Below are 144,179 nucleotides of genomic sequence, written 5' to 3' on the forward strand. Positions count from 1 at the left end.
TCTCTCTCTCTCTCTCTCTCTCTCTCTCTCTCTCTCTCTCTCTCTCTCTCTCTCTCTCCTCTCTCTCTCTCTCTCATCACAAAGAAAGAATGTTCCCTCGGTCTATTTATACCGTAAAGAAAACCACATTATCAAGGCTGGTAAACTTTACATATTAAATGACTCATTCGTTAAATCATGGAAAGAACTAATAGCAAGAGGAGGTTTGAGTCAATACTTAAGGAATGTCTTTCTAAAAACCTGTTTTTAGAGAGAAGCATTACTAATTTTGGATTACCAGAGCTATGAGCTGGATTCATAGGCACATCATGATGTTTATCGTAACATCGGCCATATTTCGATGTGGCGAGTAAGATATATAAATATTAGGGGCTTAATAACTTCTAAATGATATATAATATATAAATATTAATATCTGTATTACTCGAAGCTATTTTCCATAACGGTAGATCTAAAGAAATTACGCCTAGGCCTATCATTATTTTTAATGAAATAGCGTTTTCGGGTTTGGTTCTGTAAGGCAATAAGTAATTTATAAAACTATAAATTATATAAAATTTATAAATATTAATAATATCACTTAATTATTAATCATTATAGTAATTTTCATAACTCGAGGCTGATACGAAGATGATATTTCGTGATCTTGAGATCACGTAGGCCTATCCCAACAAGAGATAATTATAAAACCCCAAAACCGTTCTGTATTACAAAACCGTTTTTTGCAAATTAACCGTCATGGAAGTTTCCGTTCACTGGAAGGAGACAGATGTGGGAATAATGGAATTGGGAATTGTGGGAAAACCAGACATCTGTTGTGATCTCACAGTGAAGAAGCCTGGAAGTTCGATGACGTCATCCGGGACTTTACCTGTAATCGTCATCTTCCGCCGAAATATGGAAACACGCGATGCCAACATTGCTTCTTTCTCATTTATATTTGCTTTATATTAATTATCATTCATTATATATTCCATCCTTCAATAAATATGATTAAATTGCTTATTTATCTCATCTAGGATTACTTTATCACCTAAAAATACCGTTTCTTAGGTAAAAAATTTGAGTACATAATAGCATAGCTGGCAACCCCAACATTGCGCCATAAGAATAGCTATATATAAGCGCGTCCCTGAAATTTCCATCAGTCGTCTTATTGCAAAGACTTAATCAACACAACCCACTGGATTTCATCTACTAAGTGAACATTCAATTGTGACTGGATTAATATATATATCTAAACCTACGAGTGAAAAAAAATGAAGTCTCCATTGCACAATGTCATATCGAAAGTTATGTTTTGGAAAGGCGAGGTAAACAATTAATATATATACTTTTTTATATAAATTACCGTAGATATAATGTGATATATATAATCTTAACTGTATTATATACAGTAGAAGATTTATAATAATCTATCTGTTATTACAGGGACATATAAACGGAGGCGTTTCTCCCGAAGGACAAAAGTCTCCACAGGAGCCCGTCGTTGAGGTGAAAGTTGAAGGAGCCGCCCCACAGCCTCAGGTAAGGGAAAGCGCCCTTGGGCGTATCATGAACTATTTCCTATCCACTCCTACGGGAAACTTTGACTTTTTTCCGTTTGTATAACTGGTATTTTTGATATGTGGGAAATATATTATTATTATTATTATTATTATTATTATTATTACTATAGTAATTTGCAGGACATAATAATAATAATAATAATAATAATAATAATAATAATAATAATAATAATAATAATAATAATAATATGTTTAGCCAAACAAACATGAAAAAAATATTTATAAAAACATTGATAATAATAATAATAATAATAATAATAATAATAATAATAATAATATATTTGTTTACCGCAACAAACATGATGAAAATCTTTATAAAAACATTGATAATAAATACAATTGATAATGATAATAATAATAATAATAATAATAATAATAATAATATAACCAAACATCCTCCTCATCCTCTCCTTCAGGATGAAGACGACGAAGAAGGAGCCCGGCAGCAGTGGGGAAGCCCCATGGAGTTCCTCCTGTCGTGCGTGGCCATGTCCGTCGGCCTGGGCAACGTGTGGCGATTCCCCTTCGTCGCCCTCGAGAACGGAGGCGGCGCCTTCCTCATCCCGTACATCCTGGTCCTGATGTTCATAGGGAAGCCCCTCTACTACATGGAGCTCTGCATGGGGCAGTTCGCCTCCGCCGGGTCCGTCAGGGTGTGGGACATCTCGCCGGCCTTTAGAGGTGAGGACCTTACGAGGATTATTTTAGGGATTCCTCGCGAGGATCGACGTGATTGCCTTAACGTCAGATGTCGTTTGGCTATCCTCGACTAAATTCTGAATGTGGTGAGGCAGATTAACACCGACTCGCAGCGGTGCCCTTTTCGCTGGGAAAAGTTTCCTGATCGTGGATTGGTTGGACAAGATAATTCTAACCAATCATATAGCAGGAAACTTTTCCGAGCTAAAAGGGCACCGCTGCGAGTCTGTGCAAATGCGCCTCATTAAAAGAAATTGAGTAAAGTCATCTCTGAATTCTTCGCTGCTCAACTCTAAGGATTGACAGGATTGTCCTTCCGTTAGGAGCTGCCCAGATATCTTTAATTCAATTCTGAATGTAGGGTCTAGTTATCTCTGAAAAGTTCTATTCTGAACCACCGTCTGTGGATGTCTCTTAGCACTTACATCAAGTTTTTCTTCTTTTTTTATAAAAATCATTAGTTACTCAGTACTATTTCTTTAGATCAAGGTTAAAATCTCAACTAACTCTTCCCTTCCTCTCCCCAGGTGTCGGATTTGGCCAGGCAATTGCTACGTGGGCTGTTGTCACGTACTACGTGTCTCTCATGGGCCTCACCGTGTACTACTTTTTCGCCTCGTTCAGCAGCACGCTTCCTTGGTCGCTGTGCGGAAATTGGTCCACTGCTTTATGCGTAGATTACACCAAGAATTCCAGCCTGGTAGCGGTATCTCAAAACGTCAACGCTACTAGCCTGGTCACTTCAGCTGAAGACTATTTCATGTAAGTATTTAATTTCTCCTCTCCTTTTCTGTTATTTGTTTGTTTGTATATTTTTATGGTTGGTCACAGATGTGTTTGACATAATAATAATGATAATAATAATAATAATAACAATAATATTCTACGTAAACTCAAAATATCCTTTCAATAAACAGAAAAGAAGTCCTCCAGTTGGATCCCAATGGACTCGCCAACGGCCTCACCGCACCGGAGTGGCGCCTCTCTCTCTGCCTGTTGTTTTCGTGGGTCATCCTCTTCCTCGTCATGGCAAAGGGAGTCCAGAGCTCAGGCAAAGCTGCTTATTTCACGGCACTGTTTCCTTACGTCGTCCTGTTCATCATGCTGATCCGTGGTGCAACGCTTCCAGGATCTCTCAATGGGGTTCTCTTCTTCATCACTCCAAGATGGTCGAAGCTCCTCGAACCAGGCGTAAGTAGACATAATTCTGTGCCATATCATTTGATGAGGACAGCTAGTATCAGTTATATGAATTTATATTCTTTTCACTTAGTTTTCTTTCATATAATCTTTGCTTATTTCTTTCGTTTGGCCAGTCATTATCGTAATCAACGTACACACTTTAAATTGAAAACTAAACAATCATTATCTCACTCCACAGGCTTCCACTAAATGATATTCCCACAACCAAAAGACTATGAAACAAATCAATATAACCAACATTACTTTCTTTTGGCAGGTCTGGTACGCAGCTGTCGATCAATCCTTCTTCAGCTTGTCCGTTGGCTTCGGCTCGATCATCATGTTTTCATCCTACAACTCCTTCAGACACAACGTGTACCGTGACGCTGCCATCATATCAGTCACCGACACTCTCACGTCCCTCCTGGCAGGATTCACTACCTTTGCCATTTTGGGTCACCTGGCCGAGCTCTTGGGGGTCAAGGTCGAAGACGTCGTCAGCAGCGGCGGCACATCCCTCGCCTTCATCAGCTACCCCGACGTCCTGGCCAGGTTCCAGTACGTGCCGCAGCTCTTTGCCGTCCTGTTCTTCTTGATGTTGTTCACCCTCGGTGTTGGAAGTGCCTCGGCCCTTACCGGCTGCATTATCACCATCATCTGTGACGAGTTCCCTAGCTTCAAGAAGTGGCTGGTTACCCTGGTAGTCTGTATTTTGGGCTTCCTACTCGGCCTCTTTTATGTCACTCCACAAGGCCAGTTTGTCCTGGAACTCATCAACTATTACGGAGGCGTAAGTATAACTAGCTAGTCCTGTCATACATGTACACAAGGTAAAAATACTATTGTCTGATGCCTATCATAAACATTCAGTCAACAGATAGTATGGGAGGGTTGGCCGGCCTGGTATGCACCTTGAGAGCAGGGCTACCAATGTTTGGTAATTCGGTCACCACTATTTCACTGTCTTTCATTTGCGCATATTGTGCATCGATAGTTATTTACCTTGTGTACAGTAGTGTCACATCTGATATTTTCTTTTAATTTTACAAGAAATCTGTCCATTACCGTAAATCCAGACTGAAATTTTCTACATAGTTTTCTGTGGCAACAAATGTATTCACAGCCATGCTGCCTATTCTGCATAATCTTACTCACCATCGCACTTTCCTCACAGGGTTTCATCATCTTCATCCTGGTCATCTTTGAAATGGCTGCCGTCCACTGGGTGTACGGCATCAACAACTTCTGCCGCGACATTGAATTCATGTTGAACCGCAAGACGGGCTACTACTGGAAGTTCTGCTGGGCGATCCTCATCCCTGTTCTGATCACGATCATTTTCATTTACAGTCAGGTCGAGGCCAAGCCTCTTAAAGTTGGGAGCTATGAATTTGGCCCTGGGGCCCACGGTAAGCGTTTGACCTGGTTTATGTTTTGTTCGTAATTTCATGAATATTGCAGTGCAAGTGTTCCTTTGCGACTATCCAGAAAAAAATCATACTGGTGTATAGTAAATACTGCCTGTACACCCCAAATATGTTTAAGAGTTGACTAGCCAGAAAAAAAATAATACATATTAATATTAAATACTGATTTTACATTCAAAATATTGCATTTAGATTACCTGTGTCATTTGTTAGTAGTAAGAACCGATTGTCTTTTGTTTATGAATGTACTAAACTCTAACCATCTTCCCAACAGCTTTCGGAATCATCCTGGCCGTCTTCGCCTGTAGCATGGTTGCCATCTTCTTCATCCTCGAAGTCGTCCGCCAGCGCAGAACGTCGTCAAGCCTGTGGGAGGCCGTGAAGAACTCGTTCAAGCCCAACTCCGACTGGTGCCCCAAGAGCTCCTCTCTCAGGAGAGAGTACCACATGCTCCTGTCCAAGGAGAAGTCTGGCCTTCAGGGTATTGACAATCCTATACCTCCAGTGGCTTCCACAATGTCCATGGCATCTCTAAACTCGAAAGCCTCCGGGGACGTCATCGTTCAGTATAATTCTAGCGTGTAGAACCTCGGGATGCAACGTAGCTCGTAGTTATATCACATGTAATTTATTCCACCTCATTCACGTCATCATCAGATTGTAATGTCTCTCATTGTAGAGAGATTTTATCACTATCATCCACTCATCATTATTGTTATCATATCAGCTCATTTAGTTTCATTCGGGTATATTTTAACTTTCTAAAACTTACTAGTTTCTATAGTCATTTCAAAATCCCAACATCCAGAGACTTATGTGGATACTTGGAGCCAAGCTTCATCGTTCTACATTTTTTCTATTCACCAAACCACTTGGATAAACTGTGATTCTTCTTTATCTGCCCCTATTTAGAGGTACCGATTCCAGTCAGTTTTACACACCTCCAGCTGCTATCCCTTTTAATCACAGAGTACAAATTACTATCAAGCAATTCCCCATTCAACTTCATCCATAAATAAAGATAATTTTAAGGCTATCTTGTAAATATTGTTGTAAAGACTTTATCTCAGTTACACGGGGCTTACGTGGTCGAACTGTTTATCGAACCGGGTTGGCAAACCTGCTTGCCAAACTGTTCGAAGAGGTGGAGTCAGTCACAGATGCATGAGGTTTGTGGACAATGCCTCACCCACAAAAGTCAGGCGAGAACAGACTTTCTTTGAACAGTTCGACGAACGTGTTCGTGTGATGTTCACACATTCGAACGTGTAAACCCGCCTTTACTGTATTTCATCGGTGACATACGGTCGAGTCCTCTGACGACGTTTCGACGTATCACCGAACGTTTTTAATTCACTTATAGATTCTCACTTATGGTTGTTATATCATTTACTCGTGTAATCTTCGTTTATCATCTGTGATGTATATGAAAGTACTTAAGTCTTAGGTAATGTACGATCTCCTTAAAATGCGTCCTCCTGACGGGTAATGCTCTTATCTGCGGAGTGTTCCGCAGCGAGATTCAGGTCAAGTGTCCTTACGCCTCCGTGTGGCTTTTGATTCGAGCCAGTATTAAGATCATTGTTTAGTTAAAAGCCAAAGAGATTTTAACGTGGAACTTGATTTATTAGATTAAGGAGAGTCTTATCCATTGTTTTTATATTCGTAACATTGACTTACTGTTTACAGTGGTTGTGCTGTGACAACTGATTCGTTGTGTAGAGAAATATATGATACATGACATTACTATTTACTTTTATTTTTCCCCCAAAATAAGTTTTTTTTCTTTACTGTGGTCAAAAGCTATTTCAGACTATCACATCATTAGGATGAGACCTAGGATAGTACCCATAATAGTCTAAATTAGATTATTCCACCATTAATAGGGAGAGTTAGTCGGTGCCTCGCGTAGAAGTTCGTGCACGAACTTCTACACGAGGCACCGAGAGACTCTCGTGAATATATCTAACTTTATTTCAACAGACAGCGAGCTTTTATAACAACGGTTTCAGTAGAAGAAGGTCACAAAAATTCAAACAGATCGATACAAGCAGATACAGGTACGAACAGGTTATTAGTGCGAGGGGAGAGCGATAACCGCACGAGCATTCGTGATACATGTGCGGTACAGGTTCAAGTAGCCTACCTTGCGTCAGACTGAAGATGTTATACCCAATCGATTCCTTCATGTTAATTTTGGCTTTGTCCCCTATGTTGCCAAATGTCCTCTGGAGTGTTTGAAGGCATATCCTTCTATTTACCCCTTTTTTTGGTATCTACATGGAGGACAAGTAAGGATAACCTTTCCCAGTAGGAGGTTTAATCCTAGTCGAAGCAAGGGTCATTCCATGTGAATGCCCTGAGGTCAGCTTAACACCTGAGATACAAAATGGCAGCACTGTAAAATTTCGCTGCCACGTTTAGGACGAAACATTTAATTTCATTGTTGTTAGAAGTTAAGAAATTAGGAGGGCATTGAATAATTAGCGAGGAAAATTAGAAACCAATTATATTTGTGCTGTATAACTTATGCTGGTTTCATATACCCATCCGCCACAGAGGGACCCGACAAGGGATAACGGAGATAGGGGAAACTACGCAAAATTCTTGGTCGGTTAGGGAGGAGATCCCAGATACTCCTAAGAAAGTAGTTCGAGGTAAGTACTGTTAGGAAAAATACAAATTACTTAAAATTTGTGATATTTGTGTTGTATAACTTATGCTAGCTTCATGGTACCACACAACGGGAGTGGGAATACTTAATTTGGCAATGCAGCTCCCACGCGTAAGAGATGTCTAATTTGCCATCAAGGAACCGACGGAGTATCGTAAACGCCAGACGTTCTTTATTGACAGATAGGAATCACTACCGCTTTGAGCTGGAGAACATAACATTTCATTGGTAGCATTTTATGTCTTTGCCTGGTCCTAACTAGGCTTAGAGGTCACTCATAAGTTGTAGGAGCAAGAGACAGGATAATGTTCTAGAGAATAACCATAAACAGACCCATAGAACCTTCTTCACCTAAGCTTTGACTAGGGAAGGCCAAACAATAGCTGCTGGTTACTTCGCAAGTAGACTTATTAGCTCCCATCCACACTCCATACCTAGCTCGTAAGGACAGTAAGGTTGAAGACACGAGTGTAAACTATCAGGCTCGAGTGAGGCTCGAACTGACAACCCACGGATGACTGCGAGTCTACGACATTTTCAATAAGTTCGATATGTCAACGCATGGACTGCGAGTCGGGGGTATTTCTAAGGCTATGACATTACGCGGTAGCAAAATGCCCTGTCGCAGCCTTTGCTGATAATGAATAGCCTTTACTGTAGACTGTTAATGAAGAGTAAGAGATTTGGTGCATAACTGATCCCCAGGCAAGAATGCTCTGAGCATGATTTCACAGCGCAGTGTAGATAGATTAAGATGGTTGCAACCATTGTGCTTTGGGGTAAACGAATTGACACTCAACCATTATGGATGGACATTTTACCATTGAGGTCATTCGGTATTTCAGGTAACGACGGAAATCCTTCATTTAACTAGATCGTAATTCCCCTGATGATTAGTGGACCGGGTAAACGAATTGACTTTCATCTCATTATAAGGTTAGGCTAACCACTCGAAGTTGAGATTGTCTATGATTAAGTGAGCATAGGTAAGCGTATGCAGTGAGTGTAAACAAACGAGTAACTGTGTCTACGCTCGAGTCTTCATACGTGTGTGAAGGCAAACAAGGCCGTAGTTATGTCAGCTCGAGTTACACTGTTCGAGACGTGCACAGTCACTTGAGACAGAGCCGTCAATCCATTCTGATGTCAATGCTTGAGATAACTAAACTACCAGGCTGACGGCTCCTCGCTAGGTCCCTGGTGGGCGTCACAGGAGCTCCCCCAGTGCCGAAAACGATTTTCAAGATTTTCAGGGGCATTTGAAGGCCTCTGGAGGTATTATCATTACTAAAAATATGATATATGCAACAGATCAAATAACATAAATCCATATTCTTGATTAAGGTGACAAAAGATTTATAATTTCTCCATTTCTTTCATGTAACATGTCCTCCTCTTTACATGTTATGTTGGTATACTACCGCTAGAGTTATGGGGTCCTTTGATTGGCCAAACAGTGCTACATTGGATCCTTCTCTCTGGTGACGGTTCACTTTCCCTTTGGCTACACATATGCGAAATAGTCTGGCCTATTCTTTACAGATTCTCCTCTGTCCTCATACACTGACAACACTGAGATTGCCAAACAATTCTTCTTCACCCAAGGGGTTAACTACTGCAATATAATTGTTCAGTGGCTACTTTCCTCTTGGTAAAGGTAGAAGAGACTCTTTAGCTATGGTAAGCAGCTCTTCTAGGGTAGTGCCATAATCTCTGTACCATGGTCTTCCAATGTCTAGAGTTAGAGTTCTCTTGCTTGAGGGTGCACTCGGGCACACTATTCTATCTAATTTCTCTTCCTCTTGTTTTTTTAAAAGATTTTATAGTTTATATAGTAAATATTTATTCTAATGTTGTTACCGTACTTTAAATATTTTATTTTTTGTCATTTCCTTTCCTCACTGGGCTGTTTTTCCTGTTATGGCCCCTAGGCTTATAGCATCCTGCTTTTCCAACTAGGGTTATAGCTTAGCAAGTGAAAATAATAGTAATAATAATAATAATAATAATAATGATATAGTTATCCAGTCAGGAAATTAATACATAAAATACAATACAACTGATCAAGTGAGACACTTGTCCCCTGTCTACGTTGTCCTTTTGGTTAATCAAATCAAAAAAACTATTTAGACTAAATACTACACAGGTTTATTTACATAGTTCCCAAATACCCTGTTGTATGTTATTAATAAATTTTATTATTTGCTTTATCAGGGCGTGAGATTTTATTAACTGCTTGAGTGCGTGACATGAGACTAAAATGCTCGAGTCTCACGCAGGATGTGTGACAGTTGCCAGGTATGTCCAGTGGAGAAAGGTTTTGCTCACTTTATTATGATTTCAAAGGCTAATCTCTCCCTTTGAAAAGGTATGAACTTGTTTTAGTTATAATGTACGTGTTGCCATAATGCTTAATAGTGTTCATTTGTGTTTCTACCTTGAAGTAACAGAGAATTAGCAAGAATTGTTAAATTGATAAATTGCTCTACGCAGAGCTTCGATGTCGTTACAATCGTGTCACAGACCGTAGGCTAAGTTAAGTGATATTCTTTTATAATATTAGGAAAATGTTGATTCTTGAGTTGAATGCCACCAATGTTATACACTCAGCCAGGCAGACTGTGCAGTTACGGTTAGGTTAGGTATTTGTACAGTATAGCCTAGGCTAAGAGATGACTGTTGTTTGATATAGGATCACTGTCCAGAAGGAAGTTTTGTATTAGAAGGTACCAGTTGGTGACTAGGTTACCTGTCTTAATACCAGTACTAGATTACTCTCACATTGTCTACTACCTTACTTCAACGACGACAATGACAATGACGACGACATTGATAACGATGACTTCGAGGAATTCGATGACGCTTCAACTACAAAATGAAGATTTGTCCCACTCCAACGTCAAGCACCAGTTTCAGGCTGAAATTAGGCCTAGCATATTAGCCTAGACCTATAGCGTACACTGATATTAGCCTTTGCTAAGGTTTGAAATGCTATGTAAAGGCTAGACTTGCGTTAGTTAACTGTCTTAAAATGAATGGTAGCCTCCGAATTTTAGTCAAGACATTAGACGTATCAGTAAGAGGAGCTTATCGACATTGTATTGGTACAAGGGCGGTCAAGCCAGGAAAGGGCAAGGGAAATTTGATTATAGCGATACATTGGTGATGATGAATGAGGAGATTAGTGTGTCATATCTCCACCTGACTAATTGTTTTGATGTTAAGAGCAAAAACCCTCAGCCAAGAGAATTTCTGTATGATGTAAGTTATGGTTGCGGACATGAGACAGTCCCTTAAACAGTGACAGGAAAAAAGCCCCTAAATATCCTTTTAAAAGATATGCGAAGGAATATCTGAATCAGACTGGCCACTTGCCACGTCAAAAATTCTTCGAGTTCTCCGTTCATGCTATTCCTAGGCACACGCTGCTGGAATCTCAGTCTTACGCCAGCTGCCATTTTGTGATGCCATCTCGCTTGGATCATGTGAAACTGCAATTATTATTATTATTATTACTACTATTACTACTACTACTACTACTACTACTACTAGCAAAGCTACAATCCTAATTGGAAAAGCAGGATGCCATAATGCCATTGGCTCCAACAGAGAAAACAGCCCTGTGAGAAAAATATATAAGGAAACAGAGTAGTGTGCCTGAATGTACCCTCAAGAAACAGAACTCTAACCCAAGACATTGGAAGACCATGGTACAGAGGCTATGATACTACCCAAGACTGGAGAACAATGACAAGATGTTGGAGTGTCCTTCTCCAAGAAGAGTTACTTAACATAGCTAAGGAGTCTCTTCTACCTAAAACTATGTTAATTGTTTATTGTCATCCCCTTGTTGTTGCTGTTGTTGTTGTTATTGTGTTATTACACATTGGGGTTATATAGATTACTGTACATTGGATGCTGCCAAGAATCAATACTTTCCAATTGCCTCTAAGGCTAGAAGAGAATCTCTAGTTATGGTAAGCAGCTCTTCTAGGAGAATGACTCTCCAAAATCAAATCATTGTTCTCTAATCTTTGGTAGTGCCATAGCCTCTCTAACATGGTCTTCCAATGCCAACAAATATGATACTTTTCAATTGCCTCAATTGAAGAGTTGTTTGTTAATATAGAAACTGCAAAAAATTACAGTTTATCAATGTTTTTCGTCCTTAAGTCTTCAAGTTTATAGTACTACTGTTTTCTTTAAACTTAATATTCATTGTTATATGTACAAACACCAACTTTATAGCATCTTTGTCCTAAATAGTTTATAAACATTATCATGTTGCGTAGAACTAGCCATGATTTTATGATCACTAGACAATTAAATGATTTTTATCTATATTTGAAATCACTTTTTAATTACATTAAATAATTTGAAGTTTCCCTAAAATATCTGAGATTCAATCAACCTATTTTGGTAACAACAACTACAAGTAATTATTCAATTGAATAATTTATTTCAAAATTACATTATAAGCTAAAAAGACCCATTTGTTTTAAGAGTACTAAATGACACCAGAAGAATTATACTCCTGTATATATTTGGCGTTACTCTATGGACATGAGTCGTGGTATGGCAATGAAACAATATCCAATAAATTTTGTAGATTTGAGAACAAAGTCCTCAGAAGGATATTAGGGGTTAAATGGCAGGAAAGGATTAGAAATGAAACTATAAGAAAGATTACTCGAGGGCCATATGTGGATGAGACGATGAGGGGTAGATGGAGATGGTTTGGTCATGCTCTTCGCACTCCCCAAGAGAGATTAGTTCACCGAACGTTTAACTGGGGCTCCACAAGGCACTAGAAGAGTTGGAAGACCCAGGCTGAGGCGTGGAAGTGATTCAATTTTGAAACTCCTAGGTCAAATGTCAAGGTCAAAGTTGAGCAAAAGGTATACCGAATTAACCATATCCTCGATAAATAAGCTGCTGTAGTGGAGGTCTGCAATCTCAGAGTTCTTTTCTAGTTGGAATATACTATTGAAGGCTAAAACAAGCAAGTAGTTTCTTCCTAAAGCTTGAGAGAAAACTAGAACAAATAGGTAACTGTTGAGAGAAAGGAAATGAACATGAACATATGGATGCACAATGAAGCGCCCTCTGAGGTTAGAATTATAGTTTATTTATATACTTTGGCTATAAGAAGATATTTAACTCATCGAAGAAGGTATGTCATACTGTTCACATGCTCTAGAGTGGTTCTTAATTCAAAAAGCGTACATGCAAATCAGTATACCAGATATTTTGGGATTAAAATGTCATTGAAAATGACCAATTATGTATTTAAGTGATGGTTAATGTAGATATTATACATTCATAAATATAGAATACAGTTTGTAACTGTATCATGTGTCAGGAAGCAAGGAAACAAAGCATGTTTTTAGATTGTATGAGTCTACCATCAAATTACGGTTTTCTATGGTAGTTTTAATGTTAGGTTTCGTTTTCTTTTATGGATAACGAATATTATATTATTATTGTTATTGTTATTATTATTATTTTTATTATTATTATTATTATTATTATTATTATTATTTGTCTCGTTGTTATTATTATTATTATTATTATTATTATTATTATTATTATTATTATTATTATTTGTCTCGTTGTTATTATTATTATTATTATTATTATTATTATTATTATTATTATTATTATTATTATTATTATTTGTCTCGTTATTATTACTATTATTATTATTATTATTATTAAGCTACAACCCTAATTTGAAAAGCAGAATACTATAATCCCAGGGGCCCCAACAGGGAAAATAGCCCAGTGAGGAAAGGAAACAAGGAAAAATAAAATACTTTAAGAACAGAAACATTGAAATAAACATCTCCTATATAAACTATAAAAACTTTAACAAAAGAAGAGGAAGAGAAATAAGATAGAATATTGTGCCCAATTGTACCCTCAAGCAAGAGAACTCTAATCCAAGAAGATCATGGTACAGAGGCTATGGCACTACCCAAGAATAGAGAATAATGGTTTGATTTTGGAGAGTCCTTCTCCTAGAGGAGCTGCTTACCATAGCTAAAGAGTCTCTTCTACCCTTACCAAGAGGAAAGTGGCCACTGAACGACTCATCATCATCATCATCATCATCTCCTTCTACGCCTATTGACGCAAAGGGCCTCGGTTAGATTTTGCCAGAAGGCTAGAATAATTGGAGAAAACACCACTCTCACTAACCGCAAAGCTTCTACAAGAGTAGACTATCAGTGTAGCTTAAATAGTTTATTGAAATATCGTAATATGCAATAAGATTCATATATTTCTTTTGTGTGTGCAACTTCAAGATGTTTTTATTGAGTATAGGCTCAATATATATATATATATATATATATATATATATATATATATATATATATATATATATATATATATATATATATATATATGTATGCATGTATATATATATATATATATATATATATATATATATATATATATATATATATGTGTGTGTGTGTGTGTGTGTGTGTAGATATATATATATATATATATATATATATATATATATATATATATATATATATATATATATATATATATATGTGTGTGTGTGTGTGTGTGTGTGTCTGTAGATATATATATATATATATATATATATATATATATATATATATATGTATATATATATAATATATATATATATATATATATATATATATATATAATATATATATATATATATATATATATATATATATATATATAACCTACATGTGTGTGCGTGTATGGTTTATTATGTTCATCATAAAAAAAATTATATAGTATTTTCAACGAATTATCTTTTCTTTCGTATCCACCGTTAATGAAAATTTGGTCCAGAAAACAACCTACTTATGCCTGTGCTAGGCCTATTTATAAACTTGAAACTACACATCAGACTATTTTTTTTTTTAAATATTAAGATATTTAACAAACAAACTATAATTCAGACAAAAAAATATTTCGACCACATAGGCCTATAGTTCAATTGGCTAAAGGCTTTTCCAGAATAACAAACAATGAGTGTTATTAATATTTCGTTTTGTTATATAACTTGTTATTGTGTTCGTTTGTTTATTAACGAATTATATATATATATATATATATATATATATATATATATATATATATATATATATATATATATATATATATATATATATATATATATCGTGAGGAAATCTTCCTTTAAATCAGACCATATATTCATAACCCTATCTTTAGAAAAAATATATTCCTTATCTAAAGAAGAAATATATTAAAGAAAACTCAAAAACAAATATGAGACCATTTCGAGTTGAAAGCGTAGTATAATATATCCTCTTGTATCAATGAAGTACCGGCAGTTTTAATTACAAAGCTATTAAATAGCGCCATTATAAAATGGGCGTTACCTATATTTTTAAAGAGTCTTCGGCATTTATGGCAACTGTATTTTGTATGTTTGTCTAATTACATGATTAGGATACAGTTTTAAGGATTACTTTAAACTTTGGATTATTATATATAATATCGTCTGTTTTTGTATCGTAATAATTATTATTATATGAATAAACATCGGTCTATATCCATTTTAAATAACTTCGTGACTCACTAACGTCACGGGGCGTTGTGAAAGAGCCCCCCCCCCACCCCCAGGGACCCCCACACCAGAGTCCCATAAGCCTCTTTAAGTGTTAGATTACAGAGAACCCGTGATTAACGAATTACCAATACTCATAAATCCTTTTTTTCATCCTGTTAGGGATTACCGACTATTAGAAATCCCTAGACCTATTCTAGGTTTTATATGAATAAATATTCCTTCCGTATCGTAGTATTTATAATATATTTATAGGATATATGCCTTTAAATATGATGAATAGATGGCGATTGTCTCGTCTCTGGCAACTGTGATACAAAGCAAATATTTATCATTCTTTAAGTGGTCCTTATAAACAACAGGGTCATTGTTAGGTCGAAGAGAGAAAACGAGGTAGGTGATATTCGTTCACAGAAAATGTATTCACCTTATTTCGTGTGAATTAAAGTATTAAATATATATATAAATGGTAAATAAAATATTCATAAATATTTATAATATATTTTTATATATTATTCGTAATGAAAACGTATTAAAAAAGGTAAAATACTCGAAAACATTAACGAGAATTCCGAAGCGGAAGGAGACGAGAGGTGAGAAGAGCAGCATTAGTATTACTTCCCCCTCTCCTGGCCTGGTACCCCAGTACCCCCCACAAGTTTGATGGAATAGAAAATATCTTTATATATAATTACAGATATAAATGTTTTTTAAATCGTTAAAAACTTTAAAAACATTTAAGAGAATTTTAAATTAGAAGGAAGCAGGAGGTGAGAAGAGCAGTAATATTATTATTCCTCTCCTCCCATTCTCCTAGGGAGGAAACTCCCCCTCCCTCCCCCCCTCCCCCCACCTGTTTTGATGGAAAGAAAGTCCCGGATGACAGGTATCAACATGGCGGCGTGTGTCTGATGTCGCGTTTTGTGTTTTTCTCGCTTTTTAGAGGTAATTCCTCCCGAGCAAGAGCCCGTGCAGTGTTTTAATTTAAGTGGCGGGGAGCAATTAACCTCAGGTGTTAATTTAACCTCGCTAATTAACCTCCCGGAGGCCAGGAATGATAATTAGAAGCGGGAGATCACAGGTAGAAAGGTTAATTGAAACCCCGAAAGTCCGTATTTACGTGTTTTTGTCGTAAGTGATTTATCTGTAATTAATCTCCCGTGATTGACGTGGTTATTTCAGGCGTGATTTAAAAAAAAGGGATTTATCTAAATAACCGAGTGATATGCCAGGAATTGGAGGAGATATATTTAAACTGGTGAATTGAGAAAGAGAAAGAGAGAGAGACAGGTAACAGAATTCGTTCTCTCATCCCTTCGCCCCTTTTTAATCACGGCCACAAATGTACTGTATTATTGTATTCTACTGTATTGCTGTATTCCCGCTCATTTTTGTAGCTTCTGTAGGGCATAAATTGCCCTGTAGTTATTATGTAGGAGTACAGTAAGCTTGAGTTTTAATTCAACATGTAGGTAGCTCAAGCTTCGTTATATCTCGAATGTCAAAGCTTTTAAAAGCTTATTTAGCCGTGTAATGCCATTGTCAGGGCTATACCTAATTATTTAACGTTTTTATAGTGCATTAGGCCAGTCTGATGTATCCCACCTTGACCCTAGGCTAGGATAGATCTAGAGGCTGTTACGAACCCCAATATAATGGTGGGTGTTAATAGAGATGGACCTGTCTTAGCTTCAAATGTATTTTATTTAGCCCGGCTGCTTATTTTTGTTCGCCAAATGGCAATTTGCTAATTTTACATTTAGTCATATTACTTTGAGGTCAGACCGCGTAGGGTTACGACAAGATAGGTTAGGTCGTCTGAAGTGTAATCTGTACATCTTATATATTTTTTTTTCATACCATAACATGATCTTATCCTTCTGGTGATCCTGGCAGGGACAAAATAGCTTCCGCGCTCGTTAATTTTGGCTACGGAACAAAGACGTCATGTTTCATCTTACTTACGTCTGTTTTGTAGCGTAGCTAACAAAGGAAAGGAGGTAGATTGGAACTGGAAATTTCATCAGAAAAGTTGAGTTAACTGTATAGGAGGTTCATGTATGATAGCGGCCACCTGCGTGTGATGACGGCTAACTTAGAATACGGCAGTTTAATGTAGTCGCTGGGGCCGTTAACCCCTTCGTTAGGTAAGTAGGTTAGGGAGCTAAGTTTAGTTTAGTTGGTGTCCATATTTTATGCTCGCTGGAAGAACCGACGGCTGACAAGGCTCCTGTGGCAGTATAAGGGCGAGTGGCAACCCTTGTTAGTTAACCCTTTTACCCCCTGGCTATTTGGAACTTTCCAACCCTTAACCCCCAGGGGTTATTATTTTTCAAGCACATTTTGCAGTATATTTTCTTTAAATTGCTCTAACAGCCTTAATTTTTGTCATAGAGAGGTCAGGTTGGTCTCTTTCTCTTGGAGAATGCCTGAAGTTTCTCATAAAGTTATCAAAAATACACAAATAGAAATTTTAAATCAGCAGTTTTTTGCAAGAACGTACCGGTACGTCCATGGGGATAAAGGGATGAGTTTTGTGTAACGCACCAGTACGTCCTTTGGGGTACAAGGGTTAAGTAGGTAAGGACAAAGCTTGTAGGTTAGGTCAGGTGGCAGGAAGGTTTAGGTTATTTGATGTCCATTTTTCATGTAAGCAGAATGAACTAACCGCTGATATGCAAAGACTCCATATAGCAACAATTACTCGCGGTCGCGTGAACGGATGACGGCAGAGTGCGTCATCACATCCTCGTATACAGTATTCCTACAGTCCTTAGGGTTAGCCCAAGATGTTCGATCAAACAGACCTAGACTACGAGTGGAAAGTCTTGGGTCTTTAACCAGAACCCTAAGTTTGGTCGAGTAGAGGTGTCTAGACTAGATTGCAGTGGGGATCAAGTTTGGCCAAAACTCCAAAGTAGATCAAATTATATTACTGTTAGGGTGTCAGCTAAACCTAATGTGGCATTCAGGAAATACTTTTGTAAATTGAGTATTTTTTAAAATAGGGGGAAAAATATTTTGAATGTGCTAGTCTTAAGAGTAGAGTAATACTGTATGTCTTTACCTCAAGCTCTGCCTATAGTGAAAGATAGTTAACTATAAAGTATTGCTTATTTCACTTTGACAGAAATCTCATTCATTTTTATATTTTGTAAGAGTTGCATTAAAATATTGAAAAATATTGCCTTACAGGTGCGTCATTCTTCTGGGGCCCCAATTGTTTTTTTACGTTGAACTTTTTGATTAGCTGGAGAGCTCATTAGTGTCTATTGCCTTCAACCTTTGTGACTTTAATGTATTTAGTTAAATATGTTAATATTAAAAGACTTTTAAGAGCCATCATTGCACAGAAAATGATCAGTCAGTGAGACCCTGAAACAAGTAGATAAAGTTCCCTAAACATATGGGGCTAACCGACTCTACACGTGTATGCCCTTGCTACACCTAAGAATTTTTTTTAGTGTTCCTTTGGCCTTTGGATGCAGTTTCTTCATATCCTACTTTTCCCAAAGTTCTTCCTTCCAATCTTCCATCTCGCTGTCCGATCGTTTTGAATTTTCGCCTCGGTGTAATTCCAGGATTTTTTTCTATATGCACTTAAGCTCTTTAATAGTCTCACAGCTCCCTGCTCTGGAATCCATAGATCCATTCCTGGAATCTAACTCTTTGTAGTCTGCTTATCAGATCCAAATCTGGCAAAAAATAAACTGTAGGACCCACAAGATGTGTTCGTCTATACACTAAAAGCAGGTGCTTTTTAATTGTCATATGGCATGATCCATTTGTATTAAATTTACTCTATAACAACACCCAAATAGTAGGACACACTAAAAGTGTTTCTTGAAAGACCTTTATATCATCCGCTCTTATGTTAATTGAGAGCTTATTTTGAAACCCATTGCGGCTTTGAACGTCATCGGAAGATATTTGGGGTGGGTTCATTACTTTTGCCAAGATGGCCACAAAAGGACCTGTGTTTTTTCATTCATCTGTTTGTATATGAGAAGGATCACGTCAAAACTTCTTGCCGGATTTTCATCAAAATGGAAGAAGGTATAGGTATTATGCTCGGGAATAACCCATTGAAGTTTAGAGGTAAAGATCGCCATACTGGTTATCATCATCATCATCATCATTATACAAGGGATTCACTCGCAGTCATCTAATGAAAAAGAGAAATCTTGTTCGGCAGACTTGAGTCAAATGTTGACGATCGTCGTTGGTGGAGGTCTGGAATCTCCAATTGCTCTCTCTATTTGTTTCTGTGTATGTCTGTAGATTTAGTAAATCATTGTCATATTTCCAGGACCGATGTCTACCACGTTAAATGCAGTTTGTTGTTGGGATAAAGGATTCTTATAACTGGTGTGAAAAGCTAAAAAGGAGGGAGGTTATATGCTGGGTGAAATTAGCTTGCACAGTATTCCGTTTGTCATGCATTGTTTACCATAACCCGAATGCATTTTTCTCCATTATCATACCATTTGTGTTAGCAAACCATCTCATAAATATACAGGGATCTATTATTCTCGTTTGACCGAGAAGCAAATATATCCTCAAGCTCTCCCCACATCAAGTGAATGGACTCAAAAGTGTCATAGATGGTTTGCAAGTTTGAAGGAAAAGTGAACCCTCGTTTATCGCGCTAGATAGGTTCCAGACGCGGCCGCGATAGGTGAAAATCCGCGAAGTAGTGACACTATATTTACCTATTTATTCAACATGTATATTCAGACTTTTAAAACCTTCCCTTGTACGTAGTACTGTTAACAAACTACCCTTTAATGTACAGAACACTTAATGCATGTACTACAGTACCCTAAACTAAAACAGGCACAAATATTAAAGGCAATTTTATATCATGCGTTTCCTAAACACGCTAAAAAGCATCTTAAAAAATGGCAACCAATGTTTTGTTTACATTTATCTCTGATCATAATGAAGAAACAAACTGGAGGTAGAGCTTTGCTTATTACCCAGACATATTTCCCATACTATTCCCTTAGAACTACATCACATCTTCCTACTTTAGATATATATATATATATATATATATATATATATATATATATATATATATATATATATATATATATATATATATATTATATATATGTATATATGTATATATGTATATATATATATATATGTATATGTGTGTATATATATATATATATATATATATATATATATATATATATATATATATATATATATATATATATATATAGTGTGTGTGTATATATATATATATTTATATGTATACACATATACATACCTACATATATACATACATACATATATACATAAATACATGCATACGTATATATGTATATACTGTATGTTACTGTATATATATGGGTTATGGAAAAAATCCGCGAAGTGGTGAATCCGCGATGGTCGAACCGCGAAGTAGCGAGGGTTCACTGTATTTCCGAACTGCAACAGCGTGACTTGTACAGTATTGTCGGTGCACCTTAAGTAGTACAATATAGTTAAGGTCTATTACTTTTCTTTGCAGCGTCTTTGGGTCTCTATTTGGTCTCCTTAATAATACAGGTACCTTCATTCTCGCTTCCTCTCTTTCGTATATATATATATATATATATATATATATATATATATATATATATATATATATATATATGAAGCCCTATAACATTACACTGTCTTAATTGTATTTTCTTGCTGTAGGATATATAATTATTAATCTACATTTAATTATATCTATTATTGTTCCATTGAAATTATTTATGTTTCAAACTTTTCACAGGACATTTTATTTCTTGAAATCTATGAAGTAATTTAAACATTTTAGATTTTGTCCGTGACTGGTGAACGCCAGATTGAGGTTCGAATCCCGCTCGGACTCGTTAGCTTCTTTGCTCGCTGCAACCTCGCCATCCTTGTGAGCTAAGTAATGGCGTGTTTGGGGGAGCCTATATATCTATCTGCTCTATCTGCTGAGTCATCAGCAGCCATTGCCTGGCCCTCCTTGGTCCTAGCTTGGGTACTGATCATATGTGTTTATGGTCAGACACTAGGGCAATGTCACTGTCCCTTGCCCCTGCCATTCATGAGCTGCCTTCAAAGCCTTTAAAAGTTACGACACGCCACCTTTGACGAGGGTTGGTCTGGGTGTATTAGCTAGGGAGGAGAGGAATCCGACCCAGTGACATCTCTGCCCCTTCTGTGTACTTCCCATGTTGAGCTAGAACTGGTGTTTGTATGAGTCACAGAGAAGCCTTATTATACGGAGGAGTGTATTTGATTTGCCGTAATCTTGCTGTAGGAAGAACCCTGATCTGACGCAAAATACAGTAGTGCGGGATACAAAATACTGTAGCAGTACTACAGGATAACTGAACTAATGCAATTTGCATAAACTTACTGTATTTTGCGAGTTCAGCTCGCAAGAAATGTTTTGGGTTAGATTAATATGCTGTCTGTGGTAGGAAAATTCATTTAATACAAGTACAGTATAGGTACAAATATCTTGCTTATGAATGATAATCTCTGTACAAATACGAATATTTTCCCTTTGGTATAATAATCTTGAGTACAGCACTGTAATATCAAATGCAATATTTGTATTTACTCTGTATCATGCTGCAAGTAGCAATAGTAAAAAACAGCCTTGAACATATATTACAAACTAGAATAAAAAATGAGAGAAATCGGTAAGCAATTGATAATTCCTTATAAGGGCCGTGCGCACACCGAAGGTGACCATCTCGGTATGTTTGACTGCCAGCTGACAGGAATTAAAGATCCGGGAACTTCCCATATTAGCATGTGCAGGAAAGGTATCGCATCACAAGTGATTGTATCGTGTCCTGGCCTTTTTTATTATGTACTAGGTGCGTGTGTTGACGCTTATCGAATACCGACTTGCTAGGTCATTGATTGATTTGCAAGCTTTCTGGCATCCTGACATCTTTTTGAAGCTGATATCGTTTATTATAAATGAAGAATGAAAGAGTATTCAATTAAAACCATAAAAGCAAAGATCTCATTATAAAAGTTAAATGGTTTTCAGAAGACCTGCTTCTGAAATAAATCTTTGTGAATTCTATCGACTGTTAGTCTATTAACATTAGTAACAACGCAAACTGGGGATTAATGGGTTGCTGAGCCCTAATACAAAAGCTATTTAATGTCGCTTGAGGTGGGACGAGGTCCCTTCACAACAGGTCAAGGGTACGATGCCTTTTCTATCTTATTTCTCTTCCTCTTGCTTTTTTTTATAGTTTGTATATGAAAGATCTGTTAGGCTACTGTTCTTAAAATATTTTATGTTGTTCATTACTTCTGTAGTTTATTTATTTTCTTCCCTCACTCGGCTATTTTCCATGTTGGAGCCCTTTGGGCTTATGGCATTCCTCTTTTCCAGCTAGGGTTGTAGCCTAGCAAGTAATAAGAATCTTGGCAAGGATGAACCTGCCGTCCTCACCTCGAGCCTTAAACAGATATGTTTCTTTTGGTATATTAAGTGGGGCATTTGGTCAACAAATGCCTCGCTGTCAAGGGTACCAAACAGGCGTTGCAATATGGCTGGTATTGGCCAGTTCCCAGTGAAAGTAATGTGTTCAGGAGAATGTTAAGCTTTGCCTGCAACTGGCATGCGTGTGGAATGCTAATGTTTTCAACATTTTATCTTATCGCGAGTAGGTTGTTTATTTTTATTTTCCCTCTGCCAATGAAGTTGGAAGGAGGTTATGTTATACTTCCTGTTTGTGAGTAGCTTCCTGCCCACAATTTTAATCGTAGGGTAATGAATCTTGCAGTGAATCACTGTTATGTAAAAAAGCTGAATATACTTAGATTATGAAAGGTCAAGGTCACGGTCAAGCTAAAGGTCTAACATAAGCTGCCGCGGCGGAGGTCTGCGTTCTGCTGAGTGCCCCTATAATTTTTAATTTTATCAATGCCTTAGGATGAGGCAATATATTATTATTATTATTATTTTTTTTTTTGTCTTAACCCTTTTACCCCCAGGCTATTTGGAAATTTCCAACCCTTAACCCCCAGGGGGTTATTTTTTTCCCAGCACATTTTGCAGTTTTTTTTTTTTAAATTGCTCTAACAGCCTTAATTTTTGTCATAGAGAGGTCAGGTTGGTCTCATTCTCTTGGAAAATGTCTGAATTTTCTCAAAAAATTATCAAAAATATAAAAAAAGAATTTTTTATAGCATTTTTTTGCGAGGACGTACCGGTACGTCCATGGGGGTAAAGGGATGGCTTTTGTGAAACGTACCAGTACGTCCTTTGGGGGTAAAAGGGTTATGAGCATTTGATGATGATCCACTGTTGGATTTAGTTGATTTTCCTTATTTGTCACGTCGATAGTCTAATGCCGATGGAAGTTCTTGGGGCATATTGTCCCAATTCGTCAATATTGCATAAAGCTGTCTCCTGCCTTGCTTAAATACAGTTTATATTATTTTTGTTGTTATTACTTGCTAAGCCTTTGTCGATGTCTCGCAGGATTGTAGATACAGGAGAGGGGGTTCCCAGCCCCCTCGTCCCGTCCTTTTTAGTCGCCTCTTACGACACGCAGGAATAACGTTGGCGCTATTCTAATTGTTTTTATGACCCCGCGGCCACAGGGGGCAGGAGGAACGTAGAGAGTAGAGGTCCCCTTTTTGTTTTTGTTTCATTTGTTGATGTCGGCTACCCCCCAAAATTGGGGGAAGTGCCTTGTATATGTATGTATGTATTACTTGCTAAGCTACAACCCTAGCTGGAAAAGCAGGATGCCATAAGCCCAAGGGTTCCAACAGGGAAAAATAGCCGAGTGAGGAAAGGAAATAAGTAAATAAACTAAAGTAATGAACAACATAAGATATTTTAAGAACAGTTAACATTTTAACAGATCTTTCATATATAAACTATAAAAACTTAAAGCGAGAGGAAGAGAAATAAGATAGAAAAGGCAGCGTACCCCTGACCTGTTGTGAAGGGACCTTGTCCCGCCTCAAACAACATTAAATAGCTTTTCAATTAGGGCTCAGCAACCCATTATACCCCAGTTTGCATTGTTACTAATATTAATAGACTACCAGTCGATAAAACTCTTATTTGATTGATCAGTCGTAACCCGATGATGTAGCAGATAAATTGCCCTAAGAATTATTTTGTGTAATCAGTGATTGGAACTGAAAAGCACCTTGGAGATGGTTTGGTCATGTTCTTCACACCCCAAAAGAGAGATTAGTTTACCAAACATTCAGCTGGGCTCCACAAGGCATTATAAGAGTTGGGAGACCCTGGCCTACATGGCTGAAGACTATGAAGTGCTAAGTAGGAGGTGATGAATGGAGAAGTACATACATATACCAAGGCACTTCTCCCAATTTTGGGGGGTAGCTGACATCAACAAATGGCCGCGGGGGCATAAAAAACAATTAGAATAGCGCCAACGTTATCCCTGCGTGTCGTAAGAGGCGACTAAAAGGGACGGGACAAGGGGGCTGGGAACCCCCTCTCCTGTATTTACAATCCTGTGAGACATCAGCAAAGAATGGAGAAGTATTAAATTAAAAGCTCAAGATAGAGACAACTGGCGAAATCTAACCGAGCCGCTTTACGTCGATAGGCGTAGGAGGAGATGATGACGAACAGAATTATATTCCTTTATGTATTTAGCTTTTGAAGACAGCTCTGTGACCTTACAGTGAACCCTCGCTACTTCGCGGTTCGACCATCGCGGATTCACCACTTCGCGGATTTTTTCCATAACCCATATATATACAGTAACATATATATATATATGTATGCATGTATTTATGTATGTATGTATGTATGTAGGTATGTATATGTGTATACATATAAATATATATATATATATACACACACACACACACACACATATATATATATATATATATATATATATATATATATATATATATATATATATATATCTAAAGTAGGAAGATGTGATGTAGTTCTAAGGGAATAGTATGGGAAATATGTCTGGGTAATAAGCAAAGCTCTACCTCCAGTTTGTTTCTTCATTATGATCAGAGATAAATGTAAACAAAACATTGGTTGCCATTTTTTAACGTGCTTTTTAGTGTGTTTAGGAAACGCATGATATAAAATTGCCTTTAATATTTGTGCCTGTTTTAGTTTAGGGTATTGTAGTACATGCATTAAGTGTTCTGTACATTAAAGGGTAGTTTGTTAACTTTACTACGTACAAGGGAAGGTTTTAAAAGTCTGAATATACATGTTGAATAGATAGGTAAATATGGTGTCACTACTTCGCGGATTTTCACCTATCGCGGCCGCGTCTGGAACCTATCTACCGTGATAAACGAGGGTTCACTGTACTGAGGATCTGATAAAGACCATCTTGCGTTCGTTTGACCATAAGAGCTATATAGAAAACTCATTCAGGTTTCCAATGCTTTGTTTTTTTTCTTTTTATATCTTTATTCATTTGTTAGTTATGCAACAAAACAAAAAAAGTAGAGTGGCACATGCCAAGGATCATGTGCCTGACATTGATTGTGTCACGGCCAGGATCACCAGTGTTAATTGTCTGTTACGGCTTTTACTAACTGATGTGCCATGTCCTGGATATTGTTCGCCTCCACCTCTCCCTGTCTTTAGCCACTCGTATCTTAATTTGGAGTATAATTACCCTCAAAGTCCTCCACAATACAGTCCATGTACTCTGTCCTCTGCCTCCCCTTTGATCTCCTCCCTTTCATCCTCCCAGTGAGACATAGGTACTCTAGTTTCTCTTATGATGTGCCCAACAAAAATTGGTTGTCTTTATTTCCTTTATCTTTGTTCTCCGCACTCCAATTCTTGCTATTACCAACTCTGTCCCTCCAAGATATCCCTCCTCGATATTCTGAGCATCCTCCTGTAAAACCACGTCTCTGCTCCATTCAGCTTGTTTCCCAGCTCTTGTTAATGTCTGTTAGATAACCCTTTTACCCCCAGGCTATTTGGAACTTTCCAACCCTTAACCCATAGGAGTTATTTTTTTTCAAGCATATTTTGCAGTATACCTTTTTTTAAATTGCTCTAACAGCCTTAATTTTTGTCATAGAGAGGTCAGGTTGGTCTCATTCTCTTGGAAAATGCCTGAAGTTTCTCAAAATATTATAAAAAATATGCAAAAAAAAATGTAAATAGCATTTTTTTGCAAGGACGTACCGGTACGTCCATGGGGGTAAAGGGATGAGTTTTGTGAAACGTACCAGTACGTCCTTTGGGGGTAAAAGGGATAATAAAATCATTGATTGTTTTCACTATTTGGTCAAGATTAAAAACAGCTGCTTTTAAGTCTCTTTGATTAATTGCATTCATTATTGGGATGCTGATTGGTTTGTCAAATTCTGTACCAGTCTATTTTTTTAAGTCTCATTGATTAATTGCATTCAATATTGGGACGCTGATTGGTTTGTCAAGTTCTGTACCAATGTGAATAACTGGAGTGTTGTAACCTTGAGATATAAAGAACAAAGTGACTTATGACTCTCATATGACTCTTACGTCTTGAGTAAAAGTGATGAATTTAAATAATCTTGTGACCAATTGCATGTCAATACTTCAGGTAATTTCACATGCTTGTTAATGTACTTAACCCTTTTACCCCCAAAGGACGTACTGGTACGTTTCACAAAACTCATCCCTTTACCCCCATGGACGTACCCGTACGTCCTTGCAAAAAAATGCTACAAAAATTTTTTTTTTTCATATTTTTGATATTTTTTGAAAAAATTCAGGCATTTTCCAAGAGAATGAGACCAACCTGACCTCTCTATGACAAAAATTAAGGCTGTTAGAACAATTTGAAAAAAATATACTGCAAAATGTGCTGGGGAAAAAATAACCCCTTGGGGGTTAAGGGTTGGAAATTTCCAAAGAGCCTGGGGGTAAAAGGGTTAATATCACTGTAACACTCAAAATAAGAAGCTTCTATTACACGAATACAAACTAAACTTCTTTTTTTACTCAAGACTGTTATGAGAGAAGTTAAGTTGAGGTGAATTGTTTCTGTGTTAATGATTCAAGTGAAGAAAGTCAGAAATTTCAACTCTGCCCGAAGGCATGGTTTGAGGTACTCCTGAAGCTATGCTGTGTGCTAGATCTAGTTTTGAAGTCGTTTTGAATTCAAGCTTACGTATTTTACTTGCGAAGGAATTTCCTTTCTGTATTGAGAATTCTTTTTGATAAATTTACATAAATTCAACTTTAACAAGGCTTTAGGTATTGTTCTGTATAGATATTTATTTTATTTGACCCGCAATGATTTTTAATTCATTTTTAAATTATCATGAAAATATGACAGATTGAGCATGTATTGTCGTCTGCATGATTTATTTCCTTTCTGTATTGAGAATTCTTTACGATAAATTTAAATAAATTCAACTTTAACAAGGCTTTAGGTGTTATTCTGTATAGATATTTTATTTGATCCACAATGATTTTTAATTAATTTTTAAATTATCATGAAAATATGACAGATTGAGAATGTCTTGTCGTCTGCAAGATTTATTAGTATTTTGGGTGGGTAGAGATTTTTGCACAGTTATCGATAATATCACTATTATCTTTATGGCCCTGCCACTCTACCTACTACTTAAGTGAGATAAGTTTCTCTTCTCACTTAGGCTACTCCTTCTAACCTTTTAGGTATAAGGCAGTCATACCTAATAGGTTTAAAGGTCGCTCTTGAGTGGCGGAGGCAAGGGACAGGGACATCGCCCTTGTTAGTAAGACACAAATGCCTTGGAGATTGACCATATATACATATCAGTGCTCAAGCCCCCTCTCCATCCAAGCTAGGACCAGAGGGGGCCAAGCAATGGCTGATGATGACTCAGCTGGTAGACCTAAAGGCTCCCCTAAACACCCCATCCTTAGCTTACAAAGATGGTGAGGTTGCAGACAACACAAACTAATGAGTTTAAGCGTGACGCGATTTTCCGTCCAGCAGAACGCCATTCAGGGACATTTCCAATTGGCCACCACAACGTTGTCTGGTTTATAAACGTCGAAAGATATACGGAATGTTTCGGTAGTGTCGACCATGAAGTATTGTGGTTAAATAACCCGGGAAAAGTGTTATACAGTACTTATTCATATAACCCTTTGCCTTATTTAAGCTGTATTGAAGTGATTATTTCTAGGAAATTCATTAACTCGCTGTCTCTCCATTGGACGTAGTTTAAACAGGCAAGCATTATTGAAAAAACCTATCTACATTAGGTTTCATCTGCATGGAACCAAACTTGTAAATTTGCATTTTCATCCTAATTTCTTCTATCGGGTCTATAACTACATAAATGCTCTCGAGCAATGATTTTATAGATTGACTTATGTAACATATTGCTATTAACATTACTACTACTACTTTTGTTAACACTTGCATGAGTTTTTCTTTCCGCAATTGTCACTCGATCAAACCACCTACTTGAAAGCTACTTGAAATCCCAGTCCATTTGACCATTTTCAGGCATCAGGGTCCAGTTAAGCCTGATCTTGAGGCCATTGTAAATAAAGCTTTATTCAATTTAAACTTAAGAGATATAGTTAAGACAAGAATATCTTTGATTAGGTACTAAACTGTAGAATATTTGGCCTTTTTGTTTGTGTTCACAGATGCAAAAAGATGTTTTAGTAATGCAACTGCTAAACCACCGTCAGTAGATGTTTTTGTTTTTTGGGAAGGCCAAGGTCAGTGCCCCCTCTTTTCGTACCCATACTGCGACATAGTCATTCTCCCCATCACCAACCTGTTTGTCGATCCCATAGTAGGGTTAGCTCCATCATTGTACTTCATTTGGTGTACCGTCGATATTGCTCAAGTTTCTTTGGAAGCTATTTACCTAATACGGTTAATTGATTAGTGGCGTTAAATAGCCTTTGATGCCCCAGTTCTTGGCTTACATATTTTATAATCCTATTCTATGCTTCATGGTGCCTCGTCCTCGGCACTTTCAAACACTTTCAATTGGGGTCCTCAAGTCTTTTGTGGTCACTTGATCTACAGTCCTTATCTTCTACTATTACATGTATAGAGAGGTTTTTAATTGTATCGCACGAATGATTGTTAGGGGCTTTTAAAGGGTGGTTCCTTTTAAAATAAGAAGTTGCCCTTATATCCATAACTAGCTTGTTTAGGGTACATTGCAAGCAATCCGTCATATTCAAGAAATAAGCATACATATTAAGGGGCTCATTTTAGATGATTTAAATGAATTTCACGCGGTTCTATTTCCGTTCGTGTCATGTACGGTTTCCCCTTGTGTTGTGTGCGGTGAATAGACTTACACAACGAGTGTTATCTCAGAAACCTATAAACAGCCCTTATAAACCCAACACGTTTTTGAATTATGCAAGTACAGTAACGTACCTGTAATAATCAAATACAGTAATACATTTTATTAAAAGGATTGAACCTATTCACCCCATAGAATAGTGCACTGATTTCCGCCGTGTCTTCCAGCGGCCCTAATCGCGTCTCGAAACGTAAGAGTATTTAAAAGCGTAGCAGAGATTCAGATTACGTTGCTCTTACGGCGTTTTTACCGAGAGTGTATCTGCGTTGGGAGTGTCCCTACCGCACTTGGGAGGCTTCGGCTCTTTAACAGCGTTATGGGGGCTTAGGCCTGTTGTGTCATTGATGCCTGAACGGGAAGCCTGTCAGTGACCGGCCGCTGATATATGTCACATTTATGGCCAGGTAGTTTTATGTCGAGTTTATTGGGGTTTCCAGATTTTGCGGGTTTGGTTATTTGCTGTCTGAGGAATTGTTCTGGGACCCTGTTGAATGGTTACGGATATCTCTCTCTCTCTCTCTCTCTCTCTCTCTCTCTCTCTCTCTCTCTCTCTCTCTCTCTCTCTCTCTCTCTCTCTCTCTCCAATATCAATGCTACGAACTCAATATCTTTTAAATGAAAGTCTCTCTCTCTCTCTCTCTCTCTCTCTCTCTCTCTCTCTCTCTCTCTCTCTCTCTCTCTCTCTCTCTCTCTCTCTCTCCAATATCAATGCTATGAACTCAATATCTTTTAAATGAAAGTCTCTCTCTCTCTCTCTCTCTCTCTCTCTCTCTCTCTCTCTCTCTCTCTCTCTCTCTCTCTCTCTCTCCAATATCAATGCTATGAACTCAATATCTTTTAAATGAAAGTCTCTCTCTCTCTCTCTCTCTCTCTCTCTCTCTCTCTCTCTCTCTCTCTCTCTCTCTCTCTCTCCTCTCTCTCTCGTATTCTGTTTTTATCCTCTTTTGTGTATTGCTCTTTCCATCCGTCTATCGTGCTATCCTGTCTGTTTTTTTATGTCTATTGTGCTTATCCTGTTCATTACTCTCTTGCCTGTTATTCTCTTTCTTTTTCATATACCTATTCTGTCTATTCCTCTGTCGTTTGTCTATTTTGCTGTCCTGTCTATTAGTTTTTTGTGTCTGTTGTTCTTTTTCATATCTAATATTCTCTCCTGTCTATTGCTCTATTCTTCTATATACAGTATTTGTCTATCATAAAGCTATTGCTCTTTTAGTTGTTGCTCCAGTATCTATTAATTTCTTCTGTCTATTACTCCCTCATATGTTCATTGCTCTATCTGTTTATAGCTCTCAATTCTATCAGTTCCATCTGTCTAATATTCTTATGTTAAACTATTTCCTGTCAATCACTTCTGGATATAACTGCTTTTTTATTATTGCTCTCATCTGTCTATTGTCAAGTCTCATACTGTCTATTGCTCCTTCCCCTGTCTATTGTCCTCCCACGTTTTCGTTGCTATCTATCGTTTTCACTATTAAAAGCCGACAGGACAGACAGACACTCTCGTCGCCTTTAAATCCAAGTCTGCCCTCTTTTTACAGCATTGAAATAGGATACAGCAATGTAACTACCTCCTAACTACAGCGCTGTATTGGCCAATGAAACCGTTTGTATGTATCGTGTTACAAGGACTGGTTATTGTAACGTTACAACTGAAAGCGTTGGTCTTTAGTTTATCGTCTTTTGTTTGCGTGGGAGGCTTTGTATTTCATCCAGAGATGTAGGCAAGATCTTAGTGTTTTGTTGTATGTTCATTGTATTAATGTTGTTTTCTTTGAGGGATCTGTGTATGGTGTAGATTGGGTTTGTATACCTTGAATATGTATAGCTGTAGGCGTAACGGGCTGTATACTTTTCCTCTTTTCAGTGTCACCTTGATGGTGCCATCTTGGGGTTTTATTGTATGTTCATTGTATTAATGTTGTTTTCTTTGAGGGATCTGTGTATGGTGTAGATTGGGTTTGTATACCTTGAATATGTATAGCTGTAGGCGTAACGGGCTGTATACTTTTCCTCTTTTCAGTGTCACCTTGATGGTGCCATCTTGGGGTTTTATTGTATGTTCATTGTATTAATGTTGTTTTCTTTGAGGGATCTGTGTATGGTGTAGATTGGGTTTGTATACCTTGAATACGTATAGCTGCAGGCGAAACGGGCTGTATACTTTTCCTCATCGTCGGTGTTGCCTCGATGGTGCCATTGAAATAGGCAACAGAAAATCACATATGAACTCAAATTAGATGCATCTACATCCACAATAAAGCCCATCAACAATCTGTCAAACCTTACACATGTCCTGGTATACAACTATTTTCTTTGCATATATTCTTCTAATCTTCATACTTGACCCGAAAACTTTAAAGTACGCTGGCCCGTTCTTTGACATTCACTATCCTTTTTTTACTATTCTAAAGTATCTCCACATCTCTCGTCCTTTTTCGTATGACGCGTGTCGTGTCCTAACTGTTATCTCGACCGCCTCTGCCATTTTCTTGTTTTTTCGTTGCTAAGTATTCACGCCTTTCGTAAAGGAGAGTCATCTCAACTGTGTTTCGTAGGTCCCTACCATTTTTCCTTCACCTATTCTATGATTTGTTTCTTCCTTATTCTTGGCATCATCTATTTTATTTACTTCCAAATAGATATGTTTTTTGTTCCATCTTGATATTTTCTTCGCAGACTTCTTTCCAATACGGTCACTTTCTTAGAGTAATTCTGAAGTGATTTATTGAAAACCGATTTTTATATTTTTGGTTTCTTCCCAGAGAGTTACTACTACTACTACTACTACTTGTACTACTACTACTAGCTAAGCTACAACCCTCATTGGAAAAGCAGGATGCTATAAGCCCTGTTAAGGCTCAATTGTCATATGTAAACCAGGAAGAGATTCATGTTAGCTTTTTTAACATAAAAACATTCATTGCAGTTATGTTTGAACATTGCAAATCAACAAGTCCACTCAGGCAATCTGTTATACTATACTCTCATCTATGAGGTAGTAGGTTGGCCTGGGCACCAGCTGCCCATTGAGATACTACCACTAGAGAGTTATGGGATCCTCTGACTGGCCAGACAGTACTACGTAGGACCCTTCTCTCTGGTTATGGTTCTTTCCTTTTGCCTACGCAGACACCGAATAGTCTGGCCTATTTTTTACAGATTCTCCTCTGTCCTCATACACCTGACAACACTGAGATTACCAAACTATTCTTCTTCTCTCAAGGGGTTAACTACTGCACTGTAATTGTTCAGTGGCCACTTTCCTCTTGGTAAGGGTAGAAGAGACTCTTCAGCTATGGTAAGCAGCTCTTCTAGGAGAAGGACACTCCAAAATCAAACCATTGTTCTCTAGTTGTAGGTAGGGCCATAGCCTCTGTACCATGTTCTTCCACTGTCTTGGGTTAGCGTTCTCTTGCTTGAGGGTACACTCGGGCACACTATTCTATCTAATTTCTCTTCCTCTTGTTTTGTTAAAGTTTTTATAGTTTAAATAGGAATTATTTATTTCAATGTTTTGCTGTCCTTAAAATATTTTAATTTTCAATATTAAACTTACCCAATAATCATGTAGCTGTCAACTCTGTTGCCCGACAGAATTCTACGGAAGGGATACGCCAGCGATCGCTATACAAGAGGGGGGTGTACTCACAAGCGCCACCTGTGGCCAGGTACTGCAGTACTTCTTGTTGACACCACTTCAATTTTTCCTCTGTCGTGCTTCCGGCAAGACGTTCATGGATACGCTTATAATTTTGGAGTCTTGTTCACGGTTTTTGGTGAAGTATTGCTCTAAGATTTCAGCTTTCGCTATTCAGGAAGTTCTATTATTAGCTTAGCTAGCTTTTGGAATTAATTTTATTAATTATGGTGACGAAGAGAGTATGAACTCTCTTTCACCTTTAAATGGCCGACCCTTCCCTTAGACGGAAGTGTTGGTGTCTAAGAGAGTATAGACTCTCTTTCTTAATTTTGCTTAACAAAAGTTATAGATTTATTTTATATCTCTCCGCCTTTTATAGGCCTCTTCGATTAACTTCCTTTTAATATAAATTAATTTTTATATTTGTTTATATTCGACCTTTCCTAATAGTAGGCGGTCTTTTCTTGTACCGAAGTTAATTAACATTGAGCCCGTCATTTTGGTTTTACCTGTTAACATATTATGCTATTTTAATGTTTTTGAAAGAATTTCTTTGATAGTCTCGTACTGTTTCAAAGTTGAACTAACGTTTTGTTTTGTCTCTGCAGTTGTTGACGTTCAGAACGTTCAACTTGCGCTCTATCGTTACGATAGAGAGAGAATTTTCACGGTGTCACGTTGCAGTAAGAGTAAACCGTTTATAACGTTTTGTTCATTCTTTCTTAGCTTAATGGTTTTAATTCTAATAAAGGAACTTTTTATTTGGGAAATCTTTCAGTTTTTTTCCTTTAACAATAATATGTTTTAACGAGTATATATGATTGGGCTCTTCTCTCAGGTTCTAAGTCTAGAGAGAGAGAGAGAGAGAGAGATAGAGACGGAGGGAGAGAGAGCTGGATAAACGTTTCGTTCAAGCGAGTAACGTTGTTATCGTTTTTGCTCTTCTCCCTAGTCTCTTTAGGGGAAGAAGGTAAACGTTTCTAGAGTTTATTCTTGTTCTCAAGCTTTATGCGGTGAGAGATTTTAAACGTAGTTTATTTGATCTAGTGTTTAGTCTCTTTCCAGCCACTGAATTATTTATCTTTCATTAGATTTTTCTGTTACATTGTAATTCTGTTTTCGCAATTACTAACTTTTAAAGAAGGATAGAATTGCGTGTTTCAGGTACAAACCACTTAAAGTTTCGAGTTCAGTGAAATAAGTGCAAACAGAAATTCAAAAGTGATAAGTGATTAGCGCAAAGTGTGTCAGTGTTGTGCGTGAGGGTACTTCTTGCGTGCCAGTCGTCCTCCCAGTCCGGGACCTCTTGCAAGCTCCCAAGCCCAGGGGAGAAGCAATGTCGAAGGGCAAAAGGGTTCGGCAGGCCTTGATCGGCGCACAGAAGTATCCTCGGTGGTTGCGGGCGTGTCTTACAGAGACCGTCACTCCCACCCGCAGACGATTGAGCCCTTATTTTACTCGTCTGCAGAAGAAATTTCGGGGAGGTAACGCTGGACTCAGGTCTCAAGACCTCTTAAACGTAAAGTCCAGACCTCTAGAGTTCAACAACCCGGATGCAGTCATTGGGTTAGCTCTGACTCTCCGCAGTCATCAGGTGACTGCACACCTCCTAAGAGAGGTAAGGTGATGCCGCAACAGACCTCATCTTCTGTTAAGGCTTTGCCTCAGCAGACCTTAGCGTCTGCCGACCCCAAGATGACTTTGCTGCAGTCCATGCAGTCACAGCTTGCGGTCTTAATGCGTGAGTGTCAGGCTGAGAAGGTTACACCTCCTCCTGCGATCGCTCCGCCTCACCGCAGTCCAGTCTGCCAGGCGTACGATGTTGAGGTTCCTCAGGATACCTTACCGCGTACTGAGTTGCCAGTTACCAGCGGTGTGCAGCAACCTCCGCCTTCCTTAAGGCAACCTCAGCAATGGGAGCAGGAATCTTATGCCTTACTTCCTCCGCTTCCGCTTGCGGTTCCACCAGCGAGGCAACAATCTCTTGAGGTACGACAACCTCTTCCATCAATGAGGCAGCCACCTCAGCACTCGCTGCAGCTTAGGCTAGCACCTCAGGAACCTCAACTCGCGAGACAAGAACTGCGTTCAGCGCAGCTCACACCTCAGGAACCTTAACTCGTTCCTCAGGAACCTGCTACTGCGCATCCGCAACCCTTACAGCAAGCGCAACTCTTGAGGCAGCAACCTCATGCTATGAGTCAGCCACCTCAACGCATGCATCTGCCACTTTCTCCTCAACTTGAGCCTCTTCCCATTCAACTTGGAAATAACAAATGATAATAACACCTCATTACTTTCATAACTTGCATTTGTAATCATATACATGTATGCCTACACAAACATTATGATAATGGAGGTTATTTGTATTACTTATATAAAAATATATATGTATTCCTTGCAATATATTTTTAACAATATCGCAAAATATGGCAAAAATATCTTCAAAACAAAAATGAATCATGAGTTATGAATGTAAGGTAAATATTATGTTGATATTAAAACCCCATGCAAGCATGCATGAAGTAATGCAGTGTTGCCAACAGGGCGAGTTTCCCTTTCCTGAGGTGAAGTAGATTATAGTACATTTAGTGCAGCTTAATTCTACGATTATCATGCCGGCTATCAAATTCATCAACAAAACAGTCTAAATCAATTCCCTCGGCACGTGCACTTTCAATGGACGGTAATGCGATATTACTCACTCTAGCACTGGTCATGGAATTTCTGAGAAATGTTACACGCCATGCAACACGCTCTGCTTACCTTACAGCATGCTCTACATACAGCATGCTCTGCATACAGCATGCTCTGCATACAGCATGCTCTGCATACAGCATGCTCTGCATACAACATGCTCTGCATACAGCATGCTCTGCATTCAGCATGCTCTGCATACAACATGCTCTACATACAGCATGCTATGCATACAGCATGCTCTGCATACAACATGCTCTGCATACAGCATGCTCTGCATTCAGCATGCTCTGCATACAGCATGCTCTGCATACAACATGCTCTGCATACAGCATGCTCTGCATTCAGCATGCTCTGCATACAACATGCTCTACATACAGCATGCTCTGCATACAACATGCTCTGCATACCTTACCGCATGCTTCTCAGTCACACATCTTTGGTTGTTGCCAACTCACTAGACTGTCAAGCAGTTTCATAACGTTGCCTTCTAGTCTGCTGCTTTTGCACCATTGAAACCCTCACTGAGAGAACTTAGCTTTTCTCGGATATGGTCCCTGTAGATGAGAAAGTGCTTTTCTCCCTCCTTCTGATATTCCCTTGAGGACTCTGTCATTTGGAGAGGAGCCTTTAGCTGCGTAGCCTCCTATGGACTTTTATTTAAGCATAACATGCTTCCAGGGAAGGTAATGGTTCCACTTCAGTCACTAACCCCGTCTGTTACCACACCTGCTCCCATAGACCTTGAGCTGTGTTGCAAGACATGCAGTCCAAGCTTAGTCCTTGTTAAAGGATTTTTTGTTTACGGAGTCAGTGTGTCACTGGGAAGACGTTCAACAACCAGCAGAAGTGACTTGTTGTGACGCAGTGCGGCAACCTCAGCAACCCGATAAGGAGTTGTCTGTACGACCCAGACAGTCTAGACAGCTTCGGGTTGTCACTGTACTTCCTCGCTTCCCCATGGTTGACAGTTCACAGACTGTGCAGCAGTACCATGATCTTGTGTCCGGCTCCGTCAGACGACTGGCTTTTAAGAGCTCCCACAAGTCGTCGCTGTCTGGAGATTCTCAGATGGACTATGGATCTGACCAAGGAACTGGGCCTCCTGGTCAATTTTGAGGAGTCTCAGCTCATCCCATCCCAGACCATTGTCTCCCTGGGTATGGATCTTCAGAGTCGAGCTTTTCGGGCTTTTCCGTCGGCCCCAAGGATCTTCCAAGCCCTAGAATGCATCCAGAGCATGCTGAGAAGGAACCGATGCTCAGTCAGGTAGTGGATGAGTCTAACAGGGACACTTTCATCGCTGGCCCTGTTCATCGTGTTAGGGAGACTCCACCTCCCCCCCTTCAGTATCATCTAGCTGCTCACTGGATAAAGGACATGACGCTAGAGACGGTCTCAGTTCCTGTTTCCGAAGAGAGGAGGTCTCTCGCGTGGTGTAAGAACAGCTTTCTTCTCAAGGAAGTCTACCTTTGGCTGTTCAGAAACCCGACCGCCGTCTCCTCTCGGACACATCAGACACGGGCTGGGGTGCGACTTTGGACGGACAGGAATGCTCGGGAACATGGAATCAGGAGCAAAGGACACTTCACATCAATTGCAAGGAGTTGTTGGCGGTTCTTCTGGCCTTGATAAACTTCAAGTCCCTCCAGCTTAACAAAGTGGTGGAGGTGGACTCTGACAACACCACAGCCCTGGCTTACATCTTCAAGCAGGGAGGGACTCTTTCGTGAAGTTGTTCTAGATCGCAAGGGACCTCCTCATCTGGTCTAAAGATCGAAAGCTCACGCTGGTAACGAGGTTCATTCAGGGCGGTATGAATGTCATGGCAGATCACCTCAGCCGGAAGGGTCAGGTCATCCCCACAGAGTGGACCCTTCACAAGAATGTTTGCAGCAGACTTTGGGCCCTGTGGGGTCAGCCAACCATAGATCTGTTCGCTACCTCGATAACCTAGAGACTCCTGTTGTATTGTTCTCCGATTCCAGACCCAGCAGCAGTTCACGTGGATGCTTTTCTGCTGGATTGGTTCCATCTCGACCTGTATGCATTCCCGCCGTTCAAGATTGTCAACAGGGTACAGTACTTCAGAAGTTCTCCTCTCGCAAAGGGACACGGCTGACGTTGGTTGGCTCCGCTCTGGCCCGCGAGAGAATGGTTCTTAGAGGTACTGCAATGGCTGGTCGACATTCCCAGGACTCTTCCTCTAGGAGTGAACCTTCTACGTCTACCTCACGTAAAGAAGGTACACCCAAACCTCCACGCTCTTCGTCTGACTGCCTTCAGACTTTCGAAAGACTCTCAAGAGCTAGGGGCTTTTCGAAGGAGGCAGCCAGAGCGATTGCCAAAGCAAGGAGAACATCCACTCTCAGAATCTATCAGTCTCAAGGGGAAGTCTTCCGTAGCTGGTACAAGACCAATGCAGTTTCCTCAACCAGTACCACTGTAACCCAGATTGGTGACTTCCTGTTATATCTAAGGAAAGTAAGATCCCTTTCAGCTCCTACGATCAAGGGTTACAGAAGTATGTTGGCAGCGGTTTTCCGCCACAGAGGCTTGGATCTTTCAACCAACAAAGATCTACAGGACCTCCCTAGGTCTTTTGAGACCTCAAAGGAACGTCGGTTGTCCACTCCAGGCTGGAATCTAGACGTGGTCCTAAGGTTCCTTATGTCATCAAGATTTGAACCTCTCCAATCAGCCTCTTTTTAGGACCTCACATTAAAAACTCTTTTCCTCGTGTGCTTGACAACAGCTAAAAGAGTAAGTGAGATCCACGCCTTCAGCAGGATCATTGTTTTCACATCTGAAACGGCTACATGTTCCTTGCAGCTCGGTTTTTACTAAACGAGCTTCCTTCACGTCCTTGGCCTAAGTCGTTCGAGATCCCAAGCCTGTCCAACTTGGTGGGGAATGAACTGGAGAGAGTACTTTGCCCAGTTAGAGCTCTTAGGTACTATCTAAAAAGGTCTTAACCTTTACGAGGACAATCAGAAGCCTTATGGTGTGCTATCAAGAAACCTTCTTTTCCAAGTTCTAAGAACTCAGTTTCTTACTATTCTGGCTTCTGATTAGGGAAGCACATTCTCATCTGAAGGAAGAAGACCTTGCTTTGCTGAAGGTAAGGACACATGAAGTGGGAGCTGTGGCTACTTCAGTGGCCTTCAAACAGAGCCATTCTCTGCAGAGTGTTATGGATGCAACCTATTGGAGAAGCAAGTCAGTATTCGCATCATTCTATCTCAAAGATGTCCAGTCTCTTTACGAGTACTGCTACACCCTGGGACCATTCGTAGCAACGAATGCAGTAGTAGGCGAGGGCTCAGCCGCTACATTCCCATAATCCCATAACCTTTTAACCTTTCTCTTGAATACTTTTTATGGGTTGTACGGTCGGCTAAGTAGCCTTCCACATCCTTGTTGATTTGGCGGGTGGTCAATTCTTTCTTGAGAAGCGCCGAAGTTAAAGGTTGTGATGAGGTCCTTTAGTATGGGTTGCAGCCCTTGATACTTCAGCACCTTAGAGTTGTTCAGCCTCCTAAGAGGAACGCTGCGCTCAGTAAGGAAGACGAACTTATTTAAGGCAGAGTAATGGCTCAAGTCGACTTCCTTACCAGGTACTTGTAATTTCATTGTTATTTTGAATAACTGATAATATGAAATACGGGATACTTAGCTTCTTGATATACATGTACACTGGTTTTCACCCACCTCCCTGGGTGTGAATCAGCTACATGATTATCGGGTAAGTTTAATATTGAAAAATGTTATTTTCATTAGTAAAATAAATTTTTGAATATACTTACCCGATAATCATGATTTAATTGACCCACCCTTCCTCCCCATAGAACCAGTGGACCGAGGAAAAATTGAAGTGGTGTCAACAAGAAGTACTGCAGTACCTGGCCACAGGTGGCGCTTGTGAGTACACCCCCCTCTTGTATAGCGATCGCTGGCGTATCCCTTCCGTAGAATTCTGTCGGGCAACAGAGTTGACAGCTACATGATTATCGGGTAAGTATATTCAAAAATTTATTTTACTAATGAAAATAACATTTTTCCTTGTTTCCTTTCCTCACTGGGCTATTTTCCCTGTTGGTGCCCCTGGGCTTATAGCATTCTGCTTTTCCAACTAGGGCTGTAGCTTAGCATTTAATAATAATAATAATAATAATTTTGTGTGTTAGTATGTCATCTGTCAAAACACTTACTGTATACATTCCTATCTTGGATACAATTAATTTTCGGATTATAGATTCGTTTCTGAATTTGATAAAGATCTTTCATTGGTATAATGGTGGTTCTGATGTGTACTTTCAGTTTCACGGTCCAAGAAGTGGTTATTTGAACCGGTTACAAGAACCTTGGTTAGTCATACCGATTGACAGCGATTTTGAATGCTCTGTTCTTATAGTTTAATCTCTCGACCAACATTTTATTATTGTTACTTGCTAAGCTACAACCGTAGTTGGAAAAGCACGCTGCTATAAGTCCAGGGGCTCCAACAGGGAAACTATTTTAATAAGAGTAACATTAAAATAAATATCTCCTATATAAACTTTAAAAACTTTAACAAAACAATAAGAAGAGAAATAAGCTAGAATAGTATGCCCGAGTGTACCCTCAAGCAAGAGAACTCTAACCCAAGACCAGTGGAAGACCATGGTACGGAGGTTATGGCTCTACCCAAGACTAGAGAACAATGGGTTTGATTTTGGAGTGTCCTCGTAGAAGAGATGCTTACCATAGCTAAAGAGTGTCTTCTACCCTTACCAAGAGGAAAGTAGCCACTAAGCAATAACATTTGCAGAATAACAAGTTAGTCTCTCAATGTTTGAGGTTTAGTCAAAGCTGGTGCAGTACCTTCCTTTTAGTGGAATACGGTTGAGAGAACGCATCCAAAGTAGCCTACTTGTGGGATCCTTGCGCAGTCACCTTTTGAAAACGGCGCTTTTGGTAGCAATGGTATGAGTCTTTTTATAGTTTATATATGACATATTTGTTTTTGACGTTAATAGTTTATATATGACATATCTGTTTTGACGTTGTTGCCTTTTTTAGAATGATTTATTGTTAATTTGTTCTCTTCATTTATTTATTTCCTTATTTCCTTTCCTCACTGGGCTATTTTTCCCTATTGGGGCCCCTGGGCTTATAGCATCTTGCTTTTCCAACTAGGATTGTAGCTTGGATAGTAATAATAATGGTACAGTTGGCCTCATTAATTCCGGTACACCTCGCGTGATGCTAATGTGATGTCTGATGGCTGTACATTGTAGCAGGTAACGGCGTCTTTAACCAAAGACTCGGTTGGCAATGCTATCGTTAAAACAGAGTTCCAGGGATCGAAAACGTGATCGTAAGCATTTCTTATTAGTTTTACGAAGTAGTTTTAAGCAAGTGATATTTATCTATATACTGTAGCACTAAATAAAATGAATAAAAATGCTTTTGTACACGTGTTTGCAAGCTCAGAAACATTGTTTTACAAGCAACGTTGCTAGCAGTTTCTCTTTTGCTAAAGACAACGTTACCTGCAACAAGGTATAGCTGTCTCCTTACACTTCCCCTGAAGTGTACTGTATAAACCTATCAAAGTTTGGTTTTTAATATGATTAGGATCAATATGTTAACCCTTTTACCCCCAAAGGACGTACTGGTACGTTTCACAAAACTCATCCTTTACCCCCATGGATGTACCGGTACGTCCTTGTAAAAAACTGCCATTTACAATTTTTTTTCATATTTTTGATAACTTTTTGAGAAACTTCAGGCATTTTCCAAGAGAATGAGACCAACCTGACCTCTCTATAACGAAAATTAAGGCTGTTAGAGCAATTTAAAAAAAAAATACTGCAAAATGTGCTTGAAAAAGAATAACCCCTGGGGGTTAAGGGTTGGAAAGTTCCAAATAGCCTGGAGGTAAAAGGGTTAAACAGAATTTTGCTTCCAAGTGGTGGTTAATGGTGTTACCGTATAAGTTGATCATTATTGCCAGATGTTGCCACAGGAATAAAGAAACATTATAGTTAGTGTTTTAACCATATCGTCATGTTCGATACATGGCGTTAAAAATGGATAAGTTTACCTTTGAATATTATTATTATTATTTTTACAGTACAGTGTAATGCAACAACTGCTTCCCAATGATTTCTCTTGTACAGTTGGTTTCATTAAGGTACACTTCACAGGAAGCCAAGGAGACGCCAGACGGATGCACATGGTAGCAGCTAACACTCTATTTAACAAAAGAGAAACTGTCAGCAACCTGCCTTGAAAAAAACAAACTTGCTGAGCTTGTAAATACTTGATCAAACGTCTTTTTTATTAATTTTGCGAAGTACAATTAAGCAAGAGAGCGTGCTAGAAATAGAAATGAATAGCGAGCGATTGTGCCGCAGTTCGGTAGGCCCTGCTGCTGCCTCCGGTGCCTTGGATGACCACAGAGGTAGCAGCAGTAGGGGATTCAGCATTATGAAGCTTCATCTGTGGTGGATAATGTGGGAGGGTGGGCTGTGGCACCCTAGCAGTACCAGCTGAACTCGGTTGAGTCCCTTGTCAGGCTGGGAGGAACGTAGAGAGGAGACGTCCCCTTTTTTGTTTCATTTGTTTGATGTCGGCTACCCCCAAAAATTGGGGAAGTGCCTTGGTATACAGTATGTATGTATGTATGTACAATTAAGCAAATAACTTATTTTTTTTTTATTCAACACGCCTTAGTAGCTCGGCGACTTTGTTTTACAAGCAGTGTGCCAACAATGTCTCATGTGCTAGACACAGCATTAAATGCTATAACGTACGGCTGTCGGACTCAAGACTTTCACTTGGCTTCTATGAAGTGTACCGTAATTAATGAAGCCAAGTGTACAAGAATCTCCTTCTTGTCGAACATATTTTTTCCTGTGATAACGAGTGACACCAGGAGGGTACTAGCTTTTGTATTTGAGTCTCTCGGTGCCTCACTTTAACCTTGGAATTATAAATAATTTTCTAAATTAAGCCCTGTCCACACGATCGAGCATGCCCGACGGGCAAACAGTGATACCAGGCCACAATAGTTACTGAAAATGAGGGTTAATTACGTCAGAAGCGGGAAAACCACAGAGAGGGATCTGGCATCATACAGTGTTGCCAGATCCCTGACTTTAGTTTTCCCGCTTCTGTATCATCAACCCTCATTTTCAGTAACTATTGTGGCCTGGTATCAGTGATTGCCCGTCGGGCATGCTCGATCGTGTGGACAGGGCTTTACACACAAGGTCCTCATCTTACTTAGAAAGTTCCAAGGAGCTGTTTGAATGTTGTTGAATTTCAGCCTAGGCAATATTGTATAGTGGTTGACGGTTGTCTAATCACAATGCAGCATTGTATAACTCGAATGTAAATATAATACAGTAGTCTTAATGCTGGAGTACAAGTAGATAATGAAATTTATATATTTGAAACCTATAAAAAAGGTAGGAAAAATACGAGAAATATTTACACTCTCTGACCCCGGATCACCTCATGGCGCGTATTCCTCCGCCAGAGGTACAGTACCTACTATAGAAAACGGAGATAGGGGAAATTACACAAAATTCTGGTCATGGGAGGAGATCCCAGATACTCCTAAGAAAGTAGTTCGAGGTAAGTACTGTTAGGGAAAATACAAATTACTTAAAACTTGTGATTTTCTCACGTTTTACTTTACTCTCCGGGGTTTCCCACACCAAACTCCGACACACATTTCAAGTTTCTAGTCGATTTAAGTATTGCTTAGAAACCGACGTGACATCTAATGTGCCGTAGACGAGTCTTATCCCTCCTCTTTCTCTCTCTCGCAGGTGAAGTGACGGGGGAACGATGTTTAAAAAGAAGAACAAGAAAGTGCAAATATCAGCACCGAGCAACTTCGAGCATCGTGTCCACACTGGATTTGATCACCATGAACAAAAGTAGGTTTCGTTGCGGGTTCTCTTAACGTACTTTTTTTCTTATAATACTTATGATTATTTTTTTTTATAGTTTTATGGAATTCAGATGAGTAATTTTAAGTTTGGAGGATTACTTTTTTAAGTTTAATGCAGTCCTTTTTTATTTTAGATTTAATAAACTTTTTATTCTGAAAGTCTTCAACTAACTTGATAGGTTCCAAGCAGCTGTTCATAAGTCTTATTGTGTTAATTTATGGCTGCAAAAGTCTACAAATAATCCTGTTTCATATGAAATAAATATCAAGTTATTACAAATATCATTTTGCTTACTGCAATAGATTAGATATTATTTTCATCATGAACTTTTGATACAATATCTGAGGTTTATAATTTGTCAGATTTGTGTTCATCCCTTGAATGTTTTTAAGAGGCCCTTTATGATTAATGAATGTCCATTGGACACTTTACTATCCTTGTAGACACCTTAGGATTATGTATGCATGTATGTAATCAACGGATACATTTGCTTGAAAGCAAATCGGTGTTACAGACTAATACAAACAAAGCCACTCCAACAAATTAAAAAACATAGACACACGTCTCGAACTGTCGACCTATCTGCGCCAAGACTCCTCGCTGCTGGTAGGAAGGACGCTGGTGACTGGTACGAGACATAAACATACGCTACTGGGGTCTAGGGGATGTCAGGCAGGGCAGTTAATCGGGGATATGGCCTACTCCAAAGCCGAAGCAAAAGTCCTTCTTTTGAAGGACTTTGCTTCGACTTTTGCTTGAAGGCAGCTGTGCTTACCCCATGCAAAGGGTAAAAAGCACTTTAAATAGATTTGCCCTATACAGTACTGTAGAAGATAGCAGATAGAAAAAAACATTGCTTAGATTTCATATTGTTAAAATAGATATAAAATTTAATCCTTTCAAAAAGTTTGGTGTTTTTTATACATTTTAATTTATTAAGATCTAATGTTTTCAATACAGCCTTCCGTGTTTACGACGAACATCAACCCAACTCGTTTTCCAGGTACGTTGGGCTCCCGCCCCAGTGGCAGGGAATCGTCTCGAACGCCTTGGACAAGTGCCGTCCCATGCCCCTCGTCGATCCGTCCGAGATCACCCCCGTGGATATGCTCGACATGAAGGTGAGGCTCGAACTTGCGGCAATTGTTTTTCATGTTGAACAGGCTGACGTGAGAGTCTCTTCTTAGTTTATATATGACATAGTACATAGGCTATGGCTCTACCTAAGACTAGAGAACCGTGGCTGTCTAATTTTGAATGTCCTTCTCCTAGAAGAGCTGCTTGTCATAGCTAAATTCTCTTTTACCCTTGCCAAGAGAAAATTAGCCACTGAACACAGTACAGGAAAGTAACTCCTTGAGTCAAGAATTATTTTAGCTATCCTACTGTTGCTAGGAGTAATTTTGATAATAGTAGCCGACTATAGTGATATGAATGGTCCCCCTCATTCAATTTATAAACCAAAAGTTCCTCTCTGTCTTCGTACCTTTTGCTCTTTTTCACTTGACCCCAAAGAAATTCAGCTAAGAAACCTGCTTTGATGAAATAATCCTGTGACTGAGAGAATCCATCTTTTCATTTCAGATGACGCAAGACGTTGCGAGGGGCCAGGACTCCGCCAGCAGACTCACGCGTGGGTTTGCCACCCTTAATCTGGCCGACCCGAATAGAAACCCACAGGTATAGCATGCTTTTACGGTAGCTATTGTAGGCATGAGTTTTACAGTTTTCGTAAGCTTTAAGGGTTATGATTTCTAAACAGTTAGGACAATGATTGTGTGGATAAATTCTCGGTACAATTTATAGAATGTAAATATGAACCAATCACAGGTAGGTACAGTATTTTGTACCTGAGGATACGGAGGGATAATTTCACTTTCCGCAACTGCTATAGAATTATTTTCGTAGCTTTTTTTTTTTTTATTTAATTAGCCTGTGCTATTTCATAGTGCCATTTCAGGCTAGAAATTGCTTTCAGTCCAAGCCACTTTTTAGTAGCACCGATCTTTGTTTGAAGGCCTTTCAAAAGATTTTCAATAATGTGGAGTTCATGAAGTCTTTTGGACGGGTATTTGCTATCATTGCTTTAAGGTGGGGTACCTTTTAGGTCACGCTTACATACTCGATAATTGTGGATTTACGGTAGCCATTGTATACAGGATTTCGCAGTTCTTATGAATAATATTAAACCCACCTTTCATTCCCGCAGACAAACGTACGCGTCGACCGACTCGGAAACAGCAACAACAATAACAATAACAATGCCGGCGGCGCCGCCAACCTTCCCAAAACCTCGAGCGTAGCGAGATCAAACTCCCTCCGGTCGTCCAGTCCTCCGAGGCTACGGCGCGGAGAGCACTGGGGCGGCCACAACATGCCCCCGACTCTGCACGAGGGGGAGGTCCTGAACTGGCCCCACGTTCAGTACGCGAATCACCTGCAGCAGCAGCAGCACCCGGGCCACCCCCCGGGCAGTCACCCTCCTCCCGGCCATTACCAGGGCCACCCGAGTCATCAGCAGCAGCAGGCGGGGGGACCGCCCCCGCACCACCCGTCTTATCATCCCCTCAGTCCGACGCAGCCCAAGGGCTCCCCCGGCTACGCGCCCCAACACCGTCCTCCCCAGAACATGATCGGGCCTATGCACCCCCCAGGCATGCATGGCCCTCCTATGCCCGGTGGCCCCCCGCACGGGCACGCTGTGAACGGCGACGACAGGTTCGACTACAGGGACGGGAGGATGCAGCACCGGGACGGTTGGGGCGTCGGGGGAATGAGGACACCCTCGGGGCCCTCCTCGGCCGGTTCCGCAGGGAGCAGTGGGCAGCACGGCCCCACGCCGCCTCCGCCGCATCAAAATCATCATAACGGACCTCATCCACAGGTGGGTCGAGAGAAGCGTTTTCCTTTCGGACAGATTTTATAATTTCAAACGATGTTTATCTTCTCAAACTTAGAGAGATCAAAACACTGCCTTTAACCCTTTTACCCCCAAAGGACTTACTGGTACGTTTCACAAAAGCCATCCCTTTACCCCCATGGACGTACCGGTACGTCCTTGCAAAAAAATGCTATAAAAATTTGTTTTTCATATTTTTTGATAATTTTTGGAGAAAATTCAGGCATTTTCCAAGAGAATGAGACTAACCTGACCTCTCTATGACAAAAATTAAGGCTGTTAGAGCAATTTAAAAAAAATATACTGCAAAATGTGCTGGGAAAAAAATAAACCCCAGGGGGTTAAGGGTTGGAAATTTCCAAATACCCCGGGGGTAAAAGTGTTAATATGTTTCATTAGTTACTTTTGTTAAAACAACCATCACTGCTGTTAACTTGTAAGATAATTATTAGAACATGTTTAAACCATTCAGTTAGAGAGGCTGGATGTTTGATTTATGAATGCCAGTGTCTCTCTTCCATTAAAAGCTGGTACATTTTAATGTAGTTCATCTCATGTGCATTATAATTAAAACATAATTAAAACCAAAAAGAAAACATTTAGTTCCTCTTTTCTTGTAATTTTTAGAACTACTGTAGAATGCAGTATGCTAATTAATCTTTCCTTTTAATTTTTAAGGTTTGCTAGCTTATTTATAACCCAAAAATCTCTTATCCCTTGTTATTACAGTAGCTGTGCCTCTACCATGCCAATTTTCCTCTGGCCATTATTTCATTGGAGTATTTTCTTCTAAATATATTCTTATGCCTTATTTTTACTCCTGTACTGCTAAACATGATTGAACTTAAAAATCTATTTAGTTTTAAGATTATACTGATCGGCATGTTCATGATAAGCCGGTCTCCGACTGACTCTCCTCCGTGCGGTCGTGTCTCTCTGGATAACGTCTTTATAATTTCATTGAGCTATGCATGCCGTTTGACTCATAAAATCAGACTTATTATATTTATCAAAGCCAATGTTAATTGATGTGAGCTTTCACCAGGTCACGAGTCTCTGTGGTCTTCACTGTTCCCCTTGATATATTCTCATCGATAACCTTTAGCTTATGCTAATATACGCTATAAGGATGTCGACAAAGAGACGCTGTAGGCCTTTTGTAGGCAATGAAAACTGAAGACTGTTCTATATAGTTTTCCTGACTCATTTCCATTTCCCCAAATGCTAGTTTTTAGTAAGTCGAGGTACTATTTTAAAAAGTTGTTCAACCATTTTTTTTTTTTGTGTAACTCTCCGCTTCATTTTGGTAGATTGCTTATCAACGCCACCTACAATCAGTTATCCACAGGGATCGCTACGTCCATGTGAGTTTGGGAAGACGGGTACACGTTGGGTTGGTTTGTAATTCTGCTTTTTGGGTTGTGATGACACTGTCGTTTGCTTTCTCTTGTTTTACACGCTAACCCGTCACTCATCTTGCACACTCGCTCTTTCTCACACACATTCTTGAATCTTTCTCGCACATTCTTGAATCTTTCTCACACATTCTTGAATCTTTCTCACAAATTCTTGAATCTTTCTCGCACACATTCTTGAATCTTTCTCACACACATTCTTGAATCTTTCTCACACATTCTTTAATCTTTCTCTCACATTCTTGAATCTTTCTCACACATTCTTTAATCTTTCTCTCACATTCTTGACTCTTTCTCGCACATTCTTGAATCTTTCTCGCACATTCTTGAATCTTTCTCACACACATTCTTGAATCTTTCTCGCACACATTCTTGAATCTTTCTCGCACACATTTTTGACTCTTTCTCACACATTCTTGAATCTTTCTCGCACACATTATTGAATCTTTCTCGCACACATTCTTGAATCTTTCTCGCACACATTCTTGAATCTTTCTCACACATTCTTGAATCTTTCTCGCACATTCTTGAATCTTTCTCGCACATTCTTGAATCTTTCTCACACACATTCTTGAATCTTTCTTGCACATTCTTGAATCTTTCTCGCACATTCTTGAATCTTTCTCGCACACATTCTTTAATCTTTCTCTCACATTCTTGAATCTTTCTCGCACACATTCTTGAATCTTTCTCGCACATTCTTGAATCTTTCTCGCACATTCTTGAATCTTTCTCGCACATTCTTGAATCTTTCTCACACACATTCTTGAATCTTTCTCACACACATTCTTGAATCTTTCTCACACATTCTTGAATCTTTCTCGCACATTCTTGAATCTTTCTCGCACATTCTTGAATCTTTCTCGCACATTCTTGAATCTTTCTCACACAAATTCTTGAATCTTTCTCGCACAAATTCTTGAATCTTTCTCGCACACATTCTTGAATCTTTCTCTCACATTCTTTAATCTTTCTCTCACATTCTTGAATCTTTCTCACACATTCTTTAATCTTTCTCTCACATTCTTGAATATTTCTCGCACATTCTTGAATCTTTCTCGCACATTCTCGAATCTTTCTCTCACATTCTTGAATCTTTCTCACACATTCTTGAATCTTTCTCGCACACATTCTTGAATCTTTCTCGCACACATTCTTGAATCTTTCTCACACGCATTCTTGAATCTGTTTTAAGAGCGTTTGGTTGGTGGAGAAGACCTACTGCGTTTGCACTAACGCTTCACAGATAACTAGCTTGCACTAATGCAATTTGAACGTGGTCAGTTTACTCTCCCGATATATTATTATTACTGTATTACCAGCTAATCTGCAACTCTAGTTGTAAAAGCAGGATGCTACAAGCCCTAGGGCTCAAGAAAAATAGCCCAGTGGGGAAAGGAAATAAACTTTATTTGAAAAGGAGGGTAATAGAATAAAAAGTATAGACTGAAAATCAGCAACATGAAATATTGCAAGTTTATAGTTTGCTTCTTTTCCTCTTTTTTTTTTAGCAAGAGGACATTGTAGTTCCAATCATGAGAATTTTTTTTTTATTTTAGTGGTGTGTCTCATTACTCGATTGTGATTTAGATGTTTTCCGAAAGTTTTGATAATGTTTTTTATAAGTAAGGTAGAATCTATTACACCTTCTATCCAGTAAACTGATGATGTTCAAACACTAGCTGATAGTTCTAACGACACACCATTCATCGGCCCTTATTGTTTTCTTGACATTCATATAATCGCTTTTGATTTCCTAGTTTTCTGGCTTTAGTTTATCACATGCTTAAAATTCCTTTGCCCTTTGTTGACAAATTTTATTCACTTTTCAAAAGTTTTTCACATTTTAAAACTTTTAAATGTTTTCACAATTACGTTTTTGAATTTGGAGTCGCCATTGTAAAACGAGTGCCGAGAACTACATGATTACTTTCCGTTTGTCTTCCAGGGCGGGAGACCCCCCGCGCAGCTTCCCCCTGAAGCTGGTGCTCCTCCGGGGGCCCTGCATCCCAACGGGCCACAGTACCCGCCTCACGCGCAGCCCTCGCAGCAGCATCCACACGCGTCGCACCCGTCGCTGTACCAGGTGCCGTCGAACCAGCCGGCCCAGCATCACCACCAGTCACCCCCCCAGCACCGGTCCCACGTCAGGGGCCCGCAGCCGTTGCCTCCCCCGCACCAGTCTCCCCACGGTAACCACCCCCCGCCCCACCACCCTCCTCCGCCGTCCCATCACGCGTCACAGAATCAGCTGCACTTGATGCATCACCAACAGCAACAACAGCAGCAGCAGCAACACCATCCGCAAGCGCAGCCTCACCAGCCTCCGGCTCCGCAGCACGGGCAGGATCATATGCAGCAGCCTCATCCCCAGTCACAGCAGCAGCAGCAACCCGCTGTCCCTCACGGCGGGCCGAAGCTGCATTCCCCGCCCCATCCGGTCCCTCCTCACGGCCAGACTTACTCTAAGGTGAGTTTCCGTTAACGAGTGTTTTGTTGTGAAGGTTATGGGCAACGGTGCCCCTTCATTATTATTATTATTATTATTATTATTATTATTATTACTACTACTACTTGCTAAGCTACAACCTTAGTTGGAAAGCAGGATGCTATAAGCTCACGGGCCCCAACAGGGAAAATAGCCCTGTGAAGAAAGGAAACCAGGAAAAACAAAATATTTTAAGATAAGTAACATTGAAATAAAAATTTTCTATAAATTATAAACTCTTAAAACTTTAACAAAATAAGAGGAAGATAAGTTCAATAAAATTGTGTGCTCAAATGTACCTTCAAGCTGTCCTCTGTTGCACAGCCCCCTGCTCCCGCTCCGGAACAGAACAACAAGGAAACCAACACTCCACAGCAAGACCACAACGGAAACCGCTACGAAAACTCCAACAACACTCTACCTCAGGTGGTCCTACGGGACAGGAAGGGTAGCGGGGACGCGGCCAACAATGGCGGAAGCGCCGGCGGCACCGGGAACACCACCACCAGCCTGCCGGGGAAGTCGCCCACGGGATATCCTCATTCCAATTCGAGTCAGCACCATTCCACCAAGCAGAACGACCAGCAGCGGTTATCCCACGAACAGGTGAGTTTTTGCGAGTGACGATCATTCTTCTTTTCATTTTGAAGTTTCGGATATCTACAGATAAGGAAACGAATGTACCCCAAAATAAAGTTGTTGTAATGGTCCAATTTAGTCTGTCAATTGGCTTTATTTTTTTTATTTTTTACTTTTTTTTTTCTTAGGATCAATATAAAAGTTTTTTTTTTTTTTTTTTAAATCATGCAGTTTATTCTTGCCAGTTTTTCAAACTTAAAAACTGGTTAACTTTTTCATTTTATTTTGAGACAAAGTGTTTTTCCATAAATAATACAACAAGCAAAAGTGTTTTATTAGTTATTGCCAATCTGTTGCCTATAACATGTAGCTATCGGATAATAACGACTCTAAAATCTCCGTTACTAATCATCCGTAACTTTGCCATTCTTGTGACATAGGTTGGGAGGCAGTTTGGGAGTACCTATAGTTAGTAGCCTTTGCCTAAACTCCCCTTGGTCCTTTAACAAACTTCACTCGTTCTTTTATTTTCTCGCAACCCTTTGCCCAAACTCCCCTTGGTCCTTTTAACAAACTTCACTCGTTCTTTTATTTTCTCGCAACCCTTTGCCCAAACTCCCCTTGGTCCTTTTAACAAACTTCACTCGTTCTTTTATTTTCTCGCAACCCTTTGCCCAAACTCCCCTTGTCCTTTAACAAACTTCACTCGTTCTTTTATTTTCTCGCAACCCTTTGCCCAAACTCCCCTTGGTCCTTTTAACAAACTTCACTCGTTCTTTTATTTTCTCGCAACCCTTTGCCCAAACTCCCCTTGGTCCTTTTAACAAACTTCACTCGTTCTTTTATTTTCTCGCAACCCTTTGCCCAAACTCCCCTTGGTCCTTTTAACAAACTTCACTCGTTCTTTTATTTTCTCGCAACCCTTTGCCCAAACTCCCCTTGGTCCTTTTAACAAACTTCACTCGTTCTTTTATTTTCTCGCAACCCTTTGCCCAAACTCCCCTTGGTCCTTTTAACAAACTTCACTCGTTCTTTTATTTTCTCGCAACCCTTTGCCCAAACTCCCCTTGTCCTTTAACAAACTTCACTCGTTCTTTTATTTTCTCGCAACCCTTTGCCCAAACTCCCCTTGGTCCTTTTAACAAACTTCACTCGTTCTTTTATTTTCTCGCAACCCTTTGCCCAAACTCCCCTTGGTCCATTTAACAAACTTCACTCGTTCTTTTATTTTCTCGCAACCCTTTGCCCAAACTCCCCTTGGTCCTTTTAACAAACTTCACTCGTTCTTTTATTTTCTCGCAACCCTTTGCCCAAACTCCCCTTGGTCCTTTTAACAAACTTCACTCGTTCTTTTATTTTCTCGCAACCCTTTGCCCAAACTCCCCTTGGTCCTTTTAACAAACTTCACTCGTTCTTTTATCCTCTCGCAACCCTTTGCCCAAACTCCCCTTGGTCCTTTTAACAAACTTCACTCGTTCTTTTATTTTCTCGCAACCCTTTGCCCAAACTCCCCTTGGTCCTTTTAACAAACTTCACTCGTTCTTTTATTTTCTCGCAACCCTTTGCCCAAACTCCCCTTGGTCCTTTTAACAAACTTCACTCGTTCTTTTATCCTCTCGCAACCCTTTGCCCAAACTCCCCTTGGTCCTTTTAACAAACTTCACTCGTTCTTTTATCCTCTCGCAACCCTTTGCCCAAACTCCCCTTGGTCCTTTTAACAAACTTCACTCGTTCTTTTATTTTCTCGCAACCCTTTGCCCAAACTCCCCTTGGTCCTTTTAACAAACTTCACTCGTTCTTTTATTTTCTCGCAACCCTTTGCCCAAACTCCCCTTGGTCCTTTTAACAAACTTCACTCGTTCTTTTATTTTCTCGCAACCCTTCGCCCAAACTCCCCTTGGTCCTTTTAACAAACTTCACTCGTTCTTTTATTTTCTCGTTAGTAGCCTTTGCCCAAACTCCCCTTGGTCCTTTAACAAACTTCACTCGTTCTTTTATTTTCTCGCAACCCTTTGCCCAAACTCCCCTTGTCCTTTAACAAACTTCACTCGTTCTTTTATCCTCTCGCAACCCTTTGCCCAAACTCCCCTTGGTCCTTTAACAAACTTCACTCGTTCTTTTATTTTCTCGCAACCCTTTGCCCAAACTCCCCTTGTCCTTTAACAAACTTCACTCGTTCTTTTATCCTCTCGCAACCCTTTGCCCAAACTCCCCTTGGTCCTTTAACAAACTTCACTCGTTCTTTTATTTTCTCGCAACCCTTTGCCCAAACTCCCCTTGTCCTTTAACAAACTTCACTCGTTCTTTTATCCTCTCGCAACCCTTTGCCCAAACTCCCCTTGGTCCTTTAACAAACTTCACTCGTTCTTTTATTTTCTCGTTGGTAGCCTTTGCCCAAACTCCCCTTGGTCCTTTTAACAAACTTCACTCGTTCTTTTATTTTATCGCAACCCTTTTCCCAAACTCCCCTTGGTCGTTTTAACAAACTTCACTCGTTCTTTTATTTTCTCGCAACCCTTTTCCCAAACTCCCCTTGGTCCTTTTAACAAACTTCACTCGTTCTTTTATCTTCTCGCAACCCTTTGCCCAAACTCCCCTTGGTCCTTTTAACAAACTTCACTCGTTCTTTTATTTTCTCGCAACCCTTTGCCCAAACTCCCCTTGGTCCTTTTAACAAACTTCACTCGTTCTTTTATTTTCTCGCAACCCTTTGCCCAAACTCCCCTTGGTCCTTTTAACAAACTTCACTCGTTCTTTTATCTTCTCGCAACCCTTTGCCCAAACTCCCCTTGTCCTTTAACAAACTTCACTCGTTCTTTTATTTTCTCGCAACCCTTTGCCCAAACTCCCCTTGGTCCTTTTACCAAACTTCACTCGTTCTTTTATCCTCTCGCAACCCTTTGCCCAAACTCCCCTTGTCCTTTAACAAACTTCACTCGTTCTTTTATCCTCTCGCAACCCTTTGCCCAAACTCCCCTTGGTCCTTTAACAAACTTCACTCGTTCTTTTATTTTCTCGTTAGTAGCCTTTGCCCAAACTCCCCTTGGTCCTTTTAACAAACTTCACTCGTTCTTTTATTTTCTCGTTAGTAGCCTTTGCCTAAACTCCCCTTGGTCCTTTTAACAAACTTCACTCGTTCTTTTATTTTCTCGCAACCCTTTTTCCAAACTCCCCTTGGTCCTTTTAACAAACTTCACTCGTTCTTTTATTTTCTCGCAACCCTTTGCCCAAACTCCCTTGGTCCTTTTAACAAACTTCACTCGTTCTTTTATTTTCTCGCAACCCTTTGCCCAAACTCCCCTTGGTCCTTTTAACAAACTTCACTCGTTCTTTTATTTTCTCGCAACCCTTTGCCCAAACTCCCCTTGGTCCTTTTAACAAACTTCACTCGTTCTTTTATTTTCTCGCAACCCTTTGCCCAAACTCCCCTTGGTCCTTTTAACAAACTTCACTCGTTCTTTTATTTTCTCGCAACCCTTTGCCCAAACTCCCCTTGGTCCTTTTAACAAACTTCACTCGTTCTTTTATTTTCTCGCAACCCTTTGCCCAAACTCCCCTTGTCCTTTAACAAACTTCACTCGTTCTTTTATTTTCTCGCAACCCTTTGCCCAAACTCCCCTTGGTCCTTTTAACAAACTTCACTCGTTCTTTTATTTTCTCGCAACCCTTTGCCCAAACTCCCCTTGGTCCTTTTAACAAACTTCACTCGTTCTTTTATTTTCTCGCAACCCTTTGCCCAAACTCCCCTTGGTCCTTTTAACAAACTTCACTCGTTCTTTTATTTTCTCGCAACCCTTTGCCCAAACTCCCCTTGGTCCTTTTAACAAACTTCACTCGTTCTTTTATTTTCTCGCAACCCTTTGCCCAAACTCCCCTTGGTCCTTTTAACAAACTTCACTCGTTCTTTTATTTTCTCGCAACCCTTTGCCCAAACTCCCCTTGGTCCTTTTAACAAACTTCACTCGTTCTTTTATTTTCTCGCAACCCTTTGCCCAAACTCCCCTTGGTCCTTTTAACAAACTTCACTCGTTCTTTTATTTTCTCGCAACCCTTTGCCCAAACTCCCCTTGGTCCTTTTAACAAACTTCACTCGTTCTTTTATTTTCTCGCAACCCTTTGCCCAAACTCCCCTTGGTCCTTTTAACAAACTTCACTCGTTCTTTTATTTTCTCGCAACCCTTTGCCCAAACTCCCCTTGGTCCTTTTAACAAACTTCACTCGTTCTTTTATTTTCTCGCAACCCTTTGCCCAAACTCCCCTTGGTCCTTTTAACAAACTTCACTCGTTCTTTTATTTTCTCGCAACCCTTTGCCCAAACTCCCCTTGGTCCTTTTAACAAACTTCACTCGTTCTTTTATTTTCTCGCAACCCTTTGCCCAAACTCCCCTTGGTCCTTTTAACAAACTTCACTCGTTCTTTTATTTTCTCGCAACCCTTTGCCCAAACTCCCCTTGGTCCTTTTAACAAACTTCACTCGTTCTTTTATTTTCTCGCAACCCTTTGCCCAAACTCCCCTTGGTCCTTTTAACAAACTTCACTCGTTCTTTTATTTTCTCGCAACCCTTTGCCCAAACTCCCCTTGGTCCTTTTAACAAACTTCACTCGTTCTTTTATTTTCTCGCAACCCTTTGCCCAAACTCCCCTTGGTCCTTTTAACAAACTTCACTCGTTCTTTTATTTTCTCGCAACCCTTTGCCCAAACTCCCCTTGGTCCTTTTAACAAACTTCACTCGTTCTTTTATTTTCTCGCAACCCTTTGCCCAAACTCCCCTTGGTCCTTTTAACAAACTTCACTCGTTCTTTTATTTTCTCGCAACCCTTTGCCCAAACTCCCCTTGGTCCTTTTAACAAACTTCACTCGTTCTTTTATTTTCTCGCAACCCTTTGCCCAAACTCCCCTTGGTCCTTTTAACAAACTTCACTCGTTCTTTTATTTTCTCGCAACCCTTTGCCCAAACTCCCCTTGGTCCTTTTAACAAACTTCACTCGTTCTTTTATTTTCTCGCAACCCTTTGCCCAAACTCCCCTTGGTCCTTTTAACAAACTTCACTCGTTCTTTTATTTTCTCGCAACCCTTTGCCCAAACTCCCCTTGGTCCTTTTAACAAACTTCACTCGTTCTTTTATTTTCTCGCAACCCTTTGCCCAAACTCCCTTGGTCCTTTTAACAAACTTCACTCGTTCTTTTATTTTCTCGCAACCCTTTGCCCAAACTCCCCTTGGTCCTTTTAACAAACTTCACTCGTTCTTTTATTTTCTCGCAACCCTTTGCCCAAACTCCCCTTGGTCCTTTTAACAAACTTCACTCGTTCTTTTATTTTCTCGCAACCCTTTGCCCAAACTCCCCTTGGTCCTTTTAACAAACTTCACTCGTTCTTTTATTTTCTCGCAACCCTTTGCCCAAACTCCCCTTGGTCCTTTTAACAAACTTCACTCGTTCTTTTATTTTCTCGCAACCCTTTGCCCAAACTCCCCTTGGTCCTTTTAACAAACTTCACTCGTTCTTTTATTTTCTCGCAACCCTTTGCCCAAACTCCCCTTGGTCCTTTTAACAAACTTCACTCGTTCTTTTATTTTCTCGCAACCCTTTGCCCAAACTCCCCTTGGTCCTTTTAACAAACTTCACTCGTTCTTTTATTTTCTCGCAACCCTTTGCCCAAACTCCCCTTGGTCCTTTTAACAAACTTCACTCGTTCTTTTATTTTCTCGCAACCCTTTGCCCAAACTCCCCTTGGTCCTTTTAACAAACTTCACTCGTTCTTTTATTTTCTCGCAACCCTTTGCCCAAACTCCCCTTGGTCCTTTTAACAAACTTCACTCGTTCTTTTATTTTCTCGCAACCCTTTGCCCAAACTCCCCTTGGTCCTTTTAACAAACTTCACTCGTTCTTTTATTTTCTCGCAACCCTTTGCCCAAACTCCCCTTGGTCCTTTTAACAAACTTCACTCGTTCTTTTATTTTCTCGCAACCCTTTGCCCAAACTCCCTTGGTCCTTTTAACAAACTTCACTCGTTCTTTTATTTTCTCGCAACCCTTTGCCCAAACTCCCTTGGTCCTTTTAACAAACTTCACTCGTTCTTTTATTTTCTCGCAACCCTTTGCCCAAACTCCCCTTGGTCCTTTTAACAAACTTCACTCGTTCTTTTATTTTCTCGCAACCCTTTGCCCAAACTCCCCTTGGTCCTTTTAACAAACTTCACTCGTTCTTTTATTTTCTCGCAACCCTTTGCCCAAACTCCCCTTGGTCCTTTTAACAAACTTCACTCGTTCTTTTATTTTCTCGCAACCCTTTTTCCCAAACTCCCCTTGGTCCTTTTAACAAACTTCACTCGTTCTTTTATTTTCTCGCAACCCTTTGCCCAAACTCCCCTTGGTCCTTTTAACAAACTTCACTCGTTCTTTTATTTTCTCGCAACCCTTTGCCCAAACTCCCCTTGGTCCTTTTAACAAACTTCACTCGTTCTTTTATTTTCTCGCAACCCTTTGCCCAAACTCCCTTGGTCCTTTTAACAAACTTCACTCGTTCTTTTATTTTCTCGCAACCCTTTCCCCAAACTCCCCTTGTCCTTTAACAAACTTCACTCGTTCTTTTATTTTCTCGCAACCCTTTGCCCAAACTCCCCTTGGTCCTTTTAACAAACTTCACTCGTTCTTTTATTTTCTCGCAACCCTTTGCCCAAACTCCCCTTGGTCCTTTTAACAAACTTCACTCGTTCTTTTATTTTCTCGCAACCCTTTGCCCAAACTCCCCTTGGTCCTTTTAACAAACTTCACTCGTTCTTTTATTTTCTCGCAACCCTTTGCCCAAACTCCCCTTGGTCCTTTTAACAAACTTCACTCGTTCTTTTATTTTCTCGCAACCCTTCGCCCAAACTCCCCTTGGTCCTTTTAACAAACTTCACTCGTTCTTTTATTTTCTCGCAACCCTTTGCCCAACCTCCCCTTAGTCCTTTAAACAAACTTCACTCGTTCTTTTATTTTCTCGCAACCCTTTGCCCAAACTCCCCTTGTCCTTTAACAAACTTCACTCGTTCTTTTATTTTCTCGCAACCCTTTGCCCAAACTCCCCTTGTCCTTTAACAAACTTCACTCGTTCTTTTATTTTCTCGCAACCCTTTGCCCAAACTCCCCTTGGTCCTTTTAACAAACTTCACTCGTTCTTTTATTTTCTCGCAACCCTTCGCCCAACCTCCCCTTGGTCCTTTTAACAAACTTCACTCGTTCTTTTATTTTCTCGCAACCCTTTGCCCAACCTCCCCTTAGTCCTTTAAACAAACTTCACTCGTTCTTTTATTTTCTCGCAACCCTTTGCCCAAACTCCCCTTGTCCTTTAACAAACTTCACTCGTTCTTTTATTTTCTCGCAACCCTTTGCCCAAACTCCCCTTGTCCTTTAACAAACTTCACTCGTTCTTTTATTTTCTCGCAACCCTTTGCCCAAACTCCCCTTGGTCCTTTTAACAAACTTCACTCGTTCTTTTATTTTCTCGCAACCCTTTGCCCAAACTCCCCTTGGTCCTTTTAACAAACTTCACTCGTTCTTTTATTTTCTCGCAACCCTTTGCCCAAACTCCCCTTGTCCTTTAACAAACTTCACTCGTTCTTTTATTTTCTCGCAACCCTTTGCCCAAACTCCCCTGGTCCTTTTAACAAACTTCACTCGTTCTTTTATTTTCTCGCAACCCTTTGCCCAAACTCCCCCTGGTCCTTTTAACAAACTTCACTCGTTCTTTTATTTTCTCGCAACCCTTTGCCCAAACTCCCCTTGGTCCTTTTAACAAACTTCACTCGTTCTTTTATTTTCTCGCAACCCTTTGCCCAAACTCCCCTTGGTCCTTTTAACAAACTTCACTCGTTCTTTTATTTTCTCGCAACCCTTTGCCCAAACTCCCCTTGGTCCTTTTAACAAACTTCACTCGTTCTTTTATTTTCTCGCAACCCTTTGCCCAAACTCCCCTTGTCCTTTTAACAAACTTCACTCGTTCTTTTATTTTCTCGCAACCCTTTGCCCAAACTCCCCTTGGTCCTTTTAACAAACTTCACTCGTTCTTTTATTTTCTCGCAACCCTTTGCCCAAACTCCCCTTGGTCCTTTTAACAAACTTCACTCGTTCTTTTATTTTCTCGCAACCCTTTGCCCAAACTCCCCTTGGTCCTTTTAACAAACTTCACTCGTTCTTTTATCCTCTCGCAACCCTTTGCCCAAACTCCCCTTGGTCGTTTTAACAAACTTCACTCGTTCTTTTATCCTCTCGCAACCCTTTGCCCAAACTCCCCTTGTCCTTTAACAAACTTCACTCGTTCTTTTATTTTCTCGCAACCCTTTGCCCAAACTCCCCTTGGTCCTTTTAACAAACTTCACTCGTTCTTTTATTTTCTCGCAACCCTTTGCCCAAACTCCCCTTGGTCCTTTTAACAAACTTCACTCGTTCTTTTATTTTCTCGCAACCCTTTGCCCAAACTCCCCTTGTCCTTTAACAAACTTCACTCGTTCTTTTATTTTCTCGCAACCCTTTGCCCAAACTCCCCTTGTCCTTTAACAAACTTCACTCGTTCTTTTATTTTCTCGCAACCCTTTGCCCAAACTCCCCTTGTCCTTTAACAAACTTCACTCCTTCTTTTATTTTCTCGCAACCCTTTGCCCAAACTCCCCTTGGTCCTTTTAACAAACTTCACTCGTTCTTTTATTTTCTCGCAACCCTTTGCCCAAACTCCCCTTGGTCCTTTTAACAAACTTCACTCGTTCTTTTATTTTCTCGCAACCCTTTGCCCAAACTCCCCTTGTCCTTTAACAAACTTCACTCCTTCTTTTATTTTCTCGCAACCCTTTGCCCAAACTCCCCTTGGTCCTTTTAACAAACTTCACTCGTTCTTTTATTTTCTCGCAACCCTTTGCCCAAACTCCCCTTGGTCCTTTTAACAAACTTCACTCGTTCTTTTATTTTCTCGCAACCCTTTGCCCAAACTCCCCTTGTCCTTTAACAAACTTCACTCGTTCTTTTATTTTCTCGCAACCCTTTGCCCAAACTCCCCTTGGTCCTTTTAACAAACTTCACTCGTTCTTTTATTTTCTCGCAACCCTTTGCCCAAACTCCCCTTGGTCCTTTTAACAAACTTCACTCGTTCTTTTATTTTCTCGCAACCCTTTGCCCAAACTCCCCTTGTCCTTTAACAAACTTCACTCGTTCTTTTATTTTCTCGCAACCCTTTGCCCAAACTCCCCTTGGTCCTTTTAACAAACTTCACTCGTTCTTTTATTTTCTCGCAACCCTTTGCCCAAACTCCCCTTGTCCTTTAACAAACTTCACTCGTTCTTTTATTTTCTCGCAACCCTTTGCCCAAACTCCCCTTGTCCTTTAACAAACTTCACTCGTTCTTTTATCCTCTCGCAACCCTTTGCCCAAACTCCCCTTGTCCTTTAACAAACTTCACTCGTTCTTTTATCCTCTCGCAACCCTTTGCCCAAACTCCCCTTGTCCTTTAACAAACTTCACTCGTTCTTTTATCCTCTCGCAACCCTTTGCCCAAACTCCCCTTGGTCCTTTTAACAAACTTCACTCGTTCTTTTATTTTCTCGCAACCCTTTGCCCAAACTCCCCTTGGTCCTTTTAACAAACTTCACTCGTTCTTTTATTTTCTCGCAACCCTTTGCCCAAACTCCCCTTGGTCCTTTTAACAAACTTCACTCGTTCTTTTATTTTCTCGCAACCCTTTGCCCAAACTCCCCTTGGTCCTTTTAACAAACTTCACTCGTTCTTTTATTTTCTCGCAACCCTTTGCCCAAACTCCCCTTGTCCTTTTAACAAACTTCACTCGTTCTTTTATTTTCTCGCAACCCTTTGCCCAAACTCCCCTTGTCCTTTAACAAACTTCACTCGTTCTTTTATTTTCTCGCAACCCTTTGCCCAAACTCCCCTTGTCCTTTTAACAAACTTCACTCGTTCTTTTATTTTCTCGCAACCCTTTGCCCAAACTCCCCTTGTCCTTTAACAAACTTCACTCGTTCTTTTATTTTCTCGCAACCCTTTGCCCAAACTCCCCTTGGTCCTTTTAACAAACTTCACTCGTTCTTTTATTTTCTCGCAACCCTTTGCCCAAACTCCCCTTGGTCCTTTTAACAAACTTCACTCGTTCTTTTATTTTCTCGCAACCCTTTGCCCAAACTCCCCTTGGTCCTTTTAACAAACTTCACTCGTTCTTTTATTTTCTCGCAACCCTTTGCCCAAACTCCCCTTGGTCCTTTTAACAAACTTCACTCGTTCTTTTATTTTCTCGCAACCCTTTGCCCAAACTCCCCTTGGTCCTTTTAACAAACTTCACTCGTTCTTTTATTTTCTCGCAACCCTTTGCCCAAACTCCCCTTGGTCCTTTTAACAAACTTCACTCGTTCTTTTATTTTCTCGCAACCCTTTGCCCAAACTCCCCTTGGTCCTTTTAACAAACTTCACTCGTTCTTTTATTTTCTCGCAACCCTTTGCCCAAACTCCCCTTGGTCCTTTTAACAAACTTCACTCGTTCTTTTATTTTCTCGCAACCCTTTGCCCAAACTCCCCTTGGTCCTTTTAACAAACTTCACTCGTTCTTTTATTTTCTCGCAACCCTTTGCCCAAACTCCCCTTGGTCCTTTTAACAAACTTCACTCGTTCTTTTATTTTCTCGCAACCCTTTGCCCAAACTCCCCTTGGTCCTTTTAACAAACTTCACTCGTTCTTTTATTTTCTCGCAACCCTTTGCCCAAACTCCCCTTGGTCCTTTTAACAAACTTCACTCGTTCTTTTATTTTCTCGCAACCCTTTGCCCAAACTCCCCTTGGTCCTTTTAACAAACTTCACTCGTTCTTTTATTTTCTCGCAACCCTTTGCCCAAACTCCCCTTGGTCCTTTTAACAAACTTCACTCGTTCTTTTATTTTCTCGCAACCCTTTGCCCAAACTCCCCTTGGTCCTTTTAACAAACTTCACTCGTTCTTTTATTTTCTCGCAACCCTTTGCCCAAACTCCCCTTGGTCCTTTTAACAAACTTCACTCGTTCTTTTATTTTCTCGCAACCCTTTGCCCAAACTCCCCTTGGTCCTTTTAACAAACTTCACTCGTTCTTTTATTTTCTCGCAACCCTTTGCCCAAACTCCCCTTGGTCCTTTTAACAAACTTCACTCGTTCTTTTATTTTCTCGCAACCCTTTGCCCAAACTCCCCTTGGTCCTTTTAACAAACTTCACTCGTTCTTTTATTTTCTCGCAACCCTTTGCCCAAACTCCCCTTGGTCCTTTTAACAAACTTCACTCGTTCTTTTATTTTCTCGCAACCCTTTGCCCAAACTCCCCTTGGTCCTTTTAACAAACTTCACTCGTTCTTTTATTTTCTCGCAACCCTTTGCCCAAACTCCCCTTGGTCCTTTTAACAAACTTCACTCGTTCTTTTATTTTCTCGCAACCCTTTGCCCAAACTCCCCTTGGTCCTTTTAACAAACTTCACTCGTTCTTTTATTTTCTCGCAACCCTTTGCCCAAACTCCCCTTGGTCCTTTTAACAAACTTCACTCGTTCTTTTATTTTCTCGCAACCCTTTGCCCAAACTCCCCTTGGTCCTTTTAACAAACTTCACTCGTTCTTTTATTTTCTCGCAACCCTTTGCCCAAACTCCCCTTGTCCTTTAACAAACTTCACTCGTTCTTTTATTTTCTCGCAACCCTTTGCCCAAACTCCCCTTGTCCTTTAACAAACTTCACTCGTTCTTTTATTTTCTCGCAACCCTTTGCCCAAACTCCCCTTGTCCTTTAACAAACTTCACTCGTTCTTTTATTTTCTCGCAACCCTTTGCCCAAACTCCCCTTGGTCCTTTTAACAAACTTCACTCGTTCTTTTATTTTCTCGCAACCCTTTGCCCAAACTCCCCTTGGTCCTTTTAACAAACTTCACTCGTTCTTTTATTTTCTCGCAACCCTTTGCCCAAACTCCCCTTGTCCTTTAACAAACTTCACTCGTTCTTTTATTTTCTCGCAACCCTTTGCCCAAACTCCCCTTGTCCTTTAACAAACTTCACTCGTTCTTTTATTTTCTCGCAACCCTTTGCCCAAACTCCCCTTGTCCTTTAACAAACTTCACTCGTTCTTTTATTTTCTCGCAACCCTTTGCCCAAACTCCCCTTGGTCCTTTTAACAAACTTCACTCGTTCTTTTATTTTCTCGCAACCCTTTGCCCAAACTCCCCTTGGTCCTTTTAACAAACTTCACTCGTTCTTTTATTTTCTCGCAACCCTTTGCCCAAACTCCCCTTGGTCCTTTTAACAAACTTCACTCGTTCTTTTATTTTCTCGCAACCCTTTGCCCAAACTCCCCCTGGTCCTTTTAACAAACTTCACTCGTTCTTTTATTTTCTCGCAACCCTTTGCCCAAACTCCCCCTGGTCCTTTTAACAAACTTCACTCGTTCTTTTATTTTCTCGCAACCCTTTGCCCAAACTCCCCTTGGTCCTTTTAACAAACTTCACTCGTTCTTTTATTTTCTCGCAACCCTTTGCCCAAACTCCCCTTGGTCCTTTTAACAAACTTCACTCGTTCTTTTATTTTCTCGCAACCCTTTGCCCAAACTCCCCTTGGTCCTTTTAACAAACTTCACTCGTTCTTTTATTTTCTCGCAACCCTTTGCCCAAACTCCCCTTGGTCCTTTTAACAAACTTCACTCGTTCTTTTATTTTCTCGCAACCCTTTGCCCAAACTCCCCTTGGTCCTTTTAACAAACTTCACTCGTTCTTTTATTTTCTCGCAACCCTTTGCCCAAACTCCCCTTGGTCGTTTTAACAAACTTCACTCGTTCTTTTATTTTCTCGCAACCCTTTGCCCAAACTCCCCTTGGTCCTTTTAACAAACTTCACTCGTTCTTTTATTTTCTCGCAACCCTTTGCCCAAACTCCCCTTGGTCCTTTTAACAAACTTCACTCGTTCTTTTATTTTCTCGCAACCCTTTGCCCAAACTCCCCTTGGTCCTTTTAACAAACTTCACTCGTTCTTTTATTTTCTCGCAACCCTTTGCCCAAACTCCCCTTGGTCCTTTTAACAAACTTCACTCGTTCTTTTATTTTCTCGCAACCCTTTGCCCAAACTCCCCTTGGTCCTTTTAACAAACTTCACTCGTTCTTTTATTTTCTCGCAACCCTTTGCCCAAACTCCCCTTGGTCCTTTTAACAAACTTCACTCGTTCTTTTATTTTCTCGCAACCCTTTGCCCAAACTCCCCTTGTCCTTTAACAAACTTCACTCGTTCTTTTATTTTCTCGCAACCCTTTGCCCAAACTCCCCTTGTCCTTTAACAAACTTCACTCGTTCTTTTATTTTCTCGCAACCCTTTGCCCAAACTCCCCTTGTCCTTTAACAAACTTCACTCGTTCTTTTATTTTCTCGCAACCCTTTGCCCAAACTCCCCTTGGTCCTTTTAACAAACTTCACTCGTTCTTTTATTTTCTCGCAACCCTTTGCCCAAACTCCCCTTGGTCCTTTTAACAAACTTCACTCGTTCTTTTATTTTCTCGCAACCCTTTGCCCAAACTCCCCTTGGTCCTTTTAACAAACTTCACTCGTTCTTTTATTTTCTCGCAACCCTTTGCCCAAACTCCCCTTGGTCCTTTAACAAACTTCACTCGTTCTTTTATTTTCTCGCAACCCTTTGCCCAAACTCCCCTTGGTCCTTTTAACAAACTTCACTCGTTCTTTTATTTTCTCGCAACCCTTTGCCCAAACTCCCCTTGGTCCTTTTAACAAACTTCACTCGTTCTTTTATTTTCTCGCAACCCTTTGCCCAAACTCCCCTTGGTCCTTTTAACAAACTTCACTCGTTCTTTTATTTTCTCGCAACCCTTTGCCCAAACTCCCCTTGGTCCTTTTAACAAACTTCACTCGTTCTTTTATTTTCTCGCAACCCTTTGCCCAAACTCCCCTTGGTCCTTTTAACAAACTTCACTCGTTCTTTTATTTTCTCGCAACCCTTTGCCCAAACTCCCCTTGGTCCTTTAACAAACTTCACTCGTTCTTTTATTTTCTCGCAACCCTTTGCCCAAACTCCCCTTGGTCCTTTTAACAAACTTCACTCGTTCTTTTATTTTCTCGCAACCCTTTGCCCAAACTCCCCTTGTCCTTTAACAAACTTCACTCGTTCTTTTATTTTCTCGCAACCCTTTGCCCAAACTCCCCTTGTCCTTTAACAAACTTCACTCGTTCTTTTATCCTCTCGCAACCCTTTGCCCAAACTCCCCTTGTCCTTTAACAAACTTCACTCGTTCTTTTATCCTCTCGCAACCCTTTGCCCAAACTCCCCTTGTCCTTTAACAAACTTCACTCGTTCTTTTATCCTCTCGCAACCCTTTGCCCAAACTCCCCTTGGTCCTTTTAACAAACTTCACTCGTTCTTTTATTTTCTCGCAACCCTTTGCCCAAACTCCCCTTGGTCCTTTTAACAAACTTCACTCGTTCTTTTATTTTCTAGCAACCCTTTGCCCAAACTCTCCTTGGTCCTTTTAACAAACTTCACTCGTTCTTTTATTTTCTCGCAACCCTTTGCCCAAACTCCCCTTGTCCTTTAACAAACTTCACTCGTTCTTTTATTTTCTCGCAACCCTTTGCCCAACCTCCCCTTAGTCCTTTTAACAAACTTCACTCGTTCTTTTATTTTCTCGCAACCCTTTGCCCAAACTCCCCTTGTCCTTTAACAAACTTCACTCGTTCTTTTATTTTCTCGCAACCCTTTGCCCAAACTCCCCTTGGTCCTTTTAACAAACTTCACTTGTTCTTTTATTTTCTCGCAACCCTTTGCCCAAACTCCCCTTGGTCCTTTTAACAAACTTCACTCGTTCTTTTATTTTCTCGCAACCCTTTGCCCAAACTCCCCTTGTCCTTTAACAAACTTCACTCGTTCTTTTATCCTCTCGCAACCCTTTGCCCAAACTCCCCTTGGTCGTTTTAACAAACTTCACTCGTTCTTTTTTATTTTCTCGCCACAGTTCCGTGCAGCTCTGCAGATGGTGGTCAGTCCGGGTGACCCCAGGTTCAACCTGGACAATTTCATCAAGATCGGCGAAGGATCCACGGGGATTGTGTGCATAGCCAGCGAGAGGGAGTCGGGCAGTCAGGTGCGTAGAGTGTCCTAAGAGTTCAGTGCTTGTCCGTTGGTTTCTCGCGTTGAGCGAAGGACGAACCATCCTCTCTTGAATTATACATACATACATATACCAAGGCACTTCCTCCAATTTTGGGGGGTAGCCGACATCAACAAATGAAACAAAAACAAAAAAAAGGGGACCTCTACTCTCTACGTTACTCCCAGCCTAACCAGGGACTCACCGAGTTCAGCTGGTACAGCTAGGGTGCCACAGTCCACCCTCCCACATTATCCACCACAGATGAAGCTTCATAATGCTGAATCCCCTACTGCTGCTACCTCCGCGGTCATGTAAGGCATCGACTCGAATTATAGCTAATGTATTTTCACTTAAGATTTAATTAATACTTAATTTATTCAGTCCAGCTCTGTATGAGTCAAAGGTAGACTCATGGGGCTGTTCAATCTCCCCAAGTTTTCAATAATAATTTAAATTATCAACTTTCTATTACAAATCAGATCTAAAGTCCCTTGTTAGGCTGGAGGAACGTACAGAGTAGAGGTCCCCTTTTTTGTTTTGTTTCATTTGTTGATGTCGGCTACCCCCCAAAATTGGGGGAAGTGCCTTGGTATATGGATGTAATACGTATAGTTTGCCTTATGAGTTTCACCGACGGTGCTGACACCCTTTGTTGAGAGAGTATGGTTCGTCATTATCAGTTTCAACATTTACATGTGTGAGAATATTACATAACATGTACAGTATTTGTTCCTACACGAATACAAACTATCGTCCTTATCGAAAGTTAACCCTTTTACCCCCAAAGGACGTACTGGTAAGTTTCACAAAACACATCCCTTTACCCCCTTGGACGTACCGCTACGTCCTTGTAAAAAACTGCTATTTACATTTTGTTTTGCATATTTTTGATAACTTTGAGAAACTTCAGGCATTTTCCAAGAGAATGAGACCAACCTGACCTCTCTATGACAAAAATTAAGGTTGTTAGAGCAATTTAAACAAAAATATACTGCAAAATGTGCTTGAAAAATAATAAACCCTGGGGTTAAGGGTTAGAAAGTTCCAAATAGCCTGGGGCAAAAGCAAGTTGGATGTGTGGCAAATGACCGCCTGCTGAGCTCCCACTTGTCTTTCAGCCACCGGTAGTACAGGAATACGTTCAGAAGACTTGCTTGTTTTAATCCTTCTTTATCTTTTAGATCATTATGTTGGCAGATTGTCATGTTCAGGGATTATTTAGAATAGAGGAATTGCAATGATCGCCCAATAAGTGCACGTTTGACTTATCTGTGCAAACTTGCTGATATCCTCATTCTTGTTCCTGTTAGACAGCACTCCTGCTTGCTATTTATTCTCTCTCTTCTGGAACCAAGCCTACTTTTGGACAACGTACATTTGGATGATTGACAGAGGGAACCAGAGAGTACACGCTCGCATACTCCTATCATCTTGCCTGTTCGTGCATCTTCTTCCTTGGGTGTTGGCAAGCTTTCGGATGTGCCACCTCGAAGAGAAAAGGTACGAGTCGCTTACGCACTGGACGATTGATCTACCTAAGTCTCGAGGAACATCGATCGTTCCTCCGAATGGTTTTGTAGGGAGAGCAGTGCTGTACCCAAATTCAACTCTTATCTGGGTGAGTGTTTCGGTACGAGATACAGGACCTCACGATCTTGCTTCCAGTGCTAGGATTCTTGTTAGTACAAGCATGGCTGGTCTGGGTGTTAGTAGCTGCACTTGTCTCATTGTATCTTTCTTCCTTCGGGACAATCCCTGGATGCTTCGGTGACACTAGAATGTATCCCCTAAAGATGATCCGGGTATGTTCTTGGATTGAATGCGAGGTGAGAGGTTTGTATCGGGAATGCTATTTAGGATGTTGGCAGATGCCTTCATGCCTCGCCTACCTCGGGATTTTCCTGGAATGCTCAAGTGGTGCTAACTCTTCAAAGAATTTTGAGAATATCACAAGTAGGGACCGGGAACAAATCCAGTAGGGAAGGCAATCTCAGTACGTTCACACATAGTAAGAGAGGCAAGGGATTTTATATCGGGAACATATCCTGCCCAAAGAATACGTTTATGTGGTACAGGTGTTCACACTCCTGCTATTACTACTGTCTTTTTACTAGCCGGACAGTACTGCATTGGATCTCCCTCTCTGGTTATAGGTCAGTTTTCCTTTGCCTACACGTACACCGAATAGTCTGGGCTAATCTATCCACGTTCTCCTCTGTCCTCATACACCTGATAACACAAAGATAACTGAAAAAAATTTCTCCACTTAAGGTTTTAACTACTGCATTGCAATTGTTCAGTGGCTACTTTTCTTTTGGTAAGGGTAGAAGACTCTTAAGCCATGGTAAGCAGGTCTTCTAGGAGAAGGGCACTCCAAAATCAAGCCATTGTTTTCTAACCCACTGTCTTGGATTAGAGTTCTCTTGCACGAGGGTACACTCGGGCGCACTATTCTGTTTGTTTCCTTATTTCCTTTACTCGCTGAGCTATTTTCCTTGTAGGAGACCTTATAGGGCTTAGAGCATCCTGCTTTTCCAATTAGGGTTGTAGCTTAGTAGTAGTAATAATATCTGCAGGATGATGAATACTACCCTTGTCTCCTTTCCCCTCTTCAAAGAGCTCCATGGATGATCGTCCAGCAGAAGGGCTGTGGTAGTGTACGCTTGGCAAATGGCTCGAACTCGACGTTATCAGATATTCTCATCTCGGCTGACCAATCCCATGACATGAGCACCACCACGCACCTAGTAGGAAAAGCCGGATGCTATAAGCCCTGTAGGGCTCCAACAGGGAAAAATAGCCCAGTGATGATAGGAAATGAAATATGGAAATAAAGTGTATGAGAAGTTATGAACAATTAAAGTTAAATATTCTAGGAACAGTAACATCATTAAAACATCTTTCATATACAAACTATAAAAAGACTTACATTAGCCTGTTCAACATAATAACGATCACCGCAAGTTTGAACTTTTGAATTTCTACCAATTCAGCTACCTGGTTAGGAAGATCTTTCCACAACTACAATTCCATCACTACAATTTTGGTCTTCCATATCGCCACCCGGCTCTTTGCGCCGGTCATCGCTCGGGCAGTCCTGTTATTATGTCACTACGGGATTGTTTTCCTTTGTGATGATTGGATTTTCCCAGCGAATTTAGTGTTGCGGAACTTCTGACATCTTCATTCCAGTTTTTCCAGTTCACGATACCGGTGAAAGAGGCTACAAGGTCATCTCGCCACAAGCACCTAGGTTTCCTCGGGATCTTTCCTTTCGTTTCGGCTTCTCGGGAGCGTTCCAGTTCAGTTTTCTCCCCTCAAAGACAGAATTCCTCATGACCTTTTGCCACTGCTAGGTATCACATGATTCAGCTAATTGCAATCAAGAACTGTGTAAACTTCAGCTGATTCATCAAGTGATCGAAACTTTAAGTGTCTCCAGTGAACAAGTACACCCATCTCCTGTTACCCATTCCTTTCCGTCGATCTCAGCTCGTAGATTTTTCATTTTCTATCACACCAAAATCTTTCAACGCTCGAGATATGACTTGCCGAGACTTTTCCCAGGACATATATTTTCCCCACAGCCTGAGATTTGACTAGACGCCAAGATCTTTTAATTCGTTCCTGCGATTTGGATGTGAACAGGGGAGTTCTCAAGTACAAACTTGGTACTTGTACATGCTTCGAGAAGCCACAGCTCTCCCATTTGCTCTTTAGAGGCCAAGGCATTTAGTGCCCTTCATCCTTGGAGAGCATGAGAACCAGTAGCACTTTTATTGAAAAGAACCTGCCGATGGTTGTTCATCCTCTCTTCCTCTACACGGTTCCTCCCTAATCTCTTTGCAAATTGGCTGACTACTCGCTTATAGGATTCTTTGAAGAATGTCGTCTGGAATCATTAACCTCGTGACACCTTACTTAAGCTGTTATCTACAAAGTCAGGGATCTTTGAGACTTAAATTACGGTTACTAAGGTCTTTGTACTCGTTCGTGAATTATCAATGATACTGGTAGCATAGATGCTAGTCCCTCCCCGGCAGCTCCCCAGCAGTTCCCCAGCAGTCACTTGGGTAGTTTCTGAAGAGTTGCAACTCGATAATTAGGGTTCCCCTTTAGCTTCTGGTTTTGTTAGGGTAGGAATACTGGACAATACACCCTAGTAGCTATGTAATGAGCCTCATCGCGGGAACTCCTCTGCTCCTAGGATTCTGCTGTCCACAGATATATATAGAAGGGATGGAATGCCCTCACGCGCATCATATCCGTCTGAGGAATATGATCCACGGAAGAGACGCACCTGCTCTTCAACCTACTGGTAATGCGTGCTTTCATCATGACTACTTTGCAAGGTTTCCATATGAATTTGGTGAAGCATTCCGTACAGTTTATGAATGGCGATGCTTTTGTTCATGATTCGCATCAACAAGGGTTTCATTTTCGCAAGATCCTCAACAAGCAGTTAACAACATGATAGAACTGTTCACACTTTTCTTCTAGGCTAGCGAATTATTTGAGCAAACGCACTTGCTCAACAAGGTCAATTTTGATCCCTACATCATGTCATGGTGGAAATGGTTCTTGCTTCATATTTTCACCATTGTTTGACCGTCTCTTCATTCATTTGTCAAGAAACTTCCAGTATTCTGATCCCCAGGCACAGTCCATCAGCATTGTTCAAAGACGCCTGCCAATATAACTAAGAATTTTGGACTGTTCCTTTTTTTGCCTGTTTTCCCGTTTCAACGATTGCTCAACACCGTTTGCGACAGCGAGACCCCGGTATGACCACGAACGTTCTCAAGAAGTCTCGCTCTGTGTGGTATTGGTATCATCTACTTTCTATGTTCCTTCAATCTTCATTGTGAAAGATATTGCTCAGTCATCGATCTAAAAATTATGTAACGGCTTATGAAGAGCTTGGAATGTTTTGCGAGTTCCCAGGTCTTGCAAGGAAACCTGCTTGAGCCAGTGGGTCGGGCAGCAAGTACAGCTTCCACCCTTGAGACTGTACTCTAGTATCCTATGCCTGACGAAGTGAGTAGTAACGATATAACTTGCCGGTGTCGTGAGTCTCTCTGTAAAGTGGAAGAAGAGCTCCATCACCTTGGTTCAGGAGTTTAACAGGAACCACAGTAGAACCCAGCTGTTCAAGACTTTGCCTTTCATCTCTTCCCTACAAGAAGTGACTTCCTTCCTTTCCTAGGAGGACAACTACGGCTGTTCCTAGAGCAACGGAAGGAATAAGGGAAATGATTTTAGAAATATTTCTTTCTGGCTTCGTAGGATAAGCGGATGTGCTTTTACTGCAGGCCATGTCACGAAAGGTCCGTCCCCGATTCGAGTGCACAAACTCGGGCATATCGGATCTATCCCAGCTCTCCGGAAGAATCTTTCAGGAGTCCAGTTTTTCAAGACGAGTTGGGTAACGATAAACAACAGCCTCCGTTCTATACCAAAGGGATTGTACTCGAAGGTCCCTGGACACCAGTATCCTTGGTCCAGTGGTAGTTGCTCATCATATGTATTGGTCCTAAACTCATTCACGGAAGAAATCGCATCGCGTTTAAGGTAGTGGTTACGACGAAGGTCTGAAAATGGGCAAATGTATTGAAACCCTTATCATAAATGATTATTCATTCAGGCAACATACCCTCTACGAGGATATAGGGTTTTTCCTTGACCATCTACTAGTCCCTGCTAGTGACCTAGTCTAACACCTATCTCATCTTCATGTCTAGGCCATCAGGAAGTTGAAAGGAATCATCACTTGTGTTCCTGTACAGTAACGATGTGCTTTGACATTTCGTGGGAAAGTATACCAGCCAGTTGATTGTAGGGACTTTCTCTCTCGTAAGGGTTGTGGTGGCCGGTGTGCTATCATCCTTGACTGTTGAACGCCAGACTGGGCTTAGAGTCCCTCTCAAACTCGTTAGTTTCTTAGGTCGCTGCAACCTCGCCAACCTACGAGCTAAGGATGGGCAGGGTTAGGGGAGCCTATAGGTCTTATGTGCTGTGTCATCAGCAGCCACTGCCTGACCCTCCTAGGTCCTAGCTTGAGTGGAGAGGGGCTTGGGTGCTGATCATATGTATATATGGTCAGTCTCTAAGGCATTGTCCTGCTCGATAGGGCTGTGTCACTGTCCCTTGCTTCTGCCATTCATGAGCAGCCTTTAAACCTTTTTAGGTTGAGTCTCCTATTAAAGGACAAAGGTTTTAAAGTAATTTGAATTTTCCTAACCATACATACTGTAGTGGTTTGCTGACTGTGGCCAGAGGTAGCACCCGAACTGCCTAGTGTCCGAATGCCGACCACACCCCAACGTTCACTACACAAAAAATATACAACGGCGGAATACCCAAAAATCTAGGTAACAGGTCAAGAGAACGGAGCTCTGGGCACCACCCCTTGATTTATACTGGGCAAGGGGACCCAGATAGAACTTTAGTTCCTTTTTATCTTCCCTTTCATTCAGCTTGCTGAATTTAGGTAACATATTAGAACATTAGGTGAAAGGAAAAAATTATAATTTTTGTTAAATCTGACAACAGGATACAGCGTGGGAGAAAAAAATTATGATAACTTATTAGAAAGATTTAAAAACTAAGAAAAAAAGTAGCTGAGAAGCGGACACTGTGGGGAAAGGTTCTGTAATTAGTTTCCGTCTTTACAAAAACAAGAAAAATATTTGTAAATCAGACAAAAAAACTGTTAGGAATACATTAACAAGGTTTTGTCAATCCAAATAATTAAAGACAAAAATAGCATCCCTTTACGCTCCAGCCTCACGATAAGATGAAAAAAATTTAGAAGAAAATATAAAAAACTGAAATACTGTGCAATAATTTTCCCTTAATACTGTCCTTATCGATATCCAGTCTACCATTAGGCTGCAAGGTTACTTAATGTGTAGCTTCTGAACAGTATGGCCGCATACGACGCTGTGCAGGTCAATGTGGGCTTATGATAGCAATGTCGAGAAAATCTCCAATTGTAAACCCATACTGTGATAAGGTTTTGTTGTCATCGAAACTTTTCTGACCAACACCAGTAGTGCCTAAATCTCTCATTCTTGGAAGGGGTTTTGATAATCCTGGAACGATTCAGACTAAACTCGAACGCAGTCACTCTCCTCCTAACATCTGAATTCACTTCCAGGGCCCCAAGACCAGATGTGCCACTTCAATAGCTCCTGTGAACTATTAATCCTTTTACCCCCAAAGGACGTACTGGTACGTTTCACAAAACTCATCCCTTTACCCCCATGGACGTACCGGTACGTCCTTGCAAAAAAATGCTATAAAAAATTTTTTTCATATTTTTATAATTTTTTGAGAAAATTCAGGCATTTTCCAAGAGAATGAGACCAACCTGACCTCTCTATGACAAAAATTAAGGCTGTTAGAGCAATTTAAAAAAAAAAAATACTGCAAAATGTTAAGGGAAAAAAATGACCCCTTGGGGGTTAAGGGTTGGAAATTTCCAAAGAGCCTGGGGGTAAAAGGGTTAATGTCTATGACACACACTCATATAACGAGATTCTTCCTCGTTACTTGGCACATCGAAACAAAATATTCATTAACTTTACGGTGTTGACTGCTGAACACGAGCAATAGACAATGGCCTTATAATGCATTTTGTTTACATCTCTTCCACGGACTGTTTATTACTTATCCAAAATAAAAAAAACACTCATTTTCGTGTTATTCAGTCTAACAACACGGTAGCATACTTCCAGCTAATCCTTTTACCCCCAAGCTATTTGGAACTTACCAACCCTTAAATTGCTCTAACAGCCTTAATTTTCGTCAGAGAGAGGTCAGGTTGGTCTCATTCTCTTGGAAAATGCCTGAAATTTCTCAAAAAATTATCAAAATTATGAAAAGAAAATAAGTAGCAGTTTTTTTTTTGCAAGGACGTACCGGTACGTCCATGGGGGTAAAGGGGTGAGTTTTGTGAAACGTACCAGTACGTCCTTTGGGGGTAAAAGGGTTAAAAGGCAAGATAATATGAATACAGAGCAGCATCACAGACCACTACACACTGGTAACAGGCAATGATCAACATTCATCTTTGCTAAGTATTTTGCAGAATGGTCAAAGATTCTTTCCTATATACAGGTTCAGTGCTTAATCTAACTTCTCTGAAGACTACCCTAAATTTCCCTCCCTACTGAGTGTATGGGGCTGCTGTCAATACCTGAAAAAAATAATAACGGATTAAGGCATTTTTGCGTAGGCAGGGACGGGTATTCAAAATAAAAAAATAATAGTGTGTTTCATAACATACAACCAACAAAGCTTTCTTAGACGCAAACCATTCATTATTTCAATACCAGAGTCCTTTAAGTTACTTTACATCTCAACCACCTCACTAGTTCTAGATGTAAGATCAAAGTTGGAGCTGTGTCCGGTGGGTGGGACTTGCTTTCCAGCTAATTACTGCTGCTTAAGTTTTAAGTCATTCCAGCTATGCTGAAATCCTACTACTATTTAAGGAATTGAATTTTGTATAGTTAGGAAAAATACTAATTGCTTTTAAATTTGTGTTGTTATGAAAAACTAAGTTTACTGTATTCTGTTATTTGTAGGCAATAAATGTTTTTTGCTTTGATAAGTTGAGGAAAATGTTTTTGCTTTGATAACTTGAGGAAAATGTTTGCTTTGATAAGTCGAGGGAAAATGTTTTTTGCTTTGATAAGTTGAGAAAAATGTTTTTTGCTTTGATAAGTTGAGGAAAATTTTTTTTGCTTTGATAAGTTGAGGAAAGTTTTTTGCATTGATAAGTTGAGGGAAAATATTTTTTGCTTTGATAAGTTGAGGAAAATGTTTTTGCATTGATAAGTTGAGGAAAATGTTTTTGCATTGATAAGTTGAGGAAAATTATTTTGCTTTGATAAGTTGAGGAAAATGTTTTTTACTTTGATAAGTTGAAGAAAATGTTTTTTTCTTTGATAAGTTGAGGAAAATATTTTTTTGCTTTGATAAGTTGAGGAAAGTTTTTTGCATTGATAAGTTGAGGAAAATTTTTTTGCATTGATAAGTTGAGGAAAATTTTTTTGCATTGATAAGTTGAGGAAAATGTTTTTTTGCATTGATAAGTTGAGGAAAATGTTTTTGCATTGATAAGTTGAAAGTTTTTTGCATTGATAAGTTGAGGAAAATGTTTTTGCATTGATAAGTTGAAAGTTTTTTGCATTGATAAGTTGAGGAAAATGTTTTTGCATTGATAAGTTGAAAGTTTTTTGCATTGATAAGTTGAGGAAAATGTTTTTGCATTGATAAGTTGAGGAAAATATTTTTGCATTGATAAGTTGAGGAAAATGTTTTTGCATTGATAATTTGAGGAAAATGTTTTGCTTTGATAAGTTGAGGAAAGTTTTTTGCATTGATAAGTTGAGGAAAGTTTTTTTGCATTGATAAGTTGAAAGTTTTTTGCATTGATAAGTTGAGGAAAATGTTTTTGCATTGATAAGTTGAAAGTTTTTTGCATTGATAAGTTGAGGAAAATGTTTTTGCATTGATAAGTTGAAAGTTTTTTGCATTGATAAGTTGAGGAAAATGTTTTTGCATTGATAAGTTGAGGAAAATATTTTTGCATTGATAAGTTGAGGAAAATGTTTTTGCATTGATAAGTTGAGGAAAATGTTTTGCTTTGATAAGTTGAGGAAAGTTTTTTGCATTGATAAGTTGAGGAAAGTTTTTTTGCATTGATAAGTTGAGGAAATTTTTTTTGCTTTGATAAGTTGAGGAAAGTTTTTTTTGCATTGATAAGTTGAGGAAAGTTTTTTTGCAATGATAAGTTGAGGAAAGTTTTTTTGCTTTGATAAGTTGAGGAAAATATTAAAAAACAAGCTTTGAGCCCAAGTTCCGAATCATTTGGTGAGGAGTTAGCACTTGAAGTGTTAAATATTTCAAGTATTGATTAAATTTTAAAAACCAGATTAGTTTAAAATATTTTTTGTAGCATAACCCTCTTAAATTATCATAATAGTCTTTTATCTCTGCGTATATTACTTACTGTGTAAGGCTGTGAATAAGGAACGTTAGTTTCGGACCAGTGACAAATAAAATTTTAAGCAATATCCCTTTGGGGTCAACTTAACCCCAAAGTACTTTTCACAATTTTAAGGCTCAACACATGCGTTAATTTGTTCATCTTTTTGTCATGTATATTTGAAAATTTTAGAAATATTTAAGATTATATATATGTACTGTATATATATATATATATATATATATATATATATATATATATATATATATATATATATATTTTTTTTTTTTTTTCCGTAAGATTCAAGTTTCCTATTTTACGAAATTGTTTCTATGTTTCTAGAACAATTCGTGTTTCTTTTACCACAGAGTTACGAAAGATATTAATGGCCCGAAACCTGTTTGAATAGTTGTCGTAACTTGGCCGTCTTTAGCCTAACCCATTGTATCCCCCTCCCAGGTGGCCGTGAAGAAGATGGACCTCCGTAAGCAGCAACGTCGGGAACTCCTGTTCAACGAGGTGGTCATCATGCGAGACTACCATCACCCCAACATCGTCGAGATGTACGACTCGTTTCTGGTCGAGGACGAGCTGTGGGTGGTCATGGAGTTCCTGGAAGGTGGCGCCCTCACAGACATTGTGACGCATGCGAGGATGGACGAGGAGCAGATCGCCACTGTGAGTTTCTGTTTCTATCTTTGCGGTCTTGGAAAATAGCTTGTAGCATATTGCAGATGATGCTTCTCTTTACATTGATCTAGTGCAGATGATGCTACTCTCTTTACATTGATCTACGGCAGATGATGCTACTCTTTATATTGATCTAATGCAGATGATGCTACTCTCTTTACTTTGATCTAGTGCAGATGATGCTACTCTGCATTGATCTAGTGCAGATGATGCTACTCTGCATTGATCTAGTGCAGATGATGCTACCTTTTACATTGATCTAATGCAGATGATGCTACCTTTTACATTGATCTAATGCAGATGATGCTACTCTGTTTACATTGATCTACTGCAGATGATGCTACTCTTTATATTGATCTAATGCAGATGATGCTACTTTTTATATTGGTCTAATGCGGATGATGCTACTCTGTTTACATTGATCTAATGCAGATGATGCTACTCTTTACATTGATCTAGTGCAGATGATGCTACTCTTTACATTGATCTAATGCAGATGATGCTTCTCTTTACATTGATCTAGTGCAGATGATGCTACTCTCTTTACATTGATCTAGTGCAGATGATGCTACTCTTTTCTACATTTATCTCATCTCTTAAACATAGACATGTGACTAGTTAGTATCCACTAAGAATTAAGTAATTTAGTGCGAATGATTGGAAGAAAGTTGAACCCTTAGAAAAACTGGAGGTATGATTGTTAAATCAAGGACATTAGAAATCCCCCTCCCTCAAGCAGTTGGCTAAATGTTACTCCTTAAAGATTCTAGGTGTTCTTGATTGCAGAATCCCTTTGGAGAAACATCTGGTCTTTTCATTTTTCCTAAAACCAGAATGTATGATGAATAAATATATAATTTTTGTGTGTACTGAAAACATTGTACATTTGTAGCACCCCTTGATGTAAACAGTCTGGTCGATCGTTAGCACGGTATATCTCCTCTTTCCAGGTGTGCCGGCAGTGCTTGAAAGCACTCGCTTACCTGCACTCTCAGGGTGTCATTCACCGGGATATAAAAAGCGACTCCATATTGTTAGCAAGTGACGGAAGAGTAAGTAGATGAGGTGTTAAATAGTTCTTGTATGTTATTAAATCTCCCTGTCTTGATCATGTCCTATTCTTGTTTACATTTGAGTTTTAATTTGTTTTAATTTGTTTATCTTTACCATGAAAGTATTTTAGTATTGCAATCTTCTTTCCCACCGTTATCCCTACATTAGAAAGGTCGGTTGCCTGACGTGTCCTCTCCGCCAAAACCTCTTCTCTCCATATCATCCTTCACCTTACCTCACCATCGAATTCTCTGCCTCCCTCTTGATCTTCTCCTCCTTACAGGTTCCATCCTACGCCCTCCTCACTCCCTCCCCACCATCCATGCTTAACACGTGTCCACACCACCTCAGTCGTGACACTCCTATATCTATAATCTTTACTACACCTTTCATTTTCTTATTTCATCATTTTCCAATCTTTCAAAGAGTGATATCCCAATAATCCACGTTGGGATTCTCATGTCTGATCTCTCAAGCTTTGCTTCTTCTTTTCATCTTAAGCCCAAGTTTCTGATCCATACATTAACACTGATCTTATTACTAGATATTGACTTTTACCTTGATTGGCATTTTCTTATCACATACCGCTATTGCAATCTTTTTGTTTAAATGCTATTGTAGAGTATTCTATTTGAAGGCGTTGCAGTTTCTCGAGTCCTTAGTCATCTAGATGAAGTAACATTAAAGCATTTATTATTGCAATCACTTTGTTGCTAAGATACTCCATATGGATATGTGAATATTCTAGGGACCTTAATCATATAGAAAGAGGATTTCTTAACCCTTTAACCCCCAGGCTATTTGGAAATTTCCAACCCTTAACCCCCAGGGGGTTATTTTGTTTCCCAGCACATTTTGCAGTATATTTTTTTTAAATTGCTCTAACAGCCTTAATTTTTGTCATAGAGAGGTCAGGTTGGTCTCATTCTTTTGGAAAATGCCTATTTTTTTTCAAAAAATTATCAAAAATATGAAAAAAAAAAAAATTTTATAGCATTTTTTTGCAAGGACGTACCGGTACGTCCATGGGGGTAAAGGGATGGCTTTTGTGAAACGTACCAGTATGTCCTTTGGGGGTAAAAGGGTTAATCCATAACTACGTCGTTGTGTCTCCGCGCAGGTTAAATTGTCCGACTTCGGCTTCTGCGCCCAAGTGTCTCAGGAACTGCCGAAGCGTAAGTCTCTGGTGGGAACGCCCTACTGGATGGCTCCGGAGGTCATCTCGCGCCTGCCCTACGGACCGGAGGTCGACATATGGTCCCTCGGAATCATGATCATCGAGATGGTGGACGGGGAGCCGCCGTTCTTCAACGAGCCGCCGCTGCAAGCGATGAGACGGATCAGGGACATGCCGCCGCCAAAGTTGAAAAATTCTCATAAGGTGAGTGGTTTGCGTAATCTTTTTCACAGTAAGTTCCCTACTGTCCGCTGTTTTCAGTCAGCTGGTTTTCCTGGCACTAATGAGCTATCCTACATTTGTATCAAGAATTCCTACTGTTATTTCTACATGATAAACCAATTCAATTTAAAAATTTCTTAGCTGGAGATATACTTATACTGTATATATATGTAGTAGGTTGGCCAGGGCACCAGCCACCTGTTGATATACTACCACTAGAGATTTTTGGGGTCCTTTGACTGGCCGGGCAGTACTACATTGGATCCTTCTCTTCGGTTATGGTCCACTTTCCCTTTGTCTACACACACACACACATACCGAATAGTCTGGCCTATTCTTTACATATTCTCCTCTGTCCTCATACACCTAACAACTGTCCGCTGTTTTCAATCCACTGGTTTTCCTGGCACTAGTGAGCTATCCTACATATGTATCAAGAATTCCTACTCATGTTTCTACATGAATTGATATATAATTTCTTACCTGGAGATGTACTTATATATATATTTAATGTTTGCATAGATGATGCTGTAAATTTTTATTATGATTTTTAAATTGTTTGAGCGGCTTTATTTTTACACACAAAACTTTGTCATAAGATATTGCTCTCATAGAATGGTCCCAGTAATATAGAAATCACTTCAGTGTTCCTTGCGATTAAAGAAATGCTACCTGCGGTGTAATCTATGCTGGTGAATTCAACCTCACGCTAGTCCTTTCTGAATGAATGCTATATTTTATCATCAGTTACATACAAGGAAGATCATTGGGAAGTTAGAGAATATTTTTATCCGTATTTTTTCATGTAAAACAAATTCTGAAACATTTGTCAGTGAACTTTTAACTTTAATAAGGTGTAGTATGCTGCTGATGATTCTCATAGTTGTCATCTGCGAAAAGAAGATACAGTAGCATGAAAATGAGTAACTTGTGGCTGTTAACTTCCCAAAACTATAAAATTCAGGGGCTGAAAGTTTAGAGATCTGTAATATTATTGGTAAAGAGTTCACTCTGTATAAACAAGATGCGTTCCAAGTTAAATGTTCATATCAAGGAGATATTGTAACTCCAAATAAACTCGAGACATTACTGTATTGAGTAATTTATATATTTCTAAAATTCTTCTGTATATATATAGGTAGCATTTTCACAAATGATACCAATTACTGGTCGGAACTTGGTTAAATATTTTTTACAAAACTTTATCAGCGAAACATCTAATAGTCGTAAGATTTGGTACAGTATTTGCAACGCTTCCCGCGTCTACGGAAATTATGGTACTGAATTAGATCGTGTATTATACAGTACTCCAGATCTCTGGAAAGATGCTTTTTTTTTCTTCCATGACAAAGGAAATTAGTATTTCAACCTAATGTGTGTCTTTTAAAGATACCTTTCAATTGGTCTTGTAGGGGGATGGTACTTCACAAGGTGTACTGTTGTCGTTAGTTTAGGGACATTTCTCGTCCTCGTCCTTTTTAGTCTCTGTTCCCGACTCCCTTTACCCATCTTGCTGTCCAGCCTCGTAACTGTTCCTTCGCCCTGAGTAGTCTTCCTGGACCTCAGGCCGAAGTAAATCCAATCCTCTCCACTTAAACGTATCCATTTACAGTTTGCCTCGCAGAGTTGTAGACAGTACCTTCAGTCTGTCGACCTTGTCCATTTTCTTTGGACTTCCACCTTTTTGTCTCACTTCATCTCATAAGGAATTGTTTTAGGGAGTCATATGGGAGTCTATAAAGGAGAGACTACAGTGTCAATATTGATAATAACCCTGAATACTATCGGCACTAGAATTAACAATATTAACCCTTTTACCCCCAGGCTATTTGGAAATTTCCAACCCTTAACCCCCAGGGGGTTATTTTTTTCCCAGCACATTTTGCAGTATATTTTTTTTAAATTGCTCTAACAGCCTTAATTTTTGTCATAGAGAGGTCAGGTTGGTCTCATTCTCTTGGAAAATGCCTGAATTTTCTCAAAAAATTATCAAAAATATGAAAAAAAAATAAATTTTATAGCATTTTTTTGCAAGGACGTTCCGGTACGTCCATGGGGGTAAAGGGATGAGTTTTGTGAAACGTACCAGTACGTCCTTTGGGGGTAAAAGGGTTAAAAGACCCTTTTTGTGAAGCCAACAGCATACTGTACCCGGCAAGGTACACTCTAGGCATATGTGAATGTTCGTGGATTAATTTGAATTAGAGAATTTCTTAGACTTATTACTAGTTCAGAACTTTGGTTATCATAAATATCTTATATTTAAGCTTTGTTGTAAATTTACTCATGTACTGAATACCATTTGTAAAAAGGATAATTGTTAAGGAGGCCCCCAAATGCATCTTGACATCAGTTGGAAAATAAAATACTTGATTAATATAAGTCTTTTTATTTCAATTTCTACTAATGCCTTCTTCTCTTGTGTGCGGCCCGCGAAGATATCGCCCCGACTCCAAGGATTCTTGGAAAAGATGCTGGTGCGGGACCCCGGGCAGAGAGCGACGGCGTTCGAACTCCTCCAGCACCCGTTCCTGCGGCAGGCCGGGCCGCCGTCCCTCCTCGTGCCTCTGATGAGGTCCTTCAGACATTCTCCGTGTTGAGAGAGAGACTAAAAAACCCACGGTGTCCATAATGTAGATATTTTTAACTTTTATACAGAAAGCAGCTATTTTGCAGCGGAATTTTTATAGTCAGGAACATGATGATGCCTTCGATATTTGGTAAAGAGCCTCGATTGCTGGCGATGGAAAACAATGCTCAGCTCTCGGTGTGTTGGAAATTAAAAATAGAGAAATTGTTTATAATCTCCGGCACTGATAAGCATTCTACTGTAACCTCTCGTTGTGTTGGAAATGAAAAAGAAAAAAAAAAAGGGTGTTTGCGATAACTCGTCTTTCTTCATCTTCTCTTTCAAAGAAAAATGGACTCCAGTCCTTTCTGTGATTATATTTGTCTCTTTTGTACATTAATGCTTTGTGTTGTGTATAGTTCGCAATTGTTTACATTCCAGCTTCTATTTACCAATATTTAATTGTTTTCTAAGCAGATTCTCAGTGTCTTGTTTGAAACATAAACTCGATGTTTACCTTGTCACTCAAGTTTCCCCCGTTTGAGAAAACCTTAAGATTGCCTCTCAACGTAGTTTAGTTTTATTCTGATTCCCTGACAGAAGACGATTACGGATACAAACGTAAACGTGAAGTGACAATTTAAAATGCAGGAAAATTGCTGTGGACAAGGTTTAAAAAAAATCGAGTTACATGTTTAAATGTAATTTTTTTTTCTGCATGTGTAAGAGACTGTTGATAATGTTTCTTTATAATTTACATCGTAGCCGTTTTCCTTTTTTCGTGTTCCGTACGCTTCTTTTTAATGTAATTTATTGTTTGTGTGCTTCATTTCAGAAGTGTTTTGTTTGCTCATTCAACTTTATGCATTCCAAGTCTCTCTCTTTCTCTCTCTCTCTCTCTCTCTCTCTCTCTCTCTCTCTCTCTCTCTCTCTCTCTCTCTCTCTCTCTCTCTGTGAGTTTACTTTTGAGTCTTGATTTTCTATCAGACCATTCTTTCTAAAAGATTAAACTCAAGCTGATTATATCCATTCCTAATATCAAATTCCTTTTTTTAAGTTAACATTAAAAAAGCTCGCATAATTTTAACCGAAATTTGGACTGTAGAAAATAAGAAAGTACGATCTCTGTTCGTTGTTTTATCGGGATTTCGTCCGTCGAACCCGCGTACATTTCAAATCGTACCAAAGGTGTGTTCCATGACCTCAGTGGCACCAAGTACAAATTCAACCACTCTCGCATGGAAAAGGGACGCGCCTTCCGCTCGGCCATCAAAGCATCGAGAAAGACGTCCTTGATCGAACTCGTAGGATTTTAGAATACGTTGGCAGACCCAATTTTTCTTTTGTATTTTATAGATATAACATATTTTGACCAGCAAGTAGTTTCCTATTTTGCACAAACGTTTGGCAGTTGTCGCAGTCAGTGAATAGCTGTGTACAGAGTAACCTGTTCTTGTTCAGCTGTACAAGAAGTACAGCCGTAATTAAATTTTGCGCAGGTACGTGATATCGTCGGCTTTTTGCCGACTGCTTGAAACTTCCCTAAATCTTTCCAAGCAATAGTTAATGGAATACTTAACAAAATCTCGTGTCGGAGTTCGGTAACGTTATATTCATCGAGGGCTTCGTGCCAGTTTTGTCATTTCGCAACGAACAGACGATATTCGTGCTTTAGGGACGTAGAAAATGACGTCGTTATACTTTCTTAACACTTCCGCTAACTCATGATACCAATTTTTTTTTTTTTTCAATTCCATCACACGAGAGATTACGAGTTATTATTATGTAAAACACCTTTTTAAGTTGAGACTTTAAAGTCGTTTTGTGTGTTAACATATGGAGAAATGTATTTTGTGGAATCTTGTTTTTTTTTTGTATAGACTTGCCCGTCTCCTTTGGAAGAGGCGATTGTAACTTATTGTTGGCAGCTTGCTTTCATCTTATGTTTGTCAAATTGATTATACCATGTGGTTGAGAATGATAGCCATGTTTGTAAAGAAATAAAAACACATTTTTGTAGTTAATTTGTATATATAATGTATAAAGAAAATATAGTTGACAGTGTACCGTAAGGGTAATGAATATTGTGTACATGTTCGAGGGAGACAAAAGATAAAGGCCGACAAGTGATTCTGCGAATCACGCCATAGATTGAGCGAGACGTGCGCGCATTCGCGTGCTCCGAGTCCTACGAAAGACGCAAGTTGGAGGGGCACTCACTCGGTTTCTGTTACGGCGACGCGGTGCCTATTCGGTTCGGCATCGCATGATTCCGCCGTCAGATTTGATCCTCGTGTTAGAAAATAACTAAAGAGTTGGATTGCGAACTGTCGTAACGATGAATTTCGAGTTGCAAAGTGCCTTTGGACATATCTGGATTTGAGAATGAAAAGTGTTCAGATTGTTTTAAAATATTACTGAAATGTTTTTTGTTGATGGGAGGCTGAAGGAGGTTACGTATGTTTGCTGAGATTTTAAGAAATAGCATTTGTTATTCTATATCGTCATTCCCATGAAGGCAGAATATTCGTTGGGTTCAGTTTGTTTGTTAAACCTGATTTTAAGTTGTGCAGAGATTTGCTTCCTCCAAGAGATTAGTGACTTATTTCTTTCCAGAAATAAATGGAGAATTGAGTGATTTTGTTATAATAAAACAGTTTGTTTTTACCACTCGCCATTGTGATCGCTGGAGAAATTATTTGCCTGAGAACTGTTTTACTTTTGTCAGGGCAAAATAAGTGTTACGAGATTAAAATTGTTATCGTATGCTGAATTTAGCACGAATCTTTTAATTGATTGCAAAACTAGTTTTGACAAATTCCATATCTAAAATACTTTAGTGATATGTATAAATCAGAATCTCATTTAGAATGTAAACTATTACTTGTTAAGTTATCCGTAAATGTCGGTTCTTAGGATGGATTAAATTGACGTGCTTGCCTTTGTCTTGTGAGAGTCCCAAATCGAGGATATTTGGACACATTACATTGTGATATTACAATTTGCATGTATGCTTAATATATTAGGTAGCTACTCAAATCTATTTGGACAATGTATTTGATGATATTGCAAGTTTATTTTCTGTTTACAGACAACCAAGTGTAAGGTCCCACTTTTCTGTATTTGAATTGGAAAATTGGTTATTTAATTTTTAAGTCTTTGGACCAGGATTGTGTGTTTTTAAACCCACATTTTATATGTTGTATTTTACTACAATAATAATGACATTGTATTATCGAAGAGTAAGCTGAAAAGAATGAAGGACATGGTAGAACAGTGTGTCACGAACAAAACTATCGGATGTTACTTTATTTATTTTCATGTTGGAGTTTTCAAACTGTGTGTAGAAGCAATAAATATTTTTATCTCTGAATATACTGCATGTATAAAGTGGAGTTATTCTCTCTCTCTCTCTCTCTCTCTCTCTCTCTCTCTCTCTCTCTCTCTCTCTCTCTCTCTCTCTCTCTCTCTCTCACATAGTTAAATCACTCTTATGTTTAACGACACGTTAGAATTCAAAGTATTGTACGTGAATTTGTATATATAGGTTTGTTGCATTTACGACTTCTTCGTCGAAGGTATATGGAATTGTGATCTGAATTGCCATAGGAAAGTTTTGAATGTAGCATTATCACACTTATTTGACAAAGTATAGAATTCCACGTCACTGCAAAATGTCCGTTTTGATATCCTGTAGTGTAAGTACAGTGTACGTACGGTACGCTGTAAAGTAATGGATGTAATTAATATGCTCATCTGTGTAGGTGCACATAATTTAGGTAGTTTTTTTTTTCAACCGGAAAGAAAGAATCCCCTGGATGAACGAGGCAGTTTGGCAGGTTAGCAGTCTGTGAATGGCACTTAAAAAGTGCTTTTGTATCTCCGGCAATTATACAAGAGTAGGATGACGTACTGTATCTTTCCCCGTATGAGAAGTGCGACTAGAATGACATACTATATTTTTCCCAGTACGAGAAGCTCGACTAGAATGACGTACTATATCTTTTCCTGTTCGAGAAGCTCGATTAGAATGACATACCATATCTTTCCCTGTATTGTACGATAAGAAAAACTAGAATGACGTACTATATTTTTCCCTGTACGAGAAGCGCGACTATAATGACGTACCATATTTTTCCCTTTTGTACGATAAGAAAAACTAGAATGACGTACTATATTTTTCCCTGTACGAGAAGCTCGACTAGAATGATGTACTATATCTTTCCCTGTACGAGAACCTCGACCAGAATGACGTACAGTACTATATTTTTCCCTGTACGAGAAGCCTGACTAGAATGACGTACTTTAATTTTCCCTGTACGCGAAGACGCGAAGCGCGTGGGAGTTATTCCAGTAATGTGAAAGATTACCCATCTCCTAAGAATCATTGACATATCATTTCTTGACTATTTTTCATTCCATTCTTTTTTCGTATGAGAATTATCTTTCTCGACATATCGTAATTTTTCTTATTTGGAATTGTATGATATCAAACTTTAAAGGCTCATTTTTTTTTTCCTTGCCAAAGGTCACTCACAGCCATGTATTATAATACTTTCCATGTCACAAAACTTAAGGTCACATCTTTACTTATTTTCTTCACAAACGATATTCCAGTTCCCTTTCAGAATGCCCTGCGTAACAAACACGATGTTTGTTCTTTTTTATCGTGAGCAGTTACTGTACTTAACTTTGCCTTTGTTAGTGCCCTAAACATAACCGTCAAGATGGTGTTTCAATCCCATGGAGATATTTGAATTTAAAGCTAGAGACTTAAATCATGAGCTCTCGTGTTTGAGTGCCGATGAAAATTTGTTGCCGGCTAACGGAAAACGACTGTCTCTGTCCCTCATAGATTAAAGTAGAATCTAGAAACATAAAATTGTTATGAATTATCGTGTTCGAATGCCGGCTAACGGAAGATCCACCTGCCCCAATATTGCCTTTATAAAATTGTAAGTCTGATAGGAATGTTGTTGCTAATCTTAAGAATCCATTTGTATGTATGTATACTTCGTATATACTTATAAACATTTGTATAGATAATAATTAAAAGAAAGTACCTGTTAACTATTGTGTAGTCCGTAAGTGTATAGCAGTGTTGCATGATGTCCGTCGACATTGGCTCCGTCCTCGAGAGAGACAAGTGTGTGCTATCACGCCTTGACGTGAAATGAATGTCGAACAACAGCCCGTCCACGCGATGCCTTCGGTCCCTTGTGTACTCGTCCTTCCGCAGCCTATCCAGGATAGAGTAGGCCGTTTGTCTTCCTACTTGCATTTCGTAAAGGTAGAACACTTGATAGATATACTCAATGCAACTGTTGATACCATGTATTGGTTTTGAGCTAAGCCTATATATTTTAAACACTCAAGTTTTAATTTTGTAGTTTTTAAGTGGAACAGATTATGTAGTCTTGTATATACACAGAATTTACTATTTTAGATATAGAAATAAAACAGTTCATAATTTTCACCGTCTTTCTCTAAACCTCTCTGTGTTTTGTACATACATACATATACCAACGCACTTCCCCCAATTTTGGGGGGTAGCCGACATCAACAAATAAAAAAAAAAAAAAATGGGGGGGACCTCTACTCTCTACGTTCCTCCCAGCCTAACAAGGGACTCAACTGAGTTCAGCTGGTACTGCTAGGGTGCCACAGCCCACCCTCCCCCATTATCCACCACAGATGAAGCTTCATAATGCCGAATCCCCTACTGCTGCTACCTCCGCGGTCATCTAAGGCATCGGAGGAAGCAGCAGGGGCTACCGGAACTGCGTCACAATCGCTCGCCATTCATTCCTATTTCTAGCACGCTCTCTTGCCTCTCTCACATCTATCCTCCTATCACCCAGAGCTTCCTTCACTCCATCCATCCACCCAAACCTTGGCCTTCCTCTTGTACTTCTCCCATCAACTCTGGCATTCATCACCTTCTTTAGCAGACAGCCATTTTCCATTCTCTCAATATGGCCAAACCACCTGGATCCCACGAACTCGAGCAAGAGTAGCGTGTAAGTAGACTTTCAAAGTACTGTATGCTATGTGAATTAAACTTGTGTTTGTAAATGAAAGGATCTAAATGAAATTGATAGATTTTTTTTTTTTCTTATGACCATCCATGCATTCAGATCTTCCTAGACTGTACTGTCCTGTACTCAGTATGAGGTATGGCAGTTGGTTCTAACGTTCGTGAATTCTCCACCTTTAGGCTCGATACTACATGGTATTCTTGAAGTTTTTTTCCAATGTGATCAGATTGTGGAATGATCTTCCTAATTAGTCAGTTGAAACGGAACTTTAGAAGTTCAAATTTGCATAGAACATCATAAGTTTCTCTTAATAGTTTATATATTACAGGTTTAGCTTAATGTTGTAACCGATCTTTAGATATTTTATATTCTGCATACAAAACATCTTGTATAGTTTATTTCCTTTCCTCACTGGGCAATTTATCCCTGTTGGAGCCCTTGGGCTTATATAACTCCCATGTAAAGATCTTCATAGACATCCAGGTGGCAATCTCTCGCCTTTAGAAAGGGGAATCCTGCTCGAGAAATCTCAGTGACGTGACCCTCCCCATTTTGAAGGTCCTTCAGCATTCCTCTCGCCAATCCAGCTGTTGGGTTCACTCAATGTAGTGGGTAGTGGTGACAGCCCTATCCAGACAGACAGTATTGCATACAGAATGAACTTTTGACCAGAGTTATTTTCACGATCTTTTGGAGCTATTTCCGGTTCTCATTATTCTAGCCAAAAACAAAAAGATTCTTTAGAGAAGGGATCTACTCTATATCTTGGCTTTATAGTAAGATGATAGCAACTTCTGCCCAGTGTCGACTCTTAAAATTATACTTCAAAATCTATGTTTTCAGAAGGTAGTTGGCTTTCAAAATACCCTGGCCAGCAAGGCCTATGTGTATTTTGATGACCTAAATTAAAAAAACGTGATCCCATCTCCATCCCTAAGACTCACGATGTGAACATAATTCCCTCGTCACTAGCATTCTTTGCTAATACAGTATGCAATTTCAAGACACCCATAGATTTACGGGTTGGTCTGGGCATAGGGTGTTCATTAAACACTACCTGTAAAAAATCCAAACAGTACAGCATTAATGTTTGTTACTTGGAGCATTCGTGGCCTATGCTGGGATACCCTGGAGGAAAGGACCAGGTCAGCCAGTATGTGTAGGAGAAGCGGGGTAATGGAATGTCGAGCAGCCAGTATTCCTAGCAAATTAAGAGTCAGACTTCTTAGTTTGTCGTCGTCTTACTGTAAACGTGCATGAGTTCAAGGTTGTGTTGGGTAACTGGGTTGCAGATGATTTTCTTGGAATGGAAAGGAGTCTACTGAATAATACTCTGGTACAAAGTCCTTGGAGACCACACAGCACTTTAACCCCAATAACGGAGTTTTCACAAATGAAAAACTCGTCTTTGGGGAGCTGGTGTGTGATCTTAAAAAACCCTCCCTCCCTCCCTAGTCACATGCAGGAGGAAGGAGCAGTGTTTATATACCATTAACCCTTTTACCCCCAAGCTATTTGGAACTTTCCAACCCTTAATCCCCAGGCATTTTTTTTTTCTTTCAAGAACATTTTGCAGTATATATTTTTTAAATTGCTCTAACAGCCTTAATTTTCGTCTTAGAGAGGTCAGGTTGGTCTCATTCTCTTGGAAAATGCCTGAAGTTTCTCATAAAGTTATCAAAAATATGCAAATGAAAATATAACTAGCAGTTTTTTGCAAGGAAGTAGCGGTACGTCCAAGGGGGTAAAGGGATGATTTTTGTGAAACATACCACTACGTCCTTTTGGGGGTAAAAGGGTTAACAATGACTGGTGGTTAAGGGTTTGCTGTAATAACCGAGAGGATGGTTCCTTTTTAGGATGCCTTGCATGATGCCACTCATACCATAGGACTTTCAGGTACCAATGTGCTTGGGCGAATTCAAATAGGCTGAACTTACGAGGTCTCTCCTATACACACTGGGCCCATGCTTAGCACTTTGGTACACTATCCCCTAGAGCGGGGGAGACGAATATTTCTAGCCTAAACTTGCGAGGTCTCTCCTATACACACTGGGCCCATACTCGCATGTTGGTACACTAGCCCCTAGAGCAGGGAAGACAATATTTCTTTGGCATTCGGGTCGCATTGGATTCCCTATCCTAGCCTTTCACAGGAAAGTCTGTGGAGACCACAGATCACCTCCCCAAAATCTAGTTTTTTCTTCATCAAAACCACTCTAAAATGACTGATATTTTTAGTTTGTTCATCCGAGTCACTTAACGGGGTTAGCTCTGTTGCAACCTGTTTCTACCAGTTGAAGAATTAACAAGGTTCTGGCAACCTGTTATGCCTGCCCCACCGCCCCTGTACGCAGGCTGGTACGTGTTGGTGCTCTTGACAGACCCCCCACCCTAACTCTGGTCGCCAAAGTGATCGGACGTCTGTTACAGTACCCACTCTGGCATTCAAGTCGCCCATCACTCCTATGTAAATCCTTCTATTCAGTCCTTTTACGCAGTTATATACGTCTGTACTCATAGCATATTATTGTTATTATTATTATTACTTGCTAAGCTATAACCTTAGTTGGGAAAGCAGAATGCTATAAGCCCAGGGGCTCCAACAGGGAAAATAACCCAGTGAGGAAAGAAAGCAAGGAAAAATAAAACTTAGAATAACATTAAAATGAATGTAAACTATACAAACTAACTAAACAAGAGGAAGAGAAATAGGATAGAATAGTGTGCCCGAGTGTACCCTCAAGCAAGAGAACTCTAACCCAAGATAGTGGAAGACCATGGTACAGAGGCTATGGCACTACCCAAGACTAGAGAACAATAGTTTGATTTTGGAGTGTCCTTCTCCTAGAAGAGCTGCTTACCATAGCTAAAGAGTCTCTTCTACCCTTACCAAGAGGAGAGTAGACACTGAACAATTAATTTGCAGTAGTCAACCCCTTGAGAGAAAAAGCACCATCTTAAGAGTTAAATGCTGACAAGGTTGTGGAGATGATGATGAGCTTGGCTACAGAAAAATCAAATTCTATGCACTGGGAGTTCTCTAAAATACTTATTGTATTCGAATTCTATTTCTTTTCCCGATTGCATCGAGAAAGTGTCCTTGCCTTCTTGTCCTTTTAGGATATGTGCAGGGAAGTGTTCCTCCTCACAATAGAAGTTTACTGATTTAGAAAGAGGACTACTAATGCCTTCATTCTCTTTCATCTGCTACAGTCTCGAAGGAGAATACTAGGTTTAAGCCTTCTCTAGAAGAGTTGGAAGACCCAGGCCTACATCGCTTAGAACTATGAAGCGTGAAGTAGGAGGTGATGAATGTAGAAGCATTTAATTAAAAGCTCAATATAAAGAAGATTGGCAAAATCTGACCGAGGACCTTTGCGTCAATTGGCGTAGGAGAGATGGTGATGATGAAGCCTTCTCTTTCAATCCCTTCCTGTTCCTTTGATATTCAGTTTTCCTATGCTAAGGACCCTATAGCGAAGGATGTCAACTCAATGCTCCTTTAGTGTCAGCTTTCAGCCTACGTGTTGATAATGTTCCGGTGTGACGGTCTGAATGATCCCCCGGTCTCAGAATTCTCCTTGACATTGTATAATGGTTCTTTTCCGCCATTAGCTCGCTTCGCTCGCAAGAAAATAAAACATCAAGCTCGTATGTACTGGCAAGCGGTAATGTTGAGCTGCGCACGCTAACATTACAGGAAAATAAAACATCAACCTCGTTTGCACTGGCAAACGGTAATGTTCGCGCACGCGCAGATTATCAAGGAGAATTCTGAGACCAGGGGATCGTTCAGACCGTCACACCGGCTGATGTTGGTTTTTCTTTTCTGCTTTTACCAATCCTGCTCTAAGAGAGTTCTTAGCTCATACGAGCAATTTCTCACCTCAGGTGAGGGAAATTAAGGGATTTTCTCAAGATTATTTCCAGATGTTTCTATTGATCGTGTTTTTCACGAATTCACGTACGCCACGCACACCCCAACATTTTTTAGCTGTGACATTGTTCTCTGTTTATGCTGCCATCTCTTTCCTTTATAAGGAAGTAGTGATGAATTTTCTCTGTAGAAAGTTTTTAGTACAATGATCATCGTCTTTAACCACATCGTTAGGGAATAGACACTTTCTTGACTGTGTCCGCAGTCCTACATATGCGCCCCGCGTCCGATGTCCCACAAAGTCTTCGAAACATTCGCTAGTCTACATTCACCCAGAAAGTGTTACACATTCTGCTCGCTCACCGTATGATTTAACGTTCCGAGAGCTCGCCTTTTATTTTAATTTTTATGAATACCTTCATAGCACTACTCCTCTTCCTCCCCCAGAAGTTGCTCATACAATCTAACACCTCTGATAGAGCAGGATTAATAAAAAATCAGCTGTAACATTATTGAGAGCTGGGCTGAAGTCTGACGTTAAAGGATCGGCTTTTGAGAGAGAATTCTCGGCCTGATGGAGGATGGCAACCATCCTTCAATATCATATCGGTTTCATCACGTAGACCATAGAAAAGATTCCTCGGTTTTGGGAGGTTTGACCTTTACCTCAACATAGTGATAGAAAGCGGTGTATGGAGTCTTATCCCCCATTTCCACAGGTTTCATCTGCTTCCCAACCATGGCCTTGTGCGACGTCAGCTTTTATGCGTTCGAGATCCAGTTCCCCTCCACCGCTTTTTCAAATTCATATAGATAGACCTCACCTCAGGTTACATCTTCAGAAAAGTCAGATAGTTGTTAGGGGAATACAGCAGAGGTCGATGAAGATTGGTTTCTCTCATCTTTCAGTTGAGCAAGAAGTTATGCCTTCCTTTTCTCCTCCATGTTATGGTCATATTTCGCCAGAACGAGTTGTTAGTTTCAATTATCCAAGTTCTTTGTTAGTCTCTCCACCTGTTGAGATACTACCGCTAGAGAATTATGGGTCCTTTAACTTGCCGGACAGTACTAAATTGGATCCTTCTCTCTGGTTACGGTTCATTTTCCCTTTGCTTACACATACACCAAATAGTCTGGCCTATTCTTTACATATTCTCTTCTGTCCCCATACACCTGACAACATTGAGATTACCAAACAATTCTTCTTCACCCAAGGGGTTAACTACTGCACTGTAATTGTTCAGTGGCTACTTTCCTCTTGGTAGGTGTAGAAGAGACTCTTTAGCTATGGTAAGCAGCTCTTCTAGGAGAAGGACTTTCCAAAATCAAACCAGAGTTCTATAGTCGGGTAGTGCCATAGCCTCTGCGCCATGGTCTTCCACTGTCTTGGGGTAGAGTTCTCTTGCTTGAGGGTACACTCGGGCACACTATTCTATCTTATTTCTCTTCCTCTTGTTTTGTTACTTTTTATCGTTTATAAAGGAAATATCTACTTTAAAATTGTTACTGTTCTTAAAATATTCTAGTTTTCTTTGTTTCCTTTCTTAACTGGGCTATTTTCCCTGTTGGAGTCCCTGGCCTTATAGCATCCTGCTTTTACATCTAGGGTTGTAGCTTAGCAAGTAGTAATAATAATAATATTCTTGGGAAGGTCAAAAGTCCTGACTAATGCCCCACTAGAGGCATCCTCTTTTACGTAAATTATGAGTCTTGTTAGACATTAAAGACTCACTTATTGACGGTTTCTTCCCAGAAGCCTTCAAGTTTCATGTTCCCTGGTCTTGGCAAGCTTGTGGCACCTTAGTTCAGATGAACAATCTAATCTCAGATTCTGAGAATTCTCTTAGAGCAGCCAGGTCATCAAATTACTTATCTTTCGCTCTCGTCAACGAAAGTTTTATGGTCCTGAAGGAGCTCTTCCCAATCCACTACCTCTTGATCTAGTTATAGCGTAATAAGCTCAAGGTGTTTCCGGGGATGAAATTAGCCAGCCTCTTTTCCAAACATGATCTTCTAAACATTCTCCAAGCTCGTTTCAAGTTGGAAACACCCAGCTCAATCATTCAGGCTTTTTATCAGAACTTTACCTCTAGAATGCTCATTTCCATATCCCAGTCCATTTGAGGTGAAGGAAGCACCTGTGTTTTTCCTTCTAAGGAAGGACCTTTTCAGTTTTGGGTGCTGTGCTTCGAACTGTCCACAGGTCCGCAAGCCTTCATACATCTCCTTTCTCTCTTTTCATAATGGGCTCATGCCATGGGGATCAGGTTTCTTCGTGACGTGGACAACTGGCTATTATTGGCGGATTCAAGGACCTGACTTATTCGAACTAGGTATCTTCTCAAATTTTTTGCCTCAGTCTTGGAATTTAGCTAATTTCAAGAAGTCAAATACAGTATCGAACTTTGGTATCTGGGTATTATTATTATTATTATTATTATTATTATTATTATTATTATTATTATTATTATTACTTGCTAAGCTACAACCCTAGTTGGAAAAGCAGCATGCTATAGGCCCAGGGGCTCCAACAGGGAAAATAGCCCAGTGGGGAAAGGAAAGAAGGGAGAATAAAATATTTTAAGAACAGTAACAACATTAAAATGAATATTTCCTATATAAACAATCAAAACTTTTAACAAAACAAGAGGAAGAGAAATAAGATAGAACAGTGTGCCCGAGTGTACCCTCAAGCAAGAGAACTCTAACCCAAGACAGTGGAAGACCATGGTACAGAGGCTATGGCACTACCCAAGACTAGAGAACAATGGTTTGATTTTGGAGTGTCCTTCTCAAAGGAGAGCTGCTTACCATAGCTAAAGAGTCTCTTTTACCCTTACCAAGAGGAAAGTAGCCACTGAATAATTACAGTACAGTAGTTAACCCCTTGAGTGAAGAAGAATTGTTTGGTAATCTCAGTGTTGTCTGTTGTATAAGGACAGAGGAGAATATGTAAAGAATAGGCCAGACTATTCGGTGTATGTGTAGGCAGAAGGAAAATGAACCGTAACCAGGGATGGATCCAATGTAGTACTGTCTGGCCAGTCGAAGGACCCCATTACTCTCTAGCGGTAGTATCTCAACGGGTGGCTGGTGCCCTGGCCAATCTATTACTGTACATACAGTAGACATATTCCCACCCAAAGTGTGACAGTCAAGAGACAAAATTCTGCGGCACCAGACCCTCCTTTGGCAGAAGCTCTTTGAAAGCAATAAGTTTCAGGTTTGTGTACACAGGAAGACAAGTCGTTCCACGTAAACTACCTAGAATTGAAGGGTGACGTACCCATCGTTACTCCACTTCATAGACACGCTGTTAGGGTCACTCAGTAGTGTTGATGAGTGACAACACGACTGCGCTGACGTGTGTCTGAGCATGGAGGCTCTATGTCTCATCCCCTTTGCCATTTGTTGGTAGGAATGTATCACTGAGTGTTAGGGACTGCTGTTCTCCTTGCAATTCAACCAGTACTGACTAGAGACGGTATTTAGATTAGAATTTGAATCGCCAAATGGCAAGGACAATACTAACTTTAAGGGATTCCTCAATTATAGATACTGTATATTTTCCGATCAACTAAACCATAATCTGGCAGTACTGTATATTGTTCGCTAGTTCGAGTTGCAGCAGCAGTTTTGGGAGACACATTCTAACTCCCCTGGGACGGGGATGAACATTGAAGCCTTTTCCCCATTCCACCTAACCCATTGGGTCTTGAACAAGATCTGAAGGTCACAAGACCTCCGAGTAACACTAGTAGCACCTTCTAGATCTGTTCAAGAAGTTCTAAGAGAGCTACCAGACTGACCAAATCCTCTATGTCTACGTCAACCCCACGTGAGAAAGTTCCACACGGCAGTTCAGTGTTTATCTCTTCAAAGATTACTCTTCATTGCTGTCCCGGCACTCCCAACTTATTTGTGAGTATTGGATGAATCAAGAAGAAAGTAAACAAAAACCATTTCCTTTTTGAAGGCTTGAGACAATCATAAGAGCATATAAATCTTTGGGAGAAGTGTCCACCTGGTCCCCTCCCAAAACACACAACCTGGCTCTCCGCAAGAACCACTCAGTAGCACAAAATTAGAGCAGGAGTGTGGAGGAGACAGACTACTATGACCACTATCTAAAGGATTGCTCTCACAGGTCCTTAGACACCTTTTCTATAAGACCCAGTGTGGCTGCCCAACAATTGTTGTAAAGAATCGGTTTTTGGGACCGACTGCGAGGCAACTTCCAGGATATCTCTGCAAGTCCCCCAGAATGGTCTTTCAGGCATAGTGATTCCTCGTTTGTGATTGGTGTCGCTCGGTAGCAAACAAAACCCCAACCTGGAGTAGTTACAATTCTAAGGTCATGAGAAATGGCACCTTACAAACCTCTCCATAAGACTATTGTACAGATAGAGACCTCAAGCTGATAACAATTTTGCTCTTCGCCCCAACTTCACTGTATGTGGCAAGCTAACTCCATGGTCACTCTTATCTTGTATTGCTCCAAGGGGTGGAATGATCTGTCTTTTTTTTGTTTGTGCCCGACTGTGTAGCGAAGATTCCTAATCCATATTTTCATGATCATCGGTTTGACTCCTTTTCCTTGATCAAGGTGACAGATGATATGGACAGTTTCCCACTATGTCCTGTTAAAGCAGTTCGTCTTTTACCTTAATGGACTAGTCCTTATCGTGTGAATATTTCCAACCTACTTGTGAGTACCGGAGGAAAGAGAGAGGTTAACCAAGAATAATTTCTCTTTGGTTAACCCGAGACAATCATGAGAGCATGTAAACCTTCGGTAGAAACGTCTACTGAAACCCCCTCCTAATGTGTATGATATTCGTGGTATTAATGGAACCATGTTCTTCAGCAATAACCACTCTGTGGCACAGGTATTCAGAGCAAGGATCTGGAAAGGCAGGTGACCTTCTTACTACATGCAGGATTGCACCTACAAGTCCCTAGACACTTTTCTATCGGACCTTTGGTGACCACTATCAATTCATGCGAAGATCCAAGCTCTTTCACGACATCTAGCTTTGTGTCAGATATTAGTTACATTACTCTCTTCTGTTTCTAACTTGGGAGCATCGACACTGATCGAACACAAGCTAGTACTGTAAACACATAGAATGGATAATGGCTCTTTCACCATTTTCAACCAGCGAATCCTTCAATCATAATTGTTTTAGCTGTTCTTCACATTTGAATCTTCGCTTTGGGCTGTGATACGTTTCCTATCTATGGGTCATGAGATGCTAGAATGCCACGTTCTTTGCTCCTTTATCAGGACTAGACATGGTTGTTCCGGATTAAGACCCAGCAAGACGCCCTTTTCCCTTCAGGGGACTTCCTCCCAGCTAAGGATAACCCCGTCTAAATAACGAGCGTTTGTATCTGGGTAGGAACAAACTACTGTACAAATTTTATCAAGTTTTATTACTTGTTGCATCCACCTGCAAATCACAACCAGAGTTAGAATGGGGTCTCGGCCAAGAGCGCCAACACATACCAGTCCACATAGAGGGTCAGTGCTGCAACCATACCAGGTTGCCAGATCTTAATAATTCTTCAACTGTGGGTAACAAGGCTGCGCCAGACCTAACCCCATTAAAGGACTCGGGTCTGCATAGCTAGGAAATATACAAATTACAGTATATTAAGAATTTGTATTTTTTTCTGAAAACTGTGTTTTACTCTCCAAGGGCTTAAACTTTCTGCCAACAGGTTTAGCCCTCTGGTGATCCCGGCCATAAGAAAATCGCTGTCGGGTTCTTGACTTTTTCGAGGAGTCATGACGTCGCGCATCAACCTATTTATGTTGACATTTCGTAGCATAACTAACAAAGGAATGAAGGAAGATAGAAACCAAAAATATCATCAGAAAGATGAATAAATCTTCTATATATCTCTTAATGGTTACATAAACAGATAATGCCAGTGGAACTAGGCGAACGTAATTTACAACTTGCCTTTTCTCTCAAGCTAAAGAAGTTGCTAATTCTAATCGGTGTTTTATCCTCCAAATTCCGTCTTTCATCTCCTCCAGCTTGTGTTCGAACTCCTAAACTTTACTACACATGTTAACAATCTGGTATCCCCCCAGGTTCCATCTAGCCCCGACCGGGCGCCCCTGCGCCGTGCCGTATCACCCAAATTTCATAAATCAATATTAGCAGGGACTTCATGCGACTGCTGACAATGAAAGGAAGAATTGCACGAGAAATGTAGGAAGACATGCGGGGATTGTCAACTAATAAAACTTCTTCCTTGTCCGCATCAGTGACTAACGATGTCATGATACCAGATAATTACTATTCCTCCTCATCTGGATCCGGAGTGCCGCAGGAACTGATTAACGAGTCCAAGTGACCTCCGCAAGGTGCCAAAACAGGATATATCTCCCTCACAATGTGGCACTGATGAATGAATGGTTCCCTTAACCTCAGCTGCTCATGGTGTGAGTGCAACCTTGATTTCCACGTTTAGATATCGTTATGAACGCGTCTAGATATTAGATCAACTTAGTGTTTTAAATATTCTGCTCCGAGTTACAGACTTTGGTTATTTATTAAGTAAGAAAATACATTTATAGATGGTATAGATAATTGTGAAAATCATGAAATTTGCCCATTAAGAAATTTTAAGCTACCCAGTAATCGCTTTCAAAGCTTCAAGTTTCTTTGGCGATGACATTTTAGAATTGAAGACAGGACAGTGCTAGGACTAGGGAGGGCCAGACAATGGCTGCTGATGAAATCAGCAGGTAGATCTATATATGCGCCCCCCAATATCCCCATCGTTAGCTCACAGGGATGGTGAGGTTGCAGACACTAAGAAACTATTGAGTTTGAGTTGTGCACGTTTCAAGAGTGGTGTGCAACTTTGCTAGCAATTTAACTATAAGATATAAGAGCCTATGCTAGCAATTAATATATAATGTTTTTATATTTAAGAATTATACTATTATGTAGAAGTAGCTTGAAGAATTCTTGATACATTTGGGTCTTACAGTGGCATCTCTTGTAGGCCTATAGGCACTGCCTAACTGCATATTCCCTTTTCATATTAACTATGTATAAATTTTATCTTTATTAATTTTGTATAATATTAAAACTGGCTAGAAATTGCCACTGATTCACTGTATCTTTGTCCAATTGCAAATCCTTTTTTGATCGTTTTACAAATGACGTTGATTTGCAATGAGCCGTTGCAAAGATTATACTCTCTCTCTCTCTCTCTCTCCTCTCTCTCTCTCTCTCTCTCTCTCTCTCTCTCTCTCTCGGAATGCATATCCCACAGCTTTGGTGCCTTGTAAGTACAGCTCCGTGGGTGAAGTGGAGCTATTTTTGGGGGGTTAAAATAGCATGTATCTCAGGTCATGCAAGGAGAGAGGGAGAGTGGGGAGTGAGAGAGGGAGTGAGAGATATCCTTCTAGTAAGGAAGAGTGCACAGGTTCCTCATTAGAATATCGGCTTCGACCCCAAAAAGGAGAACATATGGCTGCCGGTGCATGACGAGAGAGAGAGAGAGAGAGAGAGAGAGAGAGAGAGAGAGAGAGAGAGAGAGAGTAGTTGAGAAAATATAGACCAGAAGTTCAGGATAGGATGGGATTAATGTATATATATCCTAGGAGGATTACATAGTATTTGTATATATTAATCTTCCCACAAGAATTAAAAAAAAAAAACAGGTCTAGTGTTTGTTATGTCCGTGGTGGGCGGTCAGGCGAGGTGAGAGTTGGTGAACCGTCTGTTCTTGCTCTGATTCTTGTGAGAGAGAGAGAGAGAGAGAGAGAGAGAGAGAGAGAGAGAGAGAGAGAGAGAGAGAGAGAGAGAGGGGGGGGGGTGAGTATGGTGCCTGAGCCGGCATTAAAGTTTGAAATTTAGACTAGGTCTAGTTTTAATTAACTATACAGTAATATATATATATATATATAATATATATATATATATATATATATATATATATATATATAACTTTATTTAATTGTAAGATAACAAAAACTTTAAATCAACTCAAATAAAAAAAGTTTTAGGCTCGTTTCCCAAAGCCTAAGAAAAGATGAGTTGACAAAACCATTTTGAATTAACCAATTTCCGCTAATTTAAGCCGCTATTTCAGTGAGAGAGAGAGAGAGAGAGAGAGAGAGAGAGAGGAGAGAGAGAGAGAGAGAGAGAGAGAGAGAGAGAGAGAGATCCATTTCTTAAAAAAAGTACGGTTACGGTAATACAATCTGACCGCCGAATGTAGGCGGGGGCATGATATGTCCGAATATGATATACTTAATAAACTTTCTAATTATAAATCCCCTAAAGGTGATTAACGAAAGTAATCCTTATTTATAGTAGGTTAATCCACCGGTTAGTCAACCTTTAAATCCCCCATTGCTTTAGGATTTAAAATGAATTAGAAAAACAAGAAATAATTGGTTCGACAAATTGGAATTTTATAGCGCTGGAAGACAATCGAAGGAAGGCTGGTTTGCTCTCTCTCTCTCTCTCTCTCTCTCTCTCTCTCTCTCTCTCTCTGGGTATGGAGGTGGGCTGTGTGTGGGCAGAGAGAGAGAGAGAGAGAGGGAGAGGGAGAGGGAGAGAGAGAGACAATCCCCATTCTGAAATTAGGCCAAAGTCCCCCAGGTATGGCCAGCCGGCCCAATCAGAAAACGAGTTGATAGAAACCGCTTTCTCATTGGACGAGACAAATCCTTTGGTGATTTAACCTTGACGGGGCTAATGCACTCCCTCTCTCTCTCTCTCTCTCTCTCTCTCTCTCTCTCTCTCTCTCTCTCTCTCTCTCTCTCTCTCACTACAAAGCCAGTTGGGAACGTCATGTGGTCTAGGAGAGACGCGCGTTCGGTCCTCAGTGTGGTGCTATCGTTAAAACCTTAAGGATTTCTCTAATTAATTGTACATAATTAACATAAATGATAGGATACATTAATCCTTCGATTAACGAAGGACTCTGGAATGGTAGTGGCCGGGATAATGCTTCAGGATCAACAACACAAAGTGGAAAAAAAAAACAAAAAAAGCGAAACCTGTTGTGGAGGATTTTCTTCTCTCTCTGCAGCGTCATAATTATTTAGACATTTTCGCCGAGACTTCAATGCGTCTTTCGGTAAGCATCTGTTCCTGTCTATTCTGTCTACGGGAGTAGACGGGCTGTCTATTGGTTTATTAATTGTTTAATTGTTGCTTGAGTTGGTTTATAGTCTGTCTATTACTTTTATTACATGGTTTAAATGTCGCCTTGGTTTTTAATAGGGTTTTTTTTATAGATAAAATTAGATCATTTGGGTTTAATTTTAAATTTCTTGGTTTAATGATAATATTGAGAGAGAGAGAGAGAGAGAGAGAGAGAGAGAGAGAGAGAGAGAGAGAGAGAGAGAGAATTACATAGGGCTTCATCACCTAAACATGAAAACTATTTCTTTATAGATATTTTCCATAAATATATATATATATATATATATATATATATATATATATATATATATATATATATATATATATATATGTGTGTGTGTGTTACACATATATATATATATATATATACATATATATATATATATATACACACACACACATATATATATGTATATATATATATATATATATATATATATATATATATATATGTGTGTGTGTAACACACACACACACATATATATATATATATATATATATATATATATATATATATATATATATATATATATATATATATATATATATATATATACCAAACGAACTATAAGTCCCGGCCATTACTGTTGATAAGATTACATTGATGATTATATAACTCTCTCTCTCTCTCTCTCTCTCTCTCTCTCTCTCTCTCTCTCTCTCTCTCTCTCTTTACAAGATTAAAAGAACATATGGGCGTAAGAGTATTGTAGTTCATTGCTATATATGGGATCGTGTCAACCTACGTAATGGTTCGTGGTAAACGTATTTTTTTTATATAAAACCGTAAGATAAGCGAGGAATTTTTACTCTAGTCCCACGCTTACAATCTCTCTCTCTCTCTCTCTCTCTCTCTCTCTCTCTCTCTTTGCGCTAGACTAGTGAGAGAATTTCTAGACAATAATTGTTAATAATCTAATTTCCTGTATTTCTGAAATCAATATTTATTTAAGATGACAATATATATATTGATGACATTAACGTAGGCCTATGATTTCATATATATCTTTAATATCAATCTTGTAGGCCTAGACCTGTATTTGAAGCCATTACTGACTAGAATATTAATCGAATGTGTTAATTCTAATAGCCAGGCCTTCTCCATCATGAGGCTCAATACTACACGGTATTCTAGAAGTTTTATTCCAGCTGTGACCAAGTTGTGGAATGAACTTAATATCTGTTTTAATGTTGTTACTGCTCATGAATTATTTTATTTTAATTGTTCATTATCTACTATTTCGTTTATCTCCTTATTTCCTTTCCTCAATGGGCTATTTTTCCCTGTTGGAGCCGTTGGGCTTATAGCGTCTTGCTTTTCCAACTATTATTATTATTATTATTATTATTGTCCAGTCATCTTGTGAATCAACTAATGATTTCTCTCTCTCTCTCTCTCCTCTCTCTCTCTCTCTCTCTCTGGAAGTTAAGTATATGGGTGTGGCCAGTGGTGGTCTTACCGAAAAGGAGATAATGTGTTATTAGTGTCAAATTTACAATAGTTGTTAGAGAAAAGAGTTTTAGACACGTGGCTCTCTCTCTCTCTCTCTCTCTCTCTCTCTCTCTCTCAAACTGCTCTTTTATTTTAATGAAAAGTATAGGCAGCTAGTTTTTAGTTCTTGAGGTTAAAATTGAAAATATTTAGATTTTCATTTGATTAAATCGAAAACAAATAGGCCTAGGTTTAGATTTATAAAAGTCATATTTGTGAAGAAAATCTATTGACTCATTTTTGTAATTGAAAAAGATAAGAATTGATATTTAAGCTGTTGATTGTGTTATCTTCATAATTGTAATGTGATTACACTATCATCAGTAAGTTTTTAACCTATAGTACAGTACAATCTCTCTCTCTCTCTCTCTCTCTCTCTCTCTCTCTCTCTCGTCCATTCATCTTTCTCTTGTCCTACTTCCAGTCCGGTCCTATGCCATGTAAAGTCATAATAGGCAAATGCTGGGACACCCATATGGCAATATCCCACTCCCACATTCGTACCAAACTTGTCCGATACCAAATTAGTCAATTATGATGTGAATTAATTAATTTAATTATTAATAATTCATATATAATAAGAATTTCATTAAAAATAGATATATAATCCACACTTTACAACGAGTTAAGAATTTAAACTGTTCATTCTTTACAAGGGATGGCACCAGATATATTAAAGCAGTCACTGCCACGTTCAATCTTTGATGGGCTGAGACACCAGTGTTTTAAAATACCCATCATTTAAATATATAAAGATATGTTCAGCTTATATTAATGCAATCATATTATTTGGTAAGTTTGTCTAGGCCTATGCATTTATACATTCTAAAAGTCAATGTAGGCCTATGCATGCATTTCATAGGTCTATGCTTGAAGTTTGACTCAATTAAATGTAATTATAATCAGTTTTGGCTTGAGAAAATTGCTTATATTTGTAGGCCTAAGACTCTCTCTCTCTCTCTCTCTCTCTCTCTCTCTCTCTCTCAATTAGCAATAAAACTCATTTTTTTCAGTGTAAATTACCATATACATCTTGTGAGCTTGTCCAAACGAACTATGAACTTTCCATTCTGACATTTTAGATAAGCATATGCTCTCTCTCTCTCTCTCTCTCTCTCTCTCTCTCTCTCTCTCTCTAACCTTTTTCCTCAGGGAGGGAAAGTTATTGACTTGAAGCGACTAAGCTCGAGCTGTTTACATTAGACTTTTGAGAGAGAGAGAGAGAGAGAGAGAGAGCAGAGAGAGAGAGAGTCATTCTTCAAATTCTTAAATACCTTGAAAATAATTATTAGTTTACGGTCTCATTAGTAAACTACTAAGTGTATTACTACGATTTCTCTCTCTCTCTCTCTCTCTCTCTCTCTCTCTCTCTCCTACACACGTGCTCGCTCTTAATAGAGGGTAGCTTAATAGATATAAAAATATTTAAAATCATTCCCTTGCTTAAAGATACATTACTCTCTCTCTCTCTCTCTCTCTCTCTCTCTCTCTCTCTCTCTCGGAATGAGTTAACGACTTCCCTTCCTGTCTTCACTGCCAATAGGCAAAGGTAAAAAAACAAAAACAAATGAATAATGCGCAGTTCGTGCGCAGTCCTGTAATAATTGCGCTCAGAAGTTGAGCGCATTTGAAGATGGTTATTTGAGGAATTGGAGATCTGAACTTCATAGGCTTAGTGTTCGTAAATGTTACATTATGTATGGAAACGGAACTTTTTTTTAATATCAAATGTATAGGCCTAGGTTTTGTTATCGTAAATATATTATATTTGGTTTATTATGGATTTCTTATCAATATTTTATAAAGATTATGGTCTAGTTATTAATATTATGTCATTGATATTTATAGACGTTAATGCAGAATGTCACCATAAGTTGATGTATCAGAAATAGTTTTAGGATGATGTGATTTCTACTTATAAACACAACGCGTAATAGCTTTGAGAGAGAGAGAGAGAGAGAGAGAGAGAGAGAGAGAGAGTGTGTGTGTGTATGCTGTAAAACCGTTTGTATTTTTTCAATTTTTTTGTTTGCTATTTCTGTAATCATGTTTAACCAAGTGTGGGTTTGTTTTATAGCCCATGTGGGTGCGCTCTGACGTACCGTACTTTATTTGTTTAGAAGTGTGTGTGTTTGTGTGTATATGTATGATTCATATTTCATACACAGCAGTAATACAATAGGATAAATACACTACAGTGTAGACGTTGTATTTAAATACAGCCAAATATTTTATACATCTGTGTTATCTTAGAACATGAGCGCCAAGTGGTTATATCAATAGGCCTAAGCAGTTAACACCACAGGTTGATTAAATACCAGGTACATGGGTGAAAGTCTAAAGTCTCTCTCTCTCTCTCTCTCTCTCTCTCTCTCTCTCTCTCAGATTTTAGCCTCTATTTTAGGCCTAGTCCAATTATTAATTAATGAATGTAAAATATTGAACAAAAAAATATAAAAATTAGTTTAATATTAAGAATCTCTCTCTCTCTCTCTCTCTCTCTCTCTCTCTCTCTCTCAGGGAAAAGTAGCCCAGTGAGGAAAAGAATATATATATATATATATAGAGAGAGAGAGAGAGAGAGAGAGAGAGAGAGAGAGAGAGTAAAAAATAAGGAGTGTTACTAACCGATTGAAGCTCGGCTTAAAATTGCTTCGCAAGCAATTGTTTTTTTTTTTTCTCTCTCTCTCTCTCTCTCTCTCTCTCTCTCTCTCTCTCTCCTACACACCACCCACCGCATCTCAACCTCTCCTACCCTTTCTTCTCCTTCTTCTTCTTTTATTTGTTCTTCTTGTTCTTCTTCTTCTTCTTCTTCTTCTCCGCCTTCGTGGCCTGCTAAGTCAAGAGCATTTCGCCAATGGCTTCAGATATGGGGGGGAACAGGTTTTAGAGGGGGAGTGAGAGTGAGAGGGAGTGTCGCATACGTACAAAAGAGAGGGAAAAAAGCAGGTACAGATGCTGGGAGAGCAGAGAGATAGAGAGAGGGAGGGAGAGAAAGACTCTCCCCCCCTATAATTGTCATCTGTTTCTGATTGACAGTTGCCATTTATCGCAATGTTTCTGATTGACAGTTGCCATTTATCGCAATGTTTCTGATTGACAGTTGCCATTTATCGCAATGTTTCTGATTGACAGTTGCCATTTATCGCAATGTTTCTGATTGACAGTTGCCATTTATCGCAATGTTTCTGATTGACAGTTGCCATTTATCGCAATGTTTAATGCATTGCACGTGTAGGAATGTTGGCAACATCGGAAACAGTTTAAATGTTTTTAATGTTTTTATTTAAAACGTTTTTTGGAAATTAAATTAACATGAGAATTCTGGAATTATGTTATTATCTTTGAAGTGTTGCTTCTCATATAAAGAAGCGGTTCGTGTCTTCTTCAATGGAATGACATATTTTTAATGGGAATGAAGTGTTCTATCTCTCCAGATGAGTTGAAGGATTGAAGCGTTGCTTCTCATTTAAGGTAGTGAAGTGTTGTTTCCCATTAGAAGCGAATCGTCTTTTCTTTCTAAGGGAATGAAGTGTTTTAAATGGAAATGAAGTGTGGCTACTCTGGTTGAATTAAGGGATTGAAGTGTTGCTTCTCATTAAAAGTAGTGAAGTGTTGCTTCTCATTAAAAGTAGTGAAGTATTGTTTCCCATTAGAAGTGAAGTGTTGTGTTGAGTTGTTTCTTCGTAAAGGGAATGACGTGTTTTAAGTGGGAATGAAGTGTTGTTTCCCCGGTTGAGTTAAGTGATTGAAGTGTTGCTTCATAATGAAGGTAGCGAAGTTTTGTTTCCGATTAGAAGTGAAGTGTTGTTTTTCATTAGAGGGATTGAAGTATTGTTTCTCCTTGAAGAGAATGAAGTGTTGTCTCCCTGTTGAGTTAAGGGGGATGAAGCGTTTCTCAGAACAAGTGTTGCTCTCATTAGAAGTGAAGTGTTGTTTCTCATTAGAAGAAGTGAGATGTTTCTCATTGAAGGTAGTGAAGTGTTGTTTCTCCTTAGAATTGAAGTGTTAGAAGTAGTGGGGTTTTGTTTCTCATTGGAATAAGTGAAGTGTTGTTTCTCATAAGAAGAAAGTGTTGTTTCTCATTACAGATAGTGAAGTGTTGTTTCTCTTAATAAATTAGGGTTGGTTCTCAGATGAAGTGAAGTGTTGTTTCTCATTAGAGGAACTGAAGTGTTGTTTCTCATTAGTAAAAGCTGAGTGTTGTTATTCGATGTGTTGTTTATCTCATGGAAGTGAAGTGTTGTTACTCATAAGAGGGAATGAAATCTTTTCTTGTGAAGGGAGTGAAGTGTTGTTGCATCAGAAGTGAAGTGTTGTTTCTCAATTGAAGTAAAGTGTTGTTTCTCCTTAAGGGGAATGAAGTGTGGTTTCTCATTAGAGTGAGTGAAGTGTTGTTTCTCATTAAGGGTGAGTGAAGTGTTTTTTCTCATAAGTAAGTGCTGTTTTGCCTTAAAGGAAATGAAGTGTTGTTTTATCATTAAAGGGAGTGAAGTGTTGTTTCTCATTACAAGAAGTGAAATATTGTTTCTCAATAAAAAAGAATGGATTTTTTTATTAAAAGTGAAGTGTTGATTCTCAACTAAGGGAATGAAGTGTTTCTCATTAAAATGGAGTAAAGTGTTGTTTTATCAGTAAAGGGGGTGAAGTGTTGTTTATCATTAATTGAAGTGAAGTGTTGTTTCTCCTTAATTGAAGTAAGTGTTGTTTCTCATCAAAGGAAATGAAGTGTTTTCCCTTCAAAGGAAATAGTGTTTTTTCTCATTAATTGAAGTGTAGTTTCTCATTAAAGGGGGTGAAGTGTTTCTCATTAATTGAAACGAAGTGCTGTTTCTCACTTAAGGGAGTGAAGTGTTGTTTCTCATTTAAGGGCGTGAAGTGTTGTTTCTCATGAAGGGACTGAAGTGTTGTTTAATCGTTAAAGGAAGTGAAGTGATTTCTCATTAATTGAAGTGAAGTGTTGTTTCTCATTAAAGAAATGAAGTGTTGTTTCTCATTAAAGGAAATGAAGTGTTGTTTCTCATTAATTAAAATAGTGTTGTTTCTCATTAATTAAAATAGTGTTGTTTCTCATTAAAGGGACTGAAGTGTTATTTTATCATTAAAGGGAGTGAAGTGTTGTTTCTCATCAGAAAAAAAGCTACGTGTTGTTTCTCTGTAAGGGGAATTAAGTATTGCTTCTCATTAGCGGGAACGAAATGTTGTTTTTCCATAAAATTAGACATATTTTCAATATCAGAAAAGTCATTTAGTGTTGTTTCTCGTCTCAAGAGATGACGAAGGAAGTAGGATGATTGTGGGAGTTGAAGAGGAAGTGGTGGACTTGAAGGAGGGAGAGAGAGGTTAAAGTTAAACCCTGCTGCTAAGACAACCCCCCCCCCCTCTCTCTCTCTCTCTCTCTCTCTCTCTCTCTCTCTCTCTCTCTCTCTCTCTCTCTCTCTCTCTCTCTTTATGCATTCTAACTGCAGAGTACAATAGGCGCATGGCGGGCGTGACGTGTTTAATTAATATGTTTAACAGCAGCACCTGATTGCACCGAATTCCACGTGGAAGAGTCTCTCTCTCTCTCTCTCTCTCTCTCTCTCTCTCTCTCTCTCTCTCTCTCTCTCTCTCTCTAACTGTCAAATGAGCGACTGATACTTGTCTCGGGGCTACAGCTGTGCAGTAATTATCAAACGAGAAACTACTGTAAGCTTCTTATTCTTTTAAAATCACTGTAAACATTGAGTTTCAAACGAGAAACTACAGTTATATTACAGGTGTCAAATAGAACGTATTGTAGTGCTGTAGGTGTAGTGTCAAAGGAACATATGACACAGGTGTAGTTTGAAGCCTCAGTGGAAAGCTGTTATATAGTCCCATAGGTGTCAAACGAGATTTTATTGTAGTGTCATAAGTGTCAAACGAGATTTTATTGTAGTGTCATAAGTGTCAAACGAGATTTTATTGTAGTGTCATAAGTGTCAAACGAGAAACTAACATCAGATCTCTGTCAACAAATAGAAAATATAGACCTTTGATCTATAATTCTGAGATAAGTCTGTTACCAGCCGACTACGAGTTCATATGTCCTCAAACCAGTCTCTCTCTCTCTCTCTCTCTCTCTCTCTCTCTCTCTCTCTCTCCTCTCTCTCTCTCTCTCTCTCTCTCTCCAACGCACAAAGGTTAGAAACCCGCATATGTTATATAAACTGTACATATTTTTCTTTTAGTGGCACAAAAATATTATTATTATTGTTATTGTTGTTGTTGTTTGTTTAAGAATTCCTTCGTAAACAGACGAATAATATTACATTTCGTATATTGGGAAGGACTTCATCCCAAGGACGCATCACACAAAGAATACGTGCAGGACGTAATGTCCTTAGATAAGAGATTCTTATCTTTGTCTCCTTCACACACACACACACACACACTATATATATATATATATATATATATATATATATATATATATATATATATATATATATATATATATATATATATATATATATATATTATATATATATATATATATGATAATATATATATATATATATATATATATATATATATATATATATATATATATATATATATAAAGTCTTACCTTATAGATTTGCAAAAAACGTCTACCTGTATTTAATACCTGGCTTTAGGAGTCCATATTTTGAAGAACTTATAATCGCGAATATAAATCCCTTTTAATTTGCAAGAATAACATTCATTGGTGAATTTCCCACCTGTCTTTATACTGTACAAAGGCCATATTTTGAAGAACTTATAATCGCGAATATAAATCCCTTTTAATTTGCAAGAATAACGCAAAAGAGCATTTGACGTTTTTTACAAAGTCCATATTTGAAGAACTTATTTTCGCGAATATAAAGTCCTTTTAATTCACGAGAATTACTCAATAGTACATTTGACATCTTTTCTTAGAGTCCATATTTTGAAGAACTTATTTTCCGCGAATATGAATTCCTCTTAATTTGCAAGAATAACGCAAGAGGCAAGTCTTGACATACCTTCTGTAATTAGTAAATTATTCCCCCTCCCTAAGGAGATGTTAAGACCCAAAGGGTTCAAGTTAATTGGTGTTAATTACCAAATTAACTGCGAAAAATGGCGCAGTGTCATCTGGGAGTTGGCAAACAAGATGTGAAAGTTGCCATGTCGTTATTTTTCTTTATTTTTTATTTGGTTTCAAAACATTTTGAATATATTTCTGCATTTATTTAATAGTTTTTTTTTTATTATATATTCGATGTGTATATGATAATATATATGTATTCTCCATGACTATAGGAATATATACGTATTCTATACGTTATATATATAGATTTTAGATCTAAAATACTTCTCGGGAAGCTGCAGTTCGGATTTTGGGGTCAAAGGTCGGGTGAAAATTTCCCTGGGGTCATGTGATAGGTCAGTTTAGGATGATTGCGTGTGTTTATAATCTCGTTTTGGTTCGGGGAGAGAGAGAGAGAGAGAGAGAGAGAGAGAGAGAGAGAGGAGAGAGAGAGAGAGAGAGAGAGAGACTACCGTTTTCATATTAGACCTATGTATTATCTCAATATTCTAAAATCAATAGTTTATACATAGTTTATTTCAATCATTATGGTGTTTATTTAATTCTCATTGTGACTAATTATCATTCATTATCATTCTCTTATTCCTTTTTTCTTCTTTTCCTCCCCAAAAATGGGAAGAATATTATTAAGTTCCCAGATGCTCCAACCTCATCAAACTTGGCCAACCTTAGTTCTCAGATCGTAAATGAATAATGCATATTATTACTTAATTATAAATACTTAATTATGATTCTCACGGCGCAAAAGCGCATTTATCTTATTTACTGCGCCTAAAGAATATATATAAAAAAGAGACAATAGGATAATAAGGACTCCCCAAGGTCTTTTGCTTGTGGCTTATTTATAAACCTGTTATCGAGCGGAGTCCCCCTCGTGATTAGGTATACATTTGCATATTGGGTCATTAGGAAACACTCACACATACACAGATACACATACGTACACACAAACACACATACACACACATACAGTCACAGACCCTGAATTCTGTACAGTGGAAATCATTAGTCTTGGGTGGAATGAATATTTATACGTTTTACAGGAGGGTTTAATATATATACACTATATATACACAATTGGTGTATATTTACATTTTATATTAAAGGAAATTTATGTGTATATTACAATATTAAATAATAAAAAGATATTATCACAAATGAGAAATGTCAAATTAGGCCTATGGTGTAATAAATGTAATAAAAATTACTGTAAATATACACACATGGTGTATATTTACATTTTAATGAAAGGAAATTTATGTGTATATTACAATATTAAAGAGACATTATCACAAATGAGAAATGTCAAATTATGCCTATGGTGTAATAAATGTAATAAAAATTACTGTAAATATACACAATTAGTGTATATTTACATTTTATATTAAAGGAAATTTATGTGTATATTACAATATTAAAGAGACATTATCACAAATGAGAAATGTCAAATTAGTCCTATGGTGTAATAAATGTAATAAAAATTACTGTAAATATACACACATGGTGTATATTTACATTTTATATTAAAGGAAATTTATGTGTATATTACAATATTAAAAGAGATATTATCACAAATGAGAAATGTCAAATTATGCCTATGGTGTAATGAATGTAATAAAAATTACTGTAAATATACACACGTGGTGTATATTTACGTATTATATTAAAGGATATTTATATTTGTGTATATTACAATAATAAAAAGACTATCGCAAATGAGAAATGTCAAATTAGGCCTATGGTGTAATAAATGTAATAAAAATGACTAAATATACACACATGGTGTATATTTACATTTTATATTAAAGGATATTTATATATGTGTATATTACAATAATAAAGAGACATTATCACAAATGAGAAATGTCAAATTAGGCCTATGTTGTAATAAATGTAAAAAAATATAATATAGGCTTACAATGTAATAAATACAGGGAAAATATTAATATATATTTTATTTTCTTCCTTCCAGATGGTTGTAAATATCTATTATAAGGAAATTTAAGCAAATAAAATCATCATGAAGAACAATACTAACGCAGCCGAATATTTCCGGAGCCTCTCTCCCCTCAAAGGTGAGTTTTTGTGGTGTTTCTCTTATTAATGATGATGTTTCCGTGTGTTGTAAGGTTTCTCCTTGTGGGATTATGTTGTGTTTCTTATTGTGGTTTTTGTGTTGTCTACATTGTTTGTATGTAATGTTTTTCTATGTGGAATTAGGTAGTGTTTCTTTTTTTTTGTAGTGTTCCTCTCGTGTTTTTTTTAATATTTCTTTTGTTTTAGTTTTTCTTTTTGTGTTGTTTCTCATTTTTGGTTACTTGTAGTTTTACATTTTAGTGTTTCCCTTTTTTATGCTTGTAGTATTACACTCTTGTGTTTCTTTTTGTGATGTTTTTTTATGGTTATAGTTTTACACTTGTGTTTCTCTATTTGTTGTTTCTCTCTTTTGGATGGTTGTAGTTTTACACTTTAATGTTTCACTTTTAGGGTTTTTTCTCTCCTTTGGGTGGTTGTAGTTTTACACTAGTGTTTCTCTCTTTTGGATGGTTGTAGTTTTAAATTTTGATGTTTCTCTCTTTTGGATGGTTGTAGTTTTACATTTTGGTGTTTCTCTTTAGCGTTGTTTCTCTTTTGGATGGTTGTAGTTTTAAATTTTGATGTTTCTCTCTTTTGGATGGTTGTAGTTTTACATTTTGGTGTTTCTCTTTAGCGTTGTTTCTCTTTTGGATGGTTGTAGTTTTAAATTTTGATGTTTCTCTCTTTTGGATGGTTGTAGTTTTACATTTTGGTGTTTCTCTTTAGCGTTGTTTCTCTTTTGGATGGTTGTAGTTTTACATTTTGGTGTTTCTCTTTAGCGTTGTTTCTCTTTTGGATGGTTGTAGTTTGACACTTTAGTAGTGTATCTCTTTTGGATGGTTGTAGTTTGACACTTTAGTAGTGTATTTCTTTTGGATGGTTGTAGTTTGACACTTTAGTAGTGTATCTCTTTTGGATGGTTGTAGTTTGACACTTTAGTAGTGTATCTTTTTTGGATGGTTGTAGTTTGACACTTTAGTAGTGTATCTCTTTTGGATGGTTGTAGTTTGACACTTTAGTAGTGTATCTCTTTTGGATGGTTATAGTTTGACACTTTAGTAGTGTATCTCTTTTGGATGGTTGTAGTTTGACACACTTCTGTTGTTGCTGTTTCACAATGAATTGTAGCGTTTCTATTTGTTTTTAGTATTTATTCATGATTCTGCGTTGTTTCGCCATGTGGCTTGCAGTGTCTCTTTGTATGAATTCTAGTAATGTTTCTCTCAGTGCTTCAGAGATATTATAATGTATCTATATAATTTAAGACATACCTGGCTGTGATTCCCTAAGGGTTCATAGTGTTTACAGTCCACCTCATGTGATGTCCTGTAGGCATTACTGAAAGATCTTTTCAGGCATCGTTTAGACCCATAGCTGAACCCACTTTATTGTCTTCTACATTACTACATTCAGGCTTCCTTTACTTTGCTGAATGAACCTCCCGGACCTTGTGGGCCGCATTCCATGCGTGTTGTAGTAACTAAATCATATTATTAAAAATATTTCTGTATAAATATTTTATTGTTTTTCATATTCCTTATATACTTTTTTACACTTTAAAAATTCACTTATATAATTTTAACTTACTTGGCATAAATATACTTTTCTTATTTATATGATTTGATTATATTTTTAATAATTTTAAGTTTATTAAAATATTTTTATTATTGATTTAAAATCATTTTGATTTCTTAATTTATGTACTTCAATTCATTTTCTGCCTCTTGTGATGATAATGGTGACGTATTAGTAGTAATATACTATAGTCAATTTTTTTTCAGCGAGGCAGATTTGCACCGACTCGCAGGGGTGCCCTTTAAGCTCGGAAAAGTTTCCTGATCGCTGATTGGTTGGACAAGATAATTCTAACCAATCAGCGATCAGGAAACTTTTCCGAGCTAAAAGGGCACCGCTGCGAGTCGGTGCAAATCTGCTTCGCTAAAAGAAATTGACTATAGTATATTAGTTTTGCTGTTAATTAGTGTAACTTGTAGAATTTTATAAGCCTCCTTCATTTAAGTAAACAATAATAGTAATAATAATAATAATAATAATGAATAATGATATTATTATTATTATTATCAATAAAAATAATAATATTATTATTATTATCAATAAAAATAATAATATTATTATTATTATCAATAATAATAATAATAATAATGAATAATAATATTGTTATTATTATTATTGTTGTTGATGTTGTTAATAGCATTTAGGTTATCATCTAGTTTTGAATAGTTCACTAACAAATTACAGTATCATTAGTTCAATTTTCTTTAATAGATTTTGAAAAAAAAAAAGACTAATCCCAAATTAACATTTTTTTATATGCTTCTAATTAACTAAAGATAATTCACTAATAAATGGATTCTTAATTCAATTATATTTATCCATTTTGTTATTTATTACCATTAAATTATTTTCCTGTACTGTCAAAAATTAACAATTTTATCATCAGTCTTCTAATTAATAAAAATAATCAAAAATAAAATGGAATAATAAAGTTTAATTTATATATTTTATTTATTAAAATTAAAATATTTTCTGTTACGGTCGAAAATCAGCTAATCATAAAATTAACAATATTTTTATCAAAATTATAATTAATCAAAGAAAATTCACTAATTAAGATTATTAAATAGTTTAATTAATATATTTTATTTATTTATTAAAATTAAAATATTTTCTGGTACTGTCGAAAATCGACTAATCCTAAAATTAACAATTTTCTTAAACTAATAATCTTTCAAAGAAAAAATCACTAATAAATAGATTAATAGTTTAATATATTTATTTTCTTAAAAAAATTGACTAATGATAATTTGTTTAATTAATATATTTATTTGTTTACTTATTTATTCATTCTTGCAGCGGGTAAAGGGATGAGTTTTGTGAAACTTACCAGTACGTCCTTTGGGGGTAAAAGGGTTAATAAAAAATTCACTAATAAACTAGAATGATAATTAGTTTATATTTATTTGTTTACTTATTTAGTTGTTATTCTTGCAGCAGATGGTGGGACCATGCACGACTCCCGTGCGCATAACGGCCGGTCGGGGCGGTGTCACTGTTGTCCCTACGGGTACCACATTGACCTTGATTTTGTCAGATACTGTGATATGTTGACGCAGGTGAGACATTTATTCATTTATATAATTATTTTATATTGAATAAACATTTGCTAGTTTTAGATACTTAATTAATAGTACAGTACATAGGTCTAGTTTAAAATTTGAGTGTCATTATGAAGTTGGTTAGATTTTACGTTAATTCGGGGATTTTATTATTAATGTCGTTAATGTTTTTTAAAAATTAAATTTCAATTATGATTTAATATTTTTTTTCAGAAAATTCTAATTTTGATATAACAATTTAATCTAATTTTTAATATATCATAGGCCTACTTAAACTCTACAGCCATAAAATTTTATATTTTTACAATATTTATTGCCATGATTAGCTAAGCTGTACTAGTCATGGCAACCCATAACTTGGTTGGCTTGCTGTCAGCAATCAGACGAAAATCCCCCATAATCACCAATCCGCACCATCCAGTGTGATTACGAAAACTGGCCAAACCTCAAACATAAATAAGGACATGTCTGAAGCCTTTGTTCTGCAGTGGACTTGAAACGGCCGCATTTGTTGTTGTTTTAGAAGAGGGTTTATCATAATTACATAATAAATACAGATAAACTGTTGTAGTTACTTTTATCATTATTATTATCTCCAGGGATCGAAGAACGACAGCCCAACCCTGCGCCAACTGAAAAAATTGAAAAGAGCGCGGCGCAGACAGACCAAGTCCATGGAGGTGCTCCTAGGCCTATCTTCCGGCAAGGAGAACGAGATTCCCGAACTACAGAACCAGGAGAGACTAGAAATAGTAGGCTACGAGGATTTTATGTTTTTTTTATTTTTCGAGCTTTATATAATATTGGTGTTTTCGAAGAATGGGTCATTTAGAATAATATTTTATTTCCCTCTTAATTCAGTAACCACTGTCTATTGCTCCCTTGTCTTAGCTTGCCTTATTTCATTCCTTTTAAGCTTATATAAATCAAAAAGGCTCTTTTTTTAAAACAATCGATAATTATGTTTTATTGATCTATAATTACGTGAAGGTAAATCTTGACATCTATACATCCGTCTCTTTCAAAGATCGAAGAGCCGTCGAAGAACGAATCGCCTTCGGGCCTCCACAACGTCCCGCCCAAAATTCGGAGAACCCACTCCTGGCGGGAGAAGACGCCTCCCCCTCTCCCCCTGAGGCAGTGCAACAACCTGAGAAGAACGCTTCATCCAGAAATCACGACACATTCCAGCTCGGATCTCAACGCCAGCGAGGCGCTACAGGTGAGAAGCGGGGTCAGGTTAGTCGTAGGTCATGAAAGTGGAGATGACCCAGGTTATAAGACGATTATTAAAAAAAGTATTCGGGTCTGACGAACAATACCGTACCCATAATCAATCTTGACGCATCGGTGAGAAGTTCCAGAAGATTTATACAGTATATTGAGATATATTTTGATTAGTTTTTCTTTGAAGATTGTCACTAAAAATAAACACTACTGTATTTACTATTTTTTTATTTAGATTAGATACTTCACATACGCAGGGTTTGTCGTTTAGAAAAGATAAAGATTTGTCTTAAATTTCTCTCACGATATATTTTTCAATTCACGTTCTCGCATCGACAGGAAGCCGTCCTAGACTTCGAGGAAATGCTCGAGAACTCTCAGGAGGGACGCCCCCACAAGAACCGCTCGGAAACCCTCCCCTCGGATCTATCCTCGTACAGCAGTACGTCGCACCACAGCCTGTACGCTCAACACCACCACTTGAGCCCGAAGCTGGGCTCTAGTCTTGCACGTTCGCATTCACTTCCTAGGCAGAGTAAGTGCTCGGGAGGAGGAATGATACCTTGCTATACAGTGATCCCTCGCTACTTCGCGGTTCGACTATCGCGGATTTTTTTCATAACGCATGTATATACATATATCGCGGATTTTCCGGAAATTTCGAAAATACCGCGATGTGACCGATGGTGCGAGATTGGAGAAAGTAAGGAAAATTGAATCATGATTGATTTTCAATATAAATGAAACTTTGAGGAGCAACAAAGATAGAGAGATAGAGAGAGGTAAGGAATGGGAGGTTGTGAAAAGTAGCCCACAGAGAGAGAGAGAGAGAGAGAGAGAGAGAGAGAGAGAGAGAGAGTGTTGTTTTAAATGTAATAAACAAAAAAAATTTGATAGGTTATAACACATTGGTGTTTATGTAATATCAACTGTATAGACGGTTTGAATAAGTTAAGAGTATAAACGATACTTTGTTAGTGTATTCATACGCTCTCAAGAGTGGCAGCTAGACGTCAGCTGATCTGATCACAGCCAAAAGTAAAACAAAAAGAAGTCAACAATACTCGATTTTTAAAACACACCCGAAATTTAAAAACAAAAGAACACGCTTTCTTAATGTGCAATTAACTATTTAAAGAGTAGCAATTTTCTAGAATAAAATTGTTTCCCAAAAAATAGTGGTTTGCTGATGAAATCGGATGCTGTATTTTTAGCAATGATTGAAATGGATGTAAACTCGGCATAATTTTTTCGTTTCGTATTTAATTGACACTAAGAAAACTAATTTTAGTTTCTTTATCTATATGTAAGTATTGTATAACACAAAGAGAGAGAGAGAGAGAGAGAGAGAGAGAGAGAGAGAGAGAGAGAGAGAATGAATCAGCTGTTGTAATCGAATGCCGTTTTTTTGTTTCGTGAGAATTTCATCGCCACGACTAACAACAACATACTGTACTGAACTTTACAGTATCATACAGACTACTGTAATATGATAAAATAAAATATTTGAAATAACCTATTTTATATGAAATGGGGCTATTTTTTTGTTTAAAATTTACATTTACGTACGTAAAACAACTCTCTCTCTCTCTCTCTCTCTCTCTCTCTCTTAAATTGTTTTCCTGCTTTGCTACGTATGTATGATTTTATATAGATATGGTAAATAATATTTGTAATAACATATTTTCTAAAAGCTTTTACTGTAATATCATTATTTATCACTTTCATCATGCGCGTTAAATGCCTTCGTTTGTTTATTACGATCGAAGATGGAGCGTACTTTATGACGCCGCCGTTTCAGGCGGCGTCATAAAGAAAAACATTTCATTTGGAAGTCCTAAGAAAAATTAAGTAAAACATTGGTAATAACAAAATCAACATACTGTATAATCAATATAATCGATGCAAAAACTAACCTATACACAGATGTGTACACTAAATGCGTTTGTTTCTTCATTATGATCAGAGATAAACGTAAACAAAACATTGGTTGCCATTTTTTATCGTGCTTTTTGGCGTGTTTAGGAAACGCATGATATAAAATCGCCTTTAATATTTGTGCCTGTTTTAGTTTAGGGTACTGTAGTACATGCATCAAGTGTTCTGTACATTAAAGGGTAGTTTGTTAACAGTACTATGTACAAGGGAGGTTTTAAAAGTCTGAATATACATGTTAAATAAATACGTAAATATGGTGTAACTACTTCGCGGATTTTCACCTATTGCGGTCGGGTCTGGAACCTATCTACCGCAATAAACGAGGGATCACTGTAACTCTTTTCATGCTGACGATACTGTTGAAGTAATTGTCTTTTGAAAAGAGCGATGAAATTGATATACAGTATTATAATTTTGATTTAATGGCAACTTCTTGTATTGGGAACTAGAATGTTTTAGAGGAAAATTCAAAGATATATTGTCATTCTGTTAATCTATATGCATGTACAACCTTTATCCTTGCTGAAAAATGCACTCTAAACTGCTGTACAGTACATACTGTAGCCTCCTGGCTAGTACAGAGGTAGCGTGTTTGCCTAGCTTTCCCGTGGCGGTAGATCGATCCCCGTCTGGGAGAGTGAGTTTAAGCTTTTTATTGGGGAGGCCACTGCTGTGGTTGGCCTCAATCTAAAAGCTACATCTGTCCTTACGTTTGTCATTCCAGTGCTCGACGAATCTCCTCTGATGCAGAGACGTCAGCGCACAAATTCCACCTCCTCGCTCTGTTCCGTCTCTTCGGCCAATGGGCTACAAAACGCGAATTCCGTCGGCGTAACCTCCAACGGGGGCCAGTCTGTTGTAATGGGATACCCGATGCCACACAACAACGTCGGAATAATACAGCAGGTAAGTGTTCTCGGGGGAGGAAGAGACTTCTCGAGGTTTTTAAAAAGAGAGGTAACGCAGTAATGTAATGTTGAATGAATCCAGTCGTTGTCGAAGGTCGTGGTCAGAATTCTCAATAACAATATCTTTACTCGTCTGGAAAACTTTACCGGAAAAAAAAAAGTTAAAAATAAAACTTTTTATATAAGTCAATTGGAATCAGTGACTTGCAATATTTTCATTTTTTCCCCGATTGTAATTACATTACGTTCCGATCTCAGTATCAGAATTGAGATCACGGTATCCCATGCGTAAAATGAATTAAAAACTCGTTACTTCGGAGGAAGTTGTTGTGTGTTACATAGTTTGAAAATTAAAGAATACTGACCATGTTCTCTTGGATTTTAATGCCTACTAAAATTATATAGCCTGCATGCGTGTGTTTAGCTTTTGTTTTTGTAGGCCTACACCGCTTTATAATGCTATAAGCTGTTTTATGTTTAAAGAAATAGAAGCCAGTTTTATTCCAGATGTATTTATCTTTCTCCAATGGAAGGATCAAATTGAATCTTAACACTCAATGTAATATCAAGATTAAAATCACAAGGTCGGGTAACTTTTTTATTTTAATTTTGTATTACAGCCACTTACTAATTTCGTAACGCAAGATCAGTAGTGGTGTTGGGGTATATGAAAAAAAAAGATTAGTTAATTGCAGAAACAAGGAGCTTTTCTAACCACGCCGCCTTTTAGCAGACAGTGCCCAATCGTCTGTCAGAGGCTTTGGCTGCTCTCAACGCCGCTCAGGGATACCCTCCGCCGACACAATCAGACATCGATGCGATGAGCATCGCTTCTGGTATGTCCGGGGTCAGCACTTCCACTTTACAGGTAGCGTATTCAAGCCCTTCTGTCGTACCTTTTCTTTATAGCCAGTGAGAAGCCTCGCTTTGACTAATGTCCTCGCTTTTAACGTTAACTGTCGCTGTGTTTTGCGTTTTCACGCTCGTTTGTAATTCTAAAGTTACAGACTCAACTATTTTGCGTACTGCAAGCGCACAGCCTCGCTTTTGACTAATGTTAGTGGTGCTTTCACTGAAGCCACGGCATATATGTACGGGTTCTTGATACCTGAGCAGTAACGGGACGGTATTTAAACGCGTACAGCTTTACCATTTATGTCTAACTAAGATATTTCTCCTTCAAAAGGTTAGCTATAAATCTTCACAGGAAGATGGGTGAAATAAACAATTATTTAGTGATTTATTAAAGGGATATAGTAATCCATTAGTTCTCCGTTCCTGGTAAAATGATTTTTAACAATATAAAGATAATATCAATTTGACTTTTTTTCAAATTTCTCATTAAGGAATCACGACACGACAATGTTATATTTAGCGTTTTAAATATCTTGCTTAAATTCTTGATCTTTGTTCTGCTGTTGCATATGCATACAGTATTTGATTATTTTCATTCATGTTGTAATTACTGTAAAACTTTCAATCTTCTTTTATTTGCCAAATGAAAAATTTATTCACAAATTAGATTTTTCAATATTAATCTTACCCGATGATCATATAGCTGTCAACTCCGTTGCCCGACAGAAATCTACGGTCGGGATACGCCAGCGATCGCTATCCAGGTGGGGGTGTACACAACAGCGCCATCTGTGAGTAGGTACTCAAGTACTTCTTGTCAACAAGAACTCAATTTTTTCCTCTGTCGTGCCGCCGGCAAGACCTACTTGGATACGCTGTTGATTCTGGAGTTGTTGTTCACGATTTGGTGATGTATTCACTCTAGAGTTTAGCCTTCGCTATTCAGGAAGCTTTATCATTAGCTTAGCAAGCTTTTGGAATTAATTTGGATTAATTGTTAACGAACTTTGCTAGATTTTGGAATTCCCCCTTGACTACTTCTAAAATTCAAGATGTCTGACCAGTCTCAAGTCCCTAAGTACAGGCAGTGTAGCGTTAGGACTTGTGCTAGGCGTCTTCCGAAGGCCTCTATAGATCCTCACACCGTTTGTTCCAATTGTAGGGGTAAATCCTGTCAATTGGAAGATCGATGTGGGGAATGCGCTGGGCTTTCGGAATTCGATTTTAACGAATTCCTTAAAAATGCATGTAGTTTAGAGAAGGAGAGAATCAGGAGGAGTTCTTCTCGCTCTGTGGATTTTTCCTCTCCCCATGCCCCTCAACCTTTTCCTTCCCCTGTGGTGGTGACTCCCGAACCTGCTACTAGTGCTCAGCCATCCATGGCGGATATGTTGCGTGCCATTCAGGCTCTCGGTGACAGAGTGGAGTCATTGGCTAATGACCGTAATCAGCTCTTGGCAGATGTCAGAGAGCTGAAAGCGAAAAGTGCAGTGGGAAGTGTTATCAGTGCTAGTGATGTGAAAAGTGTCAGTGTCAGTGTTGCGCATGAGGGTACATCTGTGCGTGCCAGTCGTCCTCCCAGTCCGGGACCTCTTGCAAGCTCCCAAGCCCAGGGGAGAAGCAATGTCGAAGGACCAAAGGGTTCGGCAGGCCTTGATCGGCGCACGGATGTATCCTCAGTTGTTGCGGACGTATCTGTCAAAGATCGTCCCATCCACAAACAGACGAATGAGCCCTTACATTCCTCGTCTGTGGAAGAAGTTTCCAGGAGGAAACGATGGACCAAGGTTTCACGACCGCTCAAACGTAAGGTCCCTTCCGAGCGAGTCCAACGGCCCAGGTGTAGCCACTGGGTCAGTTCGGACTCGCTGCAGTCATCTGATGAATGCACACCTCCCAAGAGAGGTAGAGTGGTTCCACAACAGGCTACTGCTCCGTCTGTTGTTGCTCCAACCACGGTAGACCCTAAGTGGTCCATGCTGCAGACTATGCAGTCTCAGCTTGCGGCATTCATGCAGGAGTATCATGCTGAGAAGGTTAACACTGCACCTGTTAACCTACAACCCGCCGAGGTTGTGCGCTCAGCAGATACTGCGGCTGCCTGCTCCCACACTCCACCTGTGAGAGCTCCACCACCGATGCGCAGTCCACCCTGCCAGACGCATGTTCTTGCTGCACCATCCGTTGACATGCGTGAGCTACCGCATCAGCAGTGGGAAGGTGCTGTAGAGCTGCCGGGTTCCAGCACTATGCGGCATTCTCCGCAACCCATGCGGCATGCTCCGCATACCATACAGCATGCTCCGCATACCATACAGCATGCTCCGCAACCCACCGCAGCCCCTCTCACGCACCAGCACTCTGCTTTTGTTGTTGCCAGCTCGCAGACTGACCAGCAGCGGCATGATGTTGGATCCGCAGCTACGCATGCACCCGTACTGCCGGATTCAGCCGTTCAGCTTTCTGCTCTGCCTTTGCCACTTCCTACTCAGCTTTCGGATGATGGAGTATCGGATGACGAAGCTGCACATTTGGATGAACCGCACTCTGACTTTGAAGGGCCCAAGTCTACGCCTCCCTCCTTAGACTTTCGTAAAGTCCTTGCTTTGTTCAGGGACTTGTATCCTGAGCAGTTTGTGTCTGCAACCCCTCGCTCTCCTCCCTCCGAGTTTGCTCTGGGCATGCAGTCTGCTGCGCCTGCCTTCACCAAGCTTGTTCTCGCACGATCATCTAAGAGAGCTTTGAGGGTTATGGGAGAGTGGTTGCATTCCAAGAAGCAACTGGGAAAGACTGCTTTCATCTTTCCGCCTACCAAGCTTGCTTCCAAGTCGAGCGTCTGGTATGCCACGGGAGAGGAACCCGGCTTGGGAGTTCCTGCCTCTGCCCAGGGCGACTTCTCAAGTCTGGTTGACTCTCCCCGCAGGTTGGCTATGAGACGATCGAAGATCTGCTGGTCCTTTTCTGATATGGATCATCTGTTGAAGGGAGTCTTTCGTGCCTTCGAGATCTTCAACTTCCTCGATTGGTGTTTGGGAGCCTTAAGCAGGAAGACTTCCCCTTCAGATAGGGACTCTGCCATGCTGATCATGTCTAGCATGGACAAAGCCATTCGGGATGGGTCTGGTGAACTTGCGGCTTCGTACGTGTCGGGAGTGCTCAAGAAGAGAGAACATCTTTGCTCCTTCTTATCGGCTGGTATCACTCCTTGCCAGAAGTCAGAGTTGTTGTTTGCTCCTCTCTCCAAGTGTCTGTTTCCAGAGGAGCTGATTAAGGGGATGGCTGCCTCTCTTATCCAGAAGGATACCCATGATCTGATGGCATCTTCTGCACGTAAGGCTAAAACCTTACCTTCCGTGCCTAGACCCTTCCGCCCTGCAGCAGTAGACACTCCTGCAACTAGGTTCATCCCGCCCTTTCGTGGCAGAACCTCCAGCAGAGGAGGTACCCGTGCCGACAGTCACCGTGGCAAATCCAAGAAGGGTTCCAAGTCCGCAAAAGGCAAGTTCTGACTGCCTTCCTCTCCAGACAGCAGTGGGAGCCAGACTCAAGACCTTCTGGCAAGCTTGGGAGAGCAGAGGTGCAGACGCTCAGTCTGTGAAGTGGCTAAGGGAGGGATACAGAATTCCGTTCTGCCGCAGTCCCCCTCTAGCTACATCTCCCATCAACCTCTCTCCCAACTACAAGGAGAAGGACAAGAGGCTAGCGTTGCAACAAGAGGTGTCGCTCTTGCTACAAAAGGAAGCGGTAGTCATAGTCCGGGACCATCAATCCCCGGGCTTCTACAACCGTCTCTTCCTGGTAGCGAAGAAGACAGGAGGTTGGAGACCGGTGCTGGACGTCAGTGCTCTCAATGCTTTTGTCACCAAGCAGACGTTCACGATGGAGACGACGAAGTCGGTCCTAGCAGCGGTCAGGCAGGAGGACTGGATGGTCTCGTTAGACCTGAAAGACGCGTACTTTCACGTCCCCATCCATCCAGACTCCCAACCTTTCCTAAGGTTCGTCTTTGGAAAGGTTGTGTACCAGTTCCAAGCCCTGTGCTTTGGCCTAAGCACGGCACCTCTTGTGTTTACCAGACTGATGAGGAATATTGCGAAATTCCTTCACTTGGCAGACATCAGAGCCTCCCTCTATTTGGACGACTGGCTTTTAAGAGCTCCAACAAGTCGTCGCTGTCTGGAGAATCTCAGATGGACTATGGATCTGACCAAGGAACTGGGCCTCCTGGTCAATATAGAGAAGTCCCAGCTCGTCCCATCCCAGACCATTGTCTATCTAGGTATGGAGATTCAGAGTCGAGCTTTTCGGGCTTTTCCGTCGGCCCCAAGGATCAATCAAGCCCTAGAATGCATCCAGAGCATGCTGAGAAGGAACCGATGTTCAGTCAGGCAGTGGATGAGTCTAACAGGGACACTTTCATCGCTGGCCCTGTTCATCGAGTTAGGGAGACTCCACCTCCGCCCCCTTCAGTATCATCTAGCTGCTCACTGGATAAAGGACATGACGCTAGAGGCGGTCTCAGTGCCTGTTTCCGAAGAGATGAGGTCTACTCTAACGTGGTGGAAGAACAGCATTCTTCTCAAGGAAGGTCTACCATTGGCTGTTCAGACCCCCGACCACCGTCTCTTCTCGGACGCATCGGACACGGGCTGGGGTGCGACACTGGACGGACAGGAATGCTCGGGCACATGGAATCAGGAGCAAAGGACACTTCACATCAATTGCAAGGAGTTGTTGGTGGTTCATCTGGCCTTGATAAACTTCAAGTCCCTCCAGCTAAACAAGGTGGTGGAGGTGAACTCCGACAACACCACAGCCTTGGCTTACATCTCCAAGCAGGGAGGGACTCATTCGAGGAAGTTGTTCGAGATCGCAAGGGACCTCCTCATCTGGTCAAAAGATCGAAAGCTCACGCTGGTAACGAGGTTCATTCAGGGCGATATGAATGTCATGGCAGATCGCCTCAGCCGGAAGGGTCAGGTCATCCCCACAGAGTGGACCCTTCACAAGAATGTTTGCAGCAGACTATGGGCCCTGTGGGGTCAGCCAACCATAGATCTATTAGCTACCTCGATGACCAAGAGGCTCCCGTTGTATTGTTCTCCGATTCCAGACCCAGCAGCAGTTCACGTGGATGCCTTTCTGCTGGATTGGTCCCATCTCGACCTGTATGCGTTCCCGCCGTTCAAGATTGTCAACAGGGTACTTCAGAAGTTCGCCTCTCACAAAGGGACACGGCTGACGTTGGTTGCTCCCCTCTGGCCCGCGAGAGAATGGTTCACCGAGGTACTGCAATGGCTAGTCGACGTTCCCAGGACTCTTCCTCTAAGAGTGGACCTTCTACGTCAACCTCACGTAAAGAAGGTACACCCAAACCTCCACGCTCTTCGTCTGACTGCCTTCAGACTATCGAAAGACTCTCAAGAGCTAGAGGCTTTTCGAAGGAGGCAGCCAGAGCGATTGCCAGAGCAAGGAGTACATCCACTCTCAGAGTCTATCAGTCTAAATGGGAAGTCTTCCGAAGCTGGTGCAAGGCGAATGCAGTTTCCTCAACCAGTACCACTGTAACCCAGATTGCTGACTTCCTGTTACATCTAAGGAACGTAAGATCCCTATCAGCTCCTACGATCAAGGGTTACAGAAGTATGTTGGCAGCGGTATTCCGCCACAGAGGCTTGGATCTTTCCACCAACAAAGATCTACAGGACCTCCTTAGGTCTTTTGAGACCTCAAAGGAACGTCGGTTGTCCACACCAGGCTGGAATCTAGACGTGGTTTTAAGGTTCCTAATGTCATCAAGATTTGAACCGCTCCAATCAGCCTCTTTTAAGGACCTCACATTAAAAACTCTTTTCCTCGTGTGCTTAGCAACAGCTAAAAGAGTCAGTGAGATCCACGCCTTCAGCAGGAACATAGGTTTTACATCTGAAACGGCTACATGTTCCTTGCAACTCGGTTTTTTGGCTAAAAACGAGCTTCCTTCCCGTCCTTGGCCTAAGTCTTTCGAGATCCCAAGCCTGTCCAACTTGGTGGGGAACGAACTAGAGAGAGTACTTTGCCCAGTAAGAGCTCTTAGGTACTATTTAAGAAGGTCAAAGCCATTACGAGGACAATCAGAAGCTTTATGGTGTGCTATCAAGAAGCCTACTCTACCGATGTCTAAGAACGCAGTTTCTTACTACATCAGGCTTCTGATTAGAGAGGCACATTCTCATCTGAAGGAAGAAGACCTTGCTTTGCTGAAGGTAAGGACACATGAAGTGAGAGCTGTTGCTACTTCAGTGGCCTTCAAACAGAACCGTTCTCTGCAGAGTGTTATGGATGCAACCTATTGGAGAAGCAAGTCAGTGTTCGCATCATTCTATCTCAAAGATGTCCAGTCTCTTTACGAGAACTGCTACACCCTGGGACCATTCGTAGCAGCGAGTGCAGTAGTAGGTGAGGGCTCAGCCACTACATTCCCATAATCCCATAACCTTTTTAATCTTTCTCTTGAATACTTTTTATTGTTGTTTTTTGGGTTGTACGGAAGGCTAAGAAGTCTTCCGCATCTCTTTCTTGAGAAGCGCCTAGGTTAGAGGTTGTGATGAGGTCCTTTAGTATGGGTTGCAGCCCTTTATACTTCAGCACCTAGGAGTCGTTCAGCATCTTAAGAGGACCGCTAGGCTCAGTAAGGAAGACGTACTTAAAAAAGGCAGAGTAATAGTTCAAGTCGACTTCCTTACCAGGTACTTATTTATTTTATGTTTGTTATTTTGAATAACTGATAAAATGAAATACGGGATACTTAGCTTCTTTTGTTAACATGTATGCTGGTCTCCACCCACCACCCTGGGTGTGAATCAGCTACATGATCATCGGGTAAGATTAATATTGAAAAATGTTATTTTCATTAGTAAAATAAATTTTTGAATATACTTACCCGATGATCATGAATTTAAGAACCCGCCCTTCCTCCCCATAGAGAACCAGTGGACCGAGGAGAAAATTGAGTTCTTGTTGACAAGAAGTACTTGAGTACCTACTCACAGATGGCGCTGTTGTGTACACCCCCACCTGGATAGCGATCGCTGGCGTATCCCGACCGTAGATTTCTGTCGGGCAACGGAGTTGACAGCTACATGATCATCGGGTAAGTATATTCAAAAATTTATTTTACTAATGAAAATAACATTTTTTTATTCAATAAAAAAGTTAATAGGATCAAGGAGATTAACAATGAATCAATACAGAAAAACATTGGTAGGCCACCAAGTTTGCAACACTTTGTGTCGTTGAATAAAAACCATAACAATTCTTCTTTTGTTGAAAATATCACTTTTATATTCTGTAGACCTGTTTATATAATTTATTAAGGTTTCCCAAATTATAATATATTTTATTTTATTGTTGATAGTCTAACAAATGTGATGCCATCCATTTACAAGTGCCAACTTCAAAGGTCTGCGAGTAACACAATGTATTTCGAGGTTAATAGTTTTCATAGGTTTGCGAGTAACTTATTTTGAGTGTGATAGTTTTCATAGGTCTAAGAGTAGCGTATTGCAATTATGATAGTTTTCATAGATCTAGGAATAGCGTATTTTGAGTGTGATAGTTTTCATAGGTTTAAGAGTAACATATTTCAAGTATGATAGTTATGTAAACCACAGATCGCTCTTTGGTCAAAAGCGAATGATTTGTTACTCTTCATAGATGAGAATCTCACTACTGTACCATGTTCAGAAACAAGCTTTATTTTAGAACAAGTACATCTGCACCGAGTCAAACAGAGTAGAAGAATAGGGGGCCATCGTGTACGAAACATATGTACTTTGAAAATTTATTAAGAGTCCATAACGAACAATAGCCAGAGTGAAATACTCACGAGGATGGCTTGAATTGGTAGCGGCTCTCTGACTGAGACGAGATCATTAGGAAAGAAGGAATGGCGTCTAAATTTATGCCGTGAGATTAATCAAAGTTGGGGTCACGTGAAACACGCTGTCACTGGCTTCGTGAATCTGACGTGCAGATTTTGATATAAATTACTGTCTGTCTGATTCAGCTTGGTAGAGTAACAGTTTAAGCTTAAATACCCATATATAAAGTACTGTACAGTGTGTACTTTCCGAGTGAGGAGTGGGGATGCCTGAACATGGTTAATTGGTTTGCATATTGCCCTGATCAGCAAAGCTGTACTATAGTCCATTTCTTTTAGCGAGGCATGTTTGCATCGACTCGCAGCGGTGCCCTTTTAGCTCGGGAAAGTTTCCTGATCGCTGATTGGTTAGACAAGATAATTCTAACCAATCAGCGATCAGGAAACTGTTCCGAGCTAATAGGGCACCGCTATGAGTCGGTGCAACTCTGCCTCGCTAAAAGAAATGGAATATAGTCAGGGCCATCCATACTAGGTTGTTTTGCTTTGAGCGATCAGACTTAAGTCTCCCACCATCACTAATCTGCATCAGCCAGCATAGTGATTGAAAACTGGCCAAACCCCAGACATAAATAAGGACACGTCTGAGGCCTTCATCCTGCAGTGGACTAGAAACGGCTGCGTTTGTTGTTGTACGTAGAATTAGTAGGGTAGAGTAGTGGTCCATTAGATGACTACTCTGCTGGAGTAAAATAAATTATATTCATCATAATTTTAAAATGTCAACTGTATGTTTATAGATGTAATTCTCCCATTTTACCTTCTCTTCTTCTTTTTAAGTCCATCCGCGATCAAATGGCATCAAGTCTGAGCCGATTGAAGGAGCTGGAAGAGGAGGTGAAGACCATCCCAATGCTGCAGGTAAAGTATGAGGTTTGCTTTGCTTGTTGATTGATTGGTTGTACAGCGTATTTATTTACATAATTTAAGAGCTGCTTTCCTGGTCTTATCACAAAGGGGAACCCTGTGCCCTACAGGACCTACAAAATGGAAAATCTACTTTGGGTGAGATGGCCATGACGTCCTGATGGAAGGTTGTTCCTTTAGTAGCTTCCTAAGGGTATATATGACTACAGTGATATTCCCAGAGAATTAAACTAAAGGTTTCACAGAATTCTAACTTCTGGCGCGAGTACCCTTAAGGTTTACTCTCAAGGATATCGCATATAAATCAGGGGACGTATTCCTGACACGCCACATGGCAATTAGGTATTTAGAGTATCACGCAGCGTGGTTCATGTTCATTATCAAATACACATTTTCAAAGTACTTAGAAAACAAGAAATTCTTTAGTTTCTTCTTGTGAAAGCCTTAATGCAGTATCTTCAGTGATTTGAATGTCCACTGTAAACTCGTTTTATAGTATGAGAGCCGCATATTTGAAGCTCTAAAACCTACAGTAGGCATAAATCTCAGCTCACATAATTCAAAACCGTCTGTAACTATTCTCGCATCTACACCGAAGGTCATTTTCAAATCGTGACCTTACGTTTAGTTCAAGTCGACAGTGAATTGAATTTTCATTTCTTGAAGTTTCATATATTTTTAAAAATTTTAATTAAGTTCAAACTTTTAACTATCAATACCCTTCAACCTTACCTATGGTGTGTACCAATAGAATGATCGAGTCCTTCAAATCCAGCTTGATTGGATTGTTGATTTGTAATAGTGGATCCGGAAATCGAGGTAAAAGGATTAATAAAAACATGTTAGATTTATCATAATTCTCTCATGTGCCCTCTGCATTGTTCGTAATTTAAGGGAAAGCTTTTTTTGTTAGATTCCAAGTTTCGGCCCCATGGGTGACAGTGGGGAGGATACACTGATCATAGACTTTCCTTTTTAAGATGATAGGAATCTTCTTATTTTTTAACACTGTACTAGGCCATGTGGGTGTTTAATTCCTCCTGTCTTTAAGTCCCGTCTATAGACTTCCCACTAAGTCATGTTTCTGCTTTCAGCTCAAAATATGAATTCTAAATGGTCTGAAAGTACAGTACAGTATACCATCCTGAGTCCAATAATCATGTTTTGTTAAAATGCTACGTTTTACAACTTTCCCAAATTTTTATATAGGATTTAATCCTATTTAAAAAAAATATACTGCAAAATGTGCTGGGAAAAAAATAACCCCCTGGGGGTTAAGGGTTGGAAATTTCCAAATAGCCTGGGGGTAACCCAGGCTATTTGGAAATTTCCAACCCTTAACCCCCAGGGGTTTTTTTTTTTTCCCAGCACATTTTGCAGTATATTTTTTTTTTAAATTGCTCTAAAAACCTTAATTTTTGTCATAGAGAGGTCAGGTTGGTCTCATTCTCTTGGAAAATGCCTGAATTTTCTAAAAAAAAAAAAAAAATTATCAAATATGAAAAAAAAAATTTTATAGCATTTTTTTGCAAGGACGTACCGGTACGTCCTTTGGGGGTAAAAGGGTTAATATATGTACAGTGTATCCTCAGAATTGGTTGGAGGAATGAGGATGGCGGGTGGTGAGATGTAGGGGTAGAGAGGGGGGGTATGTTGATGAAGGAGAGGTCTAATTGGTGAGGGATCTATGGTCGTGGTTTAATCACGCCCCAGTTTTCTATACCGACACTCAATGAGTGAGCGAGTTAGGTTTATTCCTGGCATTCCATGCATCTTTTTTTCTCTGGTGTATTCAGCAATAACTATGCCTTAGAAATGGTGCTAGAGGAGCATTTCACTGGGCGACACACGTCCCTCGCCCAGAAATAGATTTTTCCTTCGTCAAAATCCCTTTATTTCTTATTTTGCAAATATTTAAACTTATTTCTTGTTGCAATTTGAAAATATGCAAACACATAAAAAAATAGTTTTTGTGGTCTTTGAAATTTCATTATAGACTTTATAAAGAAATGAAAATATCTTTTACAGTACAGTAAAAGATATCATTTCTTTATATGTGTAGCTGTTTTAATTGTTTGTATGGACAAATCCTCCTTATTAGTTCTAAGGGAGTAGTCTGCGCAAACGATAAAAAAACATCGTTTTTATTGTAACTTTTACTGTATTATAATTACCACATAATGTAATTACTTTATGTAATTTAATAAGAGTGCTGAAGTTAATGTAGCTACAGATTTAAAACTGTCAACTGTGTGTTACTAATGATAAAGATGTACGGTTAACGTCATTTTTCAATAGGACTTGTTTTAAGTTTACGTAATTTGGTCTTCATCGAGCGGTAAACATCTATTATATGAATTCTATTTGCAATATGCATTTTTATTCACTTTATCTCTTCCTTTCATGCTTTCCCTAAGGATATCGTGGAAGAGAGCCCAAAGGTATGAAGCAGAAAGAAGTAGACTTCTTGTAGATTATAAAATTTCAGACATTTATGTATATTTATATAGTATGAATAGAAACACATTTTCTTTGTCATTGTCCATCAATGGTTAGGTAGAATATGAAATATAATTGTTTTAAAACCTTCTTTGTGTACATTAAGGGTATCTTTCTGTTTTGATTATCAGTACAGAAGTAACTTCGTAACAAAATATTCAGGGTAGTTTTACATGATGTTATAAAGACCCTACAAAAAGTCAAATTATTTGACCTGAATAGTGACGTAGTTAAAGAATCTAAATTGTAGGAGAGCATAAAGATTGGTGAGATATACATACATATATATACCAAGGCACTTCCCCCAATTTTGGGGATAGCCGACATCAAACAAATGAAACAAAAAAGGGGACCTCTCATCTCTACGTTCCTCCCAGCCTGACAAGGGACTCAACCGAGTTCGGCTGGTACTGCTAGGGTGCCACAGCCCACCCTCCCACATTATCCACCACAGATGAAGCTTCATAATGCTGAATCCCCTACTGCTGCTACCTCCGCGGTCATCTAAGGCACCGGAGGAAGCAGCAGGGCCTACCAGAACTGCGTCACGATCGCTCGCCATTCATTCCTATTTCTAGCACGCTCTCTTGCCTCTCTCACATCTATCCTCCTATCACTCAGAGCTTTCTTCACTCCATCCATCCACCCAAACCTTGGCCTTCCTTCTTGGTGAGATTGGCGAGATATATTTTATATATGTAATTAAAGATTTTAAAATGCCACCATAGTCTGCACTGATCACAAAAATCATTTGAGCACCATATTTTAGTTTTTAGGTTTCGTAGAACATTTCTGATAATCTAACTGTAAATTAAATTAGCATTTGATTGCTAGATTCTGGACGTAAAAATATTACATCTTGGTAACCAGTTTTCATTTAATTTCATAACATTCTTATATTCATCTAAACCTTCCAAATTATTAACTGTTAAACAGTTGCAGCGTAAAGTCTCATCGCCCAGCCATAGATTACCATAGTTTTTAATAATGTTTATTTTAATATAATTAGTTCTAAGCAATAGATTGCACCGAGTGGCTCTTTCAAATTTCAGGACAGTACGTTATTTTCAAGTGAATTACAGTTCAATATTAAACTTATTATTATTATTATTATTTTTATTACTAGCTAAGCTGAAATCCTATTTGGAAAAGCAGGATGCTATAAGCCCAAGGGCTTCAATGGATGCCAAACTGTATTTATTATTATATTTTTATTATTATTATTACAAGTCAAGCTGAAGCCTTAGTTGGAAAAACAGGAAGCAAGGGCTTCAATAGGGCAAAATAGCCCAGTGAGGAAAGGAAATAAGGAATTATATGAACTACAAGAGAAGTAATTAATTATATATTTCAAGATCAGCACTATACAGTAACAAGTTAAAATAGGTCTGTCAAATACTGTATACCTGTAAACTATAAACAGAGAATTATGTAGATGAAGCAATCCCTTCATGACTTAGCTTCGTAAACAATATTGGTATGTCATCTCTGTCCTGCTGCTTCCTCCAGTGCCTTAGATGACCGCAAAGGTAGCAGCAGTAGGGGATTCAGCATTATGAAGCTTCATTTGTGGTGGATAACGGGGGAGGGTGGGCTGTGGCACCCTAGCAGTACCAGCTGAACACGGTTGAGTCCCTTGTTAGGCTGGGAGGAACGTAGAGAGTAGAGGTCCCCTTTTTTGTTTTGTTTCATTTGTTGATGTCGGCTACCCCCCAAAATTGGGGGAAGTGCCTTGGTATATGTATATATGTATGTATCTCTTGTCAAGAAAAAATTTTCTTAAAGATTTTAATAGTTTATTTTTTTTCAGATCAAGTTAAACGTCCTCAAAGAAGAAAAGCGTCTCTTGATTCAACAGTTTAAAAGCCTCCAAAAAGGCGAGGACATCAACTTGCTGCTGCCCCCCAGCATAGACGGAGACGTGTCGGACATGTCCGAGGACGAGCTGGAGGGTCGCCTGCACCACCTGAGGAACACGGGAATGGTCACTCCACGGTCGCGGCGAAGACGAAGTGAATCTCGTAAGTCTGGATTGGTTTCCTGTTCGGTTGATAGGTTTTTTTGCGGAGTTGATGCCAACTTGTAATTTTGTGAAGGAATAATATTCATTGTAGTCAAATTTAACCTTTTTTCTAAACTGTTGCATAATTTTTTTATACACAGAGTCCATTTTAATAAAGGAATACATGACTTGAGCCTTTCTCGTTAGTCTCGTGTGTTTTTTTAAATAACAAAGTACGGTATATACCTAATCGTTTCAACCTAAAATACCGATAACCCTTTCACCCCCAGGCTATTTGGAACTTTCCAACCCTTAACCCCCAGGGGTTATTTTTTTTCCAAGCACATTTTGCAGTATATTTTTTTTAAATTGCTCTAACAGCCTTAATTTTCGTCATAGAGAGGTCAAGTTGGTCTCATTCTCTTGGAAAATGCCTCAAGTTTCTCAAAAAATTATCAAAAATTTGCAAAAAAATTTAAGTAGCAGTTTTTTGCAAGGACGTACCGGTACGTCCATGGGGGTAAAGGGATGAGTTTTGTGAAACGTACCAGTACGTCCTTTGGGGGTAAAAGGGTTAATTGTAGTTAAATTTTTGTTCTGAACAGTTGCATAATTTTTTATACTCACATTATATTCTTCTCATTGATTCTCATAAGTGACTTTTGCTGTTTTTCAAAAAAGAAAGTACTGTATACACATATAGTCATTTCATCCTGAAATGCTCGCAGAATGTTTGGCAGATATCAGGTACTGCCAACATTTATAAGCGCTGAACCCTTTTGACAAAGTTTAGGAGCATTATCTATGCTGTATCCAATTGTAGTTGTTTCCAAGTCTCATCATTGAGCAGAGGGTCAAGAATTTAAGTGAGCGAGAGTGCTGTACTTTTAATCCAAGTCCCCTAGAATATGCTTACCTTTTCAGTGATTCTAAAGTAAGGCTATTAGAAATTTAATAGAAAGGGGTAGCTCTATTCTCCATACTAGATTAACCCTTTGATGATATCAGCCATGACCAAAAAGATGTCAGGATTCTGACTTGCTAACATTTTTACAGTGAGCAATGCCGTCACTTGTCAAGCTACTTGCGCTGATGTTTCGTAATGCAACTAACAAAGGGATAAATATAAAAAAAACATGAAAATAACATTAGAAAGCTTAATAAATTTTCTATTTAGTTTCATGAATGGATCAGCTCCTAAGAAGGTTAATGTTAACAAGATCTGGTCGATTGTACAGCCTTTACAGTGTTTGTATCGTCTTGCATAATTATTGTTATTATTATTATTATTACTTGCTAAACTATAACCCTAGTTGGAAAAGCACGATGCTATAAGCATTCTAGTAGGCAACTGAAAAGAGACCAATTTTAAAATAAAAGTTACACAAAGTAGAGCCAAATGGTGGATGAATTTAGCTTGGGTCCCGGGTCTGTAAAGTATCGAAATGATTATAGAAAAAAGGGTTCTTCATCTATAGATGGCATTTGAATTTCCATAATTAGCCTTACAGTTTATTGCTCTCTAAAACCACACAATGTAGTGTAAAAATCACAAATTTTAAGTAATTTGTATTTTTCCTAACAGTACTTACCTCGAACTACTTTCTTAGGAGTATCTGGGATCTCCTCCCATCCGACCAGAGTTTTGTGTAGTTTACCCTATTCAGTACTTTACTGTAATTGGAAAATATGCTTGAGATTCCCAAATGCATATTAAGAAGGCTTGTTTCGTTTTGTTGTTAAAACTCTTAACTTATTTCTCTTATTAAATTGAATTATAAAAAAGTATATTTCACTCTGCAATGAAATTTTTTCTTTCTTTGTTCACAGCTCTAAGGGTAAACTTAGAAGAATTTCATTCATATCGTCGCGCGAGAAGAGGGTCGGTCTCCGAGGGCTCCGAGGCGGATTCGGTCATTGAAGATTTCCCCCTATTCATCAAAGAAGCGAACGATCACATTCTGGACAGAAGAGCGATAAAGGACCTGTCTTCGGAGAGAAGATCAAGTTTGGACAAATCGGGCAAATTCTCCGGTCACGGCATCGCACCCAGCACTCCCTCCGCTGTCCGGAAGCCGGTCAGAGACGCCGCTACAAACTGCAGAGTGCTGACGAGGGATATCGGAGTGACTCACGTAGGGATGAGGACTCGATCCGTCGGGATCACGACCGACAGGGTAGACGTAGATAAGAAGAGGGAGATCAAGGCCAAGCCTTGTATGCTCTGTTACGAAAGGAACAAGAAGACATTTGACAGCAAGAGCGTAGGCACGCCATTTGGCTCCCAGAACGAAAAGACGAGAAGATTGAGCATGAGCAGCGTTTCCTTGGAGAGTTTTGATCCCAGCGACGGGAACTTTGACTTCAAGGAGGCGATGGAAAAGGACGGTAACTCCAAGAACGCCTTTTTGCAAAAACTCGGAAGGAAATCTGCCATCATAAGTCGGCTGTCGGAACCACAGCTGGCTCCTCCTGTTCTGACTTTCGACAATTCGACCAACACGGAGCAGATAAGGAAAAGGGACCAGCGAACATTCACCAGCCTTTCTATGAACGATCTTTTCACCAAAGCTGATTTGAACGAGCATGTCGCAAAGGCCAGGAGGGACTGGGAAAATAGGCAAGGGGAGCTTTTTACAAAAACGGATTTGAATAACCATCTGGCCAAGGCCAAAAGAGAGTGGGAATCAAAGCAGAGTCAACTCTTCACCAGGGCGGATTTAGACGAACACGTGGCAAGAGTTAAGAGAGAGTATGAAGCCAAAGAGAGAGAGCTTTTTACAAAGACAGAATTAGAGGAACACGTGGCAAGAGTTAAAAGAGAGTTTGAGGCCAAAGAGAGAGAGCTTTTTACAAAGACAGAATTGGAGGAACACGTGGCAAGAGTTAAAAGAGAGTTTGAGGCCAAAGAAAGAGAACTCTTTAGCAAGACAGAATTGGAGGAACACGTGGCAAGAGTTAAAAGAGAGTTTGAGGCCAAAGAAAGAGAACTCTTTAGCAAGACAGAATTGGAGGAACACGTGGCAAGTGTTAAAAGAGAGTTTGAGGCCAAGGAGAGGGAACTTTTTACCAAGACAGAATTAGAGGAACACGTGGCAAGAGTTAAGAGAAAGTATGAGGCCAAGCAGAGTGAACTCTTCACCAGGGCAGAATTGGAAGAACGTTTATCGAGAGTAAAAGAAGATTTTGAGGTTAGACAAAGCGAACTGTACACGAGGGCCGAATTGGATGAGCACGTAGCAAACGTTGAGAAACTCTGGGAGGCCAAGCAGTCTGAGCTCTTTACAAAGGAGGACCTGAACATCTATTTAGAAGAGGCTAAAGAAGAATGGGAGTCCAGCCAAAGGGAGCTCTTCACGAGGGCAGATCTAGACAAGCACTTAACGAAAGCCAGAAGCGAGTGGGAATCCAGACTGAGAGAGTTGTACACGGAAGATGAGTTGGAAAGACATTTAGCAGAAGCTAAACTCAGCTGGGAATCTAAGCAGGCTCAGATGTTATCACTGGAAAGATCGAGTAAACCTTTAGCCGTCAACTGCGGGACTCAGGTGTCAATGGACACGCCGACCATCGCAAAATCCAGCATACAACCGTTACTCCAGAGTGTCGGAGTCATGGCCCAGCCTAGTCGTGTGAGCGTAGGCGTCGGCCATGACAGAATTGGTGATAACTTCTGTGACCGATGTGCCAACGTTAGGACGAGGTCAGTCGCCTCGGGCGACGGGTCTATTTCCTCCGTGCTCTGTGATAAATGTTACAATGTTAAGGTGAGATCTGTTGCCAGTGGAGATTTCAGGTTGACCGACTTATGGTGCGAGAAATGTTCGGCACTGCAGACTCGATCGGTCGGTTGCAGCAGCGACAGGATTAACGATCGGATCTGCGATCACTGCGACAACATTCGGACGCGTAACGTCGCCTCTGGATCTTCCTTGCCGATGGATGTCACGGGGAAGGATAGCCATTCCAAACTCAAAAGCAGTAATGCTTACGTACAGACTAAGGGGATAGATACACGTACCACTAGTGTAAACACGTTGCCGATAAGCTTAAAGAAAGACGAGCTTTGCAGTGAAACTAGTGCCACGCCGAGTCCAGCGCTGACTCCGGAGGTTGAGAGAAGGTCGTACGGCAGCTCCGGGGTTCGTATTTGCGACAAGTGCCACGAAACTATACAGTCTGTCGCTAAAGATTTTGTCAACACGAGCGGGTCGGGTTCTTCCACGAATCTCCCGCCAATTCCTCCTCAGATGTCGAAAATCCCACGACTGGTTGACCTGGGGAAGGTTGAACCGAGAATCGATGTCCCAGTGGTCAAAAACATTTCCAGCCTAGAATCAAGCCTGACAGAATCTCAGCTATCGAGTATGAATAACAGTTTTGTAGACACTAAAGCTAGTTTTTTAGACACAAAAACCAGTTTTTTAGACGCAAAAACCTCCGTGCAAACCTCGAGCAGTTACAGGCAAAACGAGGCCGACGTTAAACAGTCCAAGACCGACTCGTTACCGAGCGGTTCTCACGAGACACCAGGGAAGAAACCAGTTCAGAAAACTTCGGGATTAAAACCTCCAGAATCTATCAAATTAAGTCCAGAGATCAGCAAGGTTCAAGAATCTAAAGAATCTAAAAGTAACGTCGTGACCAGGACGGCCAGTTTCTCAGAGAGGAGCAACACTTTGAAAGTAGCACAGCCCACCGGTATTACTCTCACTTCGGGGGGCTCGTCGAAGACTTCCTCCGGCTTCCCGTCTATGAGTAATTCTCCGCAGGTAAGAGCAACCTATTCAAAAATGTAAGATTAATTTATAGATATATTTATTTTATGTACTGTATATGAATTCATTTTTTTTTGTCTGATAAATACTTTTCATGTGTACAAAGTATAGCTTACGACAGTCATTCAGGCATAGAATGGAGAAATACTTCATTGGTATCAAGCATACAAGTAGTAACTTACCTCATATAATTCTGTAAAATTCATACAGAATTATATGAGATAAATTGCTTAACAAATTTCACAATGGTGAATAGTGTTCATACAAATATCAAACCATTGCTATACAGTACTTTCATAAATGCTGTTACACTCACAAGGTGGGGAGATTTGAGTCGCAAAATGCTACTTAGTAATTATAGTAGCTGATTTTTTAATGTTTCCCATGAGATTTATGTATTGTATTTCCATGAGATTTAACTAAAGTGTTAATCAATTTAAGCCACATGACGTAACAATGGCGTGGGATGCCATTCAGTACAAAGATACAACTAAGGAGGAAAGCACAGCAGTTGCAGTATGAATAAAAAATCACAAAATAGGACAAAAACGGAGTCATATTAGAAAGCTAAAAAGGGAGTGAAAGAGGAAGTAATGCCTACAGTGTACCACTTGAGGTGCACAGAGGGCAGTCCCTCTCTTACGGGACTTTCCTAGAAGAGAATGCTGTGGTACCTTCTCAGCGACAATGAATCAAAAATCACAAAATAGGACAAAAATGGAGTCATATTAGAAAGCTAAAAAGGGTTTGAAAGAAAGCAATGCCTACAGTGTACCTCTTGAGGTGCACAGAGGGTAGTCCCTCCCTTACGGGGCTTTTCCAGAAGAGAATGCTGCGGTACTTTCTCATCGACAATGCGAATCATTGATCTAAAGATTTTCCTTAGATTCAATAAAGTCGGAAAGCAACACAAATGCAACGGCACCTCATCCCAGTCAGGTCTGATTAAGCACAAGTTAATCCAATACTAATCTTTTGTGGCATAACAGGATTAAAGATGGGTTATCACACACTATTCCCATGAGAATAAAACAAATAATCTTTGACCTATTACCACAGGGACTTAGCAATTGAAACTTATTCTTTCAACTTCACTTATTTGAAAATTGATATATCTAACGGGAGGCAACTGATGAGAACTTTTTAGCGGCATTATTAATTTTTTAATTTTCTCCCTTATGGTCGCTCGGACATTTTTTATCTGTTATCAGACACTTGAGTCCACTTAGTGTCTTTTCTTAATCTTATCAGAAAGATTATGTCACCCATAATCACTTACATCTGATCATACACTAAGCAGTTGATATAACATATGTTTTGCTTCATCGTGTGTCTCCACAGTCTTAATTCTGTGTACTGTATACAGTATACATGTTCTAAACTGTTCCCATGCCCATAGCAAGCACTGTACTGTGGTGTCTTCTTGTTCCATGAAGTAGAGTGATAACCATGGGTTGCTGTAATAGTAAGGACAGTGTCGAGAAAAAACTGGAGGAGATATTTTCCAACGAAAAAATAGAAAGGAAGGATGAGTGCGCTTTCCTGATGAACGGTCACGGGATTCCAGCTGACTTCAGAGATCAGTTCAGCACCAAAGGAAAGAACTTGTTGGACTTGTCGGACTCCGGAGGCTGGTCGATAATTGGCAACCCTCTTGACGATTCAGAGTCCGTCGACTTTAGCGAGTTCGACGGCAGTGGACTCTATGCTGTTCGGAGTCTGAATTGGGATGCCGTCAGGTTCTCGAAGGACGTTCGAACGATTAGAGACACTGATTTTGGGAGTGTGGACTTTACATTTGAAAATCCCCTCAGTGATAGCGAGGAGGAGGAACTTCCTGAGGACGATGTTGTGTTCGATAGGGCAGTAAGTGATTTGATATTTCAATTCTTCTTCTTCTTTAGATTGCCCGGAGCTTCTCTTCGGACAGGGGCTTTTTGACGGTGCGTCTAGCCCCTAGGTGGTTATTTGATATTTCAAGTTTAATGTATAATGGCAGGATAGTAATGTTGTACAGTACAGTTTGCGATAAGATGATTACCTTCGTTTCTTCACTTTAGCTACTTAGACCTAGTAAATAAAACCAGTAAGTTTAATTCTTATTCAGTATTGGTCTTCACAAACGTGTTGCTCGTTAGACGAGATCAGATTTGATGCCTTTGCTTCCTAACCCTGTCATTTCTTCTGGCATAAATTTCCACTTTTGTTCATCTTTTTATATTTATTATTTGTCTTGTCTTCAGTTACAATGGAAAGAGGAATAGTATTAGTTCAAGGGTCATATATGGGTAACTATTTTTGTTATCATAATTAGTTTAATGAGATTACAGAGTTAAATTCGTATACAGTACTGTATATGGGTCTTAGCCAAAGGATTTTCCTCTTACAAAAAGGTGAAAATTAGTAGAGGGTAGTGTTAAAGAAGCTAGACAACGAAGTGAACAGATTGAAGATAAAAAGAGCTAGAGAGTTCAGTAGTTTGATAGCCGAGGTGGTAACGTTCCTGACTGGTGAACGCCAAACTGGGGTTAGAGTCTCGCTCAAACTCGCAAGTTAATTTGGTCGCTGCAACCTCACCGTCCTTGTAAGCTAAGGTCTATCTGCTGAGTCATTAGCAGCCATTGCCTGGCCCTCCTTGGTCCCAGCTTGGGTGAAGAGGGGGCTTGGGTGCTGATCATTTGTATAGTGTATAGTCAGTCTCTAGGGCATTGTCCTGCTCAATAGGGCAATGTCACTATCCCTTACCCCTGCCATTCATGAGCGGCCTTTAAACGTTTAAAGGCTGCAGCAGAAAACATACAGTGGTGTCTACAGGGCACACTGAAAATTGCAACCTTTTTCACTGACTTGCATCCTGTGGGTCAGGAGCTTAAATAAGAGAGTTTCCATTGCTCTCAATAACATGAGTCACCACCTAGCAGCCATTCCCTGGGCCTCCTTGGTCCTAGCTTGGGTGGAGAGGAGAATTGAGGGCTGATCATATGTATGTATGGTCAGTCTATAGTATGACTTCTAAGTGACCTTTGTACCCTTTAACCTTATTATTATTATTATTATTATTATTATTATTATTATTATTATTATTATTATTATCATCATTACTAGCTAAGCAACAACAGGGAAAATAGCCCAGTGAGGAAAGGAAATAAGAAAAAAAACTACTGTACAAGAGAAGTTTAAGATCAATAACATTAAAAATAAATCTTTCATATATAAACTATTAAAACTTGAAAATAACCAAAGAAAAAAATTTCAAAATAACGAGAGGAAGAGAAACCAGATAGAATAGTGTGCCCTGTCTGATAGTTTTCCAAAACCAAAGCACTTGCCTGCTTGCAACATTAATGCAAACCTCTCATGAAATAAGGACACATTACTCGGGAGCCTATCTCCCTCGTAATCCAAGGATCTTCTGTAGTTCACATTACTGTATTCTATACTGTACAGATTTACATCCTGCAGATAAAGAGAGTTGATAAGTTTAAGTATTTGGGATCCTTTGTTAACGCTGGAGGAGGTATGGAAGATGAAGTTAAATATCGGGTACAGGCAGGCTGGAACAACTGGAGAGCAGCCTCAGGAGTTCTTTGTGACAAAAGAATACCACTGAGGTTGAAAGGAAAATTTCATAAGAGTGGTAAGAACAGCAATGCTGTATGGAACGGAAACAGCAAGCATGAAGAAGACAGAGGAGAAGAAGATGGATGTGGCAGAAATGAGAATGCTTAGGTGGATGTCTGGGGTGACAAGAGAGGATCGGCTAAAAAATGACTTCATAAGGGGGTCGACAAAGGTGGTGGAAATATCAAAGAAAGTGCAGGAAGGGAGGCTGAGATGGTATGGACACCTGATGAGGAGAGATGAGGACCACGTTGGGAGACATACTATGGAGATGGAGGTTCAGGGAAGAAGAAGAAGAGGGAGACCAAGAAAGAGATGGAGGGACTGTGTGAGAGGAGACTTACAGGAGAAGGGGATTGATGAGGCAGAAGCGCAGAATAGAAAAAGATGGAAACGGCTCATCCGCAACGGCGACCCCATATAAAAATGGGAACCAGCTGGGAAGAAGAAGATGTGTATTTCTTTTGTACAATTGTGTCACTGAAATGTGTTTTGATATTTTAGGTTATGAATTTACTACTGGGTGATCCAGCTGCTTTATTAAAGAGTTCAGAATTTAAGTAAAAAATTGGGTTATGGCACGTAGTTGGGAACGCTTCTTCGCCATAACCGGAGGACTTCCTTTAACTTTTAGCAAGTTATCAAAGATGCCACTAACACTTTAAATCCTTCTTCCAGGTAAAGCGTGTACCATACACCAGACAGCAGACCTACACGAAGTTTTCAGAAGGCGTCGTTAATTTGGGATTCGACGAAAACACGGACGCGCAGAAAGCGCGGAAGAAGGATTCCATCGGCGAAGAAACTCAGACGCAGCAACAGAGAAAGGAGAGCGAGACCAAGAGAAGTAAAAGTCCCGCAAAGAAAGCAAAAGAAAAGGAGGAAACGAAAGTTGCAAGTCAAGAGAAGTAAGTAGCTACTTTTGTTTGAATAAAATTTACTTTTCAACTTCTCTGGGTTATAAAATCTTAGAATCACTTTGTAAATTTCCATAAAACAGTTATGGTGTTTTATCCTGGAAGGATAACCTCAGATTTATTTTGATTTCATCGACAATACAACTTTGTGATAATCACAATCGAGACTTTAATTTCTGTCTGTAGTTTCAATCTTTGTTTTCCTAATTTAATTCAATGTACAGTCTACTGAATCTAAGTTCATGAAAACATGTAGTCAAAATATCATGAAGTTTAAAATTCAAAATTTTATGATGAACTAAAAATATTTGTAACCTGTTTTATACACTAAAAAAAACATAAGATTTTGGATATAAAACGACTAAGAAGGGAAAATTTGATAGACAAAAGTATGGAAAAGAAAAAAAAAAATATGAAGGTAAAATTCAAAATAAATAAGTATATAAAAACTTAAAAATGGTTTAAAATTCAAAATTTTATGATGAACTAAAAATATTTGTAACCTGTTTTATACAATAAAAAAAACATAAGATTTTGTATATAAAACGACTAAGAAGGGAAAATTTTATATATAAAACGACTAAGAAGGGAAAATTTGATAGACAAAAGTATGGAAAATAAAAATAAAAAAACAACATAAGGTAAAATTCAAAATAAGTAAATAGAAACTTAAAAATGGTCTGGAGTGTAACCGACGGGGCAAGGAACCCCATTGAACGACGGAGAGATTGTAGCAATTTGCGGGTGCACTCTTCGTCATAACTATTATTAAGCTTCTTTCCTCCAGACCATCCCATCCAGAGCCTGTCATCCAGGGCAGAACCAAGACGCCCAGTTCCTGCTCCTCCTCGAGCGAGTCGGATGACGAAACCTGCGACACGTCTCTACTCGAGGCTTCGTTCAGCTCCCAGCCGGACGTAGTGTCCTCGTTTCAGAGCGCCTCCTCTCTCTTCACCACGGCCAGCGAGCGCAGCAGGAAGAAGTGAGTTTTTAAAAGCCTTTTGATTTCTCGGCTCGAGCTCTTCCGAACGGTATACATTGTGTGAAAATTCATGTAGCGTATTTCAAAAGTAGAATTATTCAAATTGGAAATCACAAGAGGACGTCTCTTGTCTGTTCAAATATTGTATTTAAAGTTTTTAAAGCTATAAATTTAAATTCCTGGTCGTAAGACTTCCATTTTGCAATGGAAATTCAACAAAAGACAAAAGTAACATTTCGTTTTTTAAATCTGTCGGATAAGGGGAAGAAACCCTTCTTCTTCATTCTGTGCAGAGATATAATCATTTCAGTACAATCTGCTCGGAGAAGATATGACAAATTCTCTCTTTTTACCAATAGAGACAGTAGCACTTCTAAATTAATGTAAGATTTAAATTAAATCTGACAATTTTTTCAGATTTATACTACATAGACTTTTCTCCTGTTTTAATTCCATAGTATTATAATCTTAAAAATCCAGTTATTATTATGATTATTATTACTAGCTATATCACAACCCTAGTTGGAAAAGCAGGGCGCTAGAAGCCCAAGGGCTTCAAACAAGAAAAATAGCCCAGCGAGGGAGAGAAATACAGAAATAAATTAACTAAATGAGAAGTAATGAATAAAAAATAAAAAAAAATATTTCAAGATCAGTAACAGTGTTAAATTAATCTGTTATATATAAACTATGAAGAGAAACACGTCGACATAAAAAGAAAAACATTCGCTAGAAGTTAGAACTTTTGAATTTACAGGAGTGTGCCATCCCGGGAAATGAAAGCCGCCTTGAAGGTTGTGAACGATTCCATAGGGAAACCCATCCGCTCTGG

At 39.4% G+C, this 144,179-nt stretch overlaps 3 protein-coding genes across 11 annotated transcripts in view; all 3 read left to right on the forward strand.

Moving 5' to 3' along the window:
* Window positions 1-1,140: 1,140 nt before the first annotated feature.
* LOC137618740 (sodium-dependent nutrient amino acid transporter 1-like) lies at window positions 1,141-6,622 on the forward strand. The gene is made up of 8 exons (XM_068348910.1): window positions 1,141-1,313; window positions 1,432-1,527; window positions 1,985-2,249; window positions 2,795-3,029; window positions 3,185-3,458; window positions 3,727-4,239; window positions 4,624-4,858; window positions 5,151-6,622. Exons 1-8 carry the CDS (start codon window positions 1,260-1,262, stop codon window positions 5,459-5,461), a joined length of 1,983 nt encoding a protein of 660 aa, XP_068205011.1. The 5' UTR covers window positions 1,141-1,259; the 3' UTR covers window positions 5,462-6,622.
* Window positions 6,623-15,999: 9,377 nt separating this feature from the next.
* mbt (serine/threonine-protein kinase PAK mbt) lies at window positions 16,000-87,420 on the forward strand. Of its 6 annotated transcripts, none has more exons than XM_068348911.1 (13): window positions 16,000-16,080; window positions 43,612-43,722; window positions 44,741-44,858; window positions 45,322-45,417; window positions 45,947-46,621; window positions 47,947-48,000; window positions 50,000-50,521; window positions 50,864-51,145; window positions 66,101-66,229; window positions 76,695-76,913; window positions 77,876-77,977; window positions 79,099-79,359; window positions 81,816-87,420. In XM_068348911.1, exons 2-13 carry the CDS (start codon window positions 43,631-43,633, stop codon window positions 81,975-81,977), a joined length of 2,712 nt encoding a protein of 903 aa, XP_068205012.1. In that variant the 5' UTR covers window positions 16,000-16,080; window positions 43,612-43,630; the 3' UTR covers window positions 81,978-87,420. The 6 variants fall into 6 exon arrangements, with proteins under 6 accessions (XP_068205012.1, XP_068205018.1, XP_068205013.1 ...); XM_068348912.1 differs by having other exon boundaries at window positions 16,019-16,079; window positions 43,608-43,722; XM_068348914.1 differs by having other exon boundaries at window positions 16,080-16,216.
* A 13,258-nt stretch (window positions 87,421-100,678) lies between these two features.
* LOC137618743 (uncharacterized) overlaps window positions 100,679-144,179 on the forward strand; it is a 54,225-nt gene continuing 10,724 nt past the window's right edge. The window contains exons 1-14 of one of the 4 annotated variants that reach the window (XR_011039836.1): window positions 100,679-100,981; window positions 111,592-111,694; window positions 114,708-114,829; window positions 115,432-115,584; window positions 115,860-116,054; window positions 116,399-116,594; window positions 118,722-118,903; window positions 119,636-119,773; window positions 128,462-128,542; window positions 132,858-133,068; window positions 134,880-137,821; window positions 142,127-142,356; window positions 143,139-143,347; window positions 144,105-144,179. The exon at window positions 144,105-144,179 is cut by the window's right edge and continues 49 nt beyond it. Coding sequence is in view for 3 of the 4 variants with exons in the window: in XM_068348918.1 (XP_068205019.1) it covers window positions 111,640-111,694; window positions 114,708-114,829; window positions 115,432-115,584; window positions 115,860-116,054; window positions 116,399-116,594; window positions 118,722-118,903; window positions 119,636-119,773; window positions 128,462-128,542; window positions 132,858-133,068; window positions 134,880-137,821; window positions 142,127-142,356; window positions 143,153-143,347; window positions 144,105-144,179 (4,775 nt within the window). In the remaining variant the exon portion in view is untranslated. The remainder of the gene's footprint in view (window positions 100,982-111,591; window positions 111,695-114,707; window positions 114,830-115,431; window positions 115,585-115,859; window positions 116,055-116,398; window positions 116,595-118,721; window positions 118,904-119,635; window positions 119,774-128,461; window positions 128,543-132,857; window positions 133,069-134,879; window positions 137,822-142,126; window positions 142,357-143,138; window positions 143,348-144,104) is intronic. The other 3 variants (XM_068348918.1, XM_068348919.1, XM_068348920.1) reach the window with 3 other exon arrangements.

The sequence above is a fragment of the Palaemon carinicauda genome, chromosome 25 (genome assembly GCF_036898095.1).
Source record: "Palaemon carinicauda isolate YSFRI2023 chromosome 25, ASM3689809v2, whole genome shotgun sequence".
In the NCBI taxonomy this organism is placed as follows: Eukaryota; Metazoa; Arthropoda; class Malacostraca; order Decapoda; family Palaemonidae; genus Palaemon; species Palaemon carinicauda.

Excerpts from the sequence above, each read along its gene's own strand:
- LOC137618740 (XM_068348910.1), top strand. The coding sequence starts at position 1,260 with ATGAAGTCTCCATTGCACAATGTCATATCGAAAGTTATGTTTTGGAAA. Across the intron at positions 1,314-1,431 it reads TTATGTTTTGGAAAGGCGAG|GGACATATAAACGGAGGCGT; the intron begins GTAAACAATTAA and ends CTGTTATTACAG. Across the intron at positions 4,240-4,623 it reads TCATCAACTATTACGGAGGC|GGTTTCATCATCTTCATCCT; the intron begins GTAAGTATAACT and ends CTTTCCTCACAG.
- mbt (XM_068348911.1), top strand. The coding sequence starts at position 43,631 with ATGTTTAAAAAGAAGAACAAGAAAGTGCAAATATCAGCACCGAGCAAC. Across the intron at positions 48,001-49,999 it reads ACAGGGATCGCTACGTCCAT|GGCGGGAGACCCCCCGCGCA; the intron begins GTGAGTTTGGGA and ends TTTGTCTTCCAG. Across the intron at positions 76,914-77,875 it reads ACGAGGAGCAGATCGCCACT|GTGTGCCGGCAGTGCTTGAA; the intron begins GTGAGTTTCTGT and ends TCCTCTTTCCAG.